Here is a 143,675-nt window from a genome sequence, read left to right on the forward strand (position 1 = left end):
GTGTGTGTGTGTGTGTGTGTGTGTGTGTGTGTGTGTGTGTGTGTGTGTGTGTGTGTGTGTGTGTGTGTGTGTTCAAGTTCAAGTTGCACATCTTCGTGTGTGTCTGTTTGTGGTGGATGCACAGTGCACATATCTCCACATACTGTATAGGCCTATGGACTGCACATGGCATTCAAGTCATTTGCGAGGCTGGGCTCTCAAGCTTTGCAGCAGGGGCCTTCCTGTCACCGATCGCAATCAAGTTGCTCTTTGGGCTAAGAATCTCAGCATGGGTGTCACCCTATCCACCTTCACCAACGCCACCGGACACGGACACAACAACACTGCAGCACCTCTTGTTGACACAACGGGGGAGGTTGCCAAAGCACCCTTAAGTCCATGTGGGAATACAGTGTGATCACAATCACATAAAACCTCCCAAAACAAACTAATTTGACTACTGCTCGGCCGGGGGCCCATGACCCACCTTTTCCCCACACATTTTGCTAGCCTAGGATGGCTCAGGGTAGAAGACAGGGTTAAACAACCAAAAATGGGATTGGCTTTCAAAACAGTCAGTGTGACTTTGCCCTCAATGCCCTCAATACCCGCATATCTGACTAAATACCTCCAAAACATTAGCGACACCCACAGCCACAATACTAGAGGGAGCGTAAACAACGATCTGGTACCACCCACCCATAAAACAAACATTCTCCTTCTACAGCACTGCCACCCAAGTGTGGAATGCCTGACCCCATCCCTCAAAAGATGTAGATCACTGGCTTCCTTTAAAACAGCCCTGAAAATTAACCTTTCAGGAGGTAGTTATCACTTCTCCCTTAGACAGGCGACCCCCCCCCTTTCTTTACCCCCATCCCCCCCCCCTTTTTTTCTACTCTGTACATATAGTGTTTTACATTTGTGATGATATTGAATCATGACCTTGTTGCTAACCAACAATAGCTGATTTTCAACTGAAAAACGAACTAGTATCTAACTAGAAGATATGCTTTCTCTGAGAAACCTGTCTGTGTTTGTGACCCCCATGTCGATGTATCCGTGCAGCGGTTATACAGGTAGAAAAAGACCGTGAGGTGGTTCTCCAGATTGGTACGGGCTGTTATGTTATCGGCACCTAATTTTATCAGCACAGAGGAGAACCAGGTGGAGGAGGAACGAATCTCTGCACCTGATATCCTTGGGTCCTGGCTGGGACACCGTCCGCAGGCCCAGAGCCTTGGGAAGCAAAGGTCAGGTAGATTAGAGACTCAGATGGAGGCTCATGTGTAAGGTTCTGGGGTGTGCCAATGGACAGCTGACACCTGAAATTAAGGGTCGGGCTCTGGAAGTGGGAAGAACATATTTGACTTAACTTGACTTAAACCCTTTTGCTCTTAGGGGAGCATATGTCATTTATGAATGAACATATTTAGCCCACTTTTAATAATTCAACTTTCCTGAAAAGGGGGGGTTCAGGAATCTGGTCCTCTGTTCTGGAATCTAGAGCAGGGGTCTTCAGTAGGGGGTCCGGGGACCCCTAGGGGGTTCTCAGAGTTACTAGGCGGGGTCGCCAAATCTTTGTGTGATGGGGACTTTATTTAATTATTTATTATTTATTAAATGAGTGGTTTATGAGCCCGCCTCGGGAGCCAGAGGCCCTGGTTGCCCCAGGTTCGATTCCAGGCCAGGCCAGCATATGTGTCGATGAAATGAAATTTGTCCCTGAGCAAGACTCTTAAGCCCTAATTGCTCACAGGTTCTCATTGGAAACAAGTCTGCAAGGACTTTCATGAACGACCTGTTAAAAGGAATTATCCTTATCCTTAAGAGGGAAAAAAGAGCAGACCAAGTGAGCCAACAGTCAAGTTGACAAAGTATTGAGGGTTTAAGTGGTTAAATGTCTTAAAACACACATTTGACACACATGAATACAATATGTAGTGGGGTCCCTGCTTCATCACCTCTCTCTCATCTAAGGGGTCCTTGGCCTGAAAAACTTTGAAGAACCCTGCTCTAAAGCGTCGAAGAAGAAAGCACTTCCGGTTTCCTTTCGGCTCGCGCCCCGCTCCGCCATGATGAAGTCCTCCTGAACACAAAAAAAAGAAAAGGGAAAAAAGGGAAGATAGAGACGAGGAAAAAATGGACAACCGGGGGAGTGACACATGAAACGCAACGACAATAAACACCACTGTAATAATGACAGCGCGCAGTGGAACACGGAGCGGACGAGTGGAAATAATACATGGTCCGGTTTTCCATTGAAACCCTCTCTCTCTCTCCGGGTCCCCGGCAGCCAACCAACGTTAGCATTGTAAGCTAAACCTGAGCTACGACTCGCCACCAGGTTGCGTTGGGAAGACGGCTAGCCGCGTTAGCATCGTAGCTAAACCGAGCTCGCCACTGGGTTTCGTTGGGAGGAGCGGCTAGCCGCGTTAGCCACAGATACGTCAGTCAGTCAGTCAGTCAGTCAGTCAGTCAGTCGGCTGGCTGTAAGCTAGCTGGCTGTGCTTGCCTGCCTGTGCGGTTTAATTGACTGACTGACATAATATAACCGATGCTAACGTGCTAGCCAAGCCCCAATGCAGAATGATGGAGAGGACTTTGAGTAAAACCCATGACAGGCAGAATGGTGTGGCTCGGTCGTGTTGAATAGGCTCCAGTTGGAGGAGAGGAAAAGGAGACGGAGGGAGAGACTCATATTTTCCATCCAGGCCAGTGTGCTGTAGCTAGCTCCCCAGCTAGCTACAGTGGATCCCAAAAGTCACGGTAAGGCATCATGATGAGTGAATGCCACAAATCACCATAACATCTGATCCCAATTGGAATCGGATCCCATGATCCCATTTGCAGGCAAACGTTGGCCAAACTCATTAATGGGTTTGGTCAACGTTTGCCTGCTAAATGGGATCCATTTGTTAACGTGGACAGGCCGTCCAAGCTTGTTGATTTTTTATTATTTTATAAAACGGACTTGTTGGCCTGCATTTCGAACGGGTGACTGCCTAGATCCAAGCCAAGCCTGAGTTGTTGTTGTCTTGTGTGTATAGAATACATGTCTGCATTTCTTTGACATAGCCTAATTGACCAGCCATGTGCAAACCCGTCTAGATTTGCTTGTTGAGGAGATGTACACAGTAGTACACACACTACTTATGATGTCCATGGTCAGGAAATAACTAAACACTAATGTAGTTGGACACCTTGTTAGCCATTAATTAGTAGTAGTAGCCTTGGATCAAGACTATCATAGATGTATTTGATCGAGTCTGACTTTTACTTTCGTATCTTTAGATATGCAAATGTAAAAATCGATAAAATACATCTATGATAGTTTTGATCCAAGGCAAACATTAGGAGATATGAGCGTGCATAATGTAATTCCTGTGCACCAGTCTCGTTAAATTACATTGTGTCTGGATAGAGCCTTTTGGATGAGTCCTCCTGCATATGACAATCTGGGAATGTGCACATCCACCAGTGAATGCTGCTTGAGAGCTGGCTGCTGCATTTGAGCAGCTTCTCATTTCATTTTAAAAGGGAAGTGCATACTTCCTCACTGAAATTGCACAATGTCCCCAGCAAGGTAGCTATAAATGTGTCAATCAGTTCGTGTGTATTTTGTGGATTTGGGATCTTGCCAAAAAGTGAACAGCAATTAGTTTTTAATGGTACAAATGTACTGTATTTGACTGTATGAAAGAGATAAGTAATCTGTAGGTTCTAATCGAGAAGTATACTTTGTCATAATCATAATTTGAATCAGAACAGTGGTTGTAGAACAGTGTTGTGCTGCAGGGCAGGAGGGCTTGTTAACCTTTTTTGTCACTTGCAACAATGGTTGCTATATTTTAGAATTGGTTAGCCGCTATATGTCACTATTTTACCTGCCACCCTCCTTTTTAGAATGGAAAAGGACTTCCATGCAATTAATGTTTGGTTATCTAGAGTGGCTGCAATTGGTTGGTTAGGCTAGTAGTATGTTGATTTTCCAGTATAGCAGATGGTAGACAATGGACTGAATGGAGCAGGGATGGGGATTTGACCACTGCACCATCACAGTGCAAGTGACAGGACTGACCAGTTCTCCCTGCGTCAATGCATATGGGCTACTTTGAAACACAGGTTTCGCATCTCTTCCAGTATACTCACAGTTGTTTACAGCATGGCTCTGCAAGAGGCTAGCCACCTGAGAGTGTGTGTGTGTGTGTGTGTGTGTGTGTGTGTGTGTGTGTGTGTGTGTGTGTGTCTGTCTCTCTCTCAAACCACTTGACCAATCAGTTCCAAACTTTGTACGCATGCTGCCAGTAGTGTTTCCCACTCTTTATACTTTTTTGGAAGTATTTCGCTTTCATTTTATAATGGAACCCAATGCGGCTGTGATTGATCACAGTGAAACCTTGCCTACATTTTGGAGTCATGCGTCACATAGAGAAGACTGTCTGTCAGGCTGTTCACATGAAGTCCGAGATCTACATCGGAGCCAAGTCTGAGACCCACATTAGCCATTCCATTTCTATGTGGATCCCAATCCACTATTTCCTAGTTTTCCCTTGTACACGTGACATTAGGAAGCATAGTACATGTTTGTCTGGCCACCTAAAGGGAATACAACGTTTCCCTGCATTTTATGTTCTCAGTGATTTACAATTGTGCCATTTACCTTTTTAGAGCTAATTAATTGTTTCCAATAGCCATATGGTTGGTTTGTCATCTCTGGTCTATGCAAACCTTACTCTACTTGACTTGTGACATTCTAGAAGTCTCTTTAAATGAACCACCCTGATCAATGAGATACATTATACAGAGTACATTATTGTTCATGGTTGCTCACTGCCCATGATTTGCAGTCAGGGTAAAACCATTGGTGACACTGCCCAGATAGGGGCAAATTATGGGCCTGCTGCATTGGCTGAGAGCACTGTAGATTTACCTTTTGTTCTCTGAAAATCATCCCGATGTGGACAGGTGCTTTTCAAAGACTTCTCTCTACTGGATATCCTTTCTTATATTATTCTTAGATTATTATTGTTGTTTTGTGTATAAGCACAGCTTCTGCACATAGAAATGCTCCTGATATATATTAATTACTTTGAGATAGAATACTAAGCTGTGTGCGTGCGTTGAGACAGTCTGTAGTACCTGTAGGTTATGTTACCAGCATGAATGTCTATAATCCTTCCAAATAGCGGACTGTAACCAACTGTGTATCCCATTTCCCCCCCACAAATGGCCCTAGGCGCTGGCCATGCCGTCGAGTGTGCGGGCTGGGAGCCTGAAGGACCCGGAGGTGGCGGAGCTCTTCTTCAGGGAGGACCCAGAGAAGCTCTTCACAGACCTGCGAGAGATAGGCCATGGCAGCTTCGGAGCCGTTTACTTTGTAAGTCACACTGATTCTATGTATTTATTTGACACACTTTGTTTAGATTATGAATCTTCAGGATGGAAGTTTCATTGCATCTACACATTTGACTGGAGAAACTGATTTACTCAGTAGTATTAGTGAAATATAGATACTGTAATAACAATGATACACCAAACTTAAAGTTCTCAGAACATTTAATCTCGGGTAGTGCCATATTGTATTACACTTTATTTTGACATTCCAAATCATTGCAGTTGAATCACCACCTTAAGATGGATGCGTTTTTTTCCTCCATTGGTCCAAAGTCAGACCTTCATTATCATTCCACTTGAATCCAGCCTGTTAATTCTGCCAATATGACCACAAATTAATTGTAGTACCTAAAATGTACTGGTGTTTCCCCTAGTTCTTTATTGGTACCTAAGTGGGATAAAAAAAATCATGTGAACTCAGACGATTTGATGTCTCTGCATGGTAGTTGCTAGAACAGCGGTGAACACGTGGTGGCTGCTGATAAAGTCTCGTTTTATCTGGCCCATTTGTTGTTGTTTTTTCTCCTATACTGCAAATGTCAACACGGTGATGCTCTAAAGCAAAAAGACCTACTGAGGTGTCACATGCCATGGAGCTGTTCATATGTCTTGGAGGTCTAAAACGATAATTTAATCTAATTTCATTTACCCTGTTTTCAAGACCCAGATGATATGTTCCCATGGTCAATATGATATGCTGAACAGGATCTAGCTGTCCTTTTTAAGTTCCAAAGTCTTAAAACTGTGAGCACCTACTTGAATTAACACCCGATTTTCTGTCAGTTTAAGCCATTAGATTTAGTCTACAGAATTGTGTGCAACTACGTTCCTTACTGCTCCAGCAGAAATACTTTTGTTGATTATAAAGTACAAGTATATCTTAGTAATTGTTATGTTAAATATTAAGAAAAAATAATAGAAGCTGCACACTCATATTCTCCACTGATAAATGTATTGACTTTCTTTTTGCCTAGGCTCTTCGTTAGGTCAAACGTTGAAGAGCCAAGGCTCGAAACATTGTCAATAAATGTATTTTTGGAGCATATGCAGCTTCTTTTCTTCTCTTATGATCATTCCCAAATACAGCACCCCGAAAAGTGATGTGCGTATTCTTTCAGTAATAATGATAATACATGTTAAATAGTTAAATGTTCAGAGAGTATTAGTGTATGTACTGTAACACAGCCTGCCAAAGCCCTATTAAAGAGAGATTTTATCCAACATTAGTAGACATTTATTACAATTGTAATGCACTGTATGAGGAAAGGTGTTGTGACTCAGAGCTGCATGTGCTATTGAGTTTATGCAATATATCTACATTATGTAACTGTTGTTGATAACAGTTTTATTACACCAGATATGATTTGTAGATGATATATGGGCCTGTGGAGAGCCAGGGTCCTCATACACATTCCTTCCTGATTGCCTGATAATGTTTGTATTTTCCACATAAAGATATGAAAACATTGTGAGAAATGTAATGACGACTCTCACCATACGATTTCATGCATATTGCTCAGCTTATACATCATAAGAAATGTAATACTAGAACTGTGGTTGATGTTGAAATGCAGTTAGCTGTGACAGAACAAGTGATGGCATGTGTGCTTGTTTTCTTCAGCCCCACAAGGTGTGACTTTTCCAGTATTGCAATAAATTGTGCAACACAGTGTCAGCTGGCCAATCTTGAGTAATTGTTCACTGGGTGCAACTTTCTTGCTGTGATAGGTAAACAGTATGGCCATCATTGCCTGAAAAATGCAGTTCAGTAGTGAGGTCACTTGATTGAGATGTGCAGAATATGTTTGAAGCCGACCAGCATCAAGTGGGGGATGGAAAAGAAAGGTACAGCAGTAGTGTGCCTGAGGGATGAATGAGGATGGAAAGAGTGATGGACATCATTTAGAAAAAGGATCGACATAATAATGATAATAAGGACCCAAGGTTCAATCAAAGAGCCAGCGTAGCATGAAAGGTGTCAAGGCAGTTGAAAAGATTAAAACAAAAGCGTGATGGTGATCAGCGAAGGACAAGTGGCTCATGGTGGATGAAAAACCATGTTCAGTGAAGGGTGAACAAGTAACGTTAGGGATGAACGAAGAGAGTGGAAGGACAGAGGCTCAGCAAAAGAGGTCAGTTTATCTTCTAGTGAACCAGCGTTGCGGTGCGATGGGTCTCAGCTGGTGAATCACAGCACTTCTCCCCAAGGAGGCAGTGGCAAGGTGATGCTTGTCAAATCTTAGAAAATGATGATGTGCTGTAGTGATCCATTATGAGGTTGACTGGATGTTAAGTTCAAGGTAGTGCTTGTAAACGTTCATAAAATTGTGCAATTTTGTTTATTATTTATAATTTATTGCTGGACAGATAAAAAAAACAAAAACACGAGTGTCTTCATCGTGGATACAAGGGCATTAATGGCACTGACAGGACTGCAATGCTGTGGTCCCTTTTTATTCTTTTCAATTCCTGCATGCTGCCACAGCATCATCGCTCCTGAAGTGTGTTTTTTTAATCTTTTGTTCACAAGTCGAGGCAGCACCATTGATGTTGGGATTTGTTCCAACAACATTTTGTGGATTTCTTCTTCTCGAAGATCAAATTTGATCCCATATAAAAATATATTTTAACCCACTGTTTCCACTTCAGGCCCATGACATCCGCACCAATGAGGTGGTGGCTATCAAGAAGATGTCCTATAGCGGCAAGCAGTCCAATGAGGTAGGAGCTGGCAGTGCTCAAATACACCCTGTTTTTGAGCCACATTTAGGCTCGGTTTCTCTGTCGCTTGTGGGCACTCATTAATATTCATGGCCCTTCTCATGTTCCAGAAATGGCAGGATATCATCAAGGAAGTGAAGTTCCTCCAGAAGCTGCGCCACCCCAACACCGTCGAGTACCGTGGCTGCTACCTGAGAGAGCACACAGCATGGGTGAGTGAGTGTGTGTGTGTGTGTGCGTGTGTGTGTGTGTGTGTGTGTGTGTGTGTGCATGCATGTGTGTACATTCAACGTTTGCACTCATGTTGAGTTCCCTAATATAGCTCAGGTTGTTAATGCAGCCTTTCTCTTTCTCCTAGCTGGTGATGGAGTACTGTTTGGGCTCAGCCTCTGATCTCCTGGAAGGCAAGTGACTTTTCTTGCACATTGCTTGTGTATTTACTGCACATTGCTCTATTACACTAAGATTTAGCATTAAAGTTCATGGAGGCTGTAGTTGTGTTTTTCATCATGAATGTGACACCAACCCATCATGCGCCTGCACAGGAGAGCTGCACGTGTACATTTCTTCCTGGGGTAAACCCTGAATTGCCATCACAGATTCTTTTTTTTTTTTAAAGATTTTTTTTGGGGGGCTTTTTTATGCCTTTATTTTAGAGAGGGATAGGGAAAGTAGGCTGGCAGGAAATGGGGAGAGAGATGGGGGAGTGACACGCAGCAAAGGTTGTCGGGAACGGGAGTCGAACCCGCGACACGCTGTCAGGCTGGCTTTGCAGCCTAGGGTGCCTGGACCGTCACGCTACGGCCCAGGCCACAGATTCATTTCTAATTGCTTGTCGTCTTCTCAGTAATTAACGGAAGACTCGTGACACGAAAGACTCTTTGTGCCAAAGTGCTAATCAAACCGCTTGAACTTATCGTTTGTCCCAGCCTCCATTCAAGTGGTGGAAGGCTCTAACAGAGAAGACTGTTTGTCCTGACGTCTGCATGGTGCAATACAGTCCCCTCTGGTTAGCATCACAGCTACCAACATGTCACACCGCGATTCATGTTAGCTTGTTCATTGTTGTTTGATTTATATATTTTGGCCTAACAGGAGCATGTAAAGTTTGAATAGAAGAGGCCCCAGTATTGACCTAGGTTGGGGACTCTGCATGTCATGTTATTTAACTCTGATGCAGCTGCCAATGGAGAAAAAGCAGTCCCTGTCCCTTCAAGATGATATTTGAACCAAATAAGGACTGTGCCAGGAAATCCAAGGCAGTTTTTCAGTCTGTCTAGCAGTATTATATGAACTACAGTGTCAATCTTAGCACTAAGATCTAGTAACACTGTTGAAATGTTGCCAGAATCAATGTTTAGATGAATATAATTTAGTACCTCAAGAAGAGCAGTCTCAGTGCTGTGATGGGGGTGAAATCCCCATCAGAAAAGTAATCTATTGATGTTAAAAAGTTGCTACTTGCTAAGTTGTTGTAAAAATCTCTCATTGGCTTTACTTATGAAGGGTAGATTTGACACAGTTCTGCAGTAGTTGCTAATTACAGAAGCGTCTAGGCTACACTTTTTTAAAAGGGGCCTAATAACTGCAATTTTCAAAGCCTTTGGAAGATTGCCTGGAGTGAACTGTTAACTGTTAATAAGAAAAAGGGTTGTTTAGATTTTCTCTATGCGAAGTTGAAAATAAGAAGTCTTTCTTTATAGGTGTCATATTGAGTTTGGAGTTATATTTTTCATAATTTGCAGCACAGAGTTCAGGCAGGGACACTTAAGTGAATTGTGTCCCAACACTTTCTTTCCCCCCTATGCAGTCCACAAGAAACCCCTCCAGGAAGTGGAAATAGCTGCCATCGTCCATGGTGCATTGCAGGGTTTGGTGTATCTACACTCTCACAACATGATTCACAGGTAAGTCTTTCTCTACCTGTCTTTATTCCTCCAACACATACATACACACACTTCAGACTAGGGCTGCAACTGTTGATGATTTACTTTGATCAATTGAATAATCAAGATGCACGTTTAAAAATATATATATATCAAAGAATCGATTAACCACTTTATCGCATTATTTTATACTTTGTCGTACAATTGTGTTGTGCCAAAATAGGGAAAATAGTAGATCTACAAACTCACAACATAGATTGCTATTTTCACTATTGTGTTATTCTTTTAAACATTTTTGAAGGTTTTTGCCTATAATAACATGCTTGGGATTGATTATTGATTGATTATTTTAGTCAATTATCTATTATTTAAAAACTTGTTAAAATCGGTTTTCGATTAACTGTTGCACCCCTACTTCAGACAAGAGGAACATTTAAATCATAGCTGTCAAGCAGGCACATGTCTTCCCTGCTGCGATAAAGCTTATGCAATGGTGTTGGGGATTGCATGCTGTGCAGTAACCCACTTTTATTGCATCTCACCCCTCCTGCCTTTTTGTCTCTGGCTCTGCTCTCCACCCACTTTACCGTTCACCCATCTCTCCATCTCTCTTTATTCATCTTCCTGTCTTCCTCCATCTTTAAATTTTCTACTTCCATCTAACTCTCTCACTCTCAGGGATGTGAAAGCTGGGAACATCTTGCTGACTGAGCCAGGCCAGGTGAAACTGGGGGACTTTGGCTCCGCTTCCATCGTTGCCCCTGCCAACTCCTTTGTGGGCACGCCATACTGGTGAGAGCTTAGAAGTCACAGCACAGCATATTCTTTGAATAATCAAAGTTGATTTAGCCAGTATTTTCTAATTAGATTTTGGTCACTCATGCACATCCCCATTTAGAATCATACAGCTAGAACACTGGGAGTTGGTTAAGACAATAGACCTTACCAACTGCCACAACGACATTTAGACGATGGCCATTCGGTTGACCGTAGCAGTGTGTATTGACCATTATTGCTGGCTTTTTCTAAACTTTCAATACATGGATTTTGATTGACATAGAAACAGCCTATTCCTCACAGTGTTCACTCACCTTTGTGGAAAGAACACGTAGTGTGCAAACATTTCAATTAGTACGTCATCGCAGTTGGGCCAAAACCCTGTATGTCCATAACTGCTACTTGGGAGAAAAAAAACCTGTGTTCCAGTGGTTCCAATGTAGTTATTATTTTGTCACAGGCTATTTTGTCATCAGTTAAATATATTTAAAAAAAAACACAGACAGACTTTGAACCTGGCGTCCCTATTTTGGCAATGTCATTATAGGCTTTAAAAATGTCAAACATAGCACAAATAGGTGATATACAAGCTCACAACGCATTGCTATGCGACGTGTAAAATAGGCCTATGACAAAACAAAAACATTAAATATAGAGATCCAATGGTTTCTGCCAGACAGCGACAAAATACAGGTTGGAGTGTGGTAGCAGATGCTGTTTGTTCCTTTGATCCTCCCTGTGGGTCAAAATAACGGAGCCACGAGTTACTGAATGTGTGTGTGCTGTCACTCCATGCAGGATGGCTCCCGAGGTGATCCTGGCGATGGATGAGGGCCAGTACGACGGAAAGGTGGATGTTTGGTCACTTGGCATTACCGCAATAGAGCTGGGTAAGACTAGGCTCTAGAACAGACCCTAAACTTTCTCAGCCTCTTACTGTGCTGGGTGTGCACTGACCCACCCTTTTTTTTCTTTTTTTCTTTTTACTCCTCTCTGTTTTCACTGTCTCTCTTTCGCTCTTTCTTTTACTCTGCCTTTCTGTAGCGGAGAGGAAACCGCCTTTGTTCAACATGAATGCTATGAGTGCCTTATACCACATCGCCCAGAATGAAAGCCCTGTATTGCAGTCCAATCACTGGTCAGTCATCTGAATTAATTAATTAATGAACATAACTGTGAACCACTGGTTGACATTTGCTCAAGATATGTATCTCAAATAGTAGTGGATTTATTTTATCAAGCTATACAACACAGTCCTCCTTTGTTAAGGGTTTTGTGGTAATCTAAACAGTACATTTTTAAGGTGGGCCGAAATTCCCTGGGAAAAGTGCTGATAAGAAAATGCTTTAAAATGTTGGTTATTGGTAGTTACCAATGTTCACATACAAAGAAGTGTCAAATCAGTGTTCATTTTTAAGAACAGCAGAATATTCTAAAATGATTTTGATCATTCATGCATATCCCAAGTTTAATTGCCGCCTTCTTGTGCTTTCCAGGTCCGATTATTTCCGTAATTTTGTGGACTCCTGTCTGCAAAAGATTCACCAGGACAGACCTACCTCTGACGTGCTGCTGAAGGTCTCTAGAACCATACATTTTTTCTACCACACAGAAGAACGCACAAAGCAAATTAATTCACAATCTCTAATATTTTCTTCAGAAATGATATTTAAAATCTTACATGATAATACTTAAACATATTTCTTTACATATGACCAAAGTCTCAAGAGGACTAAAGCTTTAAAAAGCATATTTTCCATGAGCCTTTGGTTCTTTGTAGATGTTGATGTCAATCATCTATAACCTTAACACCTTAACTTTTTCTTAATGAATAAATACAAATGTTGTCTAATCTGTATGGCAGAGTATGTTAACACAATATAACTTTTACAATAGGGGTGGTTGTATTTTGTCTCCCTGTTCTTCTATGGAGACATCGTAGATCGTGTCAAAGGTCATGTCTCCTAGACACAGGATTTGAATTCACAAGATCACAAGATTCAATTTGTCCCCTGAGCAACCAGGCAGGCTCTAGTTGCTCAATGGTGAAAAATAAAAATGTCAGGACATATGCAGGAAACCGGGTTCAAATCCGGAATAGAAGAATTAAGTTACTTAGTGCATAGTGCTTTAAAGTAGAAACATAAAGATCTCCTCAAAACCTCATGAAGATAAACAAATTGACCATCTCATCCCTGTCGCCCCAACCCCACTTTCCACTATGCAGCACCATTTCCTATGCAGAGAGCGTCCCGTGACGGCGGTGATGGACCTGATCGCACGCACCAAGGATGCTGTCCGCGAGCTGGACAACCTGCAGTACCGCAAGATGAAGAAGATCCTCTTCCATGAGGCCCACAACGGGCCTGCGCCTGAAGGAGGGGAGGAAGAGGAGGTGAGAAAGGGGGGGGGGGGGGGGGGGGGGCTATTAGAAGGTGTGATGTAGGGAAGGGAGGAGGAAGTGGGAGAGGTGTTTGAGGAGGCATTAGGTACTGCAATGTAAAGCTTAGTCTGAGTTATTAAAATAATAAAATGTGGTTGTGTGACGCATTGTGAGCTTGTAGATTTGCTATTTTGGGTGTGCAGCACCCGCTTGCAACTTGTACAAATCTGGCTTAATCTCACAAAAATAGCCTATCTATACGCTCACAACTCGTTGCAACAATCCCATTTAGATCTGGAACACCTATACGTTGTTATACCTTTCAAGCCGGGAACACCTCTGTGTGTAATTGTTGCTATATACAGTATATAGCAACATACATTTGTTAACCTTTTTTTAATAAGGATAACACATTTTCAGAAAACTTGGGTCAGGATTTAGAAAACGTTTTTAGAATCAGCCTCAGGTCTAAATGGATAATATCTGACAGGTGTGTATTATATGATATTCCTTTTCATTGTATGAAACGAGAAACGTTTCTGCATTTGTATATCCGCACACTAGAACTAAAGTTCCCTTTTATTTGCAGTATTTTGACCCAAAATGGTCTTCCTCAGGTAAATTATTTGCTGCTGTTATGGATGTACACATCCTTCTAGCTCTAATTTACAATGTATGCCATGTGCAAGGCCTTCGCTTGCACACTATGTGTCTTTGTAAAGCTGTTGGCTTAGCAAAAACCTCAGCACTTTGTTCCTACAGGGCCTCTGCAAAAGAAGAAAAGGCCCAACTGTTTTTTTTTGCCTTTTAGAGGAAGTAGCGTATATAGTATATACAGTGTAGAACACAGACAGTGCTTGCATCCATCCTGTCTTTGTATTATGTCTCTCGGTACATCGTGTGAACTCTGGTCTCCTTCCTCTACGTACAAAGAGCTTTGTTCCACTCAGTATCTAATTGCAGTCGGCCGCTGCCTCAAAAAAGGAAATGAAGGAATTCGGGGAATGCCAGGCTTTGAATGCATTTCATTATTAGTAGAGAGTACACTCCTGGTATTCATCATTACTCACACCTTTTTGTAGAAAAGGTATTTTATAGCAGGCTAGGACTTGAGTATGTGAGCACATTTACAGTACATGCTTATCCAAAAACATTACCATCCCATGAAATACAAAAAGAAAACGGGCAGGGCACCGAAGTACTACTTAACAAAACAAATGGACTCACTAAAACCTCCCCTGCTTTATTTTGCTCCCCCCCCCCCCCCCCCCCCAAGGATGTGGAGCAGTACATGCTGCGTACGGGCACTGTCAACAGTATGGAGAGCTCCCATTCGCTGCCTTCCATGTCGATCAGCGCCAGCTCACAGAGTAGCTCGGTCAACAGCCTGGCGGATGGCTCGGACGACAGCTGTGAGATGGCCATGATGCAAGAGGGGGAGCACACCGTCACCTCCAACAGCTCCGTCCTGCATAAGCCCCTGGTCAGTCCAAACACAGTGTGAGAGCGTGTGGGGGGTTATGTGTGTAAGGTGTGAAAGAGCTATGCAGACCTCTGACATGGTCTGCTCTTATAGGTCCCTAACCACTCACTGACACAGTTTGGCATAGTCCTTCAGTTTGACATGGCCTGTTTTAGAAGCACGGCAGTTAACTTTAAGCCCTATATGATTGTGCGCCGAATACCAAACATACATTTAAAAAAAAAATATATATATACATGCTCACAACATGTCTCATTACGATGTGTAGTGTGCTTGTACATCTGCTATTTTCTCTATTTTGGAAAATGTTGGAAATCTTATCAAAAATAAAATGACATGCCGAAAATCGCCAGGTTGAAAGCGGTTAAAATGGATGCTCACCAGCAGCACGCACACTCCAATCAAAAACTTAAGCTTAACTTATGCTTTGTCCCATGATTGTGTTGCTCACCAAAAATAGATTTACAGGAGAAAAAAAGCATTTTACTTTGTAATTCAGCTATTTTCAGCCAGCGTCAAAGTACGAATTAGGTAATAATACACATGTCTTTTTTAAACACACCAACAATAGAGTGCATATCTATAAGACTGATCAACATAACACATACAGGCAAAAGAGGATTAAGTTGGTGTTTTCTTTACATGAAATGGAGGGTCGAAGAGACCAGACCAGAATCTAGGTGTATCTTACAACTATCATGTCAGTCAAGTTAAACTTTAACTCATGACACCTGACACCATCTCCCCGTCTCTGTCTGCATTCCATTCTTGGTACTTCCGTCATCCACAGAGCCATGACAACATCTATGATGACCCCTACCAGCCGGAGGTGGAGGTGGAGCCTTCACGCGCAGGGGCTGTCGATGGTGGTGGAGGAGGAGGAGGAGGTGGTGGAGGAGAAAGAGAAAGAGAACGAGGGGGCAGGCGCCGGCGAGGCAGGGACCACTTTGCCACAATCAGGACGGCCTCGTTGGTCACTCGACAGATCCAGGAACACGAGCAGGGTTCGGCCCTGCGGGAGCAGATGTCCGGGTAAGGACCCTTAACTTATGAAAGGTTAGGGTTGTTTCTGCTTCACCAAGACAAGATGCCCAGAGAGGGGCTTTGGGGGGACACAGCACAGGTCCCCCAGGCAGGGATCAAACCCAGGACTTTGCCGTTATCCTGGTTGAGCCACTAGGGGGAGTGAGACCCCATCCCTGCTATCGGGGATGGGGTCTAACACAAACTTAACTTGGAGGCATAGTGTTTTACCAGCCAAAAATTATAAATAAGCATAAGCTGCCACACCGCTTAAAACAATAGTATCCCTTTAGGCAGAATCACTAACAGAAGCTATAAGATGTATGAAAATTGCCAAATTAAGGATGCTGGCTTAAAAAGCTTGTTAGTCTCCGTAATTTACCAGCCAAAGAGGAAATCTATACGCCATTGACGGTTGGCTGGTGTTAATTTTGTTTCCTGCCTGTGCTATTTCACTTAGGAAATGTTTCCATGAAATTGTAATTGGCACCTCTCAGTGTTTTCACACCTCTTTGACAGCAAACCTTTGACCATCCATCTCCTCACAGGTACAAGCGCATGCGACGGCAGCACCAGAAGCAGATAATGGGTCTGGAGAACAAACTGAAGTCCGAGATGGACGAGCATCAGCTCAGGCTGGACAAGGAGCTGGAGAACCAGAGGAACAACTTCTCAGGGGAGGGAGATAAACTGTCCAAGAAACACCAGGCCATCCTGGAGAAAGAGGTATGTGATGTGGGGTAGGGCTGGGCGATATGACTTCAAATCATTATCACGATTATTTCAAACCTTTGCGTCGATAATGATAAAATGCAAAGCCAGTCTACAAGCTCAAAACGAGTGTGAGCTTGTAGATCAGATGTTCGCTATTACACCATTGTACAATGAAGTAGAACACAGGGTTAAGTGGTTAATCAGCCTAATCGATTTAGAAATTATTCAAATGTTTTTGTGTAGATTCTAATCTATCGATTAATCTATATGAGAAAGATTAAGTTATTGGTTCTAAATTTCGTTGTAATTGCCCAGCCGTAACGTGGGGGTTAACAAGGGACCGGCAGGTCAGTGGAGTCCGAGCTGAAAAAGAGGTGAGCTGAAGGGGCTTGACCGAGAAATGAACTAGGACTGACCTCCACACACCCAACTCCTGTTAACTGATTATTAATTTTATGATTTTGCTCTCATTACCCCTTTTTCCCGCTGTTTACACTGTACTGATCCCAGATAAGCGTAAACTTTGCCTGTGTCCAGACAAAAGCAGCCTTGGCTGAGGAAAAGAAATTCCAGCAACACATCCTGGCCCAGCAGAAGAAAGAGCTGACCAGCCTGCTGGAGTCCCAGAAACGGCAGTATCGTCAGCGCAAGGAGCAGCTTAAAGAGGTGCAGGTCTACAGCCTGTCGTCTGTCACCACTGTTTCTATATTGAGATCAAGAATGGTTCCAGCAGGGCATAAAACATTGTGTATTCATAAAAGAACAAAACATACTGTAAAGTCCCTCGGGTTAATTTTGAACCGGAGTCAGCTGCGAGAAGAAACTATATCCTATTTAAATGGCATGCATTCTTACTCGTTGAACCACCCTGCCCTCATTTCTTGCAGTTGGACCTCTAAGCTAGGGACGAAAGACTTAATTGGCTAGAAAAGTAATTGAATGAGAGTTTTGTAATTTTGAACATTTATAATGTGCTATTCACAACTTCCCCATAATGTGAATGATTGTCTTTGTTCCATGTCATGAAATGAAAAGCAATGTTTTTCACGGCTGGAGACATTTATTTATTTTATGGTCTAAATAAAATAAAATAAAGCATTAAAATTATTACAAGGGACCACAATGGAAACGAGCCCCACCGGGGCTTTTTGTGTCATTTTATTTTTTATTTTTTTTGCCGTTTTCAAATTGCTGCTAATAAAGTATTCAATCAAAAATCAATCAATAAATATTAATTCAAAAAGTGATTAAAACATTTGATCAGATACATCGATTATGGAAATAACAGTTCTTGCCACCCTACTCTGAAGCTTGCTGCTAGTCAACCAGTGTGATGCTCCAACCATTCTTTTGACACTTTTCCTCCCCAGGAGCTGAATGAGAACCAGTCGACACCCAAGAGGGAGAAGCAGGAGTGGCTGGTGCACCAGAAGGAGTGTCTCCAGCAGCTGCAGGCAGAGGAGGAGGCAGGCCTCCTGAGGAGGCAGCGACAGTACTATGAGCTGCAGTGTCGCCAGTACAAGAGGAAGATGCTGCTGGCCCGCCATAACCTGGAACAGGACCTGCTCCGAGAGGTACAGGCCAGTGGTTCATAAACATTTTAATGTCAAGGTACATATTATATATGATACATATTCGGCTGCGGACCTCCATTTGAAAAGCCAGGGATAATAAAACCAGATAATAAGAAATATATATCAAAATAGCAGATCTACAAGCTCACAATGCGTCGCATCACAGCGCGTTGTGAGCTCGTAGATTGGTTATTTTCGAATAGTTGAAGTATAATATAGAAGTGGTTAAACTGTTTTGATAGTCTCAAAAAGCGCAATTCACATGGGGAATTGCCACTGGCCTAACAGGTTATGCAATATTGTTATTGGATGGGTAAAATATAACTATGTGTATGTACTGACAATCCAAAATGAGTAGATTGAAATACCACCAAAGTGGAAAAGGCGGCACTCCAAAAGTAAGGATGCAAGACTGGCTCAGATAAACATTTCTTATTTATTGGGAACACTTTTTCTTACCGATACAAAATGATTGTCAGTACTTTTTTGTTCTTCACAACTCAAATGTACTCTCTCTCTCTCCACCTCCCTCTCTGTTCTCTCTGCTGCCTTCATTCTCTTATCTTGTCTCCTCCTCCTACCCTCTACCTTTCAACCAGGACTTGAACAAGAAGCAGACTCTTAAGGACCTGGAGTGTGCCATGCTGCTGCGGCACCACGAATCCACCCAGGAGCTGGAGTTCCGGCAGCTGGGCCTGGTGCAGCGCACGCGGGCCGACCTGATCCGCACGCAGCACCAGACGGAGCTCACCAACCAGATGGAGTACAACAAGCGTCGCGAGCAGGAGCTGCGGCAGAAGCATGCCGTGGAGGTCCGCCAGCAGCCCAAGAGCCTCAAAGTGAGTGAGAGCGACGCCTCCTCCACCCAACAGAGTCAGGGGGAGGACGCCGAGGCGGTGCCGGGAGGTACCCAGGCTGGGGTAGAGGGGTCAGGAGAGGTAGAGGAGGGTGAGGAGCAAGACGGCGAGAAGGGAGAATCCAAAGAGGAGAGTGTGAAGGCGGTCAGGGAGGTGAGACAAGATGGAGTTGAGGGTGAACTGGAACAAGTTGCTGTGGAGGGAGGTGCAGAGGAACGCAGGGATGAGGGAGGAGACATGGTAGGAATAGAGGAGGTGATGGGCTTAAGAGCAAAGGACGAGTCAGACGAGGATGAAGGTGAAGGAAAGCCAGAAGGGGGCAGAGAAGATGAGGAGCCTAACACAGTAGAGGGAGAGGTTAGGGAGGTGGAGGGAGTGCAGTGGGAGGATGAGGATGATGATGATGATGATGATGACTATGAAGGTAGTAAAGCTGAAACAGACACTGATGATGATGAGGAAGAGGGCAGGGGCGTGGCCGACGGCTGCCCGTCTGAGTTCATGTCCTCCCCGGAGAGGAGGCGGCGGCATCTCTGTGGGCTCGACGAGCTCTCGGAGTTCTACTTCCCCGAAGTGCATGAGGAGTTGGAGTCCTCCCCTGTGTCCCCTTCCCGCACCGCCAGCCCCGACCCCACGCAGAGCTCCCCCCTCCCCTCCCTGTTCTCTCACACCCTCTGCCTCCTGCTTTCCATGTCAGCGGCGGCACAGCCCTCCAACCTCACTTTTCTCGCCCTCTCCGTCTTCCTTCTCTCCCTCCGCCGCAACCCCCCGCTCCCCTCTCTGTCCTCCCTGCTCCTCTCCGCCGAGCTGGCGCTCTTGGCCCTCTTCTTCTCGTACCTCTTCCTCCGCTCCTGCATCTCTCTCTCGCTGTCCACTTTCCTGTCCCTCAGCGTTTGGGCGTGTGGCTTCTTCAGCCTGGGCCTGTCCCTGAGCCTGGGGCTCTACTATGTCCCTGTCGTCCTGGTCTCGGTCTCCTTTCTCAGCTCGCCTTCCCTTTTCCTCTCCCTCTACCTGCTGGTGGTGCTTGTGGTGCGGCCTGCCCGCGACTTCTTCCAAAACGCCCCGCGTAAGGTCAACCGCCTATGCATGCGTTTCCTCTTCCGTCTTCCCCGGCCCCTGTTTGCCGTCTGCCAGTCGGTCCTGGGTGGCGTAGCCGAGCGCAACCTCTACGAGATGTTCCCCAAAGCGGGCCGCAACTGGGGCGTGCGCCAGTCCCAAATCCCTGTCCCCCTCCGGAGCCTTCCCCCGGAGTACCAGGCCCAGCACCAGGCCCAGCAGAGCCGTGGCTCTCCTCTAGCCAAGGGCCTGCTCTGGCTGAGGCGCTTCGTCAGGCGCCCCATAGGGGTCCTGGCTGACCTGGCTAATTCCGTGGTGCTGAAGCTAGCCGGCCGCGTGTTGAAAGAGCTGCCGCCCGGCTGCCTGGTCAGACTGCGCACGCTGGGCCTATTGAGGGAGGAGAAACCGAGCAGGCTGCCACGCCTACTGCCCTGGGAGGTCAGGGAGGGTAGACTCCGGGAGAGGAGGAGGAGAGAGAGGGAGAGACAGAAGAGGGAAGAGAGGGAAAGGATGATGGAGGGGAGGTGGGAGTGTGGGCTGAGGCGAACCTCGTCTGGGAGATTTGTGAGGGGAAAAGTTCGGCCGTGGAGATAGAGATAGTGACAATGTTGTTACATTGAAAGAAAGTGGAAGTACTAGGGACTATTTGCTGGTGGTATGTGTGTGTTCATGTAAAATCCTGAGTGTTAACGGGTCCATTTTCGACACACTGATTCAAGTTAAATTAACACTTTAGGATTTTACAGTGTAAATGTATTCCATCTGCCATTATCTCACCATTGTTATGTGTTATGTTTTATTTTTATTTTTATTCAGGTCCATGTGTTATTATAATTTCTTTTGTTGTTGTAATAATTCCGACATGGTTTTTGGTCCACGTCAATCTTGCTAAAGATTAGTCAACTAAGTAACATTGAATGCACACAATCTGTATTTAGGTGGATGTGTGTGCATCGGCTGAATGTGATTGGCTGTTTTGAGTTCAGCCAGTTATATCATGCACACAAGTCATGCTTGTTGCATCAAGGGCTTTTTTTATGGCTGCTGAATCACTGCGAACAGCCAGCAAATCACTGTCACTGTCTTACACCCAGTGAAGTTTAGTATCTTACACTATTGTGCTTTTTGTAAAAGTTTTGTTTTATATTATTCTCTTTTTATTATTTTGCTCTTAATTTGTAAGACAAAATTATTGTGAAGACCATGTCTGTGCAATCTGTGTTGTGTGTTTTTTGGGGTCTTATAATTTCACAAAGTCTTTGGTTTTGTTGGTGCCTTTAATCAATGGCCTCTTAAAACGACGTTTACACGTTGACCACATTGCTGAACACACAGCTGAAATTCCACTCCCAAAGGCTCTGTATACTGTGAAAATAGGATTCTTTACATATTACTAAAATCCTCCCTGAACACTAGCATAACAGTGTCTGCAAAAGTGCAATAAGAGATCGACCATGAGTAGAGATTTGGAGGTCTTTCGATATTTAGAACCAACAACTGGAAGAGGTGTAGCTAAAGTCTTCTATACAGGTCTTGAACAATGAGACTGGGCCCTGGGGCCATTTCAGTTAATAAGCCAAAGCATTCAAAGAAGTGACCTTAAGTATAGGGTAGCCTACACCAAATATAATTCTCATTGTTTGGTGTTAACAACATCATTAGAAAACAATGATGGCTGTCGAGATTGTTAGTGTTATCTTACAGCCTGTAGTTAAAATTATATTATTGCGATTTAAGCAATAATATTATAATGATTTACCATGTAAACATCTGTTGTTTTGTTTTAGCGTTAAATGTAAGTCTACTGCAGGTGTCTGCTTTGTTAGCTGGTTGCATGAGTGATTATGCTCTGTTGTGAAGTGAAATATGTTCATCTCTGTATTCTTGAAAGGTGACATACCATTAATGTAGTTTAGACTTGACTCAGTATAAAACGTATTTAATATTTGAATATTTCATTATAGCTAATATATCTGAAGCCATGAAGACAATCTTTTAGGACATGCCATACTAAATTAAGTCCCAAAGATTGGCAAAACTACTGAATGTGAACGTTTAGAGCAAGCAATTGATTATCCTATGAAGAAATTATAGAATAACCAGGCATCTAATTGTTTTTGCACTGTCTCAGTAAAATGTTCAAGATTTAACTATAAGCCAAAAGCATATTTCAAAGGCTTGGACCAAATATAATTTGAAGAAGCTAATAGTGGCTAGTAACTTTCATGGTATTATCTGATGAGAGAAGCATGTACCAAAATTGCATTATTGTGCACATGTAATTGAAGTGGCCATGAGATAAAAAAAACAATTGGCAGCTTTGACCACATAGTGCCTCTTTGGAATTATCATAAATACTGCACACTTGACAGGGAGCTGTTGTTAAATGGAATACCAGGAAGTAGTGCTGCTAAATATTTGGTTACCCAGAAAATGGTGCCCTGCTGTATGCCACAGAGTGACTACATTTGTCATAGGAGTGGACTTGAGCCATTGAAATAGAAATTAATTACTGAATGGAGGAACTAAACAGGAACTCTCTCGTCTGTATTTTGACCCAAAGAGAAAATAGGGCATTGCTTTCTGGGTGACCTGTATTAAAGAGTTGCCAAATACATAACCTCCTTAAAGAAAAGGGGATACTGTTCTACTCTGTTCTTTTAAAGAGAAATATTTCTGAATCACACAAAAAAAGGTTTCACCCTTATGTTTGATTTGAATGTAACTTTTGATTTGCAATTGTTCTTCCATTGTGTTCCTATGAGTTATTTCCTGTTTGTCTACGTTTGTACGTTTTCATGTTTGTGAGTGTTCTTTGTGCGTGTGAGATTTCCACAGAGTTTTATCACCTCGTTTTATATGACTATTTTATTTATGCAGTAAGGATAGTACTGCATCTTGTTTGGCAGCCTTTTTTTCCAATTTCATCCTCATTTGAGAGTGCACGAGTGTTGTACTGTATGGCTGCGTGCTCCAAAGTATAGAGAAATATTTTGTCATATTTTAAGATTTTTCTCCACACAGAAAAATAAATTATTTTGTGTTGAAATCATTGTCTTGTTTGTTTTTATGATTTTATTTAGCTACCTTGTCCTCATTTGTCTCCATTTCCCTTTCCTAATTTGTTTTCAAATGTTATTTTTGTCCCAGATTTCATTATTGTCTTAATTTCTTCATTGCTTCCCCTGTCTCGTAACTCATGCCTCATGACTCCCCTGTGTGCACTCTTAACCTAACATCACCAACTCCTGATGCCAGCAGCTTGTTACTTTGTGTTAGTGGTTTAATCATTCTGATTTCAGGTGCAAACTCCATTAGAAACGATGTTCGTGGTTTAGTCAGCCTTATTTCAGGTGCAGAATGTATTAGAAATGGTTGAGAATTCTACAGAATCTGCAGAATAACACACATTTTAACCAACTTTTTTAAATAACGTATATTGTGAAATTATCCTTTAACAATTGCAATTTGAAATGTAATAGTCAAGATACTACACATATTATTGTGTCACTTGTCAAAATCTGTTTCTTGTGACCAAAGATTTATTAGTTCCTCCCACAGTTTTGGATGTACACATTTGAAAAACATACATTTAAAACATTTTTTGCTATTATGGCAACTGTAATCGTTCTGACTTTTTCCATTCATTTCATTCTTAGACGATTCATGTTTTCAGTGAAAATCATGAAAATCAGTAATTCTCGGTGTGCGACATGATTGTAGGAAGAGGTATAAATTAGCCTTTAGTCAGCATGTTTTTAAGAATGTGAGAAATCTAATATCCCATCCCAAGATTGAACCAGACCCCCCCCCCATACTACACATAACATTATTGGCAAAGGAGAAATGGATGATGAGAAATTTTATCCAGAAGGGATTTAACATTCCTCTCGAAGTCGAAGCCATTATCTCTTACAATAGCTATTGCCTTTATCAGTATGTAATATATTCCAAATCGTCCATGTGAAAGTACTGACTGACTTCAGCCTTGGTTTAGACAGAACTGACCAAATGTAGGTAAAGACATGGAGCCTACACTAACTAAAATTATATAAACCTGTGCAAAACCATCCCAGAGAAATATTTGTTGAATTGATATGAACACATGAGGTATTATTTCAGTTCTGAACACAGTTTTTTTTTTACCAGTTAATGGCCAAGAAATCATGGTTTTACAAATCCTTTGAGCCTCAAAGACGAACATTGAGCTTGTGCTAGTTCAGCTTATGCTACACAAACTCTGGAGCGCTTCAGCAAAGTTGGGTCCGTCTCTCTTTTCTCTCCCCTAGTCCAAAGAACTGCAGATCAAGCGCCAGTTCCAGGACACCTGCAAAATCCAAACGCGCCAGTACAAGGCCCTGCGTAACCACCTACTGGAGAACACACCCAAGTCGGACCACAAGGCCGTGCTGAAGAGGCTGAAGGACGAGCAGACTCGTAAGCTGGCCATACTGGCCGAGCAGTATGACCACTCCATCAATGACATGCTGTCCACACAGGCTGTGAGTAAGGCAAGGAGAAATCGTTCACTAAACACTCGCACCACACCAATGCCTGGCCCTGGGGATTGTCCCTGCCCGGGGGTTGTACCCATCATGCCCCTAGGGTTGTACCTACCCCGCCCCAAGTGCCCCATGAGATGTACCTACCCTGCCCTGGGGATTGTAACTACCCTGCCCCAGCTGTCTGTCTGCCATCCGGCCCGCTCCTGTTGCACCCAAGCCTAATCTATACTTTGCCACACGATGGTGTTCCTTGCCGGAAAGACCTGATTTTCAAGCCAAAAAAAAAAAAAGTTTTTGCTTGAGAATCTGGCAATTTTTGACAAGTGACACTATCATGTAATGAATTACAGCATACCGTAAATTCATCTTTAGTCCTGTTCTTTAGTGAAAGTCTTGTTCCCCTTGTTCTGTTTCACCTTAATGACTAATGTTCTTTAAATACACTGTTAGCTGTTGAATTTCTCAGAGAAATCGTCAGTTTAGCATCACTCGATGCATGAGAACTAAGCAGTGGAATACAAGCGTTGATGAAACGTGACATCTAAGATCAATGGTTCATCTGTTGGAACAATGTAAAGGAAATCAGGTATGTTTTCAGTTTACAAATCTTTTCAAAGGAAATATTCACACATCCAATTAACTCAGGTGCAGGTGCTTTGGACAGTATCAATTGACCATTCAGGATGAAAGATCTCACATACTACTGGACCTTTATCAAGAGTGTCTTGAATGCTCTTTTGATGAAGGTCCAGAGGGGCCGACACGGAATCTTTCTTCCTGAATGGTTTGTTCACAAATCTTGACTTACAAGTCACATTACTTTCTTAAACCAAAGTCCTAAAAAGTGAAACTACGGTTTTGCTTGCAATGTGACATTGGGCTTTATTAAATTACTAAATGTCCTCATAAGGCACCATGCCGACCCCTGTATCCTTGTTTGCCATCACTTCTGCTGGTTAAAGTGTCATTGGGCCGATTTCCTAGACCATGAATGTCCATTGAGAGCACATGTAATGTTGGCCTAAACAGTGTGGGATAGGTGTCACATACACACTACTGGTGTACAGCTGTTATACATTTTTTGTTTAATTCAACAGATTTTGTACACAATGAAAATTGCAAACACAATGTTTTAGTTTCACAAGCTTATTCTTGAAGGTTGTTAATAAAGTAGTTTATCTTCCCTAAAAGTTGTTTCACTACACTGTACACTTGACGTTCATGTCCTACACCTACATCATGCATCATTGCAAGATTATTTCAGGTTGTTGCACAACAGTTCTATTACATCCTCTATTTCTATATCTATTCTCAAATGTGTACTTTGACTTTAACTTTATTCTGAATTTCTTAAGTGTGGTCAAAATGTAATAAACTCCAGCACATTGAACACACTTGTGGAATCATGGCAACCCACTCAATACACTCGACCAACGTATGGCTGAACGATCGTCATCCCACTGAACACACCCAACACACCTGAACGATCTTCACCCCACTGCTTTTCCATCTCTCTGCTCCACCTCTGCTCTTCCACAACTGTTATCCTCTCTCTAAACCTCTCTCCTACCCCTGCAAAACAAACAACGAGCCGGTCCCTCACACAAACCCCGCCGCCTCGTCCATTTTCTTTACTCACGCCCTCTCCCTATTTTTTTCCGTCTTGTTTTCAGCTGCGACTGGATGAGACTCAGGAAGCCGAGTACCAGGTGCTGCGGATGCAGCTCCAACAGGAGCTGGAGCTGCTGAATGCGTACCAGAGTAAGATCAAGATCCACACGGACACGCAGCACGACAGAGAGGCCAAGGACCTGGAGCAGAGGGTGTCCATCCGCCGGGCCCTGCTGGAGCAGAGGGTGAGAGTATTAAACATTAAACACTGCACACATGTAGTCAAATCCTGAGTGGTGCAAATGGAGAAATGCACCACTCTTGAATATGAGGAGATATATGCAGAGCATGTTATTTGCAAGAATAAGTCAACGTCTGTGCAGCCAAACATCCGCGCTCTGTACTGGAAACGCTGGTGAGCATGCACAGTCCATTTAGATATGCAAACTGATCAGCACATTTTAGCTGGTTAATGAAAATTAACTTTGCTATAGATGATGATTATTGCTGCTAACATAATAACATTTCAGACTATTGTTCCATCATAAAAACTATTAAAAAAAAAGTACACAAATATATGTCTGTACAGGGATGACTGGTATCGCACAACACTAAAACAATGATTCTAGAGCATTGTGACAATTCTATTCTGAGAATCTTTCAGTCGACAAATACAACATCAGATTTCTCAACAGCACCACACCACCTAAGGTTTTTAAATAATTTATCTGCATACAGTCAGTATAGGGTATAGGCAAAGGCATTAGGCAACCTCAAGAGTATACAGTACATGCTTGTCTTTATAAACTTATTCCACAAGGGGGTAGTATAGAGAGAAGTTTAAGCAATGTGCTCTAAAGTTCTAAAAAGAGACCTAACTAACACATATTGTTAGAATTTTGGTACATTAGCCTGAGAATATAATACCACATATAGTAGCCACATGTCATCATCATCAGACAATTTGTAATGAAGTGGCTCTTTTTAGCATTATATAGTGCATCATGTTTGACCCCATTATCAGAGCATGTTATAGCTGTTGAAACCCAGCACTGCTACAGTAGGTGAAATTATTAATCGTATTATATATATCGATAAATCGATAAAATCAATTAGTTCAATTAACTGTTACACCACTACACCAAAGGAAGCAGAAACTCCATTCCCCATTTGACTTGCATACTCTATGGTAATGTAATGTTAAAAGATTTCCACAGTATTTTCATGCACCTCTCTCCCCCCCCCCCCCCCCCCCAGATCGAGGAGGAGATGGTGTCGTTGCAGAACGAGCGCTCAGAACGCATCCGCACCCTCCTGGAGAGACAGGCCAGCGAGATCGAGTCGTTCGACTCGGAGAGCCTGCGCCTGGGCTTCAGCAACATGGCTCTGACGGGCATCCCCAGCGAGGCCTACCCGAAGCAGGGCTACCCCAACGTCCCGCCACCGCCCGGCTCGCGCTCCTCCAGCCACTGGAGCCACGGCATGCACCCTCAGAACCCCACCCCCCAGCCCCACTCGCGCCGCAGCCACAACAGTAGTGGCGGTGGGGGAGGGGGAGGAGGGGAGCGCAGGAGCGAGTCCTCTTCCTCCCATGCTCTCAGCATGGCCCTGGGGCTGGGGCGCGACGGCAGGGAGGCGCACCACTCCTCCCGTTCCTCCGCCTCCTCCTCTTCCTCCTCGTCATCGTCCTCGTCCCATCACCAGCGGCATCACCTGCCGCAGCACTACCACCACCAGAGCACGCCGCAGCTGTACCGCGAGCGGGAGAGGGATCGAGACAGGGAGCGTGAGAAGGAGAGGGAGAGGGAGTGGAGTGCCGGGGTGCGGGGGTCAGGGGGAGACCTGGCCCACCCACACCCCCACCCTTTTGCCCATCACCTGCCGTCGCGCTCGTCCTCACAGTCCCTGGCCATGCTGCCCCCTCCTCCGCCCGCCCCCCCCTCCGTCTCTGGCCCGTCCTCCTCTTCCTCCTCCTCCTCTTCCTCGCAGGGAGGGATATATGTCGGCGCCAGTGGGGGGCTGGTCGTGCGCGGTGGCCCCACCCTTATGGCGCTGAGGAACAGCCCCCAGCCCCTGAGGAGGACGGCGTCTGGAGGCCCCGGAGGGGCCGGAGGGAGCGACGGCGTCCTGAGCCGGAGCACCTCGGTCACCTCGCACATCTCCAATGGCTCACACATCTCCTACTCTTAGAGCAGGGAAGAGGATGAGGAGGGAGTGGTTAGGGGCTGGCATGGCAATGCACTCTTAGATTTAGAGAAAATGGAGGGGGGAGGCATTTAGGAAAGTAGCTATTAAAGGCTGTATCTCAATACTCTCAGATGGCCTCCTTGCCTTGTGTCCTTACTTGCCTTTACATGTTAAAATCCTCAGTGTTCAATCAGTGTAGAAATGGACCCAAATTGACCTGTGAGGCGGTCTGAGGGCCCTATGAGCACTGAGGATTTTACTGTGTAGGCTGATGTCAAATCGTGGGACGGGTGAAATCACGCACGTTGACATACGTGACACATAGGCGAGGGAGAAGGCCAGCCGTCAGACTACTGAGGCACAGTCTTTCTCTCTAGACTCAGGGTGGGCAGAGGCTAGAGGTTTCCTCCCATTCTCAGAGGAGCAACAGGAAGGAGTGACGGAGGAATGTAAATCGCCCGTCGTACCGTTGGGGGGAGGTATGGGAGGTTAAAAGGTTTTTGGTTTTGTTTTTATCCTCACTACTACTTGTGCAAAAGTGAGATGGGAGGCACAAGAGGAGGGACATTTTACCTTTTTTTCTTTATTTTCTTCCTACAGTTGCAAAGCGACAGGGTAGTCATATAGCCATGTCTTCTTCTATGATATTCTGTGATGGAATGGAGAAAGAGAGAGGACAGTTTGAAGTATAGATGAGTCCTTTGCATTGTGTATGTACTGTATGTAGTGTGTGGTGTCCAGATATATCTAGCAAGCACTCGTAACAGGGAAGAATAAAAAAAACAAAACATGGGATGCTTTAGTCTCTGTTCAGAGATATGGCTGTGGATTGGATTTTTTTTTTAATTATTATTATTATTGATTTACAACTGTTATTTGATGTTTTGTTGATTTTTGTATTAAGTGTAAAAAGTAAAAGAAAAAAAGACCAAAAAAAGTTGCTTGGAACATCACCGATGCCTTTAAGGGGTACTTAAAGGGATGTCGTGCCATTAAGATTTTGATTTGACGACTGCAAGATAATTATTATGGTATAAACCTAAATACACCGAATGTTTGTAAAGGCAAGAGACACTGCTCCATTAAAAAAAAAAAAAAAAAAAAAAGCACCCTGAAATGACAAGAAACATTTGTGTGGACATGTACAAAAGACATGGAAAAAAAGAAAAAAGCTTTATGGCATTCCCTGACATATTGCATATCTAAACAACATAGTGTCTATGGAAGTCACTGCAATGCATGAGATAAATGTACAAAACATTTGTAAACATGACCAAACGCATCTGAAATGTACGGTAATAGTTACCTGTCCAAGTTTCACTGGCATCTAAAAATCACCTGTCCCACATTTTTGACCTTTTATTGTAAATATTTATGGGAAATGAAAAATCCAAATGAAAGTAATTGGTTTTATATAGTAACAAAGAGGATGATAGTAATTTTGATATATTCAAATGAGTATTGAATTCCAGATTTAGAGCAACAAAGCCAACTGCATTTTCTATAGGTGTCAATATTACCATGACCAATCCTGATGTAATTGTTGTTGTAATCATGTTCACATTTTTCATACTCTCATAAGAAGAGGCCCACTTTTGACCATGGGGTTGGAAGGTTGTAAAAAATCAAATAATAGTTGATTAAAAAGAATATTGCATCGTCAGGTACGGGGTGGGTTACAGGAATTAATGATTATTAATAAGGGATTATTAATAATTGTGAAGGATTTATGTATGTGTGTGTGTGTTGAGCGGTATACGGTCTAGTTATATTGCCACTTTTGTAGACAACAAAACGTAATTTTATTGACACTTGTGACCCTTCTACAATGGTAGGACACCTCACTGAAAAGCAACATGAAATATTCAAAAGAGGCAACATCGGTTCAGGTGAACTTTGAACCCTTCCTCCTCCTCTGTACAATCCTTTTTTTAAATTATTATTATTATTGTTTTTGTTTTGTTAAAATGCTGCCTATACTAGAATGAAAGTGACGGGTTTCCTTTTCTTTTCAACTGAGAAATAAGTTAATTGTTCTACTACTTGAGCTCACGCTGAACCTCTCAAAGAAGCATGAAGAGCAGGGACAAGGAGGAGGCCAGCAGTGCAACCAACTGAACTGGGGGGGGGGGTGTTTTTAGACTGGGGAAAGGGACTTGGCCCCTCAGTGAGCTGCTGTGAACGTGCGCCCTCTTGTGGCAGTGACCGGAGCAGCCTGTCTATTTTTTAAATAGAGGTCAATCAATGATTCATGAGCATGATGATGCTGCCCATGATTCTGAGGCCTGAAGGTTCTCTCTCCCCCTCACTCCTTCCTGCAAGGCTGCCGTTTACTTGAAATGGGGCTCTTGGCTGGAATAATGTACCTTTTTGAAATGAAAACACCAGCTCAAGACAATTCCCTGTTTACAACCTAATACTTTATGCTTGGTTGGAATCTCAGTGCATGCATAAGCTCATATAAACTATTAGGAGTGGCTATTTGATGGTGTGAAGAGGTAGGTTTCACAATGGCAACACGTTTGCTCATCTCTCCTGTGAGGATTGGACTGTTCTCGGTTTCAAAAGGGGGGGAAAGGCCAGGGGACTGTGGTTAGAGCAGGGAAATCCCAGTTGTGTCACATGTTAACCACCTAAACCCCAGCATCCTTATTGTGGGTAAAGCTTTTGCAGAACATAGCCGATCGACAAGCTCATAACGCGTTGCAACGCGTTATGAGCTTGTCGATCTGCTATTTTGCAAGACTAGGGTCTTTAAACTGAAAAGACCCTATAAGAGAGCCCTGAGCAACCATATGGGGTTTAAGTGGTTAAATTGGGTGAAGGATAAGTAATGACGCTGACTCATCTGTGTGGACAAAATGTTTGTGTTTTGCAGAGGGGGGACATTTGGGGTTAAAAAACAAACAAATCTTTAATCGTATTGAATATTCAAATCAAGCAATTCCAAGCTTGAGGAGGAGTGGAAATGATGGTCTTTAAAGATGTATTGGGGGGAAAAAAAGAAGGGTAATTTAAAGTAATTCAAAATGATAATAAATTGATATTAACACATGTGAATGTGTCTTTATCATTTTAATGCCTTGTATAGTAATCATATCACATAATTTAACCATATATATATATATATATATTGGTTATTAGGAAATATAACTTAGCCTAAGCAGGTTATCATTATCTACTGTATTTTGTTGTCTATTGCACAGTTAAAAACAAAAACAACTTTGAGCAGGTACAAATTTAGTATACATATTTAGTAGGCACTAACTTCATGTAGTTAAGGAGTAGTTCACCCAAATTTTTTTTTTTTTTTTCTATCAATTACACACCTCATGAAGCCTTGAATTCATGGAGATTTGTTTTTGTTGCATTCCTAAGCCAATGATGTGATGACCAGTTCATTGGTCAGTAGGAGACTCTTTGAGTTTCTCTGGCAGGACAAGAGACTCTTTGAGTCTCTCTTTGAGTCTCCAACTCTGAGTCGTCAGTTATCAAATTATTGACTTAGGAATGCGACAAAAACTAAAAACAAATCTCCATGAATTCAAGGCTTAATGGGGTGTGTAATTGATAGAAAATAAGTCATTTTTTGGGTAACTACTCCTTTAAATTATTGTGGCTTTCTTTGACAGTGTGTCTTTCTTGTGCTTACTGTCCTGTGTTTATCATCTGTCTCTGACATCATCATTATAAGGCTTACTGGAGAGAATCTGTGCCACTACCCTTTAAGATGCGTAGCGTACTGTCGCTCGCCGTTATTAATGGAATGTCATTATGTCATTGTCGTCAGCGTTGCCATGTCAGCTTATTATAAGCGACTTTGGGCTTCTTTTTCTGTAAAGTTCCTTGAAATAATTGGTTGTTGCGGGTTGTGGTTTGTTGGGCTTATTTCTAAAGTGTAGTTGCTTATTTTGGCTTGCTTCCAAATGTTTTAATTATTATTTAATCCAGTGGTTCTCAAATATTTTCATGAAAATGTTTTGCCAGGGAGCATTTGTGTTGTTAGAATGTTTAAAAAATATTCCAAATATTCCACATTTTATAGCAAGAGTTTTTGAAAATAGCAGATCTACAAGCTCACAACGCGTTGCAACACGACGCGTTGTGAGCTTGTACGGTTTAAAAGAGCTCATGTGGCCTATTGCTTCTATTGGGCTTGTTTTCCTAGACCTGGTTGCTTATTTCTCTCACAAAATATGGCAACACTGGTTCCCCACACGGTGGGATGGGAATGCTGCTCTAGCCATTTATACAGTCTATGCTCTAGCCTAGTGATTCTATTTCAGAGGTTTTCAATCATTTTCTTGAAGGATCCCCTAATTGTTGTATAGGCTATTTAATAGGCCACGGACCCCTAGGCTATCTGATATAATGTTGTGCCAGGTACCCCTCAGAAGAGGTTTGCGTAAAACAATTCATTCAAAAAAGTAATCCCAAGGAAGGAAGAGGCTCTGATCCAGTGTTGCCATGTCCGCTTATTATAAGCGACTTTTGGCATTTTTTTCTGTTAAGTTGCTTGTAAATTATTGGTAGTTGCGGATTGCGGTTTTTAGGGCTTTTTTCAAAAGTGTAGTTGTTTATTTGGGCTTGCTTCCTAATGTAGTTTAAACCAGTGATTCTCAAACATTTTCATGTCAAGGACCGGACCCCCAAATTAATATGTAGACCAACCTTCTGAAATATTATGTGCCAGAGACCCCCATACAAGATTTTGTGGATACGAAAATGTTCCTAAATTTTAATTTTTCTTCGAAAATAACAGCTCTATAAGCTCACAAAGCGTCGCATTGTGAGCTTGTAGATACGCGTTGTGAGCTTGTAGATGTATATAGCGTTAGAGTGCTCATGTGGCTTCTTTTGGGCTTGTTTTCATAGACCTGGTTGCTTATTTCTCTGCACAATCTGGCAACACTGTCATTATGTCATTTTCGTCGTTTCCCGACTATGTTCCCTTCCCTACACGGTGACGGTGGGATGGGAATGCTGCTCTAGCCTAGTGCTATTCTATTTCAGTGGTTCTCAAACATTTTCTTGAAGGACCCTCTAATTGTTGTGTAGGCTATTTAATAGGCCGCGGGGTACCCATTGGCTATATATCTGAAATTATTTTGTGCCAGGGACCCCTCATAGTCAGAGGAGTTTTGCGTAAAAATAAAGACCCCCCCCCCCCCCCCCCCCAAAAAAAAAACATTTTTTTTTCTTCAAGATTTTTCAAAACTTAGAAAGTTTTTAAAAAAAAGAAAAAAAATGTGCACTACCTAGCTCAAAAGTGCATAATGAGCTTGTACTGATATTTTTTGGAATAGCCAAAGTATTAAAATAAGGTTAAAGGGGGTTAAAGTGATTGTGATGCTGTAGCTAATTTAGCCCCCCCCCCCCCTCAAGGACCCCTGGGGGGTCCCCGGACCCCTCTTTGAGTCACCAGTACTGTTCTATTTATCTCCACCAACGCTGCCTGCTGCTGGCGCTGCTGCATTTTCTGTCGGCCGACAAATCCCAAGGAAGGAAGAGGCTTGGATCCCAGAATACCAAAACGCTCGCCCCAAAACACAGTCACCCCGAGTCAAATCCGGCGACCTCGGAACGATCGCCACCTGGTATTCCTAAACGTAAGAGTAAACTATGCCTAAACTTAACCTTATTCCTAAACGTAACCTCGGTAAAACTATGCCTAACTTATTTCTAACCTCATTCTCAGTAAAAACACAATAATACAAGAACCGCTGGAGGCGAGCAGTCCGCGAAAAAAAATGGGGGCGGGTGTGTTTTGGGACGCGCGTTGCGGTTACCATTGAGAGAGACGGAAATGAGAGAGAGAAAAGGGGGGGGGGTTGTCCAAAGAGAGAAACCCTATCCCTTTAAGAGCGAGTGGGACATAGCGGTGGCGAGGAGAAAAAAGGAGAGGAGGGGGAGAGAAGAAAGAGGAATTAAAAAAGAAAAGGAAGAAACAGGACAGGGAGGGAGGAGGAGGAGGAGGGAGAGCGAGCGATAAAAAAAGAAAGATGACATCCTCCTCGCCATCCAACCGCCGAGGTGGAGCGAAAGGCTGCGGCCCGCGGAGAGCGCTCCCTGCCCGGGTCACGGCTTGAATCCAACAGCGAGGCTTCGACAAAACACCCGATTGGCCTATTGGGGGGGTGGGGGGATCAGGAGAAAATAGATTCATAAATTAAAATCAGATCAGATCTTATCAGATGCGGTGTATTTAAGCTCCTGTGATACTTATAGTTGTGCGTAAAAAAAATGCATTTTATAATTTCACGTAGAATGTATTACGTTTACAGCTAAAAAAAAAACATAAAACTGATCATGTGCGATTTGTTTGATTTGAAATATATTTTTGTTGTTGCTATATATATAAATATATATGCATTTCTGTATAATTGATCTTTGATCAATTAAACTAAAGAAACCAAAGTCAAAGAGAAATAGGCCATTATTGTTACCCCGGGCCACTAGCTCCACTACTGGCTGCAGTCAAACAGCTGCGTGCATTTTAATTGATAGAATAGATCTACCTCAATGAGAAAACAACATATTTTTGCAAACAAATTCATTCAAGTTATTTTTTCAAGAAAACCCCCAGAAGCTCGTCGTTTTTGCTGCAGTAATAGGCGAGTATAATCGTCGGTGGGGCGATCAAAAGAATGCGAACGGCTCACTCGTCTATCTCAATCAGGACTAGCTGACTTTTATAATCTCCATCGCTTTGGTGCAAAATGGATGCTGCTTGGAGCAATTTTCTCTTCCAGGTAGGCCTTAACAAGAAACAATTGCAGTAGTAGATCTGTTTATGGTCGCATTTTCTGGCCGCAGGGCCTATGATCGCCTCTGTCCAGTAGTCCTTATATACCTTCAGCATCATCTTGTGTTATACTAAAAAAGTGCCACCACCTCAAGAGACAATGGCAGACAGTGACTTCTATTTACATTTGGGTGATGATGGCCTTGTGTTTACTTCTCCAGAATACTCCCACCCAAAACCAAGTGGAGGGGAGCCTCCAATCAGAGCTCATGCCAGTGCATACGAGTTCTCCCCAGACCCCACCCACAGAACACATAGCACAGCCTCCCTCAACGGTGGACACTGCTGCTCTCAATGAAGATCCTACACCTGGTGAGGAATGGTAGCCCTAACATGTGGATTTGGATGTGAAATGATAACAACAATTCCCTTTGTGAACATGTCTTTGTTGTCTAGCTAGTAGAGTGGTTCTCAAACCTTTTAATTTCAACGACCTCCCCCATAACTCTTGAATGTGTACAAAATGGAACCATACAGACCCTGGCCTTGCGGACCCATTTGGTTCCATTTGTTACACGCTCAGGGTTACAGACCTGTAAGGCTGGGGTCCATTTGGAACCGCCCTCAAAGAACCCAGATGGTCCCTGGACCCCACTTTGAGAACCACTGGTCAATATGTCACATTTGACACTGTTGTGAAATTACCTCCTTCAAGACTAACATTTCTAACAATCATTTTCTTTCCCACCTCTCTCTCTCAATTCCTTCCCTTCTTCCCCTCCTGGTGTCGTTGCCCGCCGACGGTGCAGTGAAGCCAGCGTCTCGGCCGGCACGTGTCCCCCACATCTGTGCCATCTGCAACAAGCAGTTCAAGAACAACTACAACCTGCGTCGTCATCAGTCGGTTCACACCGGGGTACGAATGAAGGACAGGGCCAGAGAGCAGGCGGAGGGGGCAAAGGAGGGAGCAGATGGCCAGGTGGTGGTGGCGGCGGCAGCCCCATCGGTGATGACGGTTGGGGCAGGAGGGAGGATGGAGAGGCAAACGATTCCCCTCTCTCTTCTCCACCTCTCCGTGCCTCCCCCTCTAGCCCCTCCCGGCGTGCTGGCGGGGGTCCAGCAGCCTCAGCCTCCTCCCATGGGTAGTCAGGATGGCCAAGGGGTTGCCATGACGGGCATAGTGGCTAGTGTTAACCCCCTTGTTCCGCCTCCTGCTGCTGTCGTCATGGCCACTACTGGGGCGACAGTACAGGTGGGTCAGGGCCTTGTGGAGATGGCTGTCGTCTGGCCCCAACGTAAGAGCAAACCTCTAGCACACTGTGTCACAAACCGCTTGGACTCTCAGGGGAACGACCACAATGATTGTTTTTTTTTTGCCCTCGATCACTTGAATTGAAACTAACCTTTTTATTTAAAAACATTTTTTTTATATTTCTTGATACATTAACTGAGTTCAACCAACCAAGTTCAAGGGCCCATCTTTAAGATCTAAGGTCCATCATCAGTCCCCAGGTCCTGAGTTTGCGAAGCACTGTGCTAGAAGCCCCTCAAACTCCCCTGCATGCTCTCAGAGATAGAAAAAGACTTGCATCTATTGGGAAGTGTTTCCCATGACATGAGAAACAAACAACTGTTGGATAATATCTTACAATAGAGCACAATATTTCAGGAAACAATTACACGTAAACATCAGGAAAATTATCATTGTGGACTTGCATGGTTTCAGCAGGAGATAAGAAATATAAGAATAAATGTACGCTACTAGAGCAGTGGTTTTCAAACTTTTCGTGCCCAAGGCACACCACGGGGCAAGTCAAAATCTCAAGGCATGCCTTACATCCGTGCGAAATAGCCTGGGCTTGCCTCACGGCACACCGTTTTGGGAACCACTGTACTAGAGTAGTCCCTACCTATCAAAACCATGTAGCTTGAGTCTCCCTTTCCCTGTCTTTGTCTGCCTCAGCGACCAGCAAATCCCAATCCTAACCCAGTGAGGAAGAACCATGCCTGTGAGACGTGCGGGAAGGCCTTCCGCGATGTTTACCACCTCAACCGCCACCGCCTGTCACATTCGGATGAGAAGCCCTTCTCCTGTCCGATCTGCCAGCAGCGCTTCAAGAGGAAGGACCGTATGAGTCACCATGTCCGCTCCCACCAGGGAGGGGTGGAAAAACCCTACGTCTGCCCCCACTGTGCCAAGGCGTTCTCCAGGTGAAGCTATGAAACAGACTGGGAACGCTTTCTCATGTTCATTGCCATTTTCTGCAGGACCTGAATCAGTGTAAGGCTGTGTTCATATTCATACTGGCAGCCCAAATCCGATTTCTGCCTTTCCAGATTACAAATGGGTTGGTTTTATGAAGTCTGAACAGCAGAAAAACTAATGGAAACAGATTTTTTGTTCATCAGATTCGAACCACTTTCCTAAGTGGTTTGAAATGTGATTCAAATCTGATTTCTAAAGATGTGTCTCAGTCGGAAGTGTCTTCACACTGAAGCCTGATTTATACTTTGTCATATAGCGGTGTCACTCACCGAAAATAGCCAATCTACAAGCTCACAACGCATTGCATTGCTTGTAGATTGGCTGTTTTCTGTGAGTGTGTCAATTAAGCATTATTCATGCCTATGTCGTTACATTGTTACCGCATCAACCAATGTATCAGCTAGTTTATATCCTTTCCTTGCTAATCCATTGTGTGCAGATGAAAGATTTTTTACTTTTGCAACTTTTATCTAACAGATTGTGTGTCCTCTTTCCCGCAGGCCTGATCATCTCAACAGTCATGTAAGACAGGTGCACTCTTCTGAGCGACCCTTCAAGTGTCCGGTACTTTACTTAGTTACCTGATAATGATAACAGTAATAATACTCATTTAGCAAATGTGTTCTTTGCCCCCATAAGATTAGCAACGCCTGCACTAACATGCACACAGTATCCCTGATAGAAGTTGATATTGTGGCTAATGTCTAATTTAGGTTCATCCCTTTTATAAATCAACAAATTAATCTTCAGAATATGAATATTAACATATTGATATTAAGCTATTTAGCTTTTTCATAATCAGGATAAGAGATCATTCAGGTTATTATTTTAATTTGTCGTAACTGTTGCCTGCTTCAACATAGAAACTTGTTTCTGAGTATATAATGACATTCGATAATCCTTTTTTGTGAGTTTCCAAGCTCTCAATGGGTCTTGTAGAGATGGATAGAATTGAAAATTACTGTTAGTACTTGTTTGCAATTGTTTCAATTAACCTTTTGGCATATGATTTTAAGCATTTCAACTAAAAACGATATAATCAAATGCAGAATATGACTTTATGCCAAACAATCTCTACTCTGTGCAGGCATTTTTCGTGTGTTACTTTATTGAGTCTAAGACATTTTTCAAGGTCTATCTGTTCTGCGTTTAATTAATCTGCCATTTATCACGTTCTCATTTAGACCTGTGAATCTAGCTTTGCTACAAAGGACCGCCTGCGTGCCCACATGATTCGCCACGAGGAGAAGGTCCCCTGTCACATCTGTGGCAAGCTCCTATCTGCTGCTTACATCACAGATCATATGAGGGTACACAACCAGTCCCAGCACCATGCCTGTCATCTCTGTAACCGCAGTAAGTACAAATGACATTTAGTATCATCTTGGGGAGTCTCTATGAAAAGTAATGCATATTTAACTCATCCTTAAATACAAGAAACTATGTTTAGTTGTTATGATAGCGTGGCTTGTATTACTGAATAGCAGTAGCCTAAAGACAAATTGATAGGGCTGCCCCCTGAAAGTTAGGGGCAGCTCAAGATATTTATACCCAAGTCGACTTTTATACAGCTAAACCTTTGTGAGTAGATAGTGCCAATTTCACCTACACTTTTTTCTCACTGACTGTCTCAAAGACCCTCACAGACATGCCTCCATAAGTGTTGCAATGCTATTAAAGATTCAAGTCTATCCAGGTTTATAAGTAAATAAGATTAATAATTAACTATAATATAATATAATCTCTAGCATTTCTTTGCTAGAGATCATTGAACAGAGTTAGGTTTATAGTACTAGCTGCATCTAAAACAGATAGTCGCTGACAGGGAATAGATATCAAGTTAGAAAGATTTGCAGTACGAGTTGAGTGCACCATGTTTAGTCTTTTGCTAGTCACAACAAGAATGGGAAGGGTTGCAGGCACAATTGGATCTCTTAGAGGTGATAGGGAGCCAGCTGGATTTGTCCTCGGTCCGAGCATATTGTGGAGGATAATAATAAATCTACCGCAGCAGGGACCCTGAAAATATCCTCTTTTTTTTAGCATCGCTATCAGCAATCATGGTGCCATAGACTCTGTGGGGTGTAGGTCGTGGTGGTTTCTGGGGAGTTACAGCGGAGGGGGAAGTCGATTAAGCCGTTTTGAGCATAATGGGGCTTTCGGGCTGGGTTGGACAGAGGGAATTGCTCGGGGAATAAGTTTAATGCCAGTCTTTACTAGTTGTTCCCTCCTATCAGTGAACTCCAAATGAGGGTTGGGTGAGGGAGGGAAAACAAGAATAAAGGCGATAAGGAAGAGACTATGACTGAGGGTGTGTCTGTAGAAGGTCATTCCATTCACTACTGCCGCGTGGCTGCGGTACAGCATCATGGTTGATGCTGGGTCCTTGTTGTGCTACCGTGTCCTTCCTGTGGGGTAAAGATTGCTGCTGGGACTGGGACTGTGGTGTGTCACAATGGGGAGTATCAAAGCAGAGGTTGGGTGGATGATGGAGGACAAATATAATATTTCCCATTAGTAGCTTTACCCTGAACTTGTTTGGATGGTGGCCATCCGCTTTCAAGAGGTGTCTGCATCCCCAGAACAGATTGAAATGTAGTTCAGCTACAGCAGTTGTAGATAGGCTCAGAGAAGCCTGCTAAACTTATGTCTCTGTTGGTTGCTGTTGGTAGTGGTTCCCTGATGAATAACAGAGCATGTACCTTGCCAAGTATATTAAACAGTTCAATAAAGTCATGTTGTAGCAGTGAATGTTCTTTGTTCATTTGCTTACACATGCACAATGATTACATTTTGGGTGCTCAGACAGTATGAGGTTTTCACTGATGTCACTGACCACTGTATCATTTAAGCAGCATATTTCAATGATCTTTCCACATACATTACCAATAGAGTTGTCACCAAAGTGACCTTCAACAAATGGTCTTTGTTTTCTTTCTCATTAGCAGGCAGAATTGCCCAAAACACATCTCAATAACATCATCTCTCACTTTATTTTGACTAAGAAACCGCCTCGTATTTGAAGGATTTCTTTTTACAAAGACAGAGATCAGTGGGTGGTATGGCTTTATCACATCCAATTATACTATTGGGCAGGTAACCTGATAGCTTTGGCATACTGGCTTCCAACGTATGCCAACGATTTGGCCCCTTCCTGGGTCCAGATGGAGGCTGATGCAGCCTGCCTGCCAACATCACTCCCAGCTTTGTTGTATTCGGCATTGTCTATCGCACCACACTTCCATAGCCCATCAGTCTCTATGTACTGTGTATGGGCTCAGGTGTGGTAACACTCGGCTGGCAGGCTAGCTCACTCTGTGCCTCAAATATGGCAAATCATCAGTTTGCGTCCCTCACTTTAGTGACTCCTTCTTGGTCTGGGGTGAGAACCCTATAGTCACATTTAAATACATAGCAGATGTTTTTGCCTCATTTGACCAGCTCAGAGCTAAGGTGTGTATATCGATAGCACATTTGTGCTTGCTTGTTTATTTATTTATGTATTTATTTTGGAGGTTCTTTTTCTGAGCCTTTATTTGATGAGGTACAGTGGAGAGAGATAGTTGTACGACATGTTTTCCGTCCGGTGTGAGGACGATCGTCTGCCTAGCGAACAGTCAAATTGCATCACTTATGTCATTCTTTTAACCAGAAGACTTGTTTTACTTAATTGGAAACAGACTACTCTTCCCTCCTTTAAACACTGGTTCAGAGATGCACTATTATTTTTTTTAAAGCTGGAAGTGAGGACCTACGGATACATTTAGCAGTGTATGACATTGGCAACCTTTCATTACTTTTGATTGATTAAATACTTTAACAAGTTTGAAAACAGTATGGTATTACAGTTAAAAACCCTTCCGTATGCCAAAAGAATAACAAAAAACTTCTTTGGTTGACTTTCATGATCACGTTTGATGCAATTATTTCCAAAATACGACCTAAATAGGTGACCATAATCTTTGACACCAACATACACATATCTGCTTGAGCAGCTATAATGTTGTGGTATTGTTTGTTTTCAACATTTGCTATAGAACTAATATTTACACTACCTGTGTTAAATCCCGGAGGAGCAGTCCATGCTCCCATCGTGGGTCATTTTATAGGTAGCGTTTCGAGCCGGGAGGCTCTTCCTCAGACCTTACGTAAGGTCTGAGGTCCCCACGATGGGAGCAGCATGCTGGTGTGCAGATTTGATTGTTATTTCATGTAAATTTTTTGATCCAGCACCCAGCCCAGCAGGACAGGATGTGCGTGCCTTTTGTCACTTTTGTTGTGACACCTTTTTCTCACTTCCACACTCAACACCTTCTCTCCCCTCCTCCACCAGGCTTCACCACCCTGACGTACCTTCGTGTCCATGCCCAGAAGCACCACGGCCAAGAGTGGAAGGACAGTGTGGGCGGCTTTGGCGGCACAGCCTCTGGTGGCATCCTCGTGTGCCACCTGTGTGGCGTACACTGCAAGACACCCACCCAGCTCCAGGGCCACATGGGCACTCACAGCACCAGCCAGGCCAGCTCCATCACCTCCAGCACAGGGCCCAGCAGCTCCATCTCGCTGAGCAGCATGGTGACAGCGCCCACTGTCTATGTCACTGGTAATACAGTGGTGGACCTGCTGGTCACAGACTGCTCTAGCATTGCTGCCCCACAGACCCAGAGTTAGCAGTAGAAAGCTCAGCAATAATAAACCTCAGTCCCATAAACAGGAGTGGGGTGGAGGGGGAGGGCACAGTTAGAGAGGGGTTTAAGTTGCTAGCTAGATGCTGGGCTGGGTTTAGTTTTGTTATTTCCCTGCAAAATGGGGACGGTTAGGATTAGGATCGAGTGAGATCATCACTAATCAACGCTCAAGGGCAGTGTTACCCCAAGAGCAGCAATGACTAGCAGGTGTCAGTACAAGGGAGGAGTAAAGGGGTAGAGTTATGTTCATTTGAGCAGTGAAGACACTGTGTGTTAATGTGACATTCAAGTAAAGACAAGAGGAACTATGATGACCACGGCAGGTTCATAGACGGTAACAGCGACAAGTCAGGTTTGTCATCCAAATATTCCTGAGTGCTCTGATGTTTTCGGGACTGTGGTATTGTGAGCATCTACTGTATTTCTCCTCCCTCTCTTTGTTCATTCTCTCCTTACTCTTTCTTGTCAATCCTGGCAATGGCTACTCTCTGCAAATGCACCAAGTACTGTATATTTCACACCAGCTCTCATCTTACCCCCATTTTTTCAGCTTACTTATTGAAAATCCATACGGCTTGTGTTTAAAAAAAAAACTAAACAAAAAATAACAAAGCGTGGAAAAATATAATTAATAAGACAAACCAGAGGACAGGAAAATAAATATAGATTGATGTGCACCAGTCAGGGCTGTTCTAGCATGTTAGCCTGCTAGTTTTTATTTGTTGATAAAAGTAATCACATTTGAACTGTAATACTAGTTTGTTGAGTCTCTGGAGGGCTGTTTCTAAATTGGGGAAAAATACCATATTCAACATTGTGGTTTGTAGAAACAATTGTGGGACTTATTGTGGATTTATTTCTTAAAGGTTCAAGACACAAAAAAGAAAATAGAGAAATGTTAAGGAGTGTGAGGCAACTTAACGTGTTTATATTTAATTCAGTGAAGGTCAAAAAGATTTGGAATTCAAGATGCAAGTCAAAATAGATTTGAGGTTTCTTAGATTGTCTTACAACTCGTCTTCCTCTTTGAGTCCAGCCATGGTTAACAAACAACAACAAATGTCATTATGCTATCCAACAGCTCAGCTTCTGACCCAGCAAATTCTTCTTGCGCCTGAAAACTACCTTTTTGCATGAAAGTAAGCTAAGTAAGTCACACTTATAATTAGGGAGCTGTCATGACAAAAGAAAGTTTTAGCAGTCCCATTAAGTTAGTTGGTCGTAAAAACAAAGATATTTGAGAGAGTCAAGTGTTGATTTATACAAAAAGAAATGTATCATTGTTGGCCATTCATTTGACTATCTGTCATTGCCATAGTCCTTTGTTTTCTTTTATGTACCAGTACCATGTGTGACACTCATGAGTTAGATTTAGTCATGTTAACAATTCACTGTTAAATCCTGAGTGTTCATTTAACTCTGAATGTGTACAACTGTAACCAACAGTTGTACACATTCAGAGTTAAATGAACACTCAGGATTTTACAGTGCATACTGTACTACATAGCGTTTTAAACGCGGGTCATGTCGCTCCCCATGAATCATGAGAGGAACGATCACTTGTCCTTTGGGTATCTTTGATTGTTTTTTCTTTTTTTTTTCCTGTTATATTGTGATTGATGTGTGATGTCAGAAAAGGGCTTATAAAGTCATAGGTCAGGTTGAGAAGTATATCCAGGAGGTTCCAATGTTTGACAACATCGCCTGATATGCTCGTCTAAACAGATCCTGGTTCTGTACTGGAGTGCTTCATTTTTCAAATATTTTTTTTTTGTTAAGTGTTGGTACAGTATGTTATCTTAAAATTTGTAGAACTCTTTCCTTTTGTTTTCTTTTTTTTTCTTTCTTTTTTTCTTTTTTTTTGATCTTCCTGTTGAGAAAAGTAGTGATTAAGTATTTTTAGGTTTTCTGCATTACACTAAAAGAAAGTAATACCTCTACTCTAGGATCCTGTACAGCTCTTGCGATACATCTTAATGCCTTATTGTACTCAACTGCATTTTAATTATTTTATTCTAAAATATTTTAAATCTTAGTCATGGATTCATTAAGAATATTAATGGGATGTATTTATATTTATATTTTTATATTTCTCAACAGTATGCATGTCTATAAACAGTTGTTAGAGCAAAAAAAAAGTCAATGATGCTTACCACAGTCATAAATATTATGTTATTATTTTGTAGATGAAGTAGAGATCATGTTATTATTTTGTAATTTTGACAATTAAAAGTAAAATGAGGAAACAGGCAGGGTGTTGCGTGTTCCGTTGTTCACCTCCTTCAGTGGTTCTCAAAGTGGGGTCCCAGGAACCCTTGATGGGGTTTCTAAATCAGGTAATATAACATTAAAATCACTACTTTATAACCCTATATACTATTTAAAAGCTCACAACACGTAGTGATATGTGTTGTGAGCTTGTAGATCTGCTGTTTTCTGAAAAGTTTTGAAATTCTTAAATGAAGTCATGAATGAATTAGTATTTATAATACAAATCTCTTAATGGGGTCCCTGGCACAAAATATTTTCCGATGGGGGTCCGTGGCCAAGTAGGCTACATATGTATTTGGGGGTCCTTGGCATGAAAATGTTTTAAGAACCACATTGTTTTACAAAAACTTCAATGCTTTTCCAACTACGCCACTGTTCTTTTAGTAAGAGAATAAGCTCTATGAAATGACAGTTGCACAAAAAAAGGACCTTGTCCAGGGTGCTAATTGTGTTATCCACTTCAACAGCCAACCATTCCTGGGGTACAATATTCACAGGTAGTGGCAGTAAATGTGCAAATGTAACAGTTGCGTCTCACAATTACATCGTTGGGTTTTCCTTGGAGTGATGTTAACCATTTGCTCAGCACTTGGTCTGCTCTTGTTTCCTTCTACACCATATCTTTTCCCCAGGAATAGCAGATCTACAAGCTCACCCAACAATCCATTCTACCAGTGTCAGTGCCACATAACACAGGATAATAGGTACAAACCTTATTGCTTTGATTCCAGTGTTGATTCCAGTGTCACAAATGATCTGTCGCAAAGAGGACAATAGCTCTGGAAGAATGGGTGCTGTCCATGGTACTGAAGGTGTATGGGTGCTGTCAATGGGACTGAAGGTGTATGGGTGCTGTCAATGGGACTGAAGGTGTCCCACAGACCAATAACAACTTTGGGACATACAGAGAATGCATGGAATTATTGTTAAATAGGCTTTGTATGAAAGCAACGACAATCGGTAGCCTATTTCATAATCATGCTTTGGCCAAGTAGGCTGTGCTTCTGTTTCTTGGTATAGTGAGTAATTCCCATGCATAAATCAGAATCCGTTTTATTTGTCACATGAAGAAGTAGATGAAATCCTTTTCATGCGCCTCCATCATTTTGTAGTATTATGTGAGGTCAATTGAGAGCAAAGGGAAAGAGAGATCAGGTTAAATTAAACGAATAAGGATATACAGATAGCATATCAATGTATCATAGCCTAATCATAATGAGTAATGTTCTTCCTCAACAAAGCACATACTTGCACATCTGTTATTTTTGTATTTTATGTTTATTGTATGAGCCAAGGTGACATGATGCATGGGCCTTCTATGAAAACATATAACACTATGTTTACTTGCTCACTAGTCACTACTCCTCCTAATGGATAGTTGTAAGTGTCACATGTTTCATAAACCCTTGCAAAAAGAAAACATTCAAAATTCATCACTACAAGAAATCCATGCATTTTTATATGAATGCATATAGCCTAGTCTAGCCTATGTATGAATGTCTCTGAAGACCCTGTCAAATGAAGGTTACATGTATTCACCTATAACTCATGGTAAAACCCTACTGATCCGAGACGGGAAATAGTCTGGTGAGGGAAATAGTAGTAGGTTAGCAGTGGTGGAAAAAGTACTAATTTGTTTTACTTAAGTAAAAGTATCAATACCACAATGTAGAAATACTCTGTTACAAGTAAAAGTCCGGAATTCAAAATTGACTTAGTGAAGTAGTAGTGTTAGTGGAGTAGAAGTAAAAGTACTGAAACTTGGAAATACTCCAGTAAAGTAAAGATAATTGTACTTAAGTAGAGTACTTGAGTAAATGTACTTAGTTACTTTACACCACTGGTAGTAGCCTAGTAGTAGGCCTAATAATAATACTAATTAATAAATACATAAAATCTGACCAAAGGGACAATTCATTTGATGTTAGGTTTCTTTCATTTCTTTTAAACACACATGGGTTTTTTTCAAACAAAATGAGCACAAGCAACACTGATATATGAGCCTATAACAACAGGGTTCTGATTGGCAGGCCAGCATACACGCCCAAGGGAAATATGATAGCCTACCTACGTAATGCTAATGTTTCATACAGTGGTGGAAAAAGTACTCAAATGTTTTACTTAAGTAAAAGTATCAATAATGCAATGTAGAAATACTCCCTGTTACAAGTGAACTTCCGGAATTCAAAATTGACTTGCGTAAAAGCACAAAAGTATTTGTGTACAAATGTACTTAAAGTATCAAAAGTAGAAAGTACTCATTATGCATGTTTTCAAATGTATGAAACGTATAAAAATCAGCCGATCTACAAGCTCACAATGGTGGCATCGCGACACATTCAAATGGAGGAAATGTATAGGGTTAATGTATGTTTTGTAATAACTAGTAACTAAAGTTTTCAAATAATTGTAGTGGAGTAAAAGTACGATATTTGCCTCTGAGGTAAAAGTCAGAAGTACTGAAAATTGGAAATACTCCAGTAAATTGTAGTATGCCTACAGTACTACTTAGGTTAGGTAAATGTACTTAGTTACTTTCCGCCACTGCACATGAAGGTCAAATAGGTAACCTGACACGAACTTTTCCATGTTCTTGGCTTCATTCCAACAATATCACGTGCGCACGCTATAGCTACTCATATTGACAAGTAGAAGTAGTGGCCCTCTTATTAATGAAATGCCTAAATCAGTGGTTCTCAAACTTTTTCATGTCAAGGACCCCCAAATTGACACTTATTAGCCCGCGGACCCCCATTTGAAAAGATATGCCAGGGACCCCCATAAGAGAAGATTTTTACGGCTCTAGCAGTGATTCTCAACCATTTTAATTTCAAGGACCCCCCAGTTTGACATGCATAAGGCTACGGACCCCCATTTAATGACATTTCTATCCCTGGGACCCCAATTTATACTGTAAAATCAATGTTAATTTAACTCTGAGTAGAGTTACAGACCCATAAGGGTCCATTTGGTTCCTACCCATCATTTAGCTGGGGACCCCCTGGAACCCCCTCAAGTACCCCTGGGGTTTCCTGGGGTTGAATGTAATTAAAATAAAATAAGAAGATAAGGGAATTGACAAAAGTGTTTGGATGTACAACCCAGCCCAATCCTTTTAACTCATTGTTGGATCATGTCTAATAAAAAAATAAATACATTGCAGATGGCATTGCTACATTTATGTTTGCAGTAGGCCAGTGGTTCTCAACCAGTGGTCCGGGGACCAGTGGTCCTTGAGGAGTTGCTAGGTGGTCCCCAGCTAAATGATGGAGAGTTGGGTATCCAAATGGACCCTTTAATAGATCTTTAACTCTTGAGAGCGTAACATGAAACCAAATGGATCCTTACGGGTCCCCATGGTTTCATTTTACGTTCGCAAGAGTAACATTATTGTTAAACATATGCATTACTTAATTTACATGAAGTGTACACTATTAGAGAATGTAGAAGAATTGTTATATTGACAATCTTATCCAACGATAGCAAAATATTCTGTCTTGGGTCTGAGAGGTTAAATCTCATCAAATGGTGGTCCGTGGCTCAAATGCCGAATAAATAATGGACCTCACCTTTATATGAAAAGGGTTGAAAACCACTGCAGTAGGTTAAACTATATGGACTGTATTGCCTGTATTTTGCTGCTTAACATAAAAACTTTATTAACAGTAATACGTTCATTATGGTCTGTAGGAATCAACCTCTGGGGTCTGACGGAACCTCTCCCTCCGCTGTATAGCTCCGAGATGAGGTTCCTCGTTTCCCGGTGCTGTTTGAGCAGGACATTGTCGCACATTATCCACTTTACCATGTTTTTCCATGTTTATCCATGTTTCTTACCCATGTCTGCACATCGTATCCAAAAAGTAAAGGTTTTCTGAAACGCTCACAGATGTTTTAAGTTCTAGCTGGCAATAAAATCTATCCAACGAGTTGAACAAAGTATTTAACTCGCTCCTGTCCTCAGCCGGTTACATGTTTTTAAGACATTGCGCAAGAGTTGCGCCCGTAGAGATAACATTACTGATTCCCCTACTGGTCAAATGTTGAATTGCACCTTCTAATGCAAAATATTATGGAACCGGCTGAGGACAGAGGCGAATTAAATACTTTTTTCAACTCGTTGGATAGATTTTATTGCCAGCTAGAACTTAAAACATCTGTGAGCGTTTCAGAAAACCTTTACTTTTTGGATACGATGTGCAGAAAGGGGTAAGAAACATGTAAAGTGGAAAATGTGCGACAATGTCCTGCTCAAACGGCAGCGGGAAACCGGGACCTCATCTCGGAGCTACATAGCGGAGGGAGAGGTTCTAAATGGGGCTAGGCCAGGGTCAGTACAACATGTTAAATGAGCCAGTCGGTGTTGTAGCATATAGAAGGGGTCATCTTGAAAGTGTTTGAAAAATGTTTTAATAATTTGAAATGTTTTTCCATAGCCTAAATCTTGTCTTCTGGTTGTCCCTGGCATAAAACATTTTCAGATCTGGGTCCGCGGCCAAAACATACATATTCATTTGTCAAGAAAAAAGTTTGAGAACCACCACTGGCCTACATTAGGACATGAACCAGCCCCTGTGGTCAAATAAGTAATATGTACAATAACATAATAATAATAATAATAACAACCAGGCTGGTGTGTGTTGTCATCATGTAGGAGGACCTGTAGGCAGCAGCCCTTGTGTGGTCACTCACTCAGAGAGGCTGAGGCTGTCATGATGGCCTGACATATGACGAGTGCTACAACAACATCTGGATGGAAACTGCCCTTCTAATGGTTTTGTCCAGTGGTGGAAAAAGTACTCAAATTCTTTACTTAAGTAAAAGTACCAATACTGCAATATAGAAATACTCTGTAGTAGAAGTCCAGAATAACAATTTTACTTGAGTAAAAGTACAAAAGTATTGGCATCAAAATGTACTTAAAGTACCAAAAGTAAAAGTACTAAAATGTTTGAAAATAGCGGATCTACAAGCTCACAACTTGTGGCGATGTGATGCGCTGTGAGCTTATCGGCTATTTTCAAATAGCCTAGGTAAAATAGGGCTAAAGTGGTTAATGTATGTTTTATGTCATAATTTGTATCTGCAAAGTAACTAAAGTTTTCAAATAATTGTAGTGGAGTAAAAGTACAATATTTGGATCCGAGATGTAGTGGAGTAGAAGTAAAAGTTGGAAATACTCAAGTAAAGTACAAATACCTCAAAATGTTACTTAAGTACAGTACTCAAGTAAATGTACTTAGTTACTTTCCACCACTGCCCGCAGGCTTAGTGCACAAACAGTGGAGGTAAAACAAATGAACGGCTACATTGGGCGATCGAGGTGTCCTCCTCTCGGCGCACTCTCTCTCTCTCTCGCTACATGCACACACACGCTTCGATCCAAGTTGTTGCAAGCTAGCTTAGCTTAGCCTAGCTTAGCATAGCGTTAGCTTGCTGTTTGGTGGAGGTTCCCGACACAGTGTGCCACACCAACATGCGGATCATCGAGGCGGAGAGCCCCGGGACGTCTCTAACGCTGCCGATCGCTCTCTGCGGGACACGGGCCTCGACGGGCCGCTGACTGGAACACCCGGCAGCACCGATATGTAAATATGGCTGGAGACGTTTCATTCATTTTAACCTGTGCTGTGTGTGCGTGTGTGTGCTACCAGTTAGCCTAGCCAGCTAGGTAGCTATAGCCAGTGGTGGAAAAAGGTACTCACATCTTTTTTTACTTAAGTAAGTAAAAGTACCTGACACGCAGAAACACTCTTTTACAAGTAAAAAGTCCGGTAATCAAAATGTACTTGAGTAAAGGTACAAAAGTGTTGGCATCATAATATACTTGGAAGTACCAAAAGTAAAAGTACACATTATGCAGTTTCACAAGTTATCATATACTGAGATGTATCTTTAAAAAAAATGGAAATAGCAGATCTAAGCTTGTAGATCAACTAACTACGTTTTGTATAAATAATCAAAATCTGCAAAGTAACTAGTAATTCAAGTGTTCTAATAATTGTAGTGGCGTAAAAGTACAATATGTGCCTCCTGGATGTAGTGGAGTAAAAGTATAGATACATTGGAAATATTCCAGCAGTAAAGTCAAAATACCTCAACATTGTACAGTACTTAAGTAAATGTACTTAGTTACTTTACACCACTGGTAGCTAGCTAGCTAACCGGCCAGTTAGCTTAGCAGCTAACGGTCGCAAACGTGATATAATACGATGTGTGGGGAAGGGAGACGAAAACAAGCCTATATTAGTCACGTAACAAACACTGGACGAGCTCAGCTAGTTACCGTTTCTCTTGCCACAATCATTTGGCTCTCACTAGTCGCTGGGCTACTGGGTTAACCCAATATGCTCTATGCACAGCAGCCATATTATCACTTCCTTCACAGTTGTTACCAATGATACTAATGAAGGCTCTGTTCCATTTAGTCTAGCACAGTGGTTTCCACGACCCCCATAGCTCTGAGAGTGTACAAATGGAACCAAATGGTCCATTTGGTTCCATTTGTACATGGTTCCATTTGTACACTCTCAGAGTTACACACCTGTAAAGGGCCATTTGGAAGCCCATGACCCCAACTGTAGACCCACTGGTGTAACAGAGTGTTTCCAGTGAGCCAAAATGCACAATATCAGCACCCTGACTCTGTTTGACCAGAATGGTACAAAGCCTTCATTAGTATCATTGGTAACACCTGTGAATGTCTTCATAATATGGCTGCTGTGAATAGAGCCTATTAATGGGTTAACTTGGTATCCATAAATGGTAGTTAACACAGGGATTGTGTTCTGTCCATTCACAGACGCTATCCAGATAATGGCTCATTAATTTATACTTTTTGTACCTTGCAAAAGGAAATAAAACGTATTGTCAACAACAACAAAAGGCACGTTTTTGCAGTTGAACATATGTCATTTTTGTCATACATAATTGTTGTTGTCTTGTTGTGTCCCTTGGGAAATTGGGATTACATTTTCTGTGTTTGTGTTATGTCTAGAACATGTTTCTCACCCCCTTGGTGGCGTTATATGGAACACCAGACAGCTCATAATCCATAATAAGAATACAATATGGATTGATTATGACCTATCACTGTGGGGTGTCACTGTCTTCTTGTCCGGCAAAAAGTAAAGGTTGAGGACGTTTGTTAGCACTCCCAAAGCCGCTAAAATGTCATTTTTAATAATAATTACAATCATAATGATCTTCATAATAATAATAAATAATCATATTCATTGTTAGTGCTTCACAATGATAATAACAATAAAATGTAAACAACAAAAACACCAATCCATCCAGATCAAATATAGTATTGTGAGCCATGTAAGGGTTATGCTGGTGCATGTAAAATTGCATATATCAAAAAAGAATGTCTCCATAGGGATTAATAGCGCAGTGTGTATTTTGCTAATGCATTCAAACATTTTAATGAGTCAGCTTGTCTAGTGTGATAATACCACATGCGTGCCTGTGCCATAGAGTAGACCCAAACAGGATAGTAATTCATAAAGTTTGTGATGATACATGACTATAGCAGCATGTTTTCATCAATGAAAATGAGTCCCAGTCACTGTACTCTCCACTTTGCCTTACCACCACCATTGGCATTGCATAGGCTTCTTTGCCTTTAATTAATTTAACAAATACCCTCTTATGCATTCTGTGCCAAACTTGACAAGACACCATTTTTTTTTCTCTTTGTGACTTTATCTTGTGTTTAGAATTTACTTAAGGGAAAGGTGCAATACATTACCATGTAGATTGGAATGAATGCAAGTCAGATTCACAAATGATTAGCTGAAGTTGTGTGAAGTGTGATCTCACCTGTGGATGCTTTGTATTTTTCAGAGGGCGGAAAGAGCATCAGACCTCAAGGACCAGATCGTCTCCTGAACGTACTTCTCGGACAGATAGCTAGGGACCATGTTGACCATCCTAGCTGCTGGGTCTGTGTTCTTTCCAGGCCTTTTCCTTCTGTCCAAACGATGTCTCAAATACATCCCTGCGCTGAGGTGGAGCGAGGGCGATGCGGTCATTGTATCTGCCAGGTGAGACATTCCCTGTCACAACATAGGCTAATATCCCGTCACTTAAAACGCATCGTCATACACTGAGAAAAACACTATTGGGATTTAACTTGTCATTGTCTTTTCTCAGGTTGGTGTCTTCAGTTCAAGCAGTCATGGCTTCTTCGGCCGGCTACATCATTGCTTCTTCCTGTGATGACATCATCGAGGACGGGTAAATCCAAAAATGCACATGCATTGTTATTGATTCATTTTTAATACTGTCTGACTCTGAGCAAAACGACACAACAAATTCCAATACAACAATCTGTATTTACTTTGGCAGAGAAATTAAAAAGCAAAGAAAATGCCTTTTATTTCCTCACAGAAGTGGTGAAAATGCCATGAGAATGCATCACCATAATTATCAGAACAATGGTCCTTTTATTTCAGTCCACCAAGCATATTAATCAATCCAATCCTTTTGTAAATTGTGCTGCAGTATATTCTGTTTATATAAGGGTACTCTTTTTGTCCTTCATGGATTGATGAACAGTAAAACAGCTGCTCATGTACATTTTTTAGCTTTACACTGAGATAAAATTGTTCTTCATTTTAGGCGGGACTTGAAAAGCTTGGAGTCAAATATGTCCCATGTCAAGAAAAATGGCAAAGCCTGTGAGCGCACATCCAGGTGTCATCTTATGACTGATATTACTGTAAAGTGTTGGTTATGACGATAAGATAATGAATTTTGTTCAAATTCAAGATAATGAATTTTGTTCCCATACGTTGTTCCAAAAGCAGACACCTACTTAATTTATAGTCGTACATGCTGCGAGCTAAATTAGTAGATCTACAAGCTTGCAACATCCGCTGTCCGATGAAGTATAAATCAGGCATTATAGTGTATTTCTCTCTACCCAGGCATTGGTTGACCAGCGCTTACATCCTGTTTGCTGTTCCCTACTTCATATATGACATCTATGCCATGTTCATGTGCTACTGGTACAAGCTGCGGGTCAAGGGACACGAAGAAGCCTCGGCAGCACCCCAGCACATGAGCGCTGCACTTACCAGCTACTTGCGCCGTGAATTCCTTATGGTGCTGCACCACGTTGTCATGGTTGCCGTATGCTTCCCCGTCTCCGTGGTAACTATCACCAATAGCCAGCAGTGAGCACTCATTGGGTAGAGTTCTGATTTGGTATGAGGACAATTATGATATTGCATATAATATTGGACCCATATAATGGACCTTATGGGTCCATTGGGTTCCATTTGCACACTCTCGGATTTACGTTTTCACTGGGTATTTCACTGTGTACTGTAATAGATGGATGCAAACAGAGGGACTAGTACAATGACAGTCTTTCCATTTGTCTCTCCCTAGTTCTGGCGGCAGGGAAAGGGTGACTATTTCCAAGGCGTTCTGTTTATGGCTGAACTCAGCACTCCGTCTGTCTGCTTGGGGAAAATACTTATCCAGGTAACTGTCTTTGTTGTGCCTAAAAGGAAATTTGTTATTGTGTGTGTGTGTTTGTGTGTGTCATATTAAATCTCTCTTGCATTCTTTACTCTTTCTTTTCCTTTTTGTTTAACTGAATACATTTATGGCCATTCCTCGCATGCAGCCTGTCACGTGCACTGGCTCATGTTGACTGTGTGTCATGTATCCCTCACGTGAACGAAACTGCGTGATGCATCTCCTCGTCTACGGTAGATTGCAGTTTGCTTGAATACACGTATGAGCTGCTGTCCTCCATATGTGTTTAGAAGCAGAGTTAATGTATGTGCTTTTTGAGTGCTTTCTATGCCCCCCAATCTGAGGCTCTCACAGCTGTTGGCCTCTGAATATAGCCCCCAGTATTTACACTGGCTTTAACAGGGATACAATAGCGGCCTATATCCTCTCCCCTCCTCCTCAGCCTGTATCACCGCTCCTCTTCCCTTCCCCTCCCTCACTTCTGTGCATGTGGCCATTTGATAATCAGCACTTGTCTTGAAGCTGTGACCTCAAAGAGTAAAACAAGGGGGTTATTTGTTGGTGGGGTACATTGTGGGTGAATGGGTGAGAGGAAAACCTCTGTGCGAACCTATGCAAGCATCTACTCAGTGTTATCTCATTGAGGCAAGCTGGCTGTCCCAGATAACAGCGTAGTGCGAGCTGGTTTAAACAAATGAGAAGAATGCCCAAAAGGAATTGTTCCATTGTCGCCCTCTCTGCTGCCTTGCGTAGATTTCAACCAAAGTGGCCAGAGTCCAGAGAGAAGCATGACATACATGGCCGTCTTATATCCACTTGTATTGTTCATGCAACTTCGGTGCTGGATTAACACTTTCAGCTTTCACCAACCTGTACCGCTTGCTTTTTTTTTTCTTCTTCTTTTCATCTATCTCGACCTCTCCTCTCCCCCCCCCCTCTCAGTATAAACAGCAACACACTCTCCTGCACAAAGTGAATGGGGCTCTTATGCTGATCACTTTTTTCATCTGTCGAGTACTTCTCTTCCCTTACCTCTACTACGCCTATGGCAGGTATGTCTTTCTGTCTATCTCTGTTTCTCCCACGCTCCGTTTTCTTGCTGAGCTTGGGTGAGATACATAATGATCTGTTTCGGGCTACTGAAATTCAGAATATATGTTTGCAATTGTAATCCCTCATGACTGTATGTTGTTGAGCAGATTATGTTTTTTACTCAAATTGATCACAAGTCTGTTATACATGTTTTTTCCGTACAGGTACGCGTCAATTCCGTTCCACCTGGTTCCACTGTCTGTGCCCTGGCAGGTTAACCTCGGCACTGCTCTGCTCATGGGCCCCCAGGTCTATTGGTTCTCCCTCATCTTCAGGGGCGCCGTGCGGCTCTTCAGGGGCACCTCTCGCTCCCGACGGCCGCCAGTAACATCGGCAGCTGCCAAAGAGGACCAGACAGACGGCCATGCACTGCCACAGCCTGCCAACGGCTACAGCAGTCGTTCCACAGAGCCTGAGTCGGCCACTCACTGAGATGCGTGAAAGGGAGGGGAGGGGAGGGTGGTCTGTGGAACGGAACAAGAGAGTGAGAAAGGAAGAGGGAGGGAGAATGTACCCATGAGCTTGTAAAGGAATGGAAGGTACAAAAGAATGGTGAGACTGGACACAAGAAGCAGTACAAAGAAGGCTTCACGAAATGCCTCAAATTGTGTTGGAAGTCACTGTGGCCAGTAGCCAAACCCCAACAGCCAAAGGATTTGGGGAATGGCATTATCTGGCTTTGGCTTTTGCTGTGTCTTGGAAACAAATGGAACATTTAGCACATTCAAGCACACATGGATGTCATCGGGCACTGTGATAAATAGAAAACATGCACTGAATTGAGAGAGCAATTTGCCTGGGAGTATAGCAAGCGAAAGGCATCAATTTCCCTTGTGTAGATCAAATTCAATCCGGTCTGCCTCAACAGTAGGGCAGCACAGGAAATAGGAATGTATTATATTGTGTGTTAGTACATTTGCTGTAGATAGATGGCCTAATTCAGCTTAGTAACAAAGAAGAAAGCAACATCCCGGCTAAACAGTATTTTGAATTGTTAGTGTTATTACCTGTATCCTCTATGTTGTCACTGTCACTCTAACAAAATGTAACCAACCCGCAGACTGACTCATCTTTAGAAGGGAGGTGATGTCATAAGACTGTATTATGCTGCCTTATCCCTTTTCTCAATTATTTGCCATTTCTTTTAATTCATTTCTCAATGTGAGAGAAGAAAGCTTTCCTTGGACAGACAATGTGACGTGTACATAGTCGATGTAAAATTGCTGTCACTATTTCCTTGTCAGTATAGGTTTAATGTTGGATTTTTTTTTTATCGGGTTATGCATTTCTGCATATAGAATTTTTTTATTCCATTTTCCACTGTAGTACAAGAATTATAGCCATTTGTCATTTAATATGACTGGGTTTTAAGGTCACAACTCTGCTTAATGTACACAAACCACCCCCCAGCTGTACTGTAGTGTTTGATACAATATAGATATGACTTATTCCATGTACTGGTGTCACAATAGTGATTTGCAATGACAGGTGTTTAGCATTTTGCATAAAATGTAATGAAAGATAGCAATGTCACTTTAAAATGAACTTCTGTGTAATGTAGGTTCTGTGTTGGTGTTACTTATCCTCAAAATAGCTATCCACTTGGCTTGAACAGTTCAGTAAGGGGTCCATGAGGTTTGAGTATTTTAAGCAACACTAAAGGGACATGTAGAGGTAGTCAATGTTTTTTTTCCCCTCTCTTTCTTGCGGTCATGCAGCCGCTGCTAATTACCCGAATCGAGATGTAGTCAGTGTTGCAATTGGAAGGGAAATACTAATGGAACAGTACTCGTATGGCAGCATTCACTTGAGGTTGACTTTGGGGTCACCTGTCCAGGGCAACTTATTTTGTGTGAGTGCTTGTTTTTGTTTGCGTGTGTGTGCTTGCCGTGCGTGTGTTTCTTTAAAATGTTTGTCTTTTTCTAATTACTGTTGTGTGTATGAATTGTATCAACCATTGAGCCATTTACATTTTTTGAATTGTACCACACCATGAGCCAATGGTTCCATGTAACCTAAGCTAGTAAGATGACCTGGCTCCTAATATTATTTAATTAAGCCCTATTTTTTAATTGTCAAAGTTTCTTCGCCCACCCGCATATATTGACAATTCTCAAAATAATTTGAAGCTACACTTATCTGGAAATGTTATGAAAATCAAACTCAAATTAAGGTTCAGAAGAAACCAAGATGGGTAGTTCATGCCCAACAATGGGCAAGATATTGAATTGAATCTACCTTCTGTTCCTGATGTACTGTATATTCCACAAAATGCTTGTTATTTATTTGTATTTATTTATTTATTTGGTTCATTTGTGGTTTTGAATGCATATTTATGCATACATATTCTACTATATGCTTCTGATCCTCATATGAAGGCTGTATTGTCACTCAAATTCAGCTAAAATATACTCCTCTGTCCTGAAGTTGAAGTCTGGTCTTTCCTCCATTTTCTTCTAATTGCCATTTCTAATTACCATGTTTATACCAACAAGTAGATTCTGCAATTGATGTAAAAGAAACATGAACCACCAGAGGGAGCATCAAGCCACAATCAAACAAACTATACATCTGGAAGAAAAAAAAGTATTCAAAATTAATTTGATTTACTCTGAGACTTGCATTATTTTATGGCCACCTTTCAACTTTATGAAGACCTTCTTGATAGTGTGAGAGATCACTTTTTCCATCACTGAGAACCATTTTCACACGTGGGAAACCAGTAAATCACATTCATCAGCGTAAAATGTTTATTAACATCTTATAAAACATACAAAAGTCCATCAAATATAAAATTCAAGTTTTAGCGGGAGCCTGGGAAAGCTCTCTTGGCCTTAATTCCTCCTGGCTGAAGTCCTTTTCTTTCTTTAATGACAGTTTTTTGGGCATTTTTAAGCTTTATTTAGATTGAGATATAGTGTGTAGAGGGACAAGAAACCTAGGGGAGACATGACAGGAGTTGGACTCGTACTTGGGTCCTTGTGACTCATAAGGGGGACAAAGTCAGTGCATTTGGCTGGCTGAGCCACTACGCACCCCCATGAGGCTGTTATACAGGGTTACAGAAACGTGTCTTACGAGTATAAAGACAGCCTTCAGTATCTCCTTTGCCTTGGGGAGAAGATGGTATTGGGGTTGCTGTCTCGCTCCCTTTCCTTCTCGCGCTCTTTCTGGCTGTTGGGAGACAGGGCCTCTTCCAGCCTTTTGTCACTCTTGAAGAGATCTCGCCCCGTACGCAGAATGTGCTGCTCCATCTTTCTGTGGCGCTTCATGTCCGACAGCACCTTGTCCAGTTGGGCTTCCCGTTTCACTGAGGATCGAGCTGAAGACCCTGTGACAGGAAAAAATAGTTTACCACCAACAAAAACACCGTTATTATTGGCACGATTAGAGGACTAGTTCATGTATTTACTGCTATTGCAATTTTCCACAGTATCTATCTATGGTAGGGATTCATCATCATTAGCAGCCATACAACTGAGAAGTCTTCTGCATGTCTCTAAACTGCTGCAGGAGATATGCTGAAAATGCTTAGACTAGCGATGTGACGTCACTGGAGTAAAATCTGTGGAGAACATGACTTCAATCCTACTAGGTAATAATTATGGCTTGCTCACAAAATGCATTATGGGAATTGTTGCAACACTGAGAAAGTGACATAAAGGGGGACTTTCCTCTGTCAATATGGTTTACTGTAAATATTTCAACAGAACTGTTAACCACAGACTAATTGAAATGCTCATCAATTATAGGTTCCTTTTACGTGTCAAATCAATTATTGCAATGTATTTGTTACATTTGTACAGACGATTTCCTGTCGTACCTGGCGTTCTACGTCTGTTGATGAAAGAATTCTTCGGCGTGCCTTGCTCCTCACTAAAGTCAAACTCGGTGGGAGCCAGAGGCCTGAAAGAAAAATTACATGTTTCAATATTCATACCCATTCCTTTTGCTCTATTACATGGCTTCTGTTTGAAATACAGCTGGACGTCTTCAGAAGACAAATGTCAATAATTCTCACTTTCGTTCCTCCTCCCTGTCCCGTTCTTTCGCTGCATCGTCCTCTTCATCTCTTTCAGGGGAGGGAGTGCGCTCTGGAGTGGGAGGCCTCCTGGGAAGGGGCACAAAGTTCAATTCCAGCATTTCTCCTTTAGCCAGGAGATCATACAGTCTTTTAATCTCAGCAGGAGGTGGCATCCAATTTTTGGGATCCTCCATTTCCTCATCGCTGTACGCAAGCTCCCAGTCACCGTCCTCAGCTTCGACCTGCTTCCCTTCTCCGCCGACTACTTGTGTGTCTGCTTGTATCTTCTCCTCACGTGCCACTCCCTCCACTGCATTTCTGTCCTCATCTGACAAAACAAGAAAATAATTATTCAGCTCTTTGTTTTATTCAGATGAAGCAGGGGTTCCCAAACTGGGGGTCCCCCAATTATTTTGGGGGGTCCCCAGATGATTAGCTTAATGTGCAACATTGTTTTCTCACTCAACACAGTATACCTCAATAGTAAGTGTATACAGGGTATCTGCACATTTCTAAAGTTACAATTTAAGGACTTTTAAGACCTTTTTAATATTGATCAAATTGTCAAATATTACATAAGAAAGAGGCAAACATTGTGAAAATAGCCGATCTACAAGCTCACAACGTCTCACACCCTGCGAGGCGTTGTGAGCTTGTAGATCGCATTATTTTCACAATATTTATCTGTGGAAGTGGAACCGAGTCAAACTAAATGTAATGCCCACAATTCCAAGTGCTTGTTAGGGTGGGGGGGTCCTCAGTTCGAATATGATTATTTTGGGGGTCACGGCCTGAAAGGTTTGGGAACCCTTGAAGATAAAGCATTAACTTTAAGAATGACTGTCGTAAAGCCCAATAGATATAAGTAATGTCGTTGTCACCTTTCCCTTTAGACGGCGTCTCCTCTTGTGTTTCAGGTACAATTTCAGAGTCCCCTGTGTTGTCCTCTTGTCTTCCTGTCATCTTGTCTGTGTCCCTCAAACCAAGAGCCTCTATGTCCTCCCTTAATGAGGAGGCTGTAGTCTCCGCCTGCATCTCTCCTTATAGCCACAGGTCTGTTAAATACAAAATATTATTGGTTGATTGATTGATTGTATATTTTATTAGACAGAAATGCAAACAGCACAAGTACAGTCAAACACTTGATCTAAAAGGATAACACAAAAAAAAGGCCTTGCTTGTTTACATTGGGGTCCTAAATGTATTCAATTCATCAACAACATAAAAAATAACAAAAAAAATCAATATCATCACAAATATAAAACACTACATGTACATTGGAAAAGCCTATTAGTATGGCAACACAAAGAAATACATGGGAAAAACTGCTAAGGATATGATGTTATGTATTACTGACACCAGTTTAAACATCACAGGGTAGTGGGTGCAGTTAATTCAGTAACGTTAGCTAACTACATAGCAGAGATTAGCCCATGGCTGTTTGCAAACAACACATTGACCCAAACATTGTTGTCTCTACGGTGATCTTTTACCTAATGTCCAGTTTTGCTTTGATCGCAGATCAATGCTGCTGCAAATATCTATTGAAAGATTATTATTTTACTCTGAATAAAATCCATCAAAGTTCCCCATAAGACTCGTTAAAAATGCTAAAAGAACATTATACAGAGACGTAAACATAGCGCCATTTTGGATTGAAGAAGAACCGCCTAGTGTTTAGTGACGTTCGTTTCGACGGATCGTTGGATGGTCGAGGGCAGCGTTGCCAGGTTTTGAGAGAGAAACAAGCAACTGGGTCTATGAAAACGAGCTCAAAAGAAGCAAGCCCTTCGCCCTTTAAACATGAAACATGCGATGCTACGCGTTCTGAGCTTGTAGATCTGCTATTTTCAAAACAATCATCAACAACATAAATCTTGTATGGAGGTCCCTGGCATAAAATGTTTTCAGATGGGGGTCCGTGAGGACAAATACATATTAATTTGGGGTCCTTGACAATGTTTGAGAACCACTGGTTTGAACAACATCAGACAACAGCCCAAATACGCAACTATACTTTAGAAACAAACAAGCGCCCCAAAAAACGCACCCCGCAACTATCAATATACAAGCCTTACAGAAAAAGATGCCCAAAGTCGCTTATAATAAGCGGACATGGCAACACCGACGGCAACCTTCATTTTAACAAATCGTTAAGCATATGGATGGTCGAGCGTCGGTACAAATGAGTGGCCGTAGCCAGTTCACATTAGATGGAAATCTGTGTTCTTCCGGCGCATGCGCAGAGTGCAAGCGACGGACCAGAGCAGAGGACGAGCAATACCCTTTTTTAATAACCTGTAAATGTCTACAATAAGTTTGCATTAACGTTACATGCAATTAAGTTTACGCTTTTAACCAACCCTTCAGCGTTCAAATAATCTCGCGTCACCAGGTTTTCCGCAGTGGTAGTATCTGTGGAAAGACGGTTTCTATTTACTGTTCCGTGCTCTGATCCGGTCTAGAGCCCGCCTACTGTATCCGGTATTTGCAACACACATACATGCAGGCACCGTTTCCGTATCTGCAGACCGGATCAGCAGTGTGAAGAGAACCGAGCGACCAGTATTGCCAGGTTTTGTGAGAGAAATAAGCAACGAGGTCTAGAACAAGCCCAAAAGAAGCAACTAGGCCACATGAGCACTTTATAAACCGATAAATAATGCTCACAACGCGTTGGGAGCTTGCAGAATGGCTATTTTCAATAAAATGTGGAATATTTGGAATGTTTTTGAAACATTCTAACAACACAAATGCTTCCTGGCACAAAACATTAAACTGCCGGTTTAAATATTAATTAAAACATTTGGAAGCAAGCCTAAATAAACAACTTCACTTAAGAAACAAGCCTAAAAAAACGCAACCAACAACTACCACTATTTACTAGCAACTTCATAGAAAAAGAAGCTCATAAGAAGTCGCTTATAATAAGCGGACATGGCAACACTGCGAGCGACCGTTTGAGCGAGACCCGATTGGCTAGTCTCTCTATAATCAGACAGTCAGCCAATCATGGTCGAGGTGGATGTCTGACTAGGCGTCACTGTGATTGGCTGAGTGTTATCCGCTGCTCCAGCGCTCCTCATTTGAAAGTGTTTGTTGGAAGAAGAGAAGAGAGGCCCTCCCAGGCCCTGTGGACTTTGTTTTAAAGGTATGTTGTTAGCAATAATACTTGGACGATAACATGCAAAAGACCCTACGTTAACCTTTTAGAATATGTTGTACTGTTTTACATTGTCGCTTGGGCGTACAGATATACGTACATGTAGCAATTTGAGTTTGTTTTGTCCATTTGCACCGACGCTAATGTAGTGATATCTTTACGAATGCTAACGTTAGCTTCCTCTTGTTCTAGAGGAGGCCTGTGTTTATCTCCGATAAGAGTAGACACGTTTTCTAACCCGGGCCTTTAAAACCCAATGTGAAATGATTCTTTTCAATTTTTTCATGTTACTTTCACTCCTACCCCACAAGGCAAAGAGATGATTTTAATTTACCTTTTTGTACTTCTAAACATCAATATGTTATCAAATTTAGAGGCCCTCAGTTGTGGAGCTCTCTAGATGCATCACTTAAGTCATCACTATCCATCCCAATTTAAGAAACATCTAAAACAATATCTAATTTTTTTCCTTACTGTATTCTTTTCAATTTAGTTTTTGCCTTTTTCTTTTTGTGCAGTTTCTTTATTGCACTGCTGCTCCCCTTGTAAACTTTTATTTTGTATTCTCATTGAACTTTTAATCCTTGTTATTTAATGACCTTTTCCATGAAGGAAATTATTCCAAATAAGCCTGCCGGCTTCTTCCTTTTCTTGCACATAAACTAGTTTTCTTTGATATGTATTGTTTATATATTCTTTCATAACAATGTGCTAAATAAACTAAACTAAATGTGGGCAATGTGTTTACAGTGGTGGAAAAGGTACTCAAATGTTTGTTTTACTTAAGTAAAAGTATCAATTCAACATTGTAAAAAATACTATGTTCCAAGTGAAGGTCTGTTGTTTACAAAAGTTTTGGCATCAAAATATACTTAAAAGTAAAAAGTATTCATTATGCAGAATGTCCAATTTTCACAGGTTTTCATGTATAAAGATTATTTTAAAATAGCAGACCTACAAGCTCACCTTGTAGATCGACTATTTTCAAATAGCCGAAGTGGGCTGAAGTGGCTAATGTATATTTTGTAATAATTAAAATGTATAAGTAACTAGCAACTAAACGTCATCAAATAATTGTAGTTGAGTAAAAGTACAATATTTGCCTCTGAGATGTAGTGGAGTAAAAGTATTGGAAATACTACAGTAAAGTAACTGTACGTACCTCAAAATTGTAGTACAATATTTGCCTCTGAGATGTAGTGGAGTAAAAGTATTGGAAATACTCCAGTAAAGTAAAAGTACCTCAAAATTGTAGTACAGTACTTGAGTAAATGTACTTTAACTTTGAGTGTTTATAACATTTTACCAATCAGAAATCACATGGTCCATTTCAGTGTGGGGTCTCCCTTTTTCAGCACTGGTCAAAAATGCAGTAACTAAATGCATAAACCTTTAAATATTTTTTGTATACATAATATTGACGCAACTAAATGATGGCACCAGTAGCTAGACTCATTTTCACAATGAGAGCATTTAATTGACTCCTTGTGTAACATTTACTCATGTTTGGAGGATCACTCATCACTGTTAACATTGTCTGTCTTTCTTTTGTCTAGAGAGGCCTGTTTTATTGACCACAGATACAGACATGGCTCAACGTGTCGCCCTAAAAGACAGTGGAACCAAGAAGACGTCGAGGCTTCGGGTCGCTGTTCGCCTACGACCCTACATGGACGCACAGGACGAGAGGGCAGAGGGGCCGTGTGTTAGAGGTCTGGACACCCAGAATCTGGAGATCATAAACTGGAGGAACGCCACAGAGACGGTCAAATACCAGTCAGTACCGTGTCCAGTTTCACACTCCATACACTCTGCCTTCACCAGTGGTTCTCAACCTTCTTAATTTCAATTTAAACCCAGTGTTCATTATTTAACTGTAGTGTCCAAATGGAATCATATGCAATCAATTAGTTCTGTTTGTACTTCGTCGGTGTTAAAGACCTGTAAGGGTCCATTTGGTTCCTATTCAGTATTTACCTAGGAACCCCCTCAAGGACCCCTTGGGAGTCCCCATACACCATGTTGAGAGCTGGTGCTCAACACATAACTTCACATTCCATAAATCATAATGCTGTGGTTAATTTGTATGTGTTCCTATTTCTTCAGTTTCGATGTCTTCCATGGCGAGGAAACGACACAGCAAGAGGTTTACCTTTCATCAGTGAAGCCTGTTCTATCACACGTGTTAAATGGACAGAATGCCAGCATCTTTGCCTACGGACCCACAGGGGCTGGTAGGAACTTCCTTATTAAATGTTTTACGCTATCGGCAACTATTTTTCATAAACATACAAATACAAAGGCGCTGTGTCATGTAAATCACATCCTGCTACCTTTCATTCGACTAACATTTTGAATTAAAATTGGTTCTTTTGAACAATTACCTTTTGGCCCTATTCTCCCAATTTAGGCAACGTGCTATGTGTTTGGTCTTTTGTACACAAGGCTGCTTTGCTGCTGATCATGATGTTCAGCTTCCTATATTAAGTTAATGTCCTAACTCATTAGGTAAGACCCATACCATGTTGGGCAGTCGAGAGCAGCCGGGCGTCATCCCTCGGGCTGTCCGTAGCGTCTTCAAAACTGTGAAGGCCAAGGAGAAGGAGGAGGATGGTTGGAACTACAGCATTGGCATGTCTTACCTGGAGATCTACAACGAGAAGGTATGACTGGATGGCTGTGGCCTCAGCATAGTGTGAGCTTAGATTTGTTGGTTATACCTCCTATTCCCATTCTGGGCCTGTGCTGTGTCCACTTCACTCTTGACTGTGTGAGGGAAATATTGAATGCTAATATTACTATGTGTGAAATTATGCAAATGTGAAATTATTATTCTGCCATAGTAAGTCTTTACTGCCCTGACTGGTTGTGCGTGTGTATAAGCCTCCTAGCCAAGGTGAGTTTTTTCTGTTGGGGATATCAATGGTTTGGCCTGCCCTGGCTGACAGAGTAACAATCCTTTGTTCATCTCGCAGCATTTCCCATATATTAACGAAACCCTGGCAGCTGCCATAGTCTCATAATGAACCGATTTATTATTAGTATTTTCTCCATTCTTCTCATAATGCATCGACTAGCATAATGTGACGATCCCAGACAATTCGCAGCCATGGTCATAATCACACACCTCCATATACCCACCTTGTAAACAGCCCGTTAACGTCTCCATTCGAAGGAGGTGCAGCGCCACACTACCGTGACTGAACGCAGTACAGTTATTTTATTTTGATGATTACCTGCAATGTATCAAGTAAACTGAACTGGTGTGTCATGTTCACTTCACTTTTTCAAATGATTATTTTCACATTTCTACAGTTGTAAGACATTACATGTAGGTATTTTCAATGTTCTGTGCTGCACTTCACTACTGGAAATTAAAGGTAGGGTAAGTGATATTTTTTGGTTAAAACAAAAAGTATTTTGTTAAAAGGTTAAAGCACTATATTCTAATAGTAATCATTGCTATAGAGTGTTTGTAACAGGAGTCTCCCCATCTCTCCAGCTCTTTAATAAACAGAAAATACATTTTCCGGTAGGTGTCAAAATCTCAGCCAATCAGGAGAAAGTACCCATTTTTAAGATTAATTTTTATAGTGTTCCAGTTCCAATTTTGCCTGCTCATTTCTTAGTGTCATCACTTCCAATTTCACTTGTTTAATCTATATCCTGATTGAGTTCTCTATCCTGATTGGTAAACATTGGAAATGAAACTGAAACTGAAACAAAAATGCATTTTCTGTTTTATAAAGAGCTGGAGAGACAAGGAGACTCCTTTTACCGAACAAACACTCTATAGCAATGAGTACTATCAGAATATAGAGCTATTTAACACTTATTTTAACCAAAGAAAATCACTTACCCTACCTTTAACCCTCAACCTCATATGTAAAGGTTATAGCCTGTGTGCTTGACTGATATCCTGACCTCTCCCCTCGCTCTCTTTCTTCCCGGTCAGGTATTGGACCTCCTGTCACCCAGCACACAAGACCTGCCCATCCGAGAAGACAAGGACAGGAACATTCTCATCCCTGGCCTCACTCACACACCACTGTCATCGTATCAGGAGTTTGACACCCTCTTCGTCCCAGCCAGCCTCAACCGCACCACGGCCTCCACCAAGCTCAACCAGCGGTCCAGCCGGAGCCACGCCATCCTCCTTATCAAGGTTAACTTAATTTCTGTCGTCTATTGTGAGCACGACGGGTTTAAAGGTGTGTGTTCTCCGTCTTGAGATCTTTCTTTGGGCACTGTAGTTTCTAGTGTTGATATAGGATTTGTATATTTTTTGTATCTTGTCACGTGAAATTTCTTTTGGATGTAACTAGTGACCATAACTGAACTCTGAACTGGCTTATTTTACGAATATATCGGACATGATAATAGACTGTTCTCATGATAGACTGAGATCTTCAGAGGATGGGTTATGTGCTCCTCAAGCCAACAATGTGTCTCATTGCAATACGCTGTTGGAGTCAAGATCTGTTCTTGTCGGCAAACGACAAGAACCAAGCTTCTTCGTGGAGTGTAAAATACACTCCAATTAGTTGCTGTCCAGTTCCTGCTCTCCATATCAAATCTCACCCGGGTTTGTCTCTCCTGCCCTTTGTCATTAGGTCGTGCGGACACAGCGCTCCCCTCCGTACCGCCAGCAAACGGGAAAGTTGTACCTTGTGGACCTGGCAGGCTCTGAGGACAACCGTCGCACGGGCAACGAGGGCATCCGCCTGAAGGAGAGCGGGGCCATCAATTTGTCTCTTTTCACCCTCAGCAAGGTGGTGGATGCCCTCAACGCTGGCGCTGGCGTCCGCATTCCCTACCGGGACAGCAAGCTAACACGGCTGCTCCAGGACTCGCTCGGTGGTTCGGCCCACTCAGTCATGATCACAAACATTGCGCCCGAGTACAAGTATTACTTTGACACTTTCACCGCCCTCAACTTCGCTGCCAAGTCCAAGCTCATCGTCAACAAGCCGTTTGTGCGCGAAACCGTGACGGTCCCTGTACCGCAAGGTGAGCCAGGGAAACCAGGTGTGTGTGCATGCTAGAGTACAGTTTAAAGTGCTGCAGTAAAGAAGGGTTTGACATTAAATATTAAAATGTTAGTCAAGGTTTTTACACACGCCTATTTTGTGTAAGTAAAGAAGTCCAGCGCACTTCAGCCAGTAGAAGGGCTTGTCGGTGCACAACAGAGACAACTTGCATCAGAGGAAATAATACCGGGGCACTTCAGGAGACACTACCCAAATACATGACTGAGGAAGACGAAAGTCGAAACGTCAGTCACCCCTGCAAAACGATAAAGCACCAGTCGAGTGCCCCAGTATATTTTATTTGGGTAGTCTCTCCTGAAGTGCCCAGGTATTATCTACTTTGTGTAAGCTTTGTGTATAACAAACGTACACATTCTAGCATTCCAGCTGAGAATTCACAACAGTAAAACTACTTATAGTTGGTTCGTTTTTTTACTGTGTAAGTGGGCTTTATATGTGTAAGCACTGCAATGCAGCCATTACTGGGTCTGTGCCAGTTTCATCTGGATGGCTCTAAGCTCCACAGGGAGCTCAGCGAGTGCTGAAGTGCCTAAAGGCACCGAATACAAATTTTGTTGTTTTTCCCCTCTGCTTTCACACTCCAGTGAAGCGAGCCAGAGAGGACCATGAGGCTGGAGCTTCTAGTGTGTCTGAGCCCCAGACAAAGAAGCCAAAACAAGGAAGTAAGAAGACTGAGCAAGGGGCTCCCTCACCCCCAGCAGCACCCCCACACAGGTTGGAACCCCACACACGCACACACTGTGGGACCCCCTTCTGTTTTGTGTACTGTACACACAGCCAATGCATGCAGGACCAAAACATTTTACAATACCATGTAGACTATTTTGGAGGATCTGTCAAAATGCAACTTTGTGCAAGCTGGATTACTTTCCGTGTGTGCTATTGCTGCAAGTCATAGTATTTGGACAAAACACTGATTTCAGGTCCAGCACATAAAAAATGTTAAGACTTTGTTAGATGTTTATAGGAGATTTCCGCCTACAGTGTATTGCTAATTTCAGACAACAGATTATTAAATTCCCCATGGTTGAGTCCGTGGGCTGTAATAAAACTAGCCGTATTAATCACTACACTGACATTGTCCATTTTCAGTCTTTTGTTAGGCCTACTGTACATAACGCCTCGGCACCAGCTCCACAAAATCATCAGTGAAAGTCAAAGATAAATCACCAGTCAGCAAATAAATATTCCCAATTGAGCTTCATGAGTCATGTTGGTGTTTATAGAGAAGGCAGTAAATGCTTTCACGCTGTTTATGTTGACTCTTAAAAAGGTCCCTGATTATTCACCCTTGTGCACGGGTGAGACGTGTACACACACAGTGGCGGCTTTGCCATTGCAGCAGAAAATAAGAGTTAAAGCAGGTGCCATAGTACTTAGTATTTTTTTTTTAATCCAAAATAATTCGGATTGGTCCCCTTTGGTGGCCACTGGCCAGATGGCAGCCCATGGCTTGGTAGTTTGACACCCATAAGATGGAGACTATTTGTGTTTGTTCTATGTCACTGTTTCCCAAACAGTGGGACGGAACCCAGGTTTGGCTGCCCCCCCCCCTTTCCTACATAAAAAAAAGCATAGGCCTATATATTTAAAAAAGTTTAAACAAAAAAATCAAACCTTTTCATCAATTAAAAAACTTGTTTCATAAATAAAATGAACATTTTAATAATTGCCATAAATTAAGAAGTAGTGAAAATTGCAGATCGGCACAGGCACAAAGCGACATGTTGTGTCAATGAGCTTGTAAATCTGCCATTTTCACTAGTTTGGGTCCCGGGCAAACTTTTGGGTCTTGAGCTAAAAAGTTTGGGAACCACTGTTCTATGTGATAGCGTTTTAGCAGGTCGTGGCCTCAGTGCAGTAGGCCAGGATTTGGTAGCAGATGCTTAGAGTGAGTCTCTCATTGCAGCACTCCCATTGGCTGCTCTCGTGCCAATTTGAGAACTCACAGAGAGAGAAACAAATAATGTTGTTTATATGCGTGTTTGCCAGCTGCATTGGGCAGCAGCACAGCTGCTGCTTTAATGTTTTGACACAGATTCTTCCAATATAGTCGTTACCACAGTGAAGTAGGGCTGAACGATTGGGGGAAATGATCTTGTTGCAATTTTCAGCTGAACATTGAAATTCAATTCGCAACTTTTTTTCAATTCTGTTTACTGTTAACATTACAACTACCACATTTGATACTGTCAACATAAATTGATATTTAAAGGACCACACTGGTGTTATATTGCCTTTTTATCGCATTGACTACAATTTGCATACAGTGCCATACTGAAATGATTGGAAACAAAATGGCATCTTGGAATGTCAAGGAAACTTGTATCCAGTAGTAATGTAAAATATAAGTATATGACTTGCATGTGTGAGCTAAACATGCAAAAATGTATGGTCCTTTTAGTATACATTAAGTGTGAAATGAATATTGGATTAATGGGCCAAATTACCTTAAACACTAGAATACCTGGTGTAGAAGTCTATTTTGCAATTAGAAATTTGTTTTTCAATTCATTGTTCAGCCCTACAGTGAAGTACAATGCCTTCGAGAAGGTCTATATTCTCCCCCACTGACTGTACTATCACCCTGCTAACCCATGTTGCCATCCCCACCACCCTTTCACTGTCTCAGTCCCTCAGACGTGCTTGACAGACTGGCGGCTCTGGAGAAGCAGTTAAAGGACTGCCAAGAGAAAGAGAGGCTCAACCTGCTCCAACATGAGGCCAAGTACCGCAAGGAGATTGAGGTGAAGACTTGAACCTGCTTCTATCTGAACCCAGTGCCTGTCACTGAAATATGGGAAATTAAAACTAGGCTTGACTTTTTATTTTTTATCATGCCTTATAATTGTACTCTGTCAAATCCTTGGTGTTATGTGGAGTTCAACCTATTCATCTCAACTCTTATCTTTGCAGGCACTGAAGGACAAGCAGAAGGAGTGGGAGAACAAGGCCAGGCTGCAACAACGGCTTGCTGGCAAAGGTTTGACAAGGGAGCCATTCAATTCAGAGAAGCAACCTCTCTTCACAATGAACGTCGCCCCTCTACAGAAGAAGTCCATTGCTGCCAAACCTGTGAAACAGCAAGCTGTAGTTCAGCCATTACAGGGTCAGTTATACAGTAAAATCCTTAGTGTTAATTTAACTCTTGTGTGTACAGTAGGAACCAAATCGACCCGTAAAGCAGACGGATAGAAAGCGACAAATACTCATGACAAGAAGTGCACCCATTGTTCAAACTGGAGGTGTCAAGTGGATGTGTCAAAACCTGCTGACACATTTTTCAGAGTTGGGTTCTATTTTCAAGCATCATTCGACAGACCACGTAAATGTGTGTATGGTATCCCGGCATTAGTCTCGCGTAGCCAGACCCCACAGAAAATGAAAAACAGCGACCTCTGCTTTTCTGATATTCTGTGGAGTCTGGCAGGAGTATAATGTTAGACTAGAGCGCAGGGAAACACCGGTTTCATGTCTGCCTATAGCGCATCACTTCCGGTTGGTGCGACCATGTTTTCATTCCCACTAACAATATTTCTACACGGAACACTAACACCACTTCTCCCAGAGAACATGGATGGTTTTGGTTATAAGCCCACTTGTTTCTATGATGAAAGAGTAATTTAAAATGTGAATATCTTTCCGTGGTTTTGTCCGCTCCGAGGACGCTATTGTTAAATTAGTTTCGGCTAGTTTCGAGGGGGGGAGGGTGGATCATGGTGGATGGACACGTGAATCCCGCCCACTACATTTGATTGGGTAAAGCGCGGCCCACTTCCTGATCTGAAGGCACGCCCACTTTTAGCCAATGCGCACTGGTTAGGACGAACCGCTCCGACAGATTCCACCGCAGGTCGGAATCTGTTCTTGAGAGATTATCCCGGCATTGACGAGTAAAAAATAGGGACAAGAACGACAAATTATAGTTCTACGACCGTAAACTAGCCGAATGTAAGATGGCGATGCTTTGCCGCTTCAATTATCCCACCTTAGATGTCGGGCTGGCCCCAAAAGTCAATCAGCTGACCCATTTATCAGCTTCAAATGTATAGCACATTTTTTGTTTCATGACTTTCTCACTTGTTTATCTTTTATCCTGGAAAAGAAAAATGTGTCTGCAGAATTTACTTTTTTTTTATAGGCACAGGCATGTGGCAATTATCAAAAAATGCGACATTGGCCCAATTACTCGGCCACTAATGGAGATCCCTGATGAGAGAGAGGCTGGCTCCAAGTACTATGATAATGTATACTGATAATGGGTACTGCATGTCATTCTGACCTGTTATTCTGACAACCGGTACAACAAGCGGGGGCATGCGTTCCCAACGGGAATCACCCTAGTTTTATAAATAGGTTTACTGTATAGATACAACAGCGATGCGATTTACTTACTTTGGTGTCAACTTAATTTAGGAAACATGACTCATTATGAGCTTCCAGGAAAGGAAAGTGTCAAATGTCCTTTTTGTTGCGCTTTTACCCCCCTTTCCCTGTACAGTGTAATGCTCACTGACAGTCAGTCACCACCTTCTTGATGTTATGATACCTCATATAGAGTCACTATGGTTATTGATTAGAGCCCCACCTGATATAGAGGCTCAGTTAGCAATATGGAAGAAATGAGATGTATCAAATGATGAGGGGTTATTTTTGTGTCCCTCAGCAGCTGTTTGATACTTTTATTGCATATATACTATACATACACCATTTTCTTTTGTAAACAACTATGCGGTAGAAATGGCATATGTTGTGGTTTTTAATATATTTTTATTCTTTCCCCAACAGTTTCCCAGCCAATCCAGCCTCTTCAGGTCCAGCCTCTTCAGCATATTGGAAATGTCAAAAAACAATCTGTCTGCGTCAAGAGGAAAGGGAAAAGTACTTCAGACCAGTCTGAGGTCAGCAGTCAAGCCCTCTCTCTGCTTAGCTTGACAATTTGTCGTGGGTGTGAGTGTACGATACAAGCTGAGGTAGTGGAATAGATTAGCCTTGTTGCTCAGACATGATGATGCGCCCTGCAAGATATCCAGAACTAATTAAAGAGAATGCAAGTTTTACAAATTGTATTTCTCATCCTGATCTTATGCATTTGGGGGTATCTTTGTCCAGGATGGTTCATGTCGCTACTAGTTTAACCTAGTTAAACTGAGTTAGTGTAGTCAGATGCCCTGTTTGTATTTAGCTCAATCAAACAGATTCCTTTTGCCAGATGGTGCCGTTTGGTTCATTGATTGCTAAGTGCATATTGAATCCGTGTTTTCATTCCTAGGAGCCTGAGGATAAGGAGAATCGAAAAAGCTGGGAGGGTCAAATTGATGCATCTGTACTAGAGCAATCCAGACAGAAGATCTTGCAGATTCTCAATGCAGGGTCCCTCAAGGACCTTAAAGGCCTGCAGCAAATTGGCGACAAAAAGGCCAAGCTCATCCTGGGATGGCGGGAGCTCAATGGCCATTTTACCAAGGTTGGTCCACATAAAAACAGTAGTTCTCAAACTTTCATGTCAAGGACCCCCAAATGAATATGTATTTGGCCACAGGTGCCCCCCACCCCCCTGAAAACATATAACCCCCAATATAAAATCAACATGTTTCAGAAATAATTGACATTTCCCCCAAAAGTTTTCACAATGTCTTTTAAATGGCAGATCTACAAGTTCACAACATGCTGCAATGTGACGCGTCGTGTGCTTGTAAATCAGCTATTTTCAAATGGCCGATTATAGGCTTTAAATGGATAAACTGATTTTGATGCTATATTAACAAATTTAGCTGGGCTCCCCCTGGAACCCCCTCAAGGAACCCAGCGGGACCTGATCCCAACCACTGACATAAAACACTAGACTCATTGGATTTCTGTTAAAACACAATTTATATAATGTCATTTTCTAAGCTGTCAAACGGCACAGCTTTTCTTTTCCTATTTCATAGATGTACGTGATAAAATGTGCCTGTATTGAGAACATTTGTATGTTGTTTTATTTAGATATAAGACATGGCTAATGCTAAGAATGTAAGATACTAGGTTTGATATTTACCTGGTATCCTAGTTTCTTTGTAGCACTAAATTGTTTTTCTTTGCACTCGATTGTCCCAAAACCATTTACCCGTTTTGTTTACTAGGGTTTGTGTCTGATTTGTCTCTGATGTTGCACTTGTAAGTCGCAAGTGCAACATCTGACAAATGTCTAAATTGTAAATTATTGTCTTGGCAAAGGTGGAGGATCTGACCAGCATCGAAGGCTTATCTGAAAAACGATTTTCTTCCTTCATGAAGGTATGCCCATGTGCTGAAAAAATGAGGTCACACTATCAATAAATGTTTAATGTTCCTAAAAATGTCTAAAATGAATTATTAAAGGATTTCCTTTGACAAAAAAAACATTTTAATGAGGTGATTTAGACTGTCCTTTTGTTTGCTCTCCTTTGATATGTTTGGTAATATTTTGAATGCTAATAGTAATTGTTTTTCTCTTTTCAGGCAAACATACTGAGTGCCATGGGGAAGTGATGTTTTATTTTATATAGTCATGCAATACAATCCTATCCATTATTGTGGGCTTTCTTTTTTCTCCTGTTTTTAAAGTATTTTTTTCTGTTAACGTTATGCTATTTTTTTAATGCTTGCGGTTTGAATGCTTACTGTGTTTTTGTAGATGTCACTATATTCCACTAGTTGGCGCAATTTTGCGCCAACTAGTAAACACATTTAAATAAACACATTTCACTCAATCAACGTTGTGTATTCATTTCCTAATCATCATTGCATAGGCCCATACCCAGGTTAAATATGGTTAAAATATTCCTTGCAAACCTATGTGATGGTTAAAATATTTGTAACATTGCCACATTTTGTGGCATTTTATGTTTTAAAGTCGTCCCATGGGGATATGTGAATCGCTGTCATGCCAATATAGCATTTATTCCTATGATACCACAGGCCCAATTGGGCTAATTACAAAATCATGATGTAATTAAAAAAAAGTGCAGACCGGGTGGTTTTGAAAAAAAGAGGGAGAGAAATTTGATGTGGGTTTTGTAATTACCTATCTTGGGGTTTATTAGTCATCATTGCCTGATGTGATCTCTCATATACTGTGTGTGTGTGTGTGTATATAAAGAGAGGAGGCTGATTCTGTGGTACTCGTCGAAGGTTGCATCCCTCCCTCCACCGCGCGTTCATTTCACTATTCACTTCACGGCACGCTTTGAATCCACCACCCAGCCATCGGGGATCTCCCTCCTATCATCCCAGTGCAAGGGCTTCCAGAAGACGCCTTTTCATGTATTTAACAAAAGGGATCGCACGGATTTGGCACAGATAACGTTGACCATACCTGCACGTTTCACAGTGGGTGTAAAGAGATGTTTGGTTGCTTCCTGCGATCTAGCTGAAAACACTATGGTGCCAAGGTTATCGACGTTACGTGTATATTGAAACGCAGGCTAGATAAAAAGAAGAAAAAGGGTATGTCTTTATATTTTTTATGACAATTGATTGCGCTTTTATTCGAATGGATATCAATCAATGCATCATGGAATGCAATGCCATGTTGATCATTAATGTTTTGCATTGCATTGACCGTGTGTGATCTGAGTGCAAGTGCTATTTAGCATGTTGTTTTTTTCTATTGCTTGTCATTGGCATTCAGGAACCTGGAACCAGCCTTTTTAGACCAGCCTTGATTAAGCGCATCCTTCACTGTCATTCACTGCCTTTTGTCCTCCCTATGTTTTCGCCTTTGGCTTTGTGTCCTGGACCCATAGCCTTCTGCTTCATGTTTTCCCTTCCCATTGTCATCGCCACCATATGCCCCTTTGTGCAAAGACAGTGCGTGTGTACCAGTGATGGAAAAAGTACTACATTTCTTTACTTAAGTAAAAGTATCAATACTGCAAGGTAGAAATACTCTGTTACAAGCAATAGCCCGGAATTAAAAATGTACTCGAGTAAAAGTACAAAACTATGGTATCAAAATAAAAATCTTTTGAAAATAGCAGATGTGAGCTTGTAGATGGCTATTTTCAAATGGCCTAAATGTATTTAGGGCTGAAGTGGTTAATGTGTGTATTATGTAATAATACAAATCTACAAAGTAACTAAAGTTTTCAAATAATTGTAGTGGAGTAAAAGTACAATATTTGCCTCTGAGATGTAGTGGAGTAGAAGTAGTGGAAATACTTGAGTATGTACTTCGTTACTTTACACCACTGCCGTTGTGCAAAGACAGTGCCTGTGTGTATCCATGATGAAATACTAGCACATGTATGTACACACCTGCACAGACCATTGCCAATACAAGCTAATTTCAAAAGAGCCTGTCCCATATACAGTATATATATATATATATATATATATACTGTATATATATATCGGTATATTTATTGCTTTAGTTCGTGTTTGAGGTTTAATAATCTGTCAACCATGCATGTTTGTGCCCACTTGTTTATCAACTCTTATCTATTTTATGACTTGGCATGAGAGGTGATCTTTATTAATCATCGATCATTTAGGATAAAGTGAAGTCACAGTGGATTCAGACAGTTATCAAAGTGGGGGTCCCCAGCTAAATTTGTTACTAATCACTTTGTTTATTACGGATGCCAATTAGTCCTGACTCCTCACCACAGTGAAGGCTACTCTTCCGGGGGTCTAAAACCACTTTAAACCTATACTATACATTAGATATGCAAAAAGATCAGATCTATAAGCTCACAATATGTCACATGGTGACATGTTGAGCTTTTAGATCTGCTATTTTTGAAACCGTTGGAAAAATCTCTTCTGGGGATCTCTGGCACAAAAGCTTTTCAGATGGGGTTCCATGACCAAATACATACATTTGGGGGTCCTTTCCTTGACATGAAAATGTATTAAGCAATGACTGTGTGTGGGGGGAGGTTAGCATTTGTTTACAGTTATTGTTATACCACTAAATGGCCTCTGGGTGTAGACCTACAGGCATAGGACTACAGGACTACAGGCAGCAGGATAGGACTACAGGCGAAGACGACACTTTGCTGAAAGTATGGCTGCTAACACGATGCCAGACGCTACCATTTGGCATGAGGAGGAACAACCTTCACTACTGGACGAAGACGCCTCCCTGTCAAGCCAAGTCTCTGTACCATGCCCGGTTGATGGAGACGAGCAACTCCTCCATGGCACCAGTCACGTGGGTTCGCGGCGCGCCCGCAGCAAGTCCAAAGGAGAGCTTGTCATCGTGATCAACGAGAATCTGGAAAACGGTAAGCGTATTACCGTAGTGTTTGATTGATTGAATACTTTATTAACAGTTTGCATTTCCATTGTGGTCCTGTGTATTCAATTCATCGAGGTGAGCGGCGATGAATCTGGGATATGCAGTCATACACCTGCTTGGTCAGTTTACTACAGGCTAGTCCGATTCCATGTAACTTTTCATACTGTTGTATTGTCCAGTATTTCATACAAGTGCTATGAGAACAGGCACCCGTCAAATGAATTAACTTAAAATATTTCAATCATTTACACAAGCCTTCGCCTTCTGTTCCCCATTTTCGTCTCATGTATACGGTAGGTAATGGAATTCATTCATCTTGTGAAGAACCAACCTCTTCATCTATTGCTACTCCTCCCCGGAGACAACAGTCCATCTCCTACTCGCATCACCCGCATCACAGCAAGACGCGGAAGGGAAGCAGGGCGAGCTCCATCGGTTACACTGCCTTCTCCCCCAGACCATCACTTTCCCGTTGTTCCAGCATCGCCACCGAACCACCCTTGGACCGGACCAAGGCAAAAGACTACCTCCTCCTGGCCGTGTTGGCCTGCTTCTGCCCCGTCTGGCCCATCAACATTGTAGGATTTGTCTACTCCATCATGGTAAGTGGAGGAGTAATATTTATTTACAGCTCAGTCAGTTTTGCAAAGTTGGCAGTTCTGCTTTAAGCTTGACTTTGAGTCCAAGGGTGCTGTGTTCTTCCGGTCTGAAACTTGATCTCTCTTACAGAATGCTGCGTCTGATTTTCACGAAGCTGTACTTGTGCCATCACATGATATCACTCAGAGCACGTTTCAGCTAAACAGATGTTTTTCAAAGATGCTTTAGATGATTTCATCCTTTTTTTGTGCAAAAGACACAGGCTAACAGACTGTTTGATCTCCTCCTAGTCCAAGAACAGCCTGGAACAGGGGAACATTGACGGTGCTTTGCGTCTGGGACGTGTGTCCAAGATGCTCTCTATGGTCTCCCTGGTGGGAGGGACACTCATTATCATTGCCTGCATTGTCAACCTGGCCAGTGAGTCCCCTACTAGCCACGACCTCTGAAACCCTGTCTTCCTTCTTTACCCTACATTTAGTAATGCTCTCATAGGTGAGATAGGTTTCCCTGAGCTCCTATTGTTTTTTTTTTAATTGTAAACAGTAATCTGACCACAAAGGATCTGTATAGATACAGACAGACCTAATATTACTGTTGGTGATTATTAGAGTGACATACATGAGAAGGTCGCTCAGTTAAATGTTTCAAGCCTTGATCACTGCAGTTCAAGAAGATACCTATCGGTACTTTGGCAGTGTTTGTATGGACAAATTGACTTATTAAGCCAAGAGATGTCCTAATTAACTTGCGCATAGGCAGAAATTGTACACATAGCGTTGAAAGCTAAAGGGCTCATGGGCTGGATAACGCTTCCTTTTCCTCTCATTACATAAGTGTTCTCTGTGGTCTGTGTAACTGTATATTTCCTTATTGAGTTACAAAATATAATGCTGCTGAACTAATATGCCTCCTCTTTCCTTTTCTTTCAGTCAATGTGAAATGAGTTTCATCTAAGGATGAAACTGGATAAGACGACTGATCGCCTGGCCCATACTGTACCTGCACCACTGTCTCTTTAACCACCTAGTCATTACCTGGATTTTTGTAACAACTGTACACCTGATATGCAGCGCTTACTTATTTCTCCGTAAACCATTTATATCCTTTTGCTAATGGAAGAAGAATTATGCAAGACTATGCTGCTCTGAGTCAGGGTATTGGCCATGTGATGATGGCTGGAGAAGGGGAGTAGACATTTGGACTAATTTGTCCCTTTGTATTCTGGTCAACACAAGAAATATCCTTGAGAAAGACAGCTCTCCTCAAGGTTGATTCCAAAATTGATCGACACAAGGTGGGGCAGAGAAAGAGGAGGACAACACTGGAGATTGCTGGAACAGTGTGCGATCGATGTGAAAGAAACGGGAAGGATCGCCTCGTGATGAGGTGACAAAAATTGCCAAGTCCATCCTTCATTGCACTGACGACAGAATGAATCAAACATTCAGCTTGCCGTTAAATCCCTTTGGATACACAGAGAGGCTTAAGGATATGTGTTGCATTGGAATCATAGGAAAGACGTGCAGCTAGAAGAGTCCCTTTCCATTCCTCAATGCATTCTTATTTCTGTTTTTTTGGTAAGCTTCCTGCCATTCTAAGAGTCCTGTCAGCCATTTATTTTTTCTGAGTGAGTGTATATCTGACAGAGGGGATGAAAAAGAGGCTTGCCAAGGGGTCAGCAATGCGTGTTAAAATGGAAGAGATTATAAAATGTTTTGGGCAGAGGGCAAAGTCATCACTGCAAAGGAAATATATGTGCCAAACTATTTTATGAGAGGAAAAGTTTCTCCTTAGTGAACCTGTGCTCTTGGCAAAATCACACAATTGTTGGTAAAGGGGGAACATCAAATAGTTTGACCTCCGTATGTTGACATCTGCTCTACACCGCTAAATGCTTTTATAAATTGCAGAAGGGGAACCAGGAAGGACGAGATTTTTTGAAAACCATGAGTTACTCTAAAAACATTTACCATGAGTTCTCCATAAAGCTAAGTTGCTTTTAATCATTAAAATGCTACTACTACTTATATAGCCAACCTTTTGATAATGTTTGTAAAAAAGAAGAAAAGGAGAAAAAAAAAAGATTTTGACCAGTAATTTCATAATGTGATACTATTGAAGTACTGAGCCACAGTTGACAGATTTTGGTGCGTGAGTGTGCGTGCGTGCGTGTGTGTGAGTGAGTGAGTGCTGTGTGTGAGTGAGTGAGTGCTGTGTTTTGCACCATGATGTCTGTTGATGAATTATTTGTGAGACACTATGTTTGGCCCAGAAATGGTTTGTTGGAACCACAGTAACCCCTCAAAGGTTTAAAGCCACACCACAATGGCAGATGACTCTGTGAATTTCTTATAATATGCCCCATGAGTCCGAGTCAAATGTTTTGATCAGTATCTACGTGCTATTCTCACTGTGATCCACAACATTGTGGTGGGTCGGGGTCATTGGGAATGCAAACTTTATACGTGATTCCTTCATGTTTCCTGGTTTTTGAGACATGTTTAGATATAATGCCACATCTTGAAAGTCCTCAATAATCTACATTACATACAGTACAATACATTTTATGTATTGATTATATTAAAGATCTTTCCCTCCGTTAGCATTTAGATGTTTAAATTGTAATCAACTGTTTGTGTATTCTGCAGATATAAACGTATATATTGTCAATTCCATAGCTGATGAGTTAGCATTAAGTAGCTATTCTAACATAGACTAATGAATGGAATTAGCCTCCTGCCAGTAACTGTGATACCAGTGGGCTACTATAATCTCTGGATATTGGCATGTTGTGGATTAACCTCGATGTATGAAGTCAAATTGAAATCATGAGGACAACTTGGCACTAGGCACACTGAATTATTGTATGCTTCCGAAGCACATTCTTAATAAAGACACATTGCATGAAAGTGGTCCGTCCTGGTGTTGTGCTTTGAGAAGGGATGGAGGAAGCCCTCCAAGCACCAATGGAGATTACAGGGATTGTGGATTATGGAGAGGGTGTCAAATGGGCAAGCGATAGGCAGAGTTGAGCATTTGAGGTGTGTGTGTGTGTGTGTGTGCGTGTGCATGTGCGTGTGCGTGTGTGTGTGTGCGTGTGTGTGTGTGTAGCCTACTGTGTACACACTTGTTTTACTAAATTTGTGAGAGCCAAAATATCCCCAGAAGTATAGTAGAATTTCAGAAACAAATATTCTGAGGACCATTTTCCTGGTCCACGCAAGATAAATGGTTGTTTTTGAAATATTTTTTGAGTTCGATTTAAAATTAAGAGAAGATTCAGATTGGGATTAGGCATTTAGAGGTCAGATTTAGCTGCTGGGCTTGGAGTTATGCCGAATTAGTGGCATGCGGTGTCGAACACCGGAAAATGGTCGATCTGCCATCGGCTATTTTTGGCTAAAATGTCCTTACAAGTATAGTAATACAAACGTGTGTGTGAGAGAGAGAGATGTACTGGAGTCTACTAGGAGAACCAGGGCGAGAGATAGACAGCCAGCATGTGTCGCTTCATGTGATACTGTAGTGTACAGTGAGAGCATGTAAGCTCCAGGGAGGAAGAGTGCTTACTGTTTTGTGCCAGTGAAGCGGAACTGATGATGAGGAGGAAGGAGGAGGAAGCAGCTAGGGGGAAAGAGAAAAGGGCCCTGGGCCAACACACTATGATGGTAGGATGTAATGAGTGCCAAAACCCCTAATGACTAATGAAATTAACTCGGAATATCACACACACAATGTTTTCTCCTCCCTCGAGAAAACATCATTTATAAATATATATATACGGTATATATATATCAAAAGTTACTTCACTTCTTTAGATCGACAAGATTCAGTAGGGTCTATCTATGATCATGTTGGCTTCTGTTTTATATTGTATCAACATTCTGAACATTCATCATATATACACAGTATATACGTATGTATACACAATCTATACTGTACACTATGTATAGATAGATAGATATAGTATGTCTTATTTAAGGGATTAGACATTTGTTTTTTGTTTCAGCATGTTTAGGCAGCACATCTTTGGCTGTTTAAGTCTAATTTATAGCTATTAGCTACTGTGCAAGAAAACCCCTCTGAGCCAGAATTATTATTTTTTTCTTTCTTTTCTTTTTTTGCTCATTGACGTAATTCGGAACACCTGACCTCACAGGCTCTGAGCCACTTGGCTCTTACATACTGTACCTCCTGAAATGTAGAGTGGCTCACACCATTGCCATAGAATAGACCACTGTTTCCCAAACAGTGGGTCAGGACCCATGTTTGGGTCACAGACCAATTTTTATGGGTTGTGAGTAAATATCCGCTTTTTTTAGTTTCCTACGTAAAAAAAAATATATATATATATTATTTAAAAAGATTTTTAAAAGTTTGAACAGAAAAAACAACAATATTTTTATCAATTAAAAACAATTCCAACATTCCAACACTTGTAGGGTTAGGGTTAGGGTTAGGGTTATTTTCAGTAGTTTGGGTCCCAGGCAAAACTCTTATGGGTCTCGAGCTAAAAGGTTTGGGAACCACTGCCATGAGCCATAGCTTGTCTCACACGCGCTATAAAGTAGGCTTTAGTCTTGCTTTGCATTTTTATAGTCTTGGTTGTGAAATCAGCAAGTGTCGACACAGTGAGTAAAGTTGCTAAAAGGTCAGTTTTACACGGAAACAAATGGAATTGTGTCAATTGATTATGTGGAAGGTATTGAGACGTGGATGGGCTTATGTTATGCATTTTCACAAGGTATGTCATGTCATACCATGAGAGCATAATAAAAAAACATAGTATATAGTGATAACCATAAAAAGTACATATTAATGTTAACAGTTCAGTATGAAAACAATCATATTCCTACAAGATTATGATTTATATATGAAGGTTTACACACGTCACAGTATATTTTAATATACTTTATTGCTTCATTATATAATACACATTATGATATATAGACAAAGTAATCACATCAATCAATATTGTAATCAATAAAATCACATTGCGATGTGCTGTGAACACACACACACACACACACACACACACACACACACACACACACACACACACACACACACACACACACACACACACACACACACACACACACACACACACACACACACACACACAAACAATACCAAGCTAACATCCAGATGCAGTAAGTGGGTCACAGATTGCCTGGCTGGGTCAGAGAAACATCAGACATCAGACAGTGTGCAGAGAAAATACAGATACTGGCCAGCAGGCAATTCAATTGCTGGTGGTTTGTTGTTTGTTTGATTTGAATTGATAATAACCAGATATGTACAGCTTTGGTTAGACAATGCTTTTTATTTTGAAAATATGTCAGTTTTGTCCACTTGTCATAAGGATCATGTGATGGATTTTAAGTCTTCGGTGAGTGATGTAGCCTACACGGTCGTACAAGAACTGAAAGACACAGATATCTCCTTTGTCCAGTAACTCTGGTAACTCAGGTACTCAAATACCCAGGTCAATATACAAAAAAAACTATACATAACATAATTAAACCACTACTACTACAGTACTTAACTAGAACTCTAATGCTGAAAATAGTCACACCATCACTAACGTTAGGTATATTTTACCCGATATAATAAATCAACTATATTATATATACAACTATATTAAAGAACAACAATACATGGCAAATTGAGGTACTCCTCTTTAAAATTTCAACATGAAATTTCACAAATAAACACAGATATCATGGGGGGACCCTGTAAAAAAGCAGCAAAATCTGTAAAAATGTGGGTATTGTTTTAAAAAATATATATTTTTTTAAATAATGGAGCTGGGAAGTTTTCCGTTGGTCCACCCATTCCTGGGACATGTGTATAGGATTTTTTTTTACCCTCTATCACTAACGTTGGGTGAAATTCACCCCGAAGACCTGCCTGTAGAAAAAAACAGGGATGGGGGCAGGGAAACAAACCTACGTTCTATGACGTCAGTGAGCATCCTGAAGGTATCCAAGGACCCACCCACCTCAGACATCAGCAACATTATGAAAATCACATAATTACAATTGTATGGGTGAAATTCACCCATGGTTAGTGTTCTAGGGTTAAAAGCATTACATAATTTATTAACTCACAGGATCTCTTACTGTACCACTAATCCTGGAGGGATAAGTCGTGCCCGTAGCACTTGCCCTAGCCTTGACGACCTTGCAGGATTATGCAACGGCTAAAATGTAACTTAGATAGCATGTTATGTAGACAGATGCCAGGTCATTGTTGACCTGGCATCCTATAGTGTGTATAGTTTCAATGTAGGCTGATGATAGGTTCTTGGTTTACGTATGTATTAGTTATTATTAGATTATTGGTTTACTTATGTATTACTTTATTATTAGATTACTATTTCTATGCATTTGATGTATTATTGATGTATTATCTTGTATCCTTGCTTACTGTAAATTGCTCTGGATTAAGAGTCTGCTAAATGCCTAAACTGTAAACTGTAAACTGTTGAAAATACATATTTATAATGTCAAACTCGGGCTCAAGTTTGATTATAACCACTCCAAAAACTTGGTGAACAGCATGACTGACTGCAGACTAAAAACTTCACATGGCATTTCAGTTCACTTGTAGACTAGCGATGCAATCGATGTGATGCGAGAGTACTGACTATAGGCAACACCAACTCTCTGGACTCCAGGATTGCTACCCTCCACTCTCTTCTGTCCAGCATCAGGGTCTCGAGCTCTGCAGTGTTACAGTACGCTGTCTCGCCGCAGTTTGTCTACGTAGGTGGTGCGCCTCTCAAGTCTTTCCTCCGCGCTGCGCTTTGGGTTGGCTCCCACAGTGTCAGTTTGCTCGCTACCAGTTCCACGTGCCTGACTCAGTGCCCCGCCAGCCTCACCCTACTCTCTCTCTGACCTTGTCTGTGACCTGCGGGAGGCCACCTTAGATTTCCACTTTTCTGATGTGATCCACCCATGTGACATCAAGTGCCGTTCGTAGTATTCTTGTGTAGACACCATCCAAGCCAGGGCTTTTTCCTCCTGTTTTGTTAGCATCCATGTCTCGGCCCTGTGACTCTTCTGTAGCCACGAACAGCCGCCTCTTGGGGTCCTCTCCCATGTCAGATTTCCACACTCTCCCCATGCAGCGCATTCCAGGCAGTGCCCTCAGACCTTCAGAAACTGTTCCATCGAGGCAGACCAGGCACTCAAATATTTTATGTTCTTGACTACCTCAAGCACCATCCCGCTGGCGATGGTAATGGTTTTGTCTTCCATGTTAAATTCCTTATAGACTGATCAATTTACTTTCCCCAAAAGAATATGTCAATGTGGGAGTTGCAATGCCTCAGTATATATGCACCTAATTTGACAAATCAACACTCTTACCCTTAATGTTCACAAGGTGGCAGCAAGTGCTTAGAAAATGCCTTGCAATGTATCCAGCACAGAACAGACAGGTTCTTAAAACACAGGTTTTCAGTGGCGTGCACAGACATTTTGCTCTTTTTTCCCTCTACACCTATACCTCTTTGCCAAAAATAGCCGATCTACAAGCCCACAACGCCTCGCAGCGCGAGGCGTTGTGGGCTTGTAGATCTGCTATTTTTGGCTAAGGTTCTCCTCAGAAAAGGGATGCTAGGTTTCGAGTGGTTATGGTAAAAAGAAAAATCATGTCACATAAAGATTTGGCGGACCCCCTGTTGAAGACCCCTGCTGTAAACTAAAAAAAAAAAAACTTTTTTTCTTGTTTTTTTCAAAAGGGCACTTCTGGTCAAGAGGGCAAAGGGCAGGTGCTCTAGAACCACCTAGAGTCTATCTCTGCACGTCCCTGCAGGTTTTTTATCACGTTTGCTAAAATGGCCAAAAACCTGCTATATGGTTTGCTAGAATGGCCATGTGATAAAAATCTATATTGGTAAAGCCATTCGTTCTCCCAAACAGCAAACATTTCAATAACCACTCTCATCCCATCTCTTCCCTTAGGTTCCAGGGAATAGTGCACATTACTCTTCAGAGAGGGAGTGATGATGACAGGTGATAATGCCAGAGAGAGCTCTATTGGATCCACACCCTAGATTCTAGGGTTGAATATTGGAATTTCTGTTTATTCTCTATATGTTGTATTGTGTTTTTTATAAATCTATTTTATCTCACCTTCAATGAATAAAAACTCTGTCTACATGATGTGAAGGTTGTGCGTTCAAATCCTCCTTCTTTACTCTGAAGCATGTTTTGAACACAAACCTCCAGAAACCACACTTAAAGCACTAATAGAAACATGTGTAATGTGTGGAGGAGCCATAAGGCAGAGGCTAGTTGGTGGACGCAACAGATGTAAGCCGATATTGTTTCTAAATACTGATATTCTTGCAATGATTTCTGAAACAGTTTGTCTATTTTTATTTTGAAATTGAATGTAAATCACTGTATGACTTTACTATGTAATTTAGATGCCTGTATCTAAGTTGTTCTGTTTGATGTGTTGTTTTGATGTTGAATCTGCCTGAATGTCTTTTTTGTTCTGTTTGGAGTCCAGCCGCTGGTCATGGGGGGTCGTAGTGTAAGTGGGACTTGATGATGCTTTTGGAAGAATGTTATTTTTTTATGTTTTTTTATGCAGGTAGTCTGTTTACAGACTTTACACTTTATTTTCAACCTGTAAATAAGTCAAGAAGCAAAATACACTGGTATGGAACTCCTGGTTTACTGTGATGGGGTTCAATTCCCTGCGGTGTCTGCTGATTGCAGGTTAAAAGTGTATTTATACTGTAAGTGTAGTTTAATTTAAAGGTTAAAACTGTATTTATATCGATGTATAATACTATGCTACTGACTAAACCACTACTTAGTCAGCACCAGAGTATTAATGTTTTGTTTTTTCAGTTCCAGGAAATAGTCATGCCCAGAGTATTATAGTTTTTTCAGTTCCAGGAATTAGTCATGGTGTTTTTGGAACCATTACATACTCTGGGCATAACTAGTTCCTGGAACTTTTGCCAGTTCCAGGAATTAGTCATGCCCCGAGTATGTAATGTTTTTTTGGAACCATCACATACTCTGGGCATGACTAATTCCTGGAACTGGATTTTTACAGTTCCAGGAATTAGTCATAACCCGAGTATGTAATGTTTTTTTTTTTTTAACCATTACATACTCGGAGCATAACTAATTCCTGGAACTTTTTCCAGTTCCAGGAATTAGTCATGCCCCGAGTATTAATGGATTTTTACAGTTCCAGGAATTAGTCATGCCCCGAGTATGTAATGTTTTTTTTGGAACCATTACATACTCAGGGCATGACTAATTCCTGGAACTTTTTCCAGTTCCCCAGGGAGACAGACACATGCTGATTTGCCATTTCCAGGATTTGATTTCCAGGATTTGAGTCTTGAGTCCCAAGACTCAAGACCCAAAAGAGTCTTGAGTCGAACCAATTACTCCCGCAGAGACATCAAATTTCTCTTTTGGCCCTTGGGCCAAGGGCCAAAAGAGAAATTTGATGTCTCTGCGGGAGTAATTGGTTCGACTCAAGACCCAAAAGAAGGTGAACTGACTGTAAAGATTCAAAATGTCATATATAGAATAGAAACCCCATTCAAACTTTAAAATGTTCATGCTAACTTTTAAAGGAGTACAATTCTAAAACTATTAAACATTTCGGTAGCACTTTACAATAATGACCCGTTATAAAGCATTTATAAACGTTTATAAGTAGTTTGTAGACTATTAACAAATTATTAACAACCTGTTTGTTGACATTTGTAAATGATTACTAAAACCTTTATAACTACAGTTACAAATCATTTATAAAGTATTAGTAAGTAGTGAACTATTCATGAATAAGCCATTTATATACATCTGTAAAAGATTATTAAATCATTTGTAACGACCCATTCTAAAGCATCTATAAACGTTTATAAGCAGTTTGTAGACTATTAACAAATCATTAACAACCTGTTTATTGACATTCGTAAATGATTACTAAAACCTTTATAACTACGGTTACAAATCATCTATAAAGGTATTTTATGACTATTCATGAATAAGACATGTATAATGCATCTGTAAATGATTATTAAATCATTTGTAACTGATGTTACATAATATATACAAGCTATTGGTAGCTTGTTCATGTTTAACATATGCTTTGTTAAACATTCCTAAAGTATCTATAAATCCTTAATACATGTTATTATGTGCCCTATAGTAAAGTGAAGACAGTTCATCATTTACAACTGTCTGTTAATGTGTTTGTTCATGTTTAACATGCTTTGTAAAACATTCCTAAAATATCTATAAATCCTTTGTACATGTTATTATGTGCCCTACAGTAAAGTGAAGACAGTTCATCATTTATGACTGTCTGTTAATGTGGACTTTCTCCTTACCTGTTGCAAACTACCTGGCTTTCATGAATTCAGACACCAAACAATTACTAGAATTATCATTCATGTTAAGCAAATGATGCGTAAGACATTCGTAAAGAGTATGTAAACCATTTGCAGACGTTATCATGAGCCTGAGCCTAGTTGCTTCTTTTGGGCTTGTTTTCATAGACCTGTCCGCTTGTTTCTTTTGCAAAATCTGGCAACACACTGATTACCTGCATTACACCTGCAGTAGCCTACTAGGGAGGAAGTGAACAGTGATGCAGTTGCAGACTGGACAGAAATATGTCTAATTCATGTTTTATGTGTTTTAACTGTCTTGTTGCAGGTGATCGAGGTAATATAAAATGGCTAATCTTACACACATGAAGTAGCATTATGACTAGGGGGTATTTTGATGGTGGCTGTTTGTATCCACAATGTTTGTTTTGATGTGTAGGCTAGTAATGTCCTCCATGCTTAGCAGTTTAGCTTAGCAGCTAAAGCTAACTTGCACTGGGAGGTGGTGACTGCAGAGGCTCCAAGCTGCTACTCTGTGATTCTGTTGTGATTAATTTCTTTGTTTAAATGTCAGTGTGTGTGCTGTGGCCAAGAGTTGCTACATTTTATATCTTAATAAATTGTTGTATACTTGTATACTATATAACGTTACTTTTGCCACTTTTTGATGTCACATGTTTTACTAATCACTGTTAAACATGAAATAATAATGCATAGTCTTCACTTTACAACAAGGCCCATGATAACGTTAGCAAATGGTCAACACACTCTTTACGAATGTCTTACGAATCATATATTAAACATGAAAGATAATTCTAGTAATTGTTTGGCATCTGCATTCATGAAAGCCAGGTAGTTTGCAACAGGTAAGGAGAAAGTCACATTAACAGACAGTTGTAAATGATGAACTGTCTTCACTTTACTATAGGGCACATAATACCATGTACTAAGGATTTATAGATATTTTACTCTACTCAGAGTCATAAGTTTACAAAATGTACTAAAGTACAGTGAACGTCTGTGCGGTTTGTCTTCACTGAAAATAACGTACATCTAAACTGATATAAAACTGCTGTCATGTGCAGTTGGGGTGAAGAAACAACCATTTCACTCCTAATAATACCTATTTGATATGACATCCTGACTTGCTGCTGTAGCTGAGGCTTGAACCTGTTACCTGCGGCTCACTAGTCAGTGACTCTATCCATTCACCTACAGCTGTTTCCTTGGAATCTGTGGTTCTGAAACGTTTTGTTGTCAACCCCCCAAATTGACATGTATTTGGGCAGTGGACCCCAATGTGAAAAGATGTAGTGTCAGGGCCCCCCATGAAAAAGATTTATATTTATGCTGTAACACATTTTTTTTAAAGTTATTTGTCTTGTTTTTTGTTCAAGTCAAAGCACCAGGAAGGCTGTACTTGTCAGCCATCTGTTAACTCAATGGGTTGAGACGCAGTATTCATGATCCAGAGGCCATGAGTTCAAATCCCATTGATATCTTTCCTATGATTCTTTCCTTTGCAGACTGGCTTCCAGAAGATCAACTGAAAACTACCAGGAAGGCTATGTTTGTCATCCAACTGTTAGCTCAATGGGTTGAGACGCAGTATACATGATCCAGAGGCCATGAGTTCAAATCCCATTGATGTCTTTCCTATGATTCTTTCCTTTGCAGACTGGCTTCCAGAAGATCAACTGAAAACTAACAGGAAGGCTATATTTGTCATCCAACTGTTAGCTCAATGGGTTGAGACGCAGTATACATGATCCAGAGGCCATGAGTTCAAATCCCATTGATGTATTTCCTATGATTCTTTCCTTTGCAGACTGGCTTCCAGAAGATCAAGTGAAAACTACCAGGAAGGCTGTACTTGTCAGCCATCTGTTAGCTCAATGGGTTGAGACGCAGTATTCATGATCCAGAGGCCATGAGTTCAAATCCCATTGATGTCTTTCCTATGATTCTTTCCTTTGCAGACTGGCTTCCAGAAGATGAACTGAAAACTACCGGGAAGGCTGTACTTGTCAGCCATCTGTTAGCTCAATGGGTTGAGACGCAGTATACATGATCCAGAGGCCATGAGTTCAAATCCCACTGGTGTCTTTACTGTGATGCTTTCCTTTGCAGACTAACTTCTAGAAAAACAAGTTAAAACCACCAGGAAACCTGTAACTCTCAGCCAACAGCTTAGCTCAACTGGTAGAGCGTCTGTCCAATAACATGACTTGACTTGACTTGAGTGGGTTCGATTCCCACTCGAGTCAAGTGTCCCCGGTAACTTGAGGCCGTTGCCCCAAGATACCGGGGACACTTGACTCAAGTGGGAATCGAACCAAGTCAAGTCATGTTATTGGACAGACGCTCTACCAGTTGAGCTATGCTGTAGGCTGAGAGTTACAGGTTCGATTCCCACTTGAGTCAAGTGTCCCCGGTAACTTGAGGCCGTTGCCCCAAGATACCGGGGACACTTGACTCAAGTGGGAATCGAACCCACTCAAGTCAGGTCAAGTCATGTTATTGGACAGACGCTCTACCAGTTGAGCTATGCTGTAGGCTGAGAGTTACAGGTTTCCTGGTGGTTTTAACTTGTTTTTCTAGAAGTTAGTCTGCAAAGGGAAGCATCACTAAGGATATCAGTCAATTTATCCGTTGACCCAAGTTACCGGGGACACTTGACTCGAGTGGGAATCGAACCCACTCAAGTCAAGTCAAGTCATTGGACAGACGCTCTACCAGTTGAGCTATGCTGTTGGCTCAGAGTTACAGGTTTTCTGGTGGGTTTAACTTGTTTTTCTAGAAGTTAGTCTGTAAAGGGAAGCATCACAGTGAAGACACCAGTGGGATTTGAACTCATGGCCTCTGGATCATGTATACTGCGTCTCAACCCATTGTGTTAACAGATGGCTGACAAGTACAGCCTTCCTGGTAGTTTTCAGTTGATCTTCTGGAAGCCAGTCTACAAAGGAAAGAATCATAGTAAAGGCATCAATGGGATTTGAACTCATGGCCTCTGGATCATGAATACTGCGTCTCAACCCATTGAGCTAACAGATGGCTGACAAGTACAGCCTTCCTGGTAGTTTTCAGTTGATCTTCTGGAAGCCAGTCTGCAAAGGAAAGAATCATAGGAAAGACATCAATGGGATTTGAAATCATGGCCTCGGGATCATGAATACTGCGTCTCAACCCATTGAGCTAACAGATGGCTGACAAGTACAGCCTTCCTGGTAGTTTTCAGTTGATCTTCTGGAAGCCAGTCTGCAAAGGAAAGAATCATAGGAAAGACATCAATGGGATTTGAACTCATGGCCTCTGGATCATGTATACTGCGTCTCAACCCATTGAGCTAACAGTTGGATGACAAATATAGCCTTCCTGGTAGTTTTCAGTTGATCTTCTGGAAGCCAGTCTGCAAAGGAAATGATCATAGGAAAGACATCAATGGGATTTGAACTCATGGCCTCTGGATCATGAATACTGCGTCTCAACCCATTGAGCTAACAGATGGCTGACAAGTACAGCCTTCCTGGTAGTTTTCAGTTGATCTTCTGGAAGCCAGTCTGCAAAGGAAAGAATCATAGGAAAGACATCAATGGGATTTGAACTCATGGCCTCTGGATCATGTATACTGCGTCTCAACCCATTGAGCTAACAGTTGGATGACAAATATAGCCTTCCTGGTAGTTTTCAGTTGATCTTCTGGAAGCCAGTTTGCAAAGGAAAGAATCATAGGAATGACATTAGTGGGATTTGAACTCATGGCCTCTGGATCATGAATACTGCGTCTCAACCCATTGACAGTGTTGGGAAAGTTCACTTAAAATATGAACTAGTTCAAAGTTCAGTTCACAAATTTTAAAATGAACTAGTTCAAAGTTCAGTTCATAATTCAAAATTTTGAACTAAAGTTCATGGTTCAAAAAATGAACTAGTTCAGTTCTTTTTCGTTCTTTTTTTTCCAATATATATTAGTGCGATTAATCGCATATTAATCGCATATTTTTTATTGGCTCAAACTTGAATGATGAACTGAAAAGCAGTGCATTGTATTGTATATGGAGCAGGATGCATCCAAATATATTATTTATTATTATTACTATACTTCTATTATTTATCCAATTCATTATAAAACCAATGTTATTTATTTAATTTTCTTATACATTATATCCTCTCTGGTGTACATACACAAAGCACCCTATATTTATTATTTCCAGTGGTGTAAAGTAATTAAGCACATTTATTCAAGTACTGTACTTTATTTTTAATTATTTCAAAACTTGAGTTACTAGTTACTTTGTAGATTTTACAAATACATGAATCACTTCAGCCCTATTTAGGTTTTGGCTATTGGAAAGTAGCCGATCTACAAGCTCACAACAGGAGCTTGTAGATCTGCTATTTTCTAAAGATTTTCATTCATCTTGGGGGCGGGCTGGGGGCTTGTCAAAGTGAGTGTATGACACTGTTAACATCAAAAGCCAGATGCAGAAGTCCACTTTTAATGCCAAAATAAAGTCGGGTCGGACGTCCAGACTACAATATGACGGTCATTCAGAGGTTCGGGGGCCGGGGCTACCGTCCTAAAGTCGGCTGTGCTACGACGCATCAGCCACGTTGTTGTTGTGATATCCCAAACTCATCTCGCCGTTCCGCGGTGTTTACTTATTAATTCAGCCCAGCTTCAAGTTAATTTTGTCGGCAGTGAAGCCAAGGAAACAACACCGATACTTTGGAAGAGACACAAGTCAACTTCCAAATGCTTGTGGCCGGGAAATGAGCTTCGCAGAGCGGATAAAGTGTCAGCCCTTCGCCCTGGCCGAGTGGCCGTAACTGTCTGTGCTGCTCAGACTCCGCGCTCGGCGCGCTGCGCAGATGAATGTTAGACACAGCCTTGCTTTTCTTTTTTTGGGCTGATGGTGCGTTCAGGACGCCTCGGAAACACAGAATAGGATGAAATACAACATGACAAACCGATGTAACCATGGAAATTTGGGACACTCTTGAACGAAGTTGAACGAAGAGAGAACGCCGTTCACAAACGCCAGAATGAACGCGTTCACAATAACGTTCATCTAGCGGATATACAGTACGTTCAGTTCACGTTCGCCCAAAATATGAACGAGTTCATGAACGATCGTTCATTGAACGCGTTCAGGCACAACACTGCCCATTGAGCTAACAGATGGCTGACAAGTACAGCCTTCCTGGTAGAGTATAATAATGCATAGTCTTAGATATTTTAGGAATGTTTTACAAAGCATGTTAAACATGAACAAACACATTAACAGACAGTTGTAAATGATGAACTGTCTTCACTTTACTATAGGGCGCATAATAACATGTATTAAGGATTTATAGATACTTTAGGAATGTTTAACAAAGCATATGTTAAACATGAACAAGCTTGTATATATTATGTAACATCAGTTACAAATGATTTAATAATCATTTACAGATGTATTATACATGTCTTATTCATGAATAGTCATAAAATACCTTTATAGATGATTTGTAACCGTAGTTATAAAGGTTTTAGTAATCATTTACGAAAAAAATGGTTCCCCCAAAAACCTGTTAGGAGCACGTTTCAGGCAATTTAAAGCTGATTGGTAGTGATTTTTTTGTGATTTTTTTTTCCAGTTTCGGTAGTGACGAAAAGTGACGAGTGACGAAAACAGAAAAAAAAATGTTCCCCCAAAAACCTGTTAGGAGCACGTTTCAGGAAATTTAAAGCTGATTGGTAGTGATTTTTTTGTGAATTTTTTTTTCCGTTTCGATAGTGACTACTAGTGACGAGTGACGAAAACAGAAAAAAAATTGTTCCCCCAAAAACCTGTTAGGAGTACGTTTCAGGCAATTTAAAGCTGATTGGTAGTGATCTTTTTGTGAATTTTTTTTTCCGTTTCGGTAGTGACGAAAAGTGACGAGTGACGAACACAGAAAAAAAATTATTCCCCCAAAAACCTGTTAGGAGCACGTTTCAGGCAATTTAAAGCTGATTGGTAGTGATTTTTTTGTGATTTATTTTTTCCGTTTCGGTAGTGACGACTAGTGACGAGTGACGAAAACAGAAAAAAAAAAATTCCCCCAAAAACCTGTTAGGAGCACGTTTCAGGCAATTTAAAGCTGATTGGTAGTGATTTTTTTGTGAATTTTGTTTTCCGTTTCGGTAGTGACGAAAAGTGACGAGTGACGAAAACAGAAAAAAAATTGTTCCCCCAAAAACCTGTTAGGAGTACGTTTCAGGCAATTTAAAGCTGATTGGTAGTGATTTTTTTGTGAATTTTTTTTTCCGTTTCGGTAGTGACGACTAGTGACGAGTGACGAAAACAGAAAAAAAATTGTTCCCCCAAAAACCTGTTAGGAGCACGTTTCAGGCAATTTAAAGCTGATTGGTAGTGATTTTTTTGTGATTTTTTTTTTCCGTTTCGGTAGTGACGAAAAGTGACGAGTGACGAAAACAGAAAAAAAATTGTTCCCCCAAAAACCTGTTAGGAGCACGTTTCAGGCAATTTAAAGCTGATTGGTAGTGATTTTTTTGTGAATTTCTTTTCCGTTTCGGTAGTGACGAAAAGTGACGAGTGACGAAAACAGAAAAAAAATTGTTCCCCCAAAAACCTGTTAGGAGCACGTTTCAGGCAATTTAAAGCTGATTGGTAGTGATTTTTTTGTGAATTTTTTTTTCCGTTTCGGTAGTGACGAAAAGTGACGAGTGACGAAAACAGAAAAAAAATTGTTCCCCCAAAAACCTGTTAGGAGTACGTTTCAGGCAATTTAAAGCTGATTGGTAGTGATTTTTTTGTGATTTTTTTTTTCCGTTTCGGTAGTGACGACTAGTGACGAGTGACGAAAACAGAAAAAAAATTGTTCCCCCAAAAACCTGTTAGGAGCACGTTTCAGGCAATTTAAAGCTGATTGGTAGTGATTTTTTTGTGATTTTTTTTTTCCGTTTCGGTAGTGACGAAAAGTGACGAGTGACGAAAACAGAAAAAAAAATGTTCCCCCAAAAACCTGTTAGGAGCACGTTTCAGGCAATTTAAAGCTGATTGGTAGTGATTTTTTTGTGATTTTTTTTTCCGTTTCGGAAGTGACGAAAAGTGACGAGTGACGAAAACAGAAAAAAAATTGTTCCCCCAAAAACCTGTTAGGAGCACGTTTCAGGCAATTTAAAGCTGATTGGTAGTGATTTTTTTGTGAATTTTTTTTCCCGTTTCGGTAGTGACGAAAAGTGACGAGTGACGAAAACAGAAAAAAAAATGTTCCCCCAAAAACCTGTTAGGAGCACGTTTCAGGCAATTTAAAGCTGATTGGTAGTGTTTTTTTTGTGATTTTTTTCCCCCGTTTCGGTAGTGACGACTGGTGACGAAAAAAAAGTCACTACAAAGTACTAACATTCAACTCTAAATTTAAAATTTACCGAAAAATGTACTAAGTCCAGAGCTCGATGAATGTTAGGGACGAAAAAAAAAGTCACTACAAAGTACTAACATTCAACTCTAAATTTAAAATTTACAGAAACTTTCGTTTCGGTAAAAAGAAAATCGTTTCGGTAAAAAGAAAATGTACTAAGTCCAGAGCTCGATGAATGTTAGGGACGGATGAAAAAGTCACTACAAAGTACTAACATTCAACTCTAAATTTAAAATTTACCGAAACTTTCGTTTCGGTAAAAAGAAAATGTACTTACTAAGTCCAGAGCTCGATGAATGTTAGGGACGAAAAAAAAAGTCACTACAAAGTACTAACATTCAACTCTAAATTTAAAATTTACCGAAACTTTTGTTTCGGTAAAGAGAAAATCGTTTCGGTAAAAAGAAAATTTACTAAGTCCAGGTGACGAAAAATGACGAGAAATGCTGGTGACGAAAAAATGCTGGTGACGAAAAATGCTGGTGACGAAAAAAATGCTGGTGACGAAAAATGCTGGTGACGAAAAAAATGCTGGTGACGAAAAATGACAAAAAATGCTGGTGACGAAAAAATGCTGGTGACGAAAAATGGCAAAAGATGCTGGTGACGAAAAAATGCTGGTGACGAAAAATGACAAAAAATGCTGGTGACGAAAAATGACGAAAAATGCTGGTGACGAAAAAATGCTGGTGACGAAAAATGACGAAAAATGCTGGTGACGAAAAAATAGTACTAACATTCAACTCTAAATTTAAAATTTACCGAAACTTTCGTTTCGGTAAAAAGAAAATCGTTTCGGTAAAAAGAAAATGTACTAAGTCCAGGGCTCGATGAATGTTAGGGACGAAAAAAAAAAGTCACTACAAAGTACTAACATTCAACTCTAAATTTAAAATTTACCGAAACTTTTGTTTCGGTAAAGAGAAAATCGTTTCGGTAAAAAGAAAATATACTAAGTCCAGGTGACAAAAAAGGACGAAAAATGCTGGTGACGAAAAAATGCTGGTGACGAAAAATGCTGGTGACGAAAAAAATGCTGGTGACGAAAAATGCTGGTGACGAAAAAAATGCTGGTGACGAAAAATGACGAAAAATGCTGGTGACGAAAAAATGCTGGTGACGAAAAATGGCGAAAAATGCTGGTGACGAAAAAATGCTGGTGACGAAAAATGACGAAAAATGCTGGTGACGAAAAAATAGTACTAACATTCAACTCTAAATTTAAAATTTACCGAAACTTTCGTTTCGGTAAAAAGAAAATCGTTTCGGTAAAAAGAAAATGTACTAAGTCCAGGGCTCGATGAATGTTAGGGACGAAAAAAAAAGTCACTACAAAGTACTAACATTCAACTCTAAATTTAAAATTTACCGAAAGAGAAAATCGTTTCGGTAAAAAGAAAATTTACTAAGTCCAGGTGACGAAAAATGACGAAAAATGCTGGTGACGAAAAAATGCTGGTGACGAAAAATGCTGGTGACGAAAAAAATGCTGGTGACGAAAAATGCTGGTGACGAAAAAAATACTGGTGACAAAAAATGACGAAAAATGCTGGTGACGAAAAAATGCTGGTGACGAAAAATGCTGGTGACGAAAAAATGCTGGTGACGAAAAATGACAAAAAATGCTGGTGACGAAAAAATAGTACTAACATTCAACTCTAAATTTAAAATTTACCGAAACTTTCGTTTCGGTAAAAAGAAAATCGTTTCGGTAAAAAGAAAATCGTTTCGGTAAAAAGAAAATGTACTAAGTCCAGGGCTCGATGAATGTTAGGGACGAAAAAAAAAGTCACTACAAAGTACTAACTCTAAACTCTAAATTTAAAATTTACCGAAACTTTTGTTTCGGTAAAGAGAAAATCGTTTCGGTAAAAAGAAAATATACTAAGTCCAGGTGACGAAAAATGACGAAAAATGCTGGTGACGAAAAAATGCTGGTGACGAAAAATGACGAAAAATGCTGGTGACGAAAAATGACGAAAAATGCTGGTGACGAAAAAATGCTGGTGACGAAAAATTACAAAAAATGCTGTTGACAAAAAAATGCTGGTGACGAAAAATGGCGAAAAATGCTGGTGACGAAAAAATGCTGGTGACAAAAAATGACGAAAAATGCTGGTGACGAAAAATGACAAAAAATGCTGGTGACGAAAAAATGCTGGTGACGAAAAATGACAAAAAATGCTGGTGACGAAAAAATGCTGGTGACGAAAAATGACGAAAAATTCTGGTGACGAAAAAATGCTGGTGACGAAAAATGCTGGTGACGAAAAAATGCTGGTGACGAAAAATGACGAAAAATGCTGGTGACGAAAAAATGACAAAAAATGCTGGTGACGAAAAATGACAAAAAATGCTGGTGACGAAAAAATGCTGGTGACGAAAAATGACGGAAAATGCTGGTGACGAAAAAATGCTGGTGACGAAAAATGACGAAAAATGCTGGTGACGAAAAATGCTGGTGACGAAAAAAATGCTGGTGACGAAAAATGACGAAAAATGCTCGTGACGAGAAAATGCTGGTGACGAAAAATGACGAAAAATGCTGGTGACGAAAAAATGCTGGTGACGAAAAATGGCGAAAAATGCTGGTGACGAAAAATGGCGAAAAATGCTGATGACAAAAAAATGCTGGTGACGAAAAATGACGAAAAATGCTGGTGACGAAAAATGACGAAAATGCTGGTGACGAAAAAATGCTGGTGACGAAAAATGACGAAAAATGCTGGTGACGAAAAAATAGTACTAACATTCAACTCGAAATTTAAAATTTACCGAAACTTTCGTTTCGGTAAAAAGAAAATCGTTTCGGTAAAAAGAAAATGTACTAAGTCGAGGGCTCGATGAATGTTAGGGACGAAAAAAAAAGTCACTACAAAGTACTAACATTCAACTCTAAATTTAAAATTTACCGAAACTTTTGTTTCGGTAAAGAGAAAATCGTTTCGGTAAAAAGAAAATGTACTAAGTCCAGGTGACGAAAAATGACGAAAAATGCTGGTGACGAAAAATGACAAAAAATGCTAGTGACGAAAAAATGCTGGTGACGAAAAATGACCAAAAATGCTGGTGACGAAAAAATGCTGGTGACGAAAAATGACGAAAAATTCCGGTGACGAAAAAATGCTGGTGACGAAAAATGCTGGTTACCAAAAAATGCTGGTGACGAAAAATGACGAAAAATGCTGGTGACGAAAAAATGCTGGTGACAAAAAATTACGAAAAATGCTGGTGACGAAAAATGACAAAAAATGCTGGTGACGAAAAAATGCTGGTGACGAAAAAATGCTGGTGACGAAAAATGACAAAAACATGCTGGTGACGAAAAAATGCTGGTGACGAAAAATGTCGAAAAATTCTGGTGACAAAAAAATGCTGCTGACGAAAAATGCTGGTGACCAAAAAATGCTGGTGACGAAAAATGACGAAAAATGCTGGTGACGAAAAAATGCTGGTGACGAAAAATGACGAAAAATGCTGGTGACGAAAAATGACGAAAAATGCTGGTGACGAAAAAATGCTGGTGACGAAAAATGACGAAAAATGCTGGTGACGAAAAAATGCTGGTGACGAAAAATGACGAAAAATGCTGGTGACGAAAAATGACGAAAAATGCTGGTGACGAAAAAATGCTGGTGACGAAAAATGACGAAAAATGCTGGTGACGAAAAATGACAAAAAATGCTGGTGACGAAAAAATGCTGGTGACGAAAAATGACCAAAAATGCTGGTGACGAAAAAATGCTGGTGACGAAAAATGACGAAAAATTCTGGTGACGAAAAAATGCTGGTGACGAAAAATGCTGGTGACGAAAAAATGCTGGTGACCAAAAATGACGAAAAATGCTGGTGACGAAAAAATGCTGGTGACGAAAAATGGCGAAAAATGCTGGTGACGAAAAATGACGAAAAATGCTCGTGACGAGAAAATACTGGTGACGAAAAATGACGAAAAATGCTGGTGACGACAAAATGCTGGTGACCAAAAATGACGAAAAATGCTGGTGACGAAAAAATGCTGGTGACGAAAAATGGCGAAAAATGCTGGTGACGAAAAATGGCGAAAAATGCTGATGACAAAAAAATGCTGGTGACGAAAAATGACGAAAAATGCTGGTGACGAAAAATGCTGGTGACGAAAAAATGCTGGTGACGAAAAATGACGAAAAATGCTGGTGACGAAAAAATAGTACTAACATTCAACTCTAAATTTAAAATTTACCGAAACTTTCGTTTCGGTAAAAAGAAAATCGTTTCGGTAAAAAGAAAATGTACTAAGTCCAGGGCTCGATGAATGTTAGGGACGGAAAAAAAAGTCACTACAAAGTACTAACATTCAACTCTAAATTTAAAATTTACCGAAACTTTTGTTTCGGTAAAGAGAAAATCGTTTCGGTAAAAAGAAAATGTACTAAGTCCAGGTGACGAAAAATGACGAAAAATGCTGGTGACGAAAAATGACAAAAAATGCTAGTGACGAAAAAATGCTGGTGACGAAAAATGACCAAAAATGCTGGTGACGAAAAAATGCTGGTGACGAAAAATGACGAAAAATTCCGGTGACGAAAAAATGCTGGTGACGAAAAATGCTGGTTACCAAAAAATGCTGGTGACGAAAAATGACGAAAAATGCTGGGCCACTGTCGCAAAATTGCTTGCTCAGGGTGGGATGTTGGGTCTCTTCTCTACATGTAAAGTGTCTTGAGACAACTTGTTGTGATTTGACACTTTAATAAAATTGAATTGAATTGAATTGAATTGGTGACGAAAAAATGCTGGTGACAAAAAATTACGAAAAATGCTGGTGACGAAAAATGACAAAAAATGCTGGTGACGAAAAAATGCTGGTGACGAAAAAATGCAGGTGACGAAAAATGTCGAAAAATTCTGGTGACGAAAAAATGCTGGTGACGAAAAATGCTGGTGACCAAAAAATGCTGGTGACGAAAAATGACGAAAAATGCTGGTGACGAAAAAATGCTGGTGACGAAAAATGACGAAAAATGCTGGTGACGAAAAATGACAAAAAATGCTGGTGACGAAAAAATGCTGGTGACGAAAAATGACAAAAAATTCTGGTGACGAAAAAATGCTGCTGACGAAAAATGCTGGTGACCAAAAATTACGAAAAATGCTGGTGACGAAAAATGACAAAAAATGCTGGTGACGAAAAAATGCTGGTGACGAAAAAATGCAGGTGACGAAAAATGACAAGAACATGCTGGTGACGAAAAAATGCTGGTGACGAAAAATGTCGAAAAATTCTGGTGACGAAAAAATGCTGGTGACGAAAAATGCTGGTGACCAAAAAATGCTGGTGACGAAAAATGACGAAAAATGCTGGTGACGAAAAAATGCTGGTGACGAAAAATGACGAAAAATGCTGGTGACGAAAAATGACAAAAAATGCTGGTGACGAAAAAATGCTGGTGACGAAAAATGACAAAAAATTCTGGTGACGAAAAAATGCTGCTGACGAAAAATGCTGGTGACCAAAAAATGCTGGTGACGAAAAATGACGAAAAATGCTGGTGACGAAAAAATGCTGGTGACGAAAAATGACGAAAAATGCTGGTGACGAAAAATGACGAAAAATGCTGGTGACGAAAAAATGCTGGTGACGAAAAATGACAAAAAATTCTGGTGACGAAAAAATGCTGCTGACGAAAAATGCTGGTGACCAAAAAATGCTGGTGACGAAAAATGACGAAAAATGCTGGTGACGAAAAAATGCTGGTGACGAAAAATGACGAAAAATGCTGGTGACGAAAAATGACGAAAAATGCTGGTGACGAAAAAATGCTGGTGACGAAAAATGACGAAAAATGCTGGTGACGAAAAAATGCTGGTGACGAAAAATGACGAAAAATGCTGGTGACGAAAAATGACGAAAAATGCTGGTGACGAAAAAATGCTGGTGACGAAAAATGACGAAAAATGCTGGTGACGAAAAATGACAAAAAATGCTGGTGACGAAAAAATGCTGGTGACGAAAAATGACCAAAAATGCTGGTGACGAAAAAATGCTGGTGACGAAAAATGACGAAAAATTCTGGTGACGAAAAAATGCTGGTGACGAAAAATGCTGGTGACGAAAAAATGCTGGTGACCAAAAATGACGAAAAATGCTGGTGACGAAAAAATGCTGGTGACGAAAAATGGCGAAAAATGCTGGTGACGAAAAATGACGAAAAATGCTCGTGACGAGAAAATACTGGTGACGAAAAATGACGAAAAATGCTGGTGACGAAAAAATGCTGGTGACCAAAAATGACGAAAAATGCTGGTGGCGAAAAAATGCTGGTGACGAAAAATGGCGAAAAATGCTGGTGACGAAAAATGGCGAAAAATGCTGATGACAAAAAAATGCTGGTGACGAAAAATGACGAAAAATGCTGGTGACTAAAAATGACGAAAATGCTGGTGACGAAAAAATGCTGGTGACGAAAAATGACGAAAAATGCTGGTGACGAAAAAATAGTACTAACATTCAACTCTAAATTTAAAATTTACCGAAACTTTCGTTTCGGTAAAAAGAAAATCGTTTCGGTAAAAAGAAAATGTACTAAGTCCAGGGCTCGATGAATGTTAGGGACGAAAAAAAAAGTCACTACAAAGTACTAACATTCAACTCTAAATTTAAAATTTACCGAAACTTTTGTTTCGGTAAAGAGAAAATCGTTTCGGTAAAAAGAAAATGTACTAGGTGACGAAAAATGACGAAAAATGCTGGTGACGAAAAATGACAAAAAATGCTAGTGACGAAAAAATGCTGGTGACGAAAAATGACCAAAAATGCTGGTGACGAAAAAATGCTGGTGACGAAAAATGACGAAAAATTCCGGTGACGAAAAAATGCTGGTGACGAAAAATGCTGGTTACCAAAAAATGCTGGTGACGAAAAATGACGAAAAATGCTGGTGACGAAAAAATGCTGGTGACAAAAAATTACGAAAAATGCTGGTGACGAAAAATGACAAAAAAATGCTGGTGACGAAAAAATGCTGGTGACGAAAAAATGCTGGTGACGAAAAATGACAAAAACATGCTGGTGACGAAAAAATGCTGGTGACGAAAAATGTCGAAAAATTCTGGTGACGAAAAAATGCTGGTGACGAAAAATGCTGGTGACCAAAAAATGCTGGTGACAAAAAATGACGAAAAATGCTGGTGACGAAAAAATGCTGGTGACGAAAAATGACGAAAAATGCTAGTGACGAAAAATGACAAAAAATGCTGGTGACGAAAAAATGCTGGTGACGAAAAATGACAAAAAATGCTGGTGACGAAAAAATGCTGGTGACGAAAAATGACAAAAAATGCTGGTGACGAAAAAATGCTGGTGACGAAAAATGCCGAAAAATTCTGGTGACGAAAAAATGCTGGTGACGAAAAATGCTGGTGACGAAAAAATGCTGGTGACGAAAAATGACGAAAAATGCTGGTGACGAAAAAATGCTGGTGACGAAAAAATGCTGGTGACGAAAAATGACGAAAAATGCTGGTGACGAAAAAATGCTGGTGACGAAAAATGACGAAAAATGCTGGTGACGAAAAATGACGAAAAATGCTGGTGACGAAAAAATGCTGGTGACGAAAAATGACGAAAAATGCTGGTGACGAAAAATGACAAAAAATATTGGTGACGAAAAAATGCTGGTGACGAAAAATGACCAAAAATGCTGGTGACGAAAAAATGCTGGTGACGAAAAATGACGAAAAATTCTGGTGACGAAAAAATGCTGGTGACGAAAAATGCTGGTGACGAAAAAATGCTGGTGACGAAAAATGACGAAAAATGCTGGTGACGAAAAATGACAAAAAATGCTGGTGACGAAAAAATGCTGGTGACGAAAAATGACCAAAAATGCTGGTGACGAAAAAATGCTGGTGACGAAAAATGACGAAAAATTCTGGTGACGACAAAATGCTGGTGACCAAAAATGACGAAAAATGCTGGTGACGAAAAAATGCTGGTGACGAAAAATGGCGAAAAATGCTGGTGACGAAAAATGGCGAAAAATGCTGATGACAAAAAAATGCTGGTGACGAAAAATGACGAAAAATGCTGGTGACGAAAAATGCTGGTGACGAAAAAATGCTGGTGACGAAAAATGACGAAAAATGCTGGTGACGAAAAAATAGTACTAACATTCAACTCTAAATTTAAAATTTACCGAAACTTTCGTTTCGGTAAAAAGAAAATCGTTTCGGTAAAAAGAAAATGTACTAAGTCCAGGGCTCGATGAATGTTAGGGACGGAAAAAAAAGTCACTACAAAGTACTAACATTCAACTCTAAATTTAAAATTTACCGAAACTTTTGTTTCGGTAAAGAGAAAATCGTTTCGGTAAAAAGAAAATGTACTAAGTCCAGGTGACGAAAAATGACGAAAAATGCTGGTGACGAAAAATGACAAAAAATGCTAGTGACGAAAAAATGCTGGTGACGAAAAATGACCAAAAATGCTGGTGACGAAAAAATGCTGGTGACGAAAAATGACGAAAAATTCCGGTGACGAAAAAATGCTGGTGACGAAAAATGCTGGTTACCAAAAAATGCTGGTGACGAAAAATGACGAAAAATGCTGGGCCACTGTCGCAAAATTGCTTGCTCAGGGTGGGATGTTGGGTCTCTTCTCTACATGTAAAGTGTCTTGAGACAACTTGTTGTGATTTGACACTTTAATAAAATTGAATTGAATTGAATTGAATTGGTGACGAAAAAATGCTGGTGACAAAAAATTACGAAAAATGCTGGTGACGAAAAATGACAAAAAATGCTGGTGACGAAAAAATGCTGGTGACGAAAAAATGCAGGTGACGAAAAATGACAAAAACATGCTGGTGACGAAAAAATGCTGGTGACGAAAAATGTCGAAAAATTCTGGTGACGAAAAAATGCTGGTGACGAAAAATGCTGGTGACCAAAAAATGCTGGTGACGAAAAATGACGAAAAATGCTGGTGACGAAAAAATGCTGGTGACAAAAAATGACGAAAAATGCTGGTGACGAAAAATGACAAAAAATGCTGGTGACGAAAAAATGCTGGTGACGAAAAATGACAAAAAATTCTGGTGACGAAAAAATGCTGCTGACGAAAAATGCTGGTGACCAAAAAATGCTGGTGACGAAAAATGACGAAAAATGCTGGTGACGAAAAAATGCTGGTGACGAAAAATGACGAAAAATGCTGGTGACGAAAAATGACGAAAAATGCTGGTGACGAAAAAATGCTGGTGACGAAAAATGACAAAAAATTCTGGTGACGAAAAAATGCTGCTGACGAAAAATGCTGGTGACCAAAAAATGCTGGTGACGAAAAATGACGAAAAATGCTGGTGACGAAAAAATGCTGGTGACGAAAAATGACAAAAAATGCTGGTGACGAAAAATGACGAAAAATGCTGGTGACGAAAAAATGCTGGTGACGAAAAAATGCTGGTGACGAAAAATGACGAAAAATGCTGGTGACGAAAAATGACGAAAAATGCTGGTGACGAAAAAATGCTGGTGACGAAAAATGACGAAAAATGCTGGTGACGAAAAATGACAAAAAATGCTGGTGACGAAAAAATGCTGGTGACGAAAAATGACCAAAAATGCTGGTGACGAAAAAATGCTGGTGACGAAAAATGACCAAAAATGCTGGTGACGAAAAAATGCTGGTGACGAAAAATGACGAAAAATTCTGGTGACGAAAAAATGCTGGTGACGAAAAATGCTGGTGACGAAAAAATGCTGGTGACCAAAAATGACGAAAAATGCTGGTGACGAAAAAATGCTGGTGACGAAAAATGGCGAAAAATGCTGGTGACGAAAAATGACGAAAAATGCTCGTGAGGAGAAAATACTGGTGACGAAAAATGACGAAAAATGCTGGTGACGAAAAAATGCTGGTGACCAAAAATGACGAAAAATGCTGGTGACGAAAAAATGCTGGTGACGAAAAATGGCGAAAAATGCTGGTGACGAAAAATGGCGAAAAAGGCTGATGACAAAAAAATGCTGGTGACGAAAAATGACGAAAAATGCTGGTGACGAAAAATGACGAAAATGCTGGTGACGAAAAAATGCTGGTGACGAAAAATGACGAAAAATGCTGGTGACGAAAAAATAGTACTAACATTCAACTCTAAATTTAAAATTTACCGAAACTTTAGTTTCGGTAAAAAGAAAATCGTTTCGGTAAAAAGAAAATGTACTAAGTCCAGGGCTCGATGAATGTTAGGGACGAAAAAAAAAGTCACTACAAAGTACTAACATTCAACTCTAAATTTAAAATTTACCGAAACTTTTGTTTCGGTAAAGAGAAAATCGTTTCGGTAAAAAGAAAATGTACTAGGTGACGAAAAATGACGAAAAATGCTGGTGACGAAAAATGACAAAAAATGCTAGTGACGAAAAAATGCTGGTGACGAAAAATGACCAAAAATGCTGGTGACGAAAAAATGCTGGTGACGAAAAATGACGAAAAATTCCGGTGACGAAAAAATGCTGGTGACGAAAAATGCTGGTTACCAAAAAATGCTGGTGACGAAAAATGACGAAAAATGCTGGTGACGAAAAAATGCTGGTGACAAAAAATTACGAAAAATGCTGGTGACGAAAAATGACAAAAAAATGCTGGTGACGAAAAAATGCTGGTGACGAAAAAATGCTGGTGACGAAAAATGACAAAAACATGCTGGTGACGAAAAAATGCTGGTGACGAAAAATGTCGAAAAATTCTGGTGACGAAAAAATGCTGGTGACGAAAAATGCTGGTGACCAAAAAATGCTGGTGACGAAAAATGACGAAAAATGCTGGTGACGAAAAAATGCTGGTGACGAAAAATGACGAAAAATGCTGGTGACGAAAAATGACAAAAAATGCTGGTGACGAAAAAATGCTGGTGACGAAAAATGACAAAAAATGCTGGTGACGAAAAAATGCTGGTGACGAAAAATGACAAAAAATGCTGGTGACGAAAAAATGCTGGTGACGAAAAATGCCGAAAAATTCTGGTGACGAAAAAATGCTGGTGACGAAAAATGCTGGTGACGAAAAAATGCTGGTGACGAAAAATGCCGAAAAATGCTGGTGACGAAAAAATGCTGGTGACGAAAAAATGCTGGTGACGAAAAATGACGAAAAATGCTGGTGACGAAAAAATGCTGGTGACGAAAAATGACGAAAAATGCTGGTGACGAAAAATGACGAAAAATGCTGGTGACGAAAAAATGCTGGTGACGAAAAATGACGAAAAATGCTGGTGACGAAAAATGACAAAAAATATTGGTGACGAAAAAATGCTGGTGACGAAAAATGACCAAAAATGCTGGTGACGAAAAAATGCTGGTGACGAAAAATGACGAAAAATTCTGGTGACGAAAAAATGCTGGTGACGAAAAATGCTGGTGACGAAAAAATGCTGGTGACGAAAAATGACGAAAAATGCTGGTGACGAAAAATGACAAAAAATGCTGGTGACGAAAAAATGCTGGTGACGAAAAATGACCAAAAATGCTGGTGACGAAAAAATGCTGGTGACGAAAAATGACGAAAAATTCTGGTGACGAAAAAATGCTGGTGACGAAAAATGCTGGTGACGAAAAATGCTGGTGACGAAAAAATGCTGGTGACGAAAAATGACGAAAAATGCTGGTGACAAAAAATGACGAAAAATGCTGGTGACGAAAAATGACAAAAAATGCTGGTGACGAAAAAATGCTGGTGACGAAAAATGACAAAAAAATGCTGGTGACGAAAAAATGCTGGTGACGAAAAATTTCGAAAAATTCTGGTGACGAAAAAATGCTGGTGACGAAAAATGCTGGTGACCAAAAAATGCTGGTGACGAAAAATGACGAAAAATGCTGGTGACGAAAAAATTCTGGTGACGAAAAATGACGAAAAATGCTGGTGACGAAAAATGACAAATAATGCTGGTGACGAAAAAATGCTGGTGACGAAAAATGACAAAAAATGCTGGTGACGAAAAAATGCTGGTGACGAAAAATGCCGAAAAATTCTGGTGACGAAAAAATGCTGGTGACGAAAAATGCTGGTGACCAAAAAATGCTGGTGACGAAAAATGACGAAAAATGCTGGTGACGAAAAAATGCTGGTGACGAAAAATGACGAAAAATGCTGGTGACGAAAAATGACCAAAAATGCTGGTGACGAAAAAATGCTGGTGACGAAAAATGACGGAAAATGCTGGTGACGAAAAAATGCTGGTGACGAAAAATGACGAAAAATGCTGGTGGCGAAAAAATGCTGGTGACGAAAAATGGCGAAAAATGCTGGTGACGAAAAAATGCTGGTGACGAAAAATGGCGAAAAATTCTGGTGTCGAAAAAATGCTGGTGACGAAAAATGACGAAAAATGCTGGTGACGGAAAATGACGAAAAATGCTGGTGACGAAAAATGACGAAAAATGCTGGTGACGAAAAAATGCTGGTGACGAAAAAATAGTACTAACATTCAACTTTAAATTTAAAATGTACTTTCGTTTCGGTAAAAAGAAAATTTACTAAGTCCAGAGCTCGATGAATGTTAGGGACGAAAAAAAAAGTCACTACAAAGTACTAACATTCCACTTTAAATTTAAAATTTACCGAAAAATGTACTAAGTCCAGAGCTCGATGAATGTTAGGGACGAAAAAAAAAGTCACTACAAAGTACTAACATTCAACTCTAAATTTAAAATTTACAGAAACTTTCGTTTCGGTAAAAAGAAAATCGTTTCGGTAAAAAAAATGTACTAAGTCCAGAGCTCGATGAATGTTAGGGACGGAAAAAAAAGTCACTACAAAGTACTAACATTCAACTCTAAATTAAAAATTTACAGAAACTTTCGTTTCGGTAAAAAGAAAATCGTTTCGGTAAAAAGAAAATGTACTAAGTCCAGAGCTCGATGAATGTTAGGGACGAAAAAAAAAGTCACTACAAAGTACTAACATTCAACTCTAAATTTAAAATTTACCGAAACTTTTGTTTCGGTAAAGAGCAAATCGTTTCGGTAAAAAGAAAATATACTAAGTCCAGGTGACGAAAAATGACGAAAAATGCTGGTGACGAAAAAATAGTACTAACATTCAATTCTAAATTTAAAATTTACCGAAACTTTCGTTTCGGTAAAAAGAAAATCGTTTCGGTAAAAAGAAAATGTACTAAGTCCAGGGCTCGATGAATGTTAGGGACGAAAAAAGAAAGTCACTACAAAGTACTAACATTCAACTCTAAATTTAAAATTTACCGAAACTTTTGTTTCGGTAAAGAGAAAATTGTTTCGGTAAAAAGAAAATGTACTAAGTCCAGGTGACGAAAAATGACGAAAAATGCTGGTGACGAAAAATGACGAAAAATGCTGGTGACGAAAAATGACAAAAAATGCTGGTGACGAAAAAATGCTGGTGACGAAAAATGACGGAAAATGCTGGTGACGAAAAAATGCTGGTGACGAAAAATGACGAAAATGCTGGTGACGAAAAATGCTGGTGACGAAAAAATGCTGGTGACGAAAAATGCTGGTGACGAAAAATGCTGGTGACGAAAAAAATGCTGGTGACGAAAAATGACGAAAAATGCTCGTGACGAGAAAATGCTGGTGACGAAAAATGACGAAAAATGCTGGTGACGAAAAAATGCTGGTGACGAAAAATGACGAAAAATGCTGGTGACGAAAAAAATGCTGGTGACGAAAAATGACGAAAAATGCTGGTGACGAAAAATGCTGGTGACGAAAAAAATGCTGGTGACGAAAAATGACGAAAAATGCTCGTGACAAAAAAATGCTGGTGACGAAAAATGGCGAAAAATTCTGGTGTCGAAAAAATGCTGGTGACGAAAAATGACGAAAAATGCTGGTGACGGAAAATGACGAAAAATGCTGGTGACGAAAAAATGCTGGTGACGAAAAAATGCTGGTGACGAAAAATGACGAAAAATTCTGGTGACGAAAAAATGCTGGTGACGAAAAATGGCGAAAAATGCTGGTGACGAAAAAATGCTGGTGACGAAAAATGACGAAAAATGCTGGTGACGGAAAATGACGAAAAATGCTGGTGACGAAAAAATGCTGGTGACGAAAAAATGCTGGTGACGAAAAATGCTGGTGACGAAAAAATGCTGGTGACGAAAAATGACGAAAAATGCTGGTGACGAAAAATGACAAAAAATGCTGGTGACGAAAAAATGCTGGTGACGAAAAATGACCAAAAATGCTGGTGACGAAAAAATGCTGGTGACGAAAAATGACGAAAAATTCTGGTGACGAAAAAATGCTGGTGACGAAAAATGCTGGTGACGAAAAATGCTGGTGACGAAAAAATGCTGGTGACGAAAAATGACGAAAAATGCTGGTGACAAAAAATGACGAAAAATGCTGGTGACGAAAAATGACAAAAAATGCTGGTGACGAAAAAATGCTGGTGACGAAAAATGACAAAAAAATGCTGGTGACGAAAAAATGCTGGTGACGAAAAATTTCGAAAAATTCTGGTGACGAAAAAATGCTGGTGACGAAAAATGCTGGTGACCAAAAAATGCTGGTGACGAAAAATGACGAAAAATGCTGGTGACGAAAAAATTCTGGTGACGAAAAATGACGAAAAATGCTGGTGACGAAAAATGACAAATAATGCTGGTGACGAAAAAATGCTGGTGACGAAAAATGACAAAAAATGCTGGTGACGAAAAAATGCTGGTGACGAAAAATGCCGAAAAATTCTGGTGACGAAAAAATGCTGGTGACGAAAAATGCTGGTGACCAAAAAATGCTGGTGACGAAAAATGACGAAAAATGCTGGTGACGAAAAAATGCTGGTGACGAAAAATGACGAAAAATGCTGGTGACGAAAAATGACCAAAAATGCTGGTGACGAAAAAATGCTGGTGACGAAAAATGACGGAAAATGCTGGTGACGAAAAAATGCTGGTGACGAAAAATGACGAAAAATGCTGGTGGCGAAAAAATGCTGGTGACGAAAAATGGCGAAAAATGCTGGTGACGAAAAAATGCTGGTGACGAAAAATGGCGAAAAATTCTGGTGTCGAAAAAATGCTGGTGACGAAAAATGACGAAAAATGCTGGTGACGGAAAATGACGAAAAATGCTGGTGACGAAAAATGACGAAAAATGCTGGTGACGAAAAAATGCTGGTGACGAAAAAATAGTACTAACATTCAACTTTAAATTTAAAATGTACTTTCGTTTCGGTAAAAAGAAAATTTACTAAGTCCAGAGCTCGATGAATGTTAGGGACGAAAAAAAAAGTCACTACAAAGTACTAACATTCCACTTTAAATTTAAAATTTACCGAAAAATGTACTAAGTCCAGAGCTCGATGAATGTTAGGGACGAAAAAAAAAGTCACTACAAAGTACTAACATTCAACTCTAAATTTAAAATTTACAGAAACTTTCGTTTCGGTAAAAAGAAAATCGTTTCGGTAAAAAAAATGTACTAAGTCCAGAGCTCGATGAATGTTAGGGACGGAAAAAAAAGTCACTACAAAGTACTAACATTCAACTCTAAATTAAAAATTTACAGAAACTTTCGTTTCGGTAAAAAGAAAATCGTTTCGGTAAAAAGAAAATGTACTAAGTCCAGAGCTCGATGAATGTTAGGGACGAAAAAAAAAGTCACTACAAAGTACTAACATTCAACTCTAAATTTAAAATTTACCGAAACTTTTGTTTCGGTAAAGAGCAAATCGTTTCGGTAAAAAGAAAATATACTAAGTCCAGGTGACGAAAAATGACGAAAAATGCTGGTGACGAAAAAATAGTACTAACATTCAATTCTAAATTTAAAATTTACCGAAACTTTCGTTTCGGTAAAAAGAAAATCGTTTCGGTAAAAAGAAAATGTACTAAGTCCAGGGCTCGATGAATGTTAGGGACGAAAAAAGAAAGTCACTACAAAGTACTAACATTCAACTCTAAATTTAAAATTTACCGAAACTTTTGTTTCGGTAAAGAGAAAATTGTTTCGGTAAAAAGAAAATGTACTAAGTCCAGGTGACGAAAAATGACGAAAAATGCTGGTGACGAAAAATGACGAAAAATGCTGGTGACGAAAAATGACAAAAAATGCTGGTGACGAAAAAATGCTGGTGACGAAAAATGACGGAAAATGCTGGTGACGAAAAAATGCTGGTGACGAAAAATGACGAAAATGCTGGTGACGAAAAATGCTGGTGACGAAAAAATGCTGGTGACGAAAAATGCTGGTGACGAAAAATGCTGGTGACGAAAAAAATGCTGGTGACGAAAAATGACGAAAAATGCTCGTGACGAGAAAATGCTGGTGACGAAAAATGACGAAAAATGCTGGTGACGAAAAAATGCTGGTGACGAAAAATGACGAAAAATGCTGGTGACGAAAAAAATGCTGGTGACGAAAAATGACGAAAAATGCTGGTGACGAAAAATGCTGGTGACGAAAAAAATGCTGGTGACGAAAAATGACGAAAAATGCTCGTGACAAAAAAATGCTGGTGACGAAAAATGGCGAAAAATTCTGGTGTCGAAAAAATGCTGGTGACGAAAAATGACGAAAAATGCTGGTGACGGAAAATGACGAAAAATGCTGGTGACGAAAAAATGCTGGTGACGAAAAAATGCTGGTGACGAAAAATGACGAAAAATTCTGGTGACGAAAAAATGCTGGTGACGAAAAATGGCGAAAAATGCTGGTGACGAAAAAATGCTGGTGACGAAAAATGACGAAAAATGCTGGTGACGGAAAATGACGAAAAATGCTGGTGACGAAAAAATGCTGGTGACGAAAAAATGCTGGTGACGAAAAATGACGAAAAATGCTGGTGACGAAAAAATGCTGGTGACGAAAAATGGCGAAAAATTCTGGTGTCGAAAAAATGCTGGTGACGAAAAATGACGAAAAATGCTGGTGACGGAAAATGACGAAAAATGCTGGTGACGAAAAATGACGAAAAATGCTGGTGACGAAAAAATGCTGGTGACGAAAAAATAGTACTAACATTCAACTTTAAATTTAAAATTTACTTTCGTTTCGGTAAAAAGAAAATTTACTAAGTCCAGAGCTCGATGAATGTTAGGGACGAAAAAAAAAGTCACTACAAAGTACTAACATTCAACTCTAAATTTAAAATTTACCGAAAAATGTACTAAGTCCAGAGCTCGATGAATGTTAGGGACGAAAAAAAAAGTCAATACAAAGTACTAACATTCAACTCTAAATTAAAAATTTACAGAAACTTTCGTTTCGGTAAAAAGAAAATAGTTTCGGTAAAAAGAAAATGTACTAAGTCCAGAGCTCGATGAATCTTAGGGACGGAAAAAAAAGTCACTACAAAGTACTAACATTCAACTCTAAATTAAAAATTTACAGAAACTTTCGTTTCGGTAAAAAGAAAATCGTTTCGGTAAAAAGAAAATGTACTAAGTCCAGAGCTCGATGAATGTTAGGGACGAAAAAAAAAGTCACTACAAAGTACTAACATTCAACTCTAAATTTAAAATTTACCGAAACTTTTGTTTCGGTAAAGAGAAAATCGTTTCGGTAAAAAGAAAATTTACTAAGTCCAGGTGACGAAAAATGACGAAAAATGCTGGTGACGAAAAAATGCTGGTGACGAAAAAAATGCTGGTGACGAAAAAAATGCTGGTGACGAAAAATGCTGGTGACGAAAAAAATGCTGGTGACGAAAAATGACGAAAAATGCTGGTGACGAAAAAATGCTGGTGACGAAAAATGGCGAAAAATGCTGGTGACGAAAAAATGCTGGTGACAAAAAATGACGAAAAATGCTGGTGACGAAAAATGACGAAAAATGCTGGTGACGAAAAAATGCTGGTGACTAAAAATGACGAAAAATGCTGGTGACGAAAAAATAGTACTAACATTCAACTCTAAATTTAAAATTTACCGAAACTTTCGTTTCGGTAAAAACTATCGTTTCGGTAAAAAGAAAATGTACTAAGTCCAGGGCTCGATGAATGTTAGGGATGAAAAAAAAAGTCACTAAAAAGTACTAACATTCAACTCTAAATTTAAAATTTACCGAAACTTTTGTCGTTTCGGTAAAAAGAAAATATACTAAGTCCAGGTGACGAAAAATGACGAAAAATGCTGGTGACGAAAAAATAGTACTAACATTCAATTCTAAATTTAAAATTTACCGAAACTTTCGTTTCGGTAAAAAGAAAATCGTTTCGGTAAAAAGAAAATGTACTAAGTCCAGGGCTCGATGAATGTTAGGGACGAAAAAAGAAAGTCACTACAAAGTACTAACATTCAACTCTAAATTTAAAATTTACCGAAACTTTTGTTTCGGTAAAGAGAAAATTGTTTCGGTAAAAAGAAAATGTACTAAGTCCAGGTGACGAAAAATGACGAAAAATGCTGGTGACGAAAAATGACGAAAAATGCTGGTGACGAAAAATGACAAAAAATGCTGGTGACGAAAAAATGCTGGTGACGAAAAATGACGGAAAATGCTGGTGACGAAAAAATGCTGGTGACGAAAAATGACGAAAATGCTGGTGACGAAAAATGCTGGTGACGAAAAAATGCTGGTGACGAAAAATGCTGGTGACGAAAAATGCTGGTGACGAAAAAAATGCTGGTGACGAAAAATGACGAAAAATGCTCGTGACGAGAAAATGCTGGTGACGAAAAATGACGAAAAATGCTGGTGACGAAAAAATGCTGGTGACGAAAAATGACGAAAAATGCTGGTGACGAAAAAAATGCTGGTGACGAAAAATGACGAAAAATGCTGGTGACGAAAAATGCTGGTGACGAAAAAAATGCTGGTGACGAAAAATGACGAAAAATGCTCGTGACGAAAAAATGCTGGTGACGAAAAATGGCGAAAAATTCTGGTGTCGAAAAAATGGTGGTGACGAAAAATGACGAAAAATGCTGGTGACGGAAAATGACGAAAAATGCCGGTGACGAAAAAATGCTGGTGACGAAAAAATGCTGGTGACGAAAAATGACGAAAAATGCTGGTGACGAAAAAATGCTGGTGACGAAAAATGGCGAAAAATGCTGGTGACGAAAAAATGCTGGTGACGAAAAATGGCGAAAAATTCTGGTGTCGAAAAAATGCTGGTGACGAAAAATGACGAAAAATGCTGGTGACGGAAAATGACGAAAAATGCTGGTGACGAAAAAATGCTGCTGACGAAAAAATAGTACTAACATTCAACTTTAAATTTAAAATTTACTTTCGTTTCGGTAAAAAGAAAATTTACTAAGTCCAGAGCTCGATGAATGTTAGGGACGAAAAAAAAAGTCACTACAAAGTACTAACATTCAACTCTAAATTTAAAATTTACCGAAAAATGTACTAAGTCCAGAGCTCGATGAATGTTAGGGACGAAAAAAAAAGTCAATACAAAGTACTAACATTCAACTCTAAATTAAAAATTTACAGAAACTTTCGTTTCGGTAAAAAGAAAATAGTTTCGGTAAAAAGAAAATGTACTAAGTCCAGAGCTCGATGAATCTTAGGGACGGAAAAAAAAGTCACTACAAAGTACTAACATTCAACTCTAAATTAAAAATTTACAGAAACTTTCGTTTCGGTAAAAAGAAAATCGTTTCGGTAAAAAGAAAATGTACTAAGTCCAGAGCTCGATGAATGTTAGGGACGAAAAAAAAAGTCACTACAAAGTACTAACATTCAACTCTAAATTTAAAATTTACCGAAACTTTTGTTTCGGTAAAGAGAAAATCGTTTCGGTAAAAAGAAAATTTACTAAGTCCAGGTGACGAAAAATGACGAAAAATGCTGGTGACGAAAAAATGCTGGTGACGAAAAAAATGCTGGTGACGAAAAAAATGCTGGTGACGAAAAATGCTGGTGACGAAAAAAATGCTGGTGACGAAAAATGACGAAAAATGCTGGTGACGAAAAAATGCTGGTGACGAAAAATGGCGAAAAATGCTGGTGACGAAAAAATGCTGGTGACGAAAAATGACGAAAAATGCTGGTGACGAAAAATGACGAAAAATGCTGGTGACGAAAAAATGCTGGTGACGAAAAATGACGAAAAATGCTGGTGACGAAAAAATAGTACTAACATTCAACTCTAAATTTAAAATTTACCGAAACTTTCGTTTCGGTAAAAACTATCGTTTCGGTAAAAAGAAAATGTACTAAGTCCAGGGCTCGATGAATGTTAGGGATGAAAAAAAAAGTCACTAAAAAGTACTAACATTCAACTCTAAATTTAAAATTTACCGAAACTTTTGTCGTTTCGGTAAAAAGAAAATATACTAAGTCCAGGTGACGAAAAATGACGAAAAATGCTGGTGACGAAAAAATAGTACTAACATTCAATTCTAAATTTAAAATTTACCGAAACTTTCGTTTCGGTAAAAAGAAAATCGTTTCGGTAAAAAGAAAATGTACTAAGTCCAGGGCTCGATGAATGTTAGGGACGAAAAAAGAAAGTCACTACAAAGTACTAACATTCAACTCTAAATTTAAAATTTACCGAAACTTTTGTTTCGGTAAAGAGAAAATTGTTTCGGTAAAAAGAAAATGTACTAAGTCCAGGTGACGAAAAATGACGAAAAATGCTGGTGACGAAAAATGACAAAAAATGCTGGTGACGAAAAAATGCTGGTGACGAAAAATGACGGAAAATGCTGGTGACGAAAAAATGCTGGTGACGAAAAATGACGAAAATGCTGGTGACGAAAAATGCTGGTGACGAAAAAATGCTGGTGACGAAAAATGCTGGTGACGAAAAATGCTGGTGACGAAAAAAATGCTGGTGACGAAAAATGACGAAAAATGCTCGTGACGAGAAAATGCTGGTGACGAAAAATTACGAAAAATGCTGGTGACGAAAAAATGCTGGTGACGAAAAATGACGAAAAATGCTGGTGACGAAAAAAATGCTGGTGACGAAAAATGACGAAAAATGCTGGTGACGAAAAATGCTGGTGACGAAAAAAATGCTGGTGACGAAAAATGACAAAAAATGCTCGTGACGAAAAAATGCTGGTGACGAAAAATGGCGAAAAATTCTGGTGTCGAAAAAATGCTGGTGACGAAAAATGACGAAAAATGCTGGTGACGGAAAATGACGAAAAATGCTGGTGACGAAAAAATGCTGGTGACGAAAAAATGCTGGTGACGAAAAATGACGAAAAATGCTGGTGACGAAAAAATGCTGGTGACGAAAAATGGCGAAAAATGCTGGTGACGAAAAAATGCTGGTGACGAAAAATGGCGAAAAATTCTGGTGTCGAAAAAATGCTGGTGACGAAAAATGCTGGTGACGGAAAATGACGAAAAATGCTGGTGACGAAAAATGACGAAAAATGCTGGTGACGAAAAAATGCTGGTGACGAAAAAATAGTACTAACATTCAACTTTAAATTTAAAATTTACTTTCGTTTCGGTAAAAAGAAAATTTACTAAGTCCAGAGCTCGATGAATGTTAGGGACGAAAAAAAAAGTCACTACAAAGTACTAACATTCAACTCTAAATTTAAAATTTACCGAAAAATGTACTAAGTCCAGAGCTCGATGAATGTTAGGGACGAAAAAAAAAGTCAATACAAAGTACTAACATTCAACTCTAAATTAAAAATTTACAGAAACTTTCGTTTCGGTAAAAAGAAAATAGTTTCGGTAAAAAGAAAATGTACTAAGTCCAGAGCTCGATGAATCTTAGGGACGGAAAAAAAAGTCACTACAAAGTACTAACATTCAACTCTAAATTAAAAATTTACAGAAACTTTCGTTTCGGTAAAAAGAAAATCGTTTCGGTAAAAAGAAAATGTACTAAGTCCAGAGCTCGATGAATGTTAGGGACGAAAAAAAAAGTCACTACAAAGTACTAACATTCAACTCTAAATTTAAAATTTACCGAAACTTTTGTTTCGGTAAAGAGAAAATCGTTTCGGTAAAAAGAAAATTTACTAAGTCCAGGTGACGAAAAATGACGAAAAATGCTGGTGACGAAAAAATGCTGGTGACGAAAAAAATGCTGGTGACGAAAAAAATGCTGGTGACGAAAAATGCTGGTGACGAAAAAAATGCTGGTGACGAAAAATGACGAAAAATGCTGGTGACGAAAAAATGCTGGTGACGAAAAATGGCGAAAAATGCTGGTGACGAAAAAATGCTGGTGACGAAAAATGACGAAAAATGCTGGTGACGAAAAATGACGAAAAATGCTGGTGACGAAAAAATGCTGGTGACGAAAAATGACGAAAAATGCTGGTGACGAAAAAATAGTACTAACATTCAACTCTAAATTTAAAATTTACCGAAACTTTCGTTTCGGTAAAAAGAAAATCGTTTCGGTAAAAAGAAAATGTACTAAGTCCAGGGCTCGATGAATGTTAGGGATGAAAAAAAAAGTCACTAAAAAGTACTAACATTCAACTCTAAATTTAAAATTTACCGAAACTTTTGTTTCGGTAAAGAGAAAATCGTTTCGGTAAAAAGAAAATTTACTAAGTCCAGGTGACGAAAAATGACGAAAAGTGCTGGTGACAAAAAAATGCTGGTGACGAAAAATGCTGGTGACGAAAAAAATGCTGGTGACGAAAAATGCTGGTGACGAAAAAAATGCTGGTGACGAAATATGACGAAAAATGCTGGTGACGAAAAAATGCTGGTGACGAAAAATGGCGAAAAATGCTGGTGACGAAAAAATAGTACTAACATTCAACTCTAAATTTAAAATTTACCGAAACTTTCGTTTCGGTAAAAAGAAAATCGTTTCGGTAAAAAGAAAATCGTTTCGGTAAAAAGAAAATCGTTTCGGTAAAAAGAAAATGTACTAAGTCCAGGGCTCGATGAATGTTAGGGACGAAAAAAAAAGTCACTACAAAGTACTAACTCTAAACTCTAAATTTAAAATTTACCGAAACTTTTGTTTCGGTAAAGAGAAAATTCTTTCGGTAAAAAGAAAATATAAGTCCAGGTGACGAAAAATGACGAAAAATGCTGGTGACGAAAAAATGCTGGTGACGAAAAATGACGAAAAATGCTGGTGACGAAAAATGACAAAAAATGCTGGTGACGAAAAAATGCTGGTGACGAAAAATGACAAAAAATGCTGGTGACGAAAAAATGCTGGTGACGAAAAATGACGAAAAATTCTGGTGACGAAAAAATGCTGGTGACGAAAAATGCTGGTGACGAAAAAATGCTGGTGACGAAAAATGACAAAAAATGCTGGTGACGAAAAAATGCTGGTGACGAAAAATGACGAAAAATTCTGGTGACGAAAAAATGCTGGTGACGAAAAATGCTGGTGACGAAAAAATGCTGGTGACGAAAAATGCTGGTGACGAAAAAATGCTGGTGACGAAAAATGACGAAAAATGCTGGTGACGAAAAATGACAAAAAATGCTGGTGACGAAAAAATGCTGGTGACGAAAAATGACGGAAAATGCTGGTGACGAAAAAATGCTGGTGACGAAAAAATGCTGGTGACGAAAAATGACGAAAAATGCTGGTGACGAAAAATGCTGGTGACGAAAAAAATGCTGGTGACGAAAAATGACGAAAAATGCTCGTGACGAGAAAATGCTGGTGACGAAAAATGACGAAAAATGCTGGTGACCAAAAATGAAGAAAATGCTGGTGACGAAAAAATGCTGGTGACGAAAAATGACGAAAAATGCTGGTGACGAAAAATGACGAAAAATGCTGGTGACGAAAAAATGCTGGTGACCAAAAATGAAGAAAATGCTGGTGACGAAAAAATGCTGGTGACGAAAAATGACGAAAAATGCTGGTGACGAAAAATGACGAAAAATGCTGGTGACGAAAAATGCTGGTGACGAAAAAATTGTTCTAACATTCATCTCTAAATTTAAAATTTACCAAAAGAAAATCGTTTCGGTAAAAAGAAAATGTACTAAGTCCAGGGCTCGATGAATGTTAGGGACGAAAAAAAAAGTCACTACAAAGTACTAACATTCAACTCTAAATTTAAAATTTACCGAAACTTTTGTTTCGGTAAAGAGAAAATCGTTTCGGTAAAAAGAAAATGTACTAAGTCCAGGTGACGAAAAATGACGAAAAATGCTGGTGACGAAAAATGACGAAAAATGCTGGTGACGAAAAATGACAAAAAATGCTGGTGACGAAAAAATGCTGGTGACGAAAAATGACCAAAAATGCTGGTGACGAAAAAATGCTGGTGACGAAAAATGACGAAAAATTCTGGTGACGAAAAAATGCTGGTGACGAAAAATGCTGGTGACGAAAAAATGCTGGTGACGAAAAATGACGAAAAATGCTGGTGACGAAAAATGACCAAAAATGCTGGTGACGAAAAAATGCTGGTGACGAAAAATGACCAAAAATGCTGGTGACGAAAAAATGCTGTTGACGAAAAATGGCGAAAAATTCTGGTGACGAAAAAATGCTGGTGACGAAAAATGCTGGTGACAAAAAAATGCTGGTGACGAAAAATGACGAAAAATGCTGGTGACGAAAAAATGCTGGTGACAAAAAATGACGAAAATGCTGGTGACAAAAAATGCTGGTGACGAAAAATGACAAAAAAATGCTGGTGACGAAAAAATGCTGGTGACGAAAAATGTCGAAAAATTCTGGTGACGAAAAAATGCTGGTGACGAAAAATGCTGGTGACCAAAAAATGCTGGTGACGAAAAATGACGAAAAATGCTGGTGACGAAAAAATGCTGGTGACGAAAAATGACGAAAAATGCTGGTGACGAAAAATGACAAATAATGCTGGTGACGAAAAAATGCTGGTGACGAAAAATGACAAAAAATGCTGGTGACGAAAAAATGCTGGTGACGAAAAATGACGAAAAATTCTGGTGACGAAAAAATGCTGGTGACGAAAAATGCTGGTGACCAAAAAATGCTGGTGACGAAAAATGGCGAAAAATGCTGGTGACGAAAAAATGCTGGTGACGAAAAATGACAAAAAATGCTGGTGACGAAAAATGACAAAAAATGCTGGTGACGAAAAAATGCTGGTGACGAAAAATGACGGAAAATGCTGGTGACGAAAAAATGCTGGTGACGAAAAATGACGAAAAATGCTGGTGACGAAAAAATGCTGGTGACGAAAAATGGCGAAAAATGCTGGTGACGAAAAAATGCTGGTGACGAAAAATGGCGAAAAATTCTGGTGTCGAAAAAATGCTGGTGACGAAAAATGACGAAAAATGCTGGTGACGGAAAATGACGAAAAATGCTGGTGACGAAAAATGACGAAAAATGCTGGTGACGAAAAAATGCTGGTGACGAAAAAATAGTACTAACATTCAACTTTAAATTTAAAATTTACTTTCGTTTCGGTAAAAAGAAAATTTACTAAGTCCAGAGCTCGATGAATGTTAGGGACGAAAAAAAAAGTCACTACAAAGTACTAACATTCCACTTTAAATTTAAAATTTACCGAAAAATGTAATAAGTCCAGAGCTCGATGAATGTTAGGGACGAAAAAAAAAGTCACTACAAAGTACTAACATTCAACTCTAAATTAAAAATTTACAGAAACTTTCGTTTCGGTAAAAAGAAAATCGTTTCGGTAAAAAAAATGTACTAAGTCCAGAGCTCGATGAATGTTAGGGACGGAAAAAAAAGTCACTACAAAGTACTAACATTCAACTCTAAATTTAAAATTTACAGAAACTTTCGTTTCGGTAAAAAGAAAATCGTTTCGGTAAAAAGAAAATGTACTAAGTCCAGAGCTCGATGAATGTTAGGGACGAAAAAAAAAGTCACTACAAAGTACTAACATTCAACTCTAAATTTAAAATTTACCGAAACTTTTGTTTCGTTAAAGAGAAAATTGTTTCGGTAAAAAGAAAATATACTAAGTCCAGGTGACGAAAAATGACGAAAAATGCTGGTGACGAAAAAATAGTACTAACATTCAATTCTAAATTTAAAATTTACCGAAACTTTCGTTTCGGTAAAAAGAAAATCGTTTCGGTAAAAAGAAAATGTACTAAGTCCAGGGCTCGATGAATGTTAGGGACGAAAAAAGAAAGTCACTACAAAGTACTAACATTCAACTCTAAATTTAAAATTTACCGAAACTTTTGTTTCGGTAAAGAGAAAATTGTTTCGGTAAAAAGAAAATGTACTAAGTCCAGGTGACGAAAAATGACGAAAAATGCTGGTGACGAAAAATGACGAAAAATGCTGGTGACGAAAAATGACAAAAAATGCTGGTGACGAAAAAATGCTGGTGACAAAAAAATGACGGAAAATGCTGGTGACGAAAAAATGCTGGTGACGAAAAATGACGAAAATGCTGGTGACGAAAAATGCTGGTGACGAAAAAATGCTGGTGATGAAAAATGACGAAAAATGCTGGTGACGAAAAATGCTGGTGACGAAAAAAATGCTGGTGACGAAAAATGACGAAAAATGCTCGTGACGAGAAAATGCTGGTGACGAAAAATGACGAAAAATGCTGGTGACGAAAAAATGCTGGTGACGAAAAATGCAGGTGACGAAAAAAATGCTGGTGACGAAAAATGACGAAAAATGCTGGTGACGAAAAATGCTGGTGACGAAAAAAATGCTGGTGACGAAAAATGACGAAAAATGCTCGTGACGAAAAAATGCTGGTGACGAAAAATGGCGAAAAATTCTGGTGTCAAAAAAATGCTGGTGACGAAAAATGACGAAAAATGCTGGTGACGGAAAATGACGAAAAATGACGAAAAATGCTGGTGACGAAAAATGACGAAAAATGCTGGTGACGAAAAAAATGCTGGTGACGAAAAATGACGAAAAATGCTGGTGACGAAAAAAATGCTGGTGACGAAAAATGACGAAAAATGCTCGTGACGAGAAAATGCTGGTGACGAAAAATGACGAAAAATGCTGGTGACGAAAAAATGCTGGTGACGAAAAATGACGAAAAATGCTGGTGACGAAAAAATGCTGGTGACGAAAAATGGCGAAAAATGCTGGTGACGAAAAAATAGTACTAACATTCAACTCTAAATTTAAAATTTACCGAAACTTTCGTTTCGGTAAAAAGAAAATCGTTTCGGTAAAAAGAAAATGTACTAAGTCCAGGGCTCGATGAATGTTAGGGATGAAAAAAAAAGTCACTAAAAAGTACTAACATTCAACTCTAAATTTAAAATTTACCGAAACTTTTGTTTCGGTAAAGAGAAAATTGTTTCGGTAAAAAGAAAATGTACTAAGTCCAGGTGACGAAAAATGACGAAAAATGCTGGTGACGAAAAATGACGAAAAATGCTGGTGACGAAAAATGACAAAAAATGCTGGTGACGAAAAAATGCTGGTGACAAAAAAATGACGGAAAATGCTGGTGACGAAAAAATGCTGGTGACGAAAAATGACGAAAATGCTGGTGACGAAAAATGCTGGTGACGAAAAAATGCTGGTGATGAAAAATGACGAAAAATGCTGGTGACGAAAAATGCTGGTGACGAAAAAAATGCTGGTGACGAAAAATGACGAAAAATGCTCGTGACGAGAAAATGCTGGTGACGAAAAATGACGAAAAATGCTGGTGACGAAAAAATGCTGGTGACGAAAAATGCAGGTGACGAAAAAAATGCTGGTGACGAAAAATGACGAAAAATGCTGGTGACGAAAAATGCTGGTGACGAAAAAAATGCTGGTGACGAAAAATGACGAAAAATGCTCGTGACGAAAAAATGCTGGTGACGAAAAATGGCGAAAAATTCTGGTGTCAAAAAAATGCTGGTGACGAAAAATGACGAAAAATGCTGGTGACGGAAAATGACGAAAAATGACGAAAAATGCTGGTGACGAAAAATGGCGAAAAATGCTGGTGACGAAAAAATAGTACTAACATTCAACTCTAAATTTAAAATTTACCGAAACTTTCGTTTCGGTAAAAAGAAAATCGTTTCGGTAAAAAGAAAATGTACTAAGTCCAGGGCTCGATGAATGTTAGGGATGAAAAAAAAAGTCACTAAAAAGTACTAACATTCAACTCTAAATTTAAAATTTACCGAAACTTTTGTTTCGGTAAAGAGAAAATTGTTTCGGTAAAAAGAAAATGTACTAAGTCCAGGTGACGAAAAATGACGAAAAATGCTGGTGACGAAAAATGACGAAAAATGCTGGTGACGAAAAATGACAAAAAATGCTGGTGACGAAAAAATGCTGGTGACAAAAAAATGACGGAAAATGCTGGTGACGAAAAAATGCTGGTGACGAAAAATGACGAAAATGCTGGTGACGAAAAATGCTGGTGACGAAAAAATGCTGGTGATGAAAAATGACGAAAAATGCTGGTGACGAAAAATGCTGGTGACGAAAAAAATGCTGGTGACGAAAAATGACGAAAAATGCTCGTGACGAGAAAATGCTGGTGACGAAAAATGACGAAAAATGCTGGTGACGAAAAAATGCTGGTGACGAAAAATGCAGGTGACGAAAAAAATGCTGGTGACGAAAAATGACGAAAAATGCTGGTGACGAAAAATGCTGGTGACGAAAAAAATGCTGGTGACGAAAAATGACGAAAAATGCTCGTGACGAAAAAATGCTGGTGACGAAAAATGGCGAAAAATTCTGGTGTCAAAAAAATGCTGGTGACGAAAAATGACGAAAAATGCTGGTGACGGAAAATGACGAAAAATGACGAAAAATGCTGGTGACGAAAAATGACGAAAAATGCTGGTGACGAAAAAAATGCTGGTGACGAAAAATGACGAAAAATGCTGGTGACGAAAAAAATGCTGGTGACGAAAAATGACGAAAAATGCTCGTGACGAGAAAATGCTGGTGACGAAAAATGACGAAAAATGCTGGTGACGAAAAAATGCTGGTGACGAAAAATGACGAAAAATGCTGGTGACGAAAAAATGCTGGTGACGAAAAATGGCGAAAAATGCTGGTGACGAAAAAATAGTACTAACATTCAACTCTAAATTTAAAATTTACCGAAACTTTCGTTTCGGTAAAAAGAAAATCGTTTCGGTAAAAAGAAAATGTACTAAGTCCAGGGCTCGATGAATGTTAGGGATGAAAAAAAAAGTCACTAAAAAGTACTAACATTCAACTCTAAATTTAAAATTTACCGAAACTTTTGTTTCGGTAAAGAGAAAATCGTTTCGGTAAAAAGAAAATTTACTAAGTCCAGGTGACGAAAAATGACGAAAAGTGCTGGTGACAAAAAAATGCTGGTGACGAAAAATGCTGGTGACGAAAAAAATGCTGGTGACGAAAAATGCTGGTGACGAAAAAAATGCTGGTGACGAAATATGACGAAAAATGCTGGTGACGAAAAAATGCTGGTGACGAAAAATGGCGAAAAATGCTGGTGACGAAAAAATAGTACTAACATTCAACTCTAAATTTAAAATTTACCGAAACTTTCGTTTCGGTAAAAAGAAAATCGTTTCGGTAAAAAGAAAATCGTTTCGGTAAAAAGAAAATGTACTAAGTCCAGGGCTCGATGATTGTTAGGGACGAAAAAAAAAGTCACTACAAAGTACTAACTCTAAACTCTAAATTTAAAATTTAGAGTTTAGAGAAAATCGTTTCGGTAAAAAGAAAATATACTAAGTCCAGGTGACGAAAAATGACGAAAAATGCTGGTGACGAAAAAATGCTGGTGACGAAAAATGACGAAAAATGCTGGTGACGAAAAATGACAAAAAATGCTGGTGACGAAAAAATGCTGGTGACGAAAAATGACAAAAAATGCTGGTGACGAAAAAATGCTGGTGACGAAAAATGACGAAAAATTCTGGTGACGAAAAAATGCTGGTGACGAAAAATGCTGGTGACGAAGAAATGCTGGTGACAAAAAATGACGAAAAATGCTGGTGACGAAAAAATGCTGGTGACGAAAAATGACGAAAAATGCTGGTGACGAAAAATGACAAAAAATGCTGGTGACGAAAAAATGCTGGTGACGAAAAATGACGGAAAATGCTGGTGACTAAAAAATGCTGGTGACGAAAAATGACGAAAAATGCTGGTGACGAAAAATGCTGGTGACGAAAAATGGCGAAAAATGCTGGTGACGAAAAAATGCTGGTGACGAAAAATGACGAAAAATGCTGGTGACGAAAAATGACGAAAAATGCTGGTGACGAAAAAATGCTGGTGACGAAAAATGACGAAAAATGCTGGTGACGAAAAAATAGTACTAACATTCAACTCTAAATTTAAAATTTACCGAAACTTTCGTTTCGGTAAAAAGAAAATCGTTTCGGTAAAAAGAAAATGTACTAAGTCCAGGGCTCGATGAATGTTAGGGATGAAAAAAAAAGTTACTAAAAAGTACTAACATTCAACTCTAAATTTAAAATTTACCGAAACTTTTGTTTCGGTAAAGAGAAAATCGTTTCGGTAAAAAGAAAATTTACTAAGTCCAGGTGACGAAAAATTACGAAAAGTGCTGGTGACGAAAAAATGCTGGTGACGAAAAATGCTGGTGACGAAAAAAATGCTGGTGACGAAAAATGCTGGTGACGAAAAAAATGCTGGTGACGAAATATGACGAAAAATGCTGGTGACGAAAAAATGCTGGTGACGAAAAAATGCTGGTGACGAAAAATGGCGAAAAATGCTGGTGACGAAAAAATAGTACTAACATTCAACTCTAAATTTAAAATTTACCGAAACTTTCGTTTCGGTAAAAAGAAAATCGTTTCGGTAAAAAGAAAATCGTTTCGGTAAAAAGAAAATCGTTTCGGTAAAAAGAAAATGTACTAAGTCCAGGGCTCGATGAATGTTAGATGCTCGTGACGAGAAAATGCTCGTGACGAGAAAATGACGAAAAATGCTGGTGACGAAAAAATGCTGGTGACGAAAAATGACGAAAAATGCTGGTGACGAAAAAATAGTACTAACATTCAACTCTAAATTTAAAATTTACCGAAACTTTCGTTTCGGTAAAAAGAAAATCGTTTCGGTAAAAAAAAAATGTACTAAGTCCAGGGCTCGATGAATGTTAGGGATGAAAAAAAAAGTCACCAAAAAGTACTAACATTCAACTCTAAATTTAAAATTTACCGAAACTTTTGTTTCGGTAAAGAGAAAATCGTTTCGGTAAAAAGAAAATTGACTAAGTCCAGGTGACGAAAAATGACGAAAAGTGCTGGTGACGAAAAAATGCTGGTGACGAAAAATGCTGGTGACGAAAAAAATGCTGGTGACGAAAAATGCTGGTGACGAAAAAAATACTGGTGACGAAATATGACGAAAAATGCTGGTGACGAAAAATGACAAAAAATGCTGGTGACGAAAAAATGCTGGTGACGAAAAATGACAAAAAATGCTGGTGACGAAAAAATGCTGGTGACGAAAAATGACAAAAAAATGATGGTGACGAAAAAATGCTGGTGACGAAAAATGACGAAAAATTCTGGTGGCGAAAAAATGCTGGTGACGAAAAATGCTGGTGACGAAAAAATGCTGGTGACAAAAAAATGCTGGTGACAAAAAAATGCTGGTGACGAAAAATGACGAAAAATGCTGGTGACGAAAAAATGCTGGTGACGAAAAATGACGAAAAATGCTGGTGACGAAAAATGCTGGTGACGAAAAATGCTGGTGACGAATAAAATGCTGGTGACGAAAAATGACGAAATGACTTTTCACCGAAACGATTTTCTTTTTACCGAAACGAAAGTTTCGGTAAATTTTAAATTTAGAGTTGAATGTTAGTACTATTTTTTCGTCACCAGCATTTTTCGTCACCAGCATTTTTTCGTCACCAGCATTTTTCGCCATTTTTCGTCACCAGCATTTTTTTGTCAACAGCATTTTTCGTAATTTTTCGTCACCAGCATTTTTTCATCACCAGCATTTTTCGTCATTTTTCGTCACCAGCATTTTTCGTCATTTTTCGTCACCAGCATTTTTTCGTCACCAGCATTTTTCGTCATTTTTCGTCACCTGGACTTAATACATTTTCTTTTTACCGAAACGATTTTCTCTTTACCGAAACAAAAGTTTCGGTAAATTTAAAATTTAGAGTTGAATGTTAGTACTTTGTAGTGACTTTTTTTTTCGTCCCTAACATTCATCGAGCTCTGGACTTAGTACATTTTCTTTTTACCGAAACGATTTTCTTTTTACCGAAACGAAAGTTTCTGTAAATTTTAAATTTAGAGTTGAATGTTAGTACTTTGTAGTGACTTTTTTTTTCGTCCCTAACATTCATCGAGCTCTGGACTTAGTAAATTTTCTTTTTACCGAAACGAAAGTAAATTTTAAATTTAGAGTTGAATGTTAGTACTATTTTTTCGTCACCAGCATTTTTCGTCATTTTTCGTCACCAGCATTTTTTCGTCACCAGCATTTTTCGCCATTTTTCGTCACCAGCATTTTTCGTCATTTTTCGTCACCAGCATTTTTTTCGTCACCAGCATTTTTCGTCACCAGCATTTTTCGTCATTTTTCGTCACCAGCATTTTTTTCGTCACCAGCATTTTTCGTCATTTTTCGTCACCAGCATTTTTTCATCACCAGCATTTTCCGTCATTTTTCGTCACCAGCATTTTTTCGTCACCAGCATTTTTCGTCACCAGCATTTTTTCGTCACCAGAATTTTTCGTCATTTTTCGTCACCAGCATTTTTTCGTCACCATCATTTTTTGTCATTTTTCGTCACCAGCATTTTTTCGTCACCAGCATTTTTTCGTCACCAGCATTTTTTGTCATTTTTCGTCACCAGCATTTTCCGTCATTTTTCGTCACCAGCATTTTTCGCAATTTTTCGTCACCAGCATTTTTCGTCATTTTTCGTCACCAGCATTTTTTTCGTCACCAGCATTTTTCGTCACCAGCATTTTTCGTCATTTTTCGTCACCAGCATTTTTCGTCATTTTTCGTCACCAGCATTTTTCGTCATTTTTCGTCACCAGCATTTTTTCGTCACCAGCATTTTTCGTCATTTTTCGTCACCAGCATTTTTTCGTCACCAACATTTTTTCGTCACCAGCATTTTTCGTCGCCAGCATTTTTTCGTCACCAGAATTTTTCGTCATTTTTCGTCACCAGCATTTTTTCGTCACCAGCATTTTTCGTCATTTTTAGTCACCAGCATTTTTTCGTCACCAGCATTTTTCGTCACCAGCATTTTTTCGTCACCAGCATTTTTTGTCATTTTTCGTCACCAGCATTTTTCGTCATTTTTCGTCACCAGCATTTTTTCGTCACCAGCATTTTTCGTCATTTTTCGTCACCAGCATTTTTTGGTAGTGATTTTTTTTTCCGTTTCGGTAGTGACGACTGGTGACGAGTGACGAAAAAAGAAAAAAAATTGTTCCCCCAGAAACCTGTTAGGAGCACGTTTCAGGCAATTTAAAGCTGATTGGTAGTGATTTTTTTGTGAATTTTTTTTCCGTTTCGGTAGTGACGACTGGTGACGAGTGACGAAAACAGAAAAAAAATTGTTCCCCCAAAAACCTGTTAGGAGCACGTTTCAGGCAATTTAAAGCTGATTGGTAGTGATTTTTTTGTGAATTTTTTTTCCCATTTCGGTAGTGACGAAAAGTGACGAGTGACGAAAACAGAAAAAAAAATGTTCCCCCAAAAACCTGTTAGGAGCACGTTTCAGGCAATTTAAAGCTGATTGGTAGTGATTTTTTTGTGAATTTTTTTTTCCGTTTCGGTAGTGACGAAAAGTGCCGAGTGACGAAAACAGAAAAAAAAATGTTCCCCCAAAAACCTGTTAGGAGCACGTTTCAGGCAATTTAAAGCTGATTGGTAGTGATTTTTTTGTGATTTCTATTTTCCGTTTCGGTAGTGACGACTGGTGGCGAGTGACGAAAACAGAAAAAAAATTGTTCCCCCAAAAACCTGTTAGGAGCACGTTTCAGGCAATTTAAAGCTGATTGGTAGTGATTTTTTTGTGAATTTTTTTTCCCGTTTCGGTAGTGACGAAAAGTGACGAGTGACGAAAACAGAAAAAAAAATTGTTCCCCCAAAAACCTGTTAGGAGCACGTTTCAGGCAATTTAAAGCTGATTGGTAGTGATTTTTTTGTGAATTTTTTTTCCCGTTTCGGTAGTGACGAAAAGTGACGAGTGACGAAGACAGAAAAAAAATTGTTCCCCCAAAAACCTGTTAGGAGCACGTTTCAGGCAATTTAAAGCTGATTGGTAGTGATTTTTTTGTGATTTTTTTTCCCCGTTTCGGTAGTGACGAAAAGTGACGAGTGACGAAAACAGAAAAAAAATTGTTCCCCCAAAAACCTGTTAGGAGCACGTTTCAGGCAATTTAAAGCTGATTGGTAGTGATTTTTTTGTGATTTTTTTTTTTCGTTTCGGTAGTGACGAAAAGTGACGAGTGACGAAAACAGAAAAAAAAATGGTTCCCCCAAAAACCTGTTAGGAGCACGTTTCAGGCAATTTAAAGCTGATTGGTAGTGATTTTTTTGTGAATTTTTTTTCCCGTTTCGGTAGTGACGAAAAGTGACGAGTGACGAAAACAGAAAAAAAAATGTTCCCCCAAAAACCTGTTAGGAGCACGTTTCAGGCAATTTAAAGCTGATTGGTAGTGATTTTTTTGTGAATTTTTTTTTCCGTTTCGGTAGTGACGAAAAGTGCCGAGTGACGAAAACAGAAAAAAAATTGTTCCCCCAAAAACCTGTTAGGAGCACGTTTCAGGCAATTTAAAGCTGATTGGTAGTGATTTTTTTGTGATTTCTATTTTCCGTTTCGGTAGTGACGACTGGTGGCGAGTGACGAAAACAGAAAAAAAATTGTTCCCCCAAAAACCTGTTAGGAGCACGTTTCAGGCAATTTAAAGCTGATTGGTAGTGATTTTTTTGTGAATTTTTTTTCCCGTTTCGGTAGTGACGAAAAGTGACGAGTGACGAAAACAGAAAAAAAAATTGTTCCCCCAAAAACCTGTTAGGAGCACGTTTCAGGCAATTTAAAGCTGATTGGTAGTGATTTTTTTGTGAATTTTTTTTCCCGTTTCGGTAGTGACGAAAAGTGACGAGTGACGAAAACAGAAAAAAAATTGTTCCCCCAAAAACCTGTTAGGAGCACGTTTCAGGCAATTTAAAGCTGATTGGTAGTGATTTTTTTGTGATTTTTTTTCCCCGTTTCGGTAGTGACGAAAAGTGACGAGTGACGAAAACAGAAAAAAAATTGTTCCCCTAAAAACCTGTTAGGAGCACGTTTCAGGCAATTTAAAGCTGATTGGTAGTGATTTTTTTGTGATTTTTTTTTTTCGTTTCGGTAGTGACGAAAAGTGACGAGTGACGAAAACAGAAAAAAAAATGGTTCCCCCAAAAACCTGTTAGGAGCACGTTTCAGGCAATTTAAAGCTGATTGGTAGTGATTTTTTTGTGATTTTTTTTTTTCGTTTCGGTAGTGACGAAAAGTGACGAGTGACAAAAACAGAAAAAAGAAATGTTCCCCCAAAAACCTGTTAGGAGCACGTTTCAGGCAATTTAAAGCTGATTGGTAGTGATTTTTTTGTGATTTTTTTTTTTCCGTTTCGGTAGTGACGACTAGACGAGTGACGAAAACAGAAAAAAAATTGTTCCCCCAAAAACCTGTTAGGAGCACGTTTCAGGCAATTTAAAGCTGATTGGTAGTGATTTTTCTGTGAATTTTTTTTCCCGTTTCGGTAGTGACGAAAAGTGACGAGTGACGAAAACAGAAAAAAAATTGTTCCCCCAAAAACCTGTTAGGAGCACGTTTCAGGCAATTCAAAGCTGATTGGTAGTGATTTTTTTGTGAATTTTTTTTTCCGTTTCGGTAGTGACGAAAAGTGACGAGTGACGAAAACAGAAAAAAAATTGTTCCCCCAAAAACCTGTTAGGAGCACGTTTCAGGCAATTTAAAGCTGATTGGTAGTGATTTTTTTATGATTTTTTTTCCCCGTTTCGGTAGTGACGAAAAGTGACGAGTGACGAAAACAGAAAAAAAATTGTTCCCCCAAAAACCTGTTAGGAGCACGTTTCAGGCAATTTAAAGCTGATTGGTAGTGATTTTTTTGTGATTTCTATTTTCCGTTTCGGTAGTGACGACTGGTGGCGAGTGACGAAAACAGAAAAAAAATTGTTCCCCCAAAAACCTGTTAGGAGCACGTTTCAGGCAATTTAAAGCTGATTGGTAGTGATTTTTTTGTGAATTTTTTTTCCCGTTTCGGTAGTGACGAAAAGTGACGAGTGACGAAAACAGAAAAAAAAATTGTTCCCCCAAAAACCTGTTAGGAGCACGTTTCAGGCAATTTAAAGCTGATTGGTAGTGATTTTTTTGTGAATTTTTTTTCCCGTTTCGGTAGTGACGAAAAGTGACGAGTGACGAAAACAGAAAAAAAATTGTTCCCCCAAAAACCTGTTAGGAGCACGTTTCAGGCAATTTAAAGCTGATTGGTAGTGATTTTTTTGTGATTTTTTTTCCCCGTTTCGGTAGTGACGAAAAGTGACGAGTGACGAAAACAGAAAAAAAATTGTTCCCCCAAAAACCTGTTAGGAGCACGTTTCAGGCAATTTAAAGCTGATTGGTAGTGATTTTTTTGTGATTTTTTTTTTTCGTTTCGGTAGTGACGAAAAGTGACGAGTGACGAAAACAGAAAAAAAAATGGTTCCCCCAAAAACCTGTTAGGAGCACGTTTCAGGCAATTTAAAGCTGATTGGTAGTGATTTTTTTGTGATTTTTTTTTTTCGTTTCGGTAGTGACGAAAAGTGACGAGTGACAAAAACAGAAAAAAGAAATGTTCCCCCAAAAACCTGTTAGGAGCACGTTTCAGGCAATTTAAAGCTGATTGGTAGTGATTTTTTTGTGAATTTTTTTTTTCCGTTTCGGTAGTGACGACTAGACGAGTGACGAAAACAGAAAAAAATTTGTTCCCCCAAAAACCTGTTAGGAGCACGTTTCAGGCAATTTAAAGCTGATTGGTAGTGATTTTTCTGTGAATTTTTTTTCCCGTTTCGGTAGTGACGAAAAGTGACGAGTGACGAAAACAGAAAAAAAATTGTTCCCCCAAAAACCTGTTAGGAGCACGTTTCAGGCAATTCAAAGCTGATTGGTAGTGATTTTTTTGTGAATTTTTTTTTCCGTTTCGGTAGTGACGAAAAGTGACGAGTGACGAAAACAGAAAAAAAATTGTTCCCCCAAAAACCTGTTAGGAGCACGTTTCAGGCAATTTAAAGCTGATTGGTAGTGATTTTTTTATGATTTTTTTTCCCCGTTTCGGTAGTGACGAAAAGTGACGAGTGACGAAAACAGAAAAAAAAATGTTCCCCCAAAAACCTGTTAGGAGCACGTTTCAGGCAATTTAAAGCTGATTTGTAGTGATTTTTTTGTGATTTTTTTTTTCTGTTTCGGTAGTGACGAAAACAGAAAAAAAATTGTTCCCCCAAAAACTTGTTAGGAGCACGTTTCAGGAAATTTAAAGCTGATTGGTAGTGATTTTTTTGTGATTTTTTTTTTCCGTTTCGGTATAGTGACGACTAGTGACGAGTGACGAAAACAGAAAAAAAAATTGTTCCCCTAAAAACCTGTTAGGAGCACGTTTCAGGCAATTTAAAGCTGATTGGTAGTGATTTTTTTGTGATTTTTTTTTTTCCGTTTCGGTAGTGACGACTAGACGAGTGACGAAAACAGAAAAAAAATTGTTCCCCCAAAAACCTGTTAGGAGCACGTTTCAGGCAATTTAAAGCTGATTGGTAGTGATTTTTCTGTGATTTTTTTTTCCCGTTTCGGTAGTGACGAAAAGTGACGAGTGACGAAAACAGAAAAAAAAATGTTCCCCCAAAAACCTGTTAGGAGCACGTTTCAGGCAATTTAAAGCTGATTGGTAGTGATTTTTTTGTGAATTTTTTTTTCCGTTTCGGTAGTGACGAAAAGTGACGAGTGACGAAAACAGAAAAAAAAATGTTCCCCCAAAAACCTGTTAGGAGCACGTTTCAGGCAATTTAAAGCTGATTGGTAGCGATTTTTTTATGATTTTTTTTCCCCGTTTCGGTAGTGACGAAAAGTGACGAGTGACGAAAACAGAAAAAAAAATGTTCCCCCAAAAACCTGTTAGGAGCACGTTTCAGGCAATTTAAAGCTGATTTGTAGTGATTTTTTTGTGATTTTTTTTTTCTGTTTCGGTAGTGACGAAAACAGAAAAAAAATTGTTCCCCCAAAAACTTGTTAGGAGCACGTTTCAGGAAATTTAAAGCTGATTGGTAGTGATTTTTTTGTGATTTTTTTTTTCCGTTTCGGTATAGTGACGACTAGTGACGAGTGACGAAAACAGAAAAAAAATTGTTCCCCCAAAAACCTGTTAGGAGCACGTTTCAGGCAATTTAAAGATGATTTGTGTTACCCCGCTAAATAAATGTAAGGCAGACCAAGTGTAGGTTATAAAAATAGCAAGTATTTTATTATAGAAAAGTTACAAATTGGTACTTTAATTTATTTGCATCAATAGAAATGGTTAAAAAGGGTGTTGGAACAAATACACTGGGAAAAGACTGGTACAAAACTAAAGTATAGAAAACATAAATCAAAAGGGAAAGGAACAGCGGTCCAACAACTGCCGCTTGTTCATAAGGCAGATCTACAATAATGACAAAAAGCACATTGGTCAGTATACAAAATACACATGGCATGATATCAAAACACATCAACACAATATATTAAAATGCACTAATGCCCTCCACAAAATATCATAGGTATATTACCATAGGCAATCCAATAAACGGAATACCTTACCATATAGCTCAGAGTGGTGTCACACAGGCAAAAACCTCCCTCTCAGGTTATACAACAAACACAGAACAGGCCCCGTCTCCACCTGTATCTGTTGAGCAATGACATACATGAAAGTTTAAACAGTGTTATATAGAAACAAACTACCCCACATATATACATCCTTGTTCACCTTTGCACATACATATACTCACATTTCTTCTCTTAAATGCCCATACAGTATATATATCTAAAAGCAGCCACACCCCAAACAAATGGACCGGTGCAGTGGAACAGACCTGACAACATAAAAACATTTCTTCATTGTAGACATGAAATAAAACAACAATAAAAGCGAGGATACAAAACAAACAAACAGGCTTACCGAGTTAGCAGGTCAGCATGCAAACCTCCTCCTCTCAACACACTACCAGCAGTGTTGAGGACCCACAGTTTACTGACCTGCTAACTGCCTGTTCAGAATCCTCTTAAATGGGAGTCTCACTCAAGACGTCACTCTGTACTCACTGCTACCCTCTAGGGGCTACATTCTACCCCCCCATGAATGAATCGTCGCCCCGACGATTCACTACAAGACAGGGATTAAACAAATTGCTAGGGACAGTAGCAGCCACCCTACTCTACCCAGTCTGTGATGCCTGCTCCGGCCATGCGGACTGGGGAAGATGATGGAGATTTGGGTGCTGTCCTGCTGTCGCACGGGTAGTACGCCTACAGTAAGGCTCGCCCCTCTCTAGGGTTAAACTCGGCTCCTCCAGACCTGGTGAAAGCAGCCAGCTTGAAGCGGGGGAGTCATTATTATCATAATCATAGTCCTCATCATGATCAGAGTCATAGATATCATGATCATAGTCTTCCAGCATGACACATAGGGATTCATTTTCTGACTCTGAATTGACAGACTCACACAAATCGTCTTCCTCTTCTGCATCTGACATCCTGGCCACGGTCTCCGGTAATGCTCCTGCACCAACAGCCCTCATCTCTGACCGATGTACCTGTTTAACGGGGCTGTTCTGGTCAATAGGCACAACAGAATAAACGGTCCCCTGGCCCCCTGGACATCTCACAACTCTGTACATACCCGGGTTCCAGGCATCCTGAATTTTATTTCGCCCTCTGACCTGATGTTTTTTTAGGTACACTAGCTCACCCTCCTGAAACCCCACGTCCTGGATGCCTACATCATGTTTGAGGTTTCTGCGCTCCAGTCGCTCCTGCAGACGCTCTCTCACTTGCCCGTATGCCTCCTTCAGGCTGTGCTGATGCTCTTGGATCCAGTCCTCCACTGAGCCTCCACTGGATTCTTCACTACTGCTGCCAAGCAAGAAATCAACAGGTAACTGTGGTTGACGACCAAACAGCAATAAGTATGGACTCACCCCGGTAGACTGATGTACTGTGGTGTTATAGGCATATGTCAACTGGGAGAGGTATTGGGGCCAACGCTTCTTCTTATCTGGGGGCAGCGTGCGCAGCAGATCGTGCAATGTCCTATTGAAACGCTCACATTGGCCATTTCCCTGTGGATGATAGGCAGTGGTGCGACTTTTCTTGATATCATAGAGCTTACATAACTGTTGGATGACGTTACTTTCAAAATTTCTACCCTGGTCCGAATGTTGACGTTTCGGCACCCCCAGCAGATGGAACCAATTTCGGACCAGCACATCAGCCACAGTGCTAGCACGCTGATCTCTTGTCGGGATGGCCAATGTGTACTTGGTGAAGACATCAGTCAGGACCAGGACATTCTCCCTCCCGTCGCTTGCGGGCTCCAGCATTGTGAAGTCGATGGCCAGGATCTCAATAGGGCTGGAGGCTTGGAGCGTGCCCATGTAGGTTTTCACTTTTGGCCTCACTGCCTTGGCCAAAACGCACCGCTGACATTCTTTGCACCATCTGTCCACATCTCTCAGCATACCTGGCCAGAAACAGCGACTCCTCACCAGGTCAGTGGTACGGTCAACCCCCTGGTGGCCATGGGCATCATGGAGGCTGGTGAAAACCTCTTTCTGCAGACTCTGTGGCAGCAGCAGCTGGTGGACTTCCTTGTTCCCATCTGATGAATAGGTGAGGCGGTACAGACATCCCTCCTTCTCCAACAACCGATCCCACTTCCGGATCAGCTCCCTGCTGTCTTTGCTTAGCCCCTCCTTCTCCCTTGCATCAGGCGGGTGCCCTCTACGCCAGAGCTTCAGGACAGGGCCCACAACCGGGTCTAAGGCCTGTAACGAGGCGAGGTCTGGTCGGGTACAGCAGGGAAGGGTGGTCATCTCACTGCACGTGGCCTTCACCAACTCCTTTGGTCCACCAATACTTGCCACTAGCTGCCTGGGGACCGCCATCCCAGGGGAAGCCTCCTCCAGAGGTAGTCGAGACAAAGCATCTGCATTGGAGTTGGAGTTCCCGGGGCGGTATTTGAGCGTGAAGTTGAAGGAAGCCAGCTCTGATGCCCAACGTTGCTCAATCGCTCCCAGCTTAGCAGTCTGTAAATGACAGAGGGGATTATTATCTGTGTACACTATAAAAGCATTTCCTAAAAGGTACTCCCTGAACTTCTCACAGACTGCCCACTTGAGAGCTAAAAACTCCAATTTCATGGAGCTGTAATTTTCCATGTTCCGTTCCGTTCTCTTCAAGCTGCGACTTGCGTAGGCAACAGGTCTGCGCTTACCCTCATGCTCCTGTGACAAGACGGCTCCCAGTCCTAGGTGGCTGGCATCCACCTCAAGGATGAAGGTTTTTGCAAAGTCCGCAAATGCCAATACCGGTGTCGTACAGAGCTTCTCACGTAGTGACTGGAATGCCTGTTCGCACTTCCCATCCCATCGAGACAGCAGGGGGATGTTTGGGGTCTCACCCTTTCGAGGACACAGTTGGCCAACCAAATAGTGGAGTGGAGCAGCCAGTTTGGAGTAGCCCTCCACGAATTTTCTGTAGTACGATGTGAAACCTAGGAATGAACGCAAATCACTCAGGTGTGTAGGCCGCCTCCAGTTCCGCACAGCAGTCACCTTCTCTGGGTCCGTGGCAACCCCCTGATTGGACACAATGTGCCCCAAATATAGCACCTGTTTCTGAAAGAAATTACATTTAGACAGTTTGACTTTTAAATTTTGCTGCTGGAGGCGTTGGAAGACCATCTCAAGTCTTTCCATGTGCTGCTGAACTGTCGAGGAAAAGACAATCACATCATCCAAATATAATAGAACAGACTGGTGGCGCTGATCTCCGAACAGTCGCTCCATTAGCCTTTGAAAGGTTGCTGGCGCATTGCATAGTCCAAAGGGCATTCTATTAAATTCAAACAGGCCAAAAGGAGTACAGAATGCAGTTTTTTTCCGGTCCTGTTCGGCCATTTCAACCTGATTATAGCCACTGGCAAGGTCCAAGGTGGAGAACCATCGGGCTCCTGCGAGAGCATCCAGGGACTCATCAATTCTGGGTAGTGGGTACGCATCTTTATGGGTTTTGGCATTGAGTTGGCGATAGTCAACACACAATCGGATGTTCCCATCCTTCTTCTGCACCACCACTATCGGTGATGAGTAGGGGCTGCTACTTTCCCTAGCAACCTGACTATCCACCAACTGTTGAATGTGGGCTCGCACAGCTTCATACTGTGCTGGAGGGATCCTACGATATGGCTGGCGGACTGGGGCCGAGTCTAATAATGGGATTTCATGCGTAATGAGTTTAGTACACCCCACGTCACCCTCCCCCTTAGAAAAAATTGACTGATATCTACATAGTAGCTGTTTGGCTTGGATTTCATCCCCTGCTGACAGGTTTGTGAAACTAGGCATGGGAAAATCAACACTCACATCATAAACCTCCTGTGAGGAAATCTGGGCAATATACTCATGTGAGGATTCATCAAAGGACAGTTCCACCTTAGGACATGAATGTCCAAGAGTTGCTTTTGCTACTTGTACGGACCCAATTAGTCTACGTGGTGTAATCCACACATCTCTAGTACCCACATTAGTAACTGGAGCATAAAGAAGACCTCTCTCTGCCTGAACTAAAGCTGGTGAAACTAACAGACCTTCAGGGAGGGTACCTTCCTCTGGGCCAAGGGGCTCCAATAAGAACTCAACCTTATTGGAAGATGGGAGCTGTGGGCAAGTGACAGGGACCATAGTTAGTGTGCCTGCAGCTACATACACTGGTGTCCTGCCCTGAACTCTTACTTTATAAGCCTCTGTAGAATTTACCACCGCTTCTGTTTTTTCACAATAACGTAGGGCCAGTTTCCATGCTGGGTGGGCTGACTCAACCTGGGGTGTCTTAAACAGTGCCAAACCATGTTGATGAAACAAGGTATAATAAAAATCTCTCACGATATTCATACCTAAAATTACAGGTATGTCTCTTTTTTGCTCTTGGCCACTGGTAGTGGGGGGATCTTTTATGACTAGGACTCCACAGTTTGGAACCTGTGTTCCATAGACATTTACAGTTAGCGTCAAATAACCAATATAAGGAATGTCAAGACCATTGGCTGCTTTAAGGCCAAGCCAATGGCAGTCCCCAATACTCTGCTCACCAAAAGCAGAAAAGTGCTCATTGAAAAAACTTTCTGTGACAGTGGAAACCATTGACCCTGTATCAAGTAAGCAAGGAACTTCAACATCACACATTCTCATTGATACAACAGGACAAGAACCAACTAACTGATTAAATACCATAGAATGGTCTGAGTCCTTTAAGCCCATTTCCCCCACCTCCAACATGTGGCTCTTCACGCTGGGGGGTTCTAGTTTTTTTGATGCTCTGTCTCCTCTCTGCCTAGCCTGGTGTCAGAAACAACTGTAGCCTGCCTGTCCTGGCTATTTCCCTTACAATAGCGAGATATATGTCCTGCCTGGTTGCACCGAAAACAGATCGGCTGCCCCTCTTGAGACCATTGGTACCGGTTGGCCTTTCTAGGCCTCTGCATCCCCCGGTTGTACCCACCCTGTGTCCCCAGAGTTTTAACCAGCATATCGAGCTGCTCCTGCTGTTTCATTACAATATCTTTAAGTTCTGAATACTCGGATTGACTAGCATTAGCTGCCTCGCTGGTAACAATTGCCTGTGTTTCATGCGAGTGAGGTGTAGGGCGAGTGTACCTTTCCCTTTGAGGCTGTCCCTCCTCAACCCAACGAATGGCCTCCTTCCTCAGGTCAAGGAGTGACATCCCGGGGGTCTGGCGCACAAGCCTTTTCAGCTCCCTGCGGAGTGTATGGTCGCGTACACCTTGACCAAACTGGTCCCGTAACACCTGATCAAAATTGGGCAAAGCAGCAGAATTAGATTTTTTAATTTTGTCCATGATAGATAATAGTGCCAGTGAAAACTCTTGTAATGACTCACTTTCTTTTTGTCTACGGTCAAAGAATTGATGTTGCAATGAAACATAGGAATTTGAGCATGAATACAGTTCTGTCAGCACATCAGAAATTACACTAGGGTCTTCTCGTTCCCCATGTGGCCTAAACTTTATTTCTGACCTTGCCTCCCCCTCCAAATGATCATACATAAAAAGTGCTTTGTCGATTTCAGACATATGGCGACCCCTTGTGCAGCACTGTACCTCCTCCAACCAGTCTTCAATGGACAACGACCCAGGGCCAGGTCTACCAGAAAAATATGGGCATTTGCGTTCACGAGGGATATACACTACTTCCCTCCGTTGGCTACCCTCAGCCTGAGCCCCATTACCTCGGCCAGATGGTTCTTTGAGTCTTTGATTTTCCACTTTGAGTTGTTCTAGCTCCTCCCTGAGCCTCGCCATTTCCTCTTCCTGTGACATGATGACTTGGAGGCAGTTCAAGCAGGCAAGCTTGTCCTCAGCAAGGCGTGGTCCTCTTCGACCGCTGCCCCTTTCCCCTTCACAAAACAAAAAACTAAAACAGTCTCCCACACTATATTGCTCTTCAAACACTCTATGTACCAAGTCCTGCCGAGACTACGCCAAAATGTTACCCCGCTAAATAAATGTAAGGCAGACCAAGTGTAGGTTATAAAAATAGCAAGTATTTTATTATAGAAAAGTTACAAATTGGTACTTTAATTTATTTGCATCAATAGAAATGGTTAAAAAGGGTGTTGGAACAAATATACTGGGAAAAGACTGGTACAAAACTAAAGTAAAGAAAACATAAATCAAAAGGGAAAGGAACAGCGGTCCAACAACTGCCGCTTGTTCATAAGGCAGATCTACAATAATGACAAAAAGCACATTGGTCAGTATACAAAATACACATGGCATGATATCAAAACACATCAACACAATATATTAAAATGCACTAATGCCCTCCACAAAATATCATAGGTATATTACCATAGGCAATCCAATAAACGTAATACCTTACCATATAGCTCAGAGTGGTGTCACACAGGCAAAAACCTCCCTCTCAGGTTATACAACAAACACAGAACAGGCCCCGTCTCCACCTGTATCTGTTGAGCAATGACATACATGAAAGTTTAAACAGTGTTATATAGAAACAAACTACCCCACATATATACATCCTTGTTCACCTTTGCACATACATATACTCACATTTCTTCTCTTAAATGCCCATACAGTATATATATCTAAAAGCAGCCACACCCCAAACAAATGGACCGGTGCAGTGGAACAGACCTGACAACATAAAAACATTTCTTCATTGTAGACATGAAATAAAACAACAATAAAAGCGAGGATACAAAACAAACAAACAGGCTTACCGAGTTAGCAGGTCAGCATGCAAACCTCCTCCTCTCAACACACTACCAGCAGTGTTGAGGACCCACAGTTTACTGACCTGCTAACTGCCTGTTCAGAATCCTCTTAAATGGGAGTCTCACTCAAGACGTCACTCTGTACTCACTGCTACCCTCTAGGGGCTACATTCGTAGTGATTTTTTTTTGATTTTTTTTTTCTGTTTCGGTAGTGACGAAAACAGAAAAAAAATTGTTCCCCCAAAAACCTGTTTGGAGTACGTTTCAGGCAATTTAAAGCTGATTGGTAGTGATTTTTTTGTGATTTTTTTTTTCCGTTGACGAAAAGTGACGAGTGACGAAAACAGAAAAAAAATGGTTCCCCCAAAAACCTGTTAGGAGCACGTTTCAGGCAATTTAAAGCTGATTGGTAGTGTTTTTTTTGTGATTTTTTTTTTTCCGTTTCGGTAGTGACGAAAAGTGACGAGTGACGAAAACAGAAAAAGAAAATTCCCCCAAAAACCTGTTAGGAGCACGTTTCAGGCAATTTAAAGCTGATTGGTAGTGATTTTTTTGTGAATTCTTTTTTTCCGTTTCGGTAGTGACGAAAAGTGACGAGTGACGAAAACAGAAAAAAAAATGTTCCAACAAAAACCTGTTAGGAGCACGTTTCAGGCAATTTAAAGCTGATTGGTAGTGTTTTTTTTGTGATTTTTTTTTTCCGTTTCGGTAGTGACGAAAAGTGACGAGTGACGAAAACAGAAAAAAAATTGTTCCCCCAAAAACCTGTTAGGAGCACGTTTCAGGCTATTTAAAGCTGATTGGTGGTGACTTTTTTGTGAATTCTTTTTTTCCGTTTCGGTATAGTGACGAAAAGTGACGAGTGACGAAAACAGAAAAAAAATTGTTCCCCCAAAAACCTGTTAGGAGCACGTTTCAGGCAATTTAAAGCTGATTGGTAGTGATTGTTTTGTGATTTTTTTTTTCCGTTTCGGTAGTGACGAAAAGTGACGAGTGACGAAAACAGAAAAAAAATTGTTCCCCCAAAAACCTGTTAGGAGCACGTTTCAGGCAATTTAAAGCTGATTGGTAGTGATTTTTTTGTGATTTTTTTTTTCCGTTTCGGTAGTGACGACTGGTGACGAGTGACGAAAACAGAAAAAAAATTGTTCCCCCAAAAACCTGTTAGGAGCACGTTTCAGGCAATTTAAAGCTGATTGGTAGTGATTTTTTTGTGAATTTTTTTCCCCGTTTCGGTAGTGACGAAAAGTGACGAGTGACGAAAACAGAAAAAAATGTGTTCCCCCAAAAACCTGTTAGGAGCACGTTTCAGGCAATTTAAAGCTGATTGGTAGTGTTTTTTTTGTGATTTTTTTTTTCCGTTTCGGTAGTGACGAAAAGTGACGAGTGACGAAAACAGAAAAAAAATTGTTCCCCCAAAAACCTGTTAGGAGCACGTTTCAGGCTATTTAAAGCTGATTGGTGGTGACTTTTTTGTGAATTCTTTTTTTCCGTTTCGGTATAGTGACGAAAAGTGACGAGTGACGAAAACAGAAAAAAAATTGTTCCCCCAAAAACCTGTTAGGAGCACGTTTCAGGCAATTTAAAGCTGATTGGTAGTGATTGTTTTGTGATTTTTTTTTTCCGTTTCGGTAGTGACGAAAAGTGACGAGTGACGAAAACAGAAAAAAAATTGTTCCCCCAAAAACCTGTTAGGAGCACGTTTCAGGCAATTTAAAGCTGATTGGTAGTGATTTTTTTGTGATTTTTTTTTTCCGTTTCGGTAGTGACGACTGGTGACGAGTGACGAAAACAGAAAAAAAATTGTTCCCCCAAAAACCTGTTAGGAGCACGTTTCAGGCAATTTAAAGCTGATTGGTAGTGATTTTTTTGTGAATTTTTTTTCCCGTTTCGGTAGTGACGAAAAGTGACGAGTGACGAAAACAGAAAAAAATGTGTTCCCCCAAAAACCTGTTAGGAGCACGTTTCAGGCAATTTAAAGCTGATTGGTAGTGTTTTTTTTGTGATTTTTTTTTTCCGTTTCGGTAGTGACGAAAAGTGACGAGTGACGAAAACAGAAAAAAAATTGTTCCCCCAAAAACCTGTTAGGAGCACGTTTCAGGCTATTTAAAGCTGATTGGTGGTGACTTTTTTGTGAATTCTTTTTTTCCGTTTCGGTATAGTGACGAAAAGTGACGAGTGACGAAAACAGAAAAAAAATTGTTCCCCCAAAAACCTGTTAGGAGCACGTTTCAGGCAATTTAAAGCTGATTGGTAGTGATTGTTTTGTGATTTTTTTTTTTCGTTTCGGTAGTGACGAAAAGTGACGAGTGACGAAAACAGAAAAAAAATTGTTCCCCCAAAAACCTGTTAGGAGCACGTTTCAGGCTATTTAAAGCTGATTGGTGGTGACTTTTTTGTGAATTCTTTTTTTCCGTTTCGGTATAGTGACGAAAAGTGACGAGTGACGAAAACAGAAAAAAAATTGTTCCCCCAAAAACCTGTTAGGAGCACGTTTCAGGCAATTTAAAGCTGATTGGTAGTGATTGTTTTGTGATTTTTTTTTTCCGTTTCGGTAGTGACGAAAAGTGACGAGTGACGAAAACAGAAAAAAAATTGTTCCCCCAAAAACCTGTTAGGAGCACGTTTCAGGCAATTTAAAGCTGATTGGTAGTGATTTTTTTGTGATTTTTTTTTTCCGTTTCGGTAGTGACGACTGGTGACGAGTGACGAAAACAGAAAAAAAATTGTTCCCCCAAAAACCTGTTAGGAGCACGTTTCAGGCAATTTAAAGCTGATTGGTAGTGATTTTTTTGTGAATTTTTTTTCCCGTTTCGGTAGTGACGAAAAGTGACGAGTGACGAAAACAGAAAAAAATGTGTTCCCCCAAAAACCTGTTAGGAGCACGTTTCAGGCAATTTAAAGCTGATTGGTAGTGATTTTTTTGTGATTTTTTTTTTCCGTTTCGGTAGTGACGAAAAGTGACGAGTGACGAAAACAGAAAAAAACAATTTCCCCCAAAAACCTGTTAGGAGCACGTTTCAGGCAATTTAAAGCTGATTGGTAGTGATTTTTTTGTGATTTTTTTTTTCCGTTTCGGTAGTGACGAAAAGTGACGAGTGACGAAATCAGAAAAAAAATGGTTCCCCCAAAAACCTGTTAGGAGCACGTTTCAGGCAATTTAAAGCTGATTGGTAGTGATTTTTCTGTGAATTTTTTTTTCCGTTTCGGTAGTGACGACTAGTGACGAGTGACGAAAACAGAAAAAAAATTGTTCCCCCAAAAACCTGTTAGGACCACGTTTCAGGCAATTTAAAGCTGATTGGTAGTGATTTTTTTGTGATTTTTTTTTTTTCCGTTTCGGTAGTGACGAAAAGTGACGAGTGACGAAAACAGAAAAAAAAATGTTCCCCCAAAAACCTGTTAGGAGCACGTTTCAGGCAATTTAAAGCTGATTGGTAGTGATTTTTTTGTGAATTTTTTTTTCCGTTTCGGTAGTGACGAAAAGTGACGAGTGACGAAAACAGAAAAAAAAATGTTCCCCCAAAAACCTGTTAGGAGCACGTTTCAGGCAATTTAAAGCTGATTGGTAGTGATTTTTTTGTGATTTTTTTTTTCCGTTTCGGTAGTGACGAAAAGTGACGAGTGACGAAAACAGAAAAAAAATGTTCCCCCAAAAACCTGTTAGGAGCACGTTTCAGGCAATTTACTACCGAAACGAGAAAAAAAAT

The 143,675-nt window shown here is 40.3% G+C and overlaps 6 protein-coding genes across 12 annotated transcripts; 5 read left to right on the forward strand and 1 right to left on the reverse strand.

The window, feature by feature from the left end:
• Positions 1–2,044: 2,044 nt before the first annotated feature.
• taok2b (TAO kinase 2b) lies at positions 2,045–28,198 on the forward strand. Of its 3 annotated transcripts, XM_084079471.1 has the most exons (20): positions 2,045–2,748; positions 5,219–5,359; positions 8,026–8,097; positions 8,208–8,309; positions 8,456–8,501; positions 9,908–10,004; positions 10,662–10,775; positions 11,559–11,650; positions 11,805–11,898; positions 12,257–12,338; positions 12,988–13,155; positions 14,420–14,626; positions 15,417–15,658; positions 16,198–16,375; positions 16,901–17,029; positions 17,734–17,937; positions 18,537–18,776; positions 24,140–24,352; positions 26,029–26,211; positions 27,224–28,198. In XM_084079471.1, exons 2-20 carry the CDS (start codon positions 5,228–5,230, stop codon positions 28,154–28,156), a joined length of 3,528 nt encoding a protein of 1,175 aa, XP_083935597.1. In that variant the 5' UTR covers positions 2,045–2,748; positions 5,219–5,227; the 3' UTR covers positions 28,157–28,198. The 3 variants fall into 3 exon arrangements, with proteins under 3 accessions (XP_083935597.1, XP_083935595.1, XP_083935596.1); XM_084079469.1 differs by lacking the exons at positions 24,140–24,352; positions 26,029–26,211; positions 27,224–28,198 and having other exon boundaries at positions 16,874–17,029; positions 18,537–22,896; XM_084079470.1 differs by lacking the exons at positions 24,140–24,352; positions 26,029–26,211; positions 27,224–28,198 and having other exon boundaries at positions 18,537–22,896.
• Positions 28,199–34,021: 5,823 nt separating this feature from the next.
• On the forward strand, positions 34,022–44,104 carry mazb (MYC-associated zinc finger protein b (purine-binding transcription factor)). Of its 3 annotated transcripts, none has more exons than XM_084079013.1 (7): positions 34,022–34,905; positions 35,120–35,270; positions 35,708–36,150; positions 36,862–37,109; positions 37,665–37,728; positions 38,349–38,520; positions 41,498–44,104. In XM_084079013.1, the coding sequence occupies exons 1-7, from the start codon at positions 34,873–34,875 to the stop codon at positions 41,833–41,835; spliced, it is 1,449 nt and encodes a 482-aa protein (XP_083935139.1). In that variant the 5' UTR covers positions 34,022–34,872; the 3' UTR covers positions 41,836–44,104. The 3 variants fall into 3 exon arrangements, with proteins under 3 accessions (XP_083935139.1, XP_083935140.1, XP_083935141.1); XM_084079014.1 differs by having other exon boundaries at positions 37,665–37,686; XM_084079015.1 differs by having other exon boundaries at positions 35,708–35,814.
• A 5,382-nt stretch (positions 44,105–49,486) lies between these two features.
• Positions 49,487–57,139, forward strand: tlcd3bb (TLC domain containing 3Bb). 2 transcript variants are annotated; one of them, XM_084079100.1, is made up of 7 exons: positions 49,487–49,820; positions 51,972–52,171; positions 52,281–52,364; positions 53,057–53,282; positions 53,523–53,618; positions 54,558–54,667; positions 54,872–57,139. In XM_084079100.1, exons 2-7 carry the CDS (start codon positions 52,047–52,049, stop codon positions 55,137–55,139), a joined length of 909 nt encoding a protein of 302 aa, XP_083935226.1. In that variant the 5' UTR covers positions 49,487–49,820; positions 51,972–52,046; the 3' UTR covers positions 55,140–57,139. The 2 variants fall into 2 exon arrangements, with proteins under 2 accessions (XP_083935226.1, XP_083935225.1); XM_084079099.1 differs by having other exon boundaries at positions 49,487–49,711.
• Positions 57,140–57,449: 310 nt separating this feature from the next.
• On the reverse strand, positions 57,450–60,508 carry pagr1 (PAXIP1 associated glutamate-rich protein 1). Its single transcript, XM_084078841.1, has 5 exons — positions 60,225–60,508; positions 59,613–59,786; positions 58,729–59,059; positions 58,531–58,613; positions 57,450–58,038 (listed from the first exon to the last, which is right to left on the reverse strand). The coding sequence occupies exons 2-5, from the start codon at positions 59,764–59,766 to the stop codon at positions 57,803–57,805; spliced, it is 804 nt and encodes a 267-aa protein (XP_083934967.1). The 5' UTR covers positions 59,767–59,786; positions 60,225–60,508; the 3' UTR covers positions 57,450–57,802.
• A 1,303-nt stretch (positions 60,509–61,811) lies between these two features.
• On the forward strand, positions 61,812–73,631 carry kif22 (kinesin family member 22). 2 transcript variants are annotated; one of them, XM_084078894.1, is made up of 13 exons: positions 61,812–61,882; positions 63,451–63,670; positions 64,001–64,128; positions 64,403–64,557; positions 65,850–66,059; positions 66,508–66,904; positions 67,530–67,659; positions 69,578–69,692; positions 69,862–70,054; positions 71,734–71,846; positions 72,218–72,412; positions 73,165–73,224; positions 73,429–73,631. In XM_084078894.1, exons 2-13 carry the CDS (start codon positions 63,483–63,485, stop codon positions 73,456–73,458), a joined length of 1,914 nt encoding a protein of 637 aa, XP_083935020.1. In that variant the 5' UTR covers positions 61,812–61,882; positions 63,451–63,482; the 3' UTR covers positions 73,459–73,631. The 2 variants fall into 2 exon arrangements, with proteins under 2 accessions (XP_083935020.1, XP_083935019.1); XM_084078893.1 differs by having other exon boundaries at positions 61,832–61,889; positions 63,455–63,670.
• A 2,360-nt stretch (positions 73,632–75,991) lies between these two features.
• On the forward strand, positions 75,992–77,873 carry prrt2 (proline-rich transmembrane protein 2; the record flags this gene model as incomplete). The annotated part of the gene is made up of 4 exons (XM_084078215.1): positions 75,992–76,196; positions 76,508–76,812; positions 77,101–77,230; positions 77,743–77,873. 4 exons carry the CDS (start codon positions 75,992–75,994, stop codon positions 77,754–77,756), a joined length of 654 nt encoding a protein of 217 aa, XP_083934341.1. The 3' UTR covers positions 77,757–77,873.
• Between the last annotated feature and the right edge of the window lie 65,802 nt (positions 77,874–143,675).

Source organism: Gymnoscopelus microlampas (assembly GCF_963454915.1).
Source record: "Gymnoscopelus microlampas genome assembly, chromosome: 14".
In the NCBI taxonomy this organism is placed as follows: domain Eukaryota; kingdom Metazoa; phylum Chordata; class Actinopteri; order Myctophiformes; family Myctophidae; genus Gymnoscopelus; species Gymnoscopelus microlampas.

Excerpts from the sequence above, each read along its gene's own strand:
- kif22 (XM_084078893.1), top strand. Across the intron at positions 64,129-64,402 it reads CTACGGACCCACAGGGGCTG|GTAAGACCCATACCATGTTG; the intron begins GTAGGAACTTCC and ends CTAACTCATTAG. Across the intron at positions 70,055-71,733 it reads TGTAGTTCAGCCATTACAGG|TTTCCCAGCCAATCCAGCCT; the intron begins GTCAGTTATACA and ends TTTCCCCAACAG.
- mazb (XM_084079013.1), top strand. The coding sequence starts at position 34,873 with ATGGATGCTGCTTGGAGCAATTTTCTCTTCCAG. Across the intron at positions 35,271-35,707 it reads CAATGAAGATCCTACACCTG|TGAAGCCAGCGTCTCGGCCG; the intron begins GTGAGGAATGGT and ends CCGACGGTGCAG. Across the intron at positions 36,151-36,861 it reads CTACTGGGGCGACAGTACAG|CGACCAGCAAATCCCAATCC; the intron begins GTGGGTCAGGGC and ends TGTCTGCCTCAG.
- tlcd3bb (XM_084079100.1), top strand. The coding sequence starts at position 52,047 with ATGTTGACCATCCTAGCTGCTGGGTCTGTGTTCTTTCCAGGCCTTTTC. Across the intron at positions 52,172-52,280 it reads GCGGTCATTGTATCTGCCAG|GTTGGTGTCTTCAGTTCAAG; the intron begins GTGAGACATTCC and ends GTCTTTTCTCAG. Across the intron at positions 54,668-54,871 it reads CTCTACTACGCCTATGGCAG|GTACGCGTCAATTCCGTTCC; the intron begins GTATGTCTTTCT and ends TTTTCCGTACAG.
- taok2b (XM_084079469.1), top strand. The coding sequence starts at position 5,228 with ATGCCGTCGAGTGTGCGGGCTGGGAGCCTGAAGGACCCGGAGGTGGCG. Across the intron at positions 8,310-8,455 it reads TGAGAGAGCACACAGCATGG|CTGGTGATGGAGTACTGTTT; the intron begins GTGAGTGAGTGT and ends TCTTTCTCCTAG. Across the intron at positions 14,627-15,416 it reads CCGTCCTGCATAAGCCCCTG|AGCCATGACAACATCTATGA; the intron begins GTCAGTCCAAAC and ends CGTCATCCACAG.
- pagr1 (XM_084078841.1), bottom strand. The coding sequence starts at position 59,766 with ATGCAGGCGGAGACTACAGCCTCCTCATTAAGGGAGGACATAGAGGCT. Across the intron at positions 59,060-59,612 it reads GACGCCGTCTAAAGGGAAAG|ATGAGGACAGAAATGCAGTG; the intron begins GTGACAACGACA and ends TTGTTTTGTCAG. Across the intron at positions 58,614-58,728 it reads GACAGGGAGGAGGAACGAAA|GCCTCTGGCTCCCACCGAGT; the intron begins GTGAGAATTATT and ends TTTTTCTTTCAG.